This window comes from Martes martes (genome assembly GCF_963455335.1).
Source record: "Martes martes genome assembly, chromosome: 8".
Classification (NCBI taxonomy): domain Eukaryota; kingdom Metazoa; phylum Chordata; class Mammalia; order Carnivora; family Mustelidae; genus Martes; species Martes martes.
The window spans coordinates 88,363,654-88,507,832 of NC_137895.1; the positions used below are offsets into that span (position 1 = coordinate 88,363,654).

Sequence of the window (144,179 nt, forward strand, 5' to 3'; positions counted from 1 at the left end):
GGTCCTCTTCCTGGAAGCCAGATGACCATTCTGTCACCTCCAGGGGAAGGACAGGGACACAGCAGCTAGTTTGAGAGGGGTCCTGCCATCCTTAGCTGTAAGGACACACAGGACGTCCAAAGCCAGTCCTTACTTAAACTTCTTGCCTTCTCTGCCCATAGGTGGGTTTAATTTGGCGATGGGTATTTAGTTGTGTTTTCATGGGTGCTGGAGTCGGGATATCACACCTTTGGTCTCCCCAGCATCACCTCAGTCCCCACTGGAAGAACGGATGAGTGGCTGGCTCGAGAGGGCAAGCACTCTTGGCCACCCTGAAGTGTGAGATGGGAGAGCAGGCCCTGAATGGCACTCTGGGAAACTTTGCTGTCTGGACAGGAAGGCCAGGGAGCTCTTGAGCCCTTTCCTTCCAGAATCCCTTGTGCTTGCCTTCCCTGGATATTACCCTCCGGCTGACAATCAGAGCTCCCAGAGCCACGGAGTCCATCCTGCGAGATGGAAGGGAAATGTCATTTGCAGGGAGGCGGTGGTTGTGGCTGAGAGGACTCTGGGTTGGGGACAGACCTCAGGCACACTCCTTCTTGGTTGAGGGCCACCCACCCACTCTTCTCTCAAGAGGGAGCAGGTGCAGAGTTAAAGTCGCCAAAGGTGGGATTCCTTCTATGCTAAGGGACACCCCACCGATTTCCTTCCACTCTCTATAGAGCCTCTGACCCCCTCTTCCCTCCCCTCAGCCAAGGCCATAGTTATCAGGAGGCACAACTGTGTGGAACAGATTCTTGCTTATTTTTTAGCCAAGGAGTTTGAGAAATGTGTGGGGGAAAGGGAGGAGGTTCCTGAAAGGCCTGGGCTGGGGAATTGGGTTAGGGGAGCCAGAGGAGATGGAGAGAAAGAGGGAGAAAACCACAAATGAATGGGGGAGGGGAAGAAGCAACAGCTGGATGGAGAAGGTGAATACCACAGCTGGAGGGGACTGGGGGCATCAGAGGGAAGGGGAGGAGGGCCATCACCTGGGCATCCAGGAACAGGTGCTCGCACCCTCTAATCCTCAGGTGCAGCGGGCTGAGTGTGGGAGTGGGGGTGGTGGCGAGGCGGGCGGTGGGCACATCAGGCCCCGTCCGTCCTTTCCTTCCCTGAGAGGGCCCAAACTCTTCCTCCTCCTTCCCTCTCTTCCTCCTGGAGGATGAGTGGGAGGAGAGGAGGGTGTTCTCTTGCCCGCTGCCCTTTAAGTCTGTCCCCCAATCATCCCCCCACCCCCACCCCATACGGTCCTTTCCAGCTCTGGAGGCCCTTCGTCTCCAAGCTGGGCCGCGGCGTCCCTCCGCTCCATTCCCCTCCTTCCCATCCCCACAGGCGTCGGGTCCAGGTCCCCAGTTTCCTCCGCCCCGAAGCCTCAGCATCCCCGCGCCACCCTACCCCACCCCGCCACATCTGCACCCCGACCCTCCCTCCGCACCCGTATCCCCGGACCCGGACCCATCCCTGCCCCCCACCCCCCAACTCGGCCAGGCTCTCACCTCAGGGGCTCCGCGGCCGCAGCACAAAAGGCGGCGCTGCTGCAGCTCGGCTCCGGATGCTGCTCCCGCCTCCTCCTCCTTCTCCTCCTCCTTCTCTCCTCCCCCCGCTGCCCTCGACCGGACCCGGGGCGCTGTCACAGGCGAGGCTCGTGCGGTGTCCGGGTGCACGGGTGTCAGCCCCAGCTTCCTCCCCCCGACCCCCGACCCCGAGCCCCTTGCCCACTCGGCTTGAACTCCCGCTCCTTCCAAGGCCCCCGCCCCTGGCCCCCCCGGGACGGACACGCCCTGAGCGGGGGATGCTGCGCTGGAGCCGCCGGCCTCTTAAAGGAGCCTGCTGCTGCCATCCGGCGCGCTCCAGGCTCGTCCCTGGCCCTTCTGGGCCCCTCACCTCCCTGCAGGCGGTGTCCTGTGACAATCGCACCTCGGGCCTTACTCTGATTCCGTCGGAGCCCCCTATGACCAGTCTTATAAACTCCTTACTATCCCCAGAGACAGAAGCCCTTCAACGTGGGATACCCCCCACCCGCCCAGAGCTCTAGCTTTGCTCCCCCTGACAAGCCGATCTTGCCAGATTTCCTTCCCCTAATTGTCACCACTCCAGTTTTACCCAATTGGAATCCACTCAGCTCAATTCCCCACCCCCCTCCAGCGTTTCTCATTATCATTCCAAGAGTCCCCTGGACCTCCACTACCTGACCCATTCTCAGGACACTCATTAGAACCAGACATTTTCGTGATCTCTCTCCAAGGTCACAAGATTTCCCAACATCTTTTAACCCCGTGGTCATGAGACTTTGGGGAGGAGAGACTGGAGCTCTGGGACCCAAACATAAGTGGTCTGCTCTGCACCCAGATTAGTGGATTAGTTTTAAGAGGCCAGAAGCCTCTCTTGCTGTCTCTTCAGCTGAGAGACCAAGACCCACAAGCAGAGGGAATGAGACCACGACTTGCGTTCGTCCTTCTAGTCCTGTTGTCCCACTATAGCCTGATTCTCAGGCTCCAGAGGGGATCTCCTGGACAGCTACAGAAAGGTTCACTAGGGTCATTCTAAAAAGGCTTTAGAAAAGAACTGAAACCAGACAGGCTGCGGGCTAGAATTAAGGGGAAGGGAGGTGAAGGGCAACCTAGGGAAAGGAAGCAGGTGCTGTGAGACGAAGGCCCAAGGGCCAGGAGTTTAGGTCGAGGGTTGAAAGAGTACTGCCTGAGACGCACTTGGCTTGCCCCACCGCTCAAGGGGCAAAGAACCGTCTCCTCCCGCGTCCAGGTAAGATCCACCCCCCCCCCACCCCAGCCTGCAAAGAGCCAGGATCCGACAGCCGCCTCGCCCCCGGACCAATCACAACCTTCCCTCAGTAAAGAGGCGGAGCCAGAGCGGGATGACTCTTTCCTTGTCCCTACCTTCTAAGTAAAGTAACCAATCGCTATCTGCCTAGAGAAGTAAGCGCAATCGGAAATAACCAATTATACCGCGAAGCTTTTCGTGCATGCCTGACCCTGCCCCTCCAGCTGCGACAAAGATGGCGCGCGAGCTCCTGGGTTCTGTAGTTTCCTTGGGAGTCAAAGGGTCCAGGGCTCCAGTTAGCCCTTACCGCCCCGCCCCCAGCTGCTTCCACTCTGCTACTACGCATGCCCGCTCTGGGGAGCCGAGACGCGGAAAAAAGGAGGCGGGACGCTATTAAAAAAAAAAAAAGCGCGCGCGCACAAACACACACAGACACACACACAGACACAGACACACACACACACACACAAAACCGCCCTCAGCTCGGGAAGCGACAGTGGACGACTCCGCTCCTCCCAGAAGGCGGTACTGCAGGCCGGGGCAAACCACGCGGAGGGTTGTGGGGCGGATAGCTCCCCTCCGGATGGAGACTCATGGAGTCGGGTGGGCGGGGGACTCCATGTCCCGGCATGCCCCGCGCCGGGCCCGACCGGCCGCGACTCGGGGCTTGGCCCCGGCCCTAGCTCGTCGGCGGTGTATTGGGGCGCATTGAGGCTGCAGTCGCGGTGGCGCCCGCGGGAACGGAGGTGGGAATGAGTGAAGAGGAGCAGGGCTCCGGCACTACCACGGGCTGCGGGCTGCCCAGGTGAGCCGCTTCGTACCGATCCCTGCCGGGCGAAAAGCGTGGCGCGGTGCGGAGGAGGTAGCGGCGCGGCCCCAGCATGCACCTGGCCTGAGGGTTGTTCCCGGCAAGCACTGGGGTAGTGGGCCGTGGTTCCCGGCATGCATCCCGGCAGTGGCCACTGCCTCTTGCTCTAAATAGTTTGGGGTTGGCCCGGTTCCCAGACTGCACTTGGAGCACTGGGCTTTATGCTCTCGACATTCAGTGCATTTGGTGGGTACCGGGTTCCTGGCCTGCACTGTGTCAGGGGACATGCACTTCCTAACTGCACTGGGGTACGGGTTCCTCCTCCTTAACTGATACTGGAACAGTGCATTCCCCGCTTGCTCTGGGGGCAGTGCACCCTGCTTTCCCAGCCTGCATCCCTACTCCACATTGAATCCAGCTAATGTCTTTTCTACTCTCCGGGGTCCTCTGGACCCTATGTCCCCCATAGTGTGCCTGGGTCTGATATGACAGTGCTTGGCCAGGTGGGTGCAGAGTTGGACGTGTGATAAGAGTCTGTGCCCCCCGCCTCCCCCAGTATAGAGCAAATGCTGGCAGCCAACCCGGGCAAGACCCCGATCAGCCTTCTGCAGGAGTATGGGACCAGAATAGGGAAGACGCCCGTGTACGACCTCCTCAAAGCCGAGGGCCAAGCCCACCAGCCTAATTTCACCTTCCGGGTCACCGTTGGCGACACCAGCTGCACTGGTGAGGAAGGCTTGGGCATCCTGGCTGGGGTGTGCATTCCCAGGGCCCTGTTGGCTTTGTTTCTTGGAGTCTCTTCCCAGTCCTTTTCTCCAAAGCCAGTGAGGGAAGGAGAGATTTCAGGGGAAAAGCCACTGACTGGTTTGGGAAAATGGGTCTTTGAGGAGGTGGGTAGGGCTTGGGAGAGTTAGAGGAGCACGCAGGACTGGCACAGTGATCTGGCAGATTGTCATCATCCTAGAGGAGAAAGAGGAGATAAACCAAATTCTCAGTGAAGTATTTGGGGGGAGTCAGTGCCTGCTGCACTCGGCTCTGTTCCAGGTGCTTGACCAAATTCCCAGTTAATCTTAAACCACAGTCTGATCCTGTGATAGAGGTGGTAGTATCCTCAAGTTGAAAAGGAGGGAAGTGAGACTCAGAGGGATTTCAGTGAGTGATGTAAGGTCACATGTCTAGTGAGTGGCAGAGCCAGGCCTTGATTCTAGAGCCTACCCTCTTTCTGCTTTTCCAGCCATCTCTATTTATTGAGAGAAAAGAAGGTGCTTCCCAGAGGAAAGTAAAGCAGAGAAAGAATCTCCACCCAAGATGTCTGAGCTCAGGGGCTTCCGCCTGACACGGCTTGATTTGGGGAGCTCTGGGGAAGATAAAAGCCCTTCCTTCTAGCAACTAGTATAACATTTCCAGTCTTGGGCAGGGGCAGTTGGTGAGAGGGGCTTGGTTGACTCACTCCAGCTATGAGGAGAGAAGCTGTGGGATGCTGGTTTTTCTTCTGTCCTCCCAGTGACCTCCAGTATTGCCCACGCCCCTCTCTCAGGTCAGGGCCCCAGCAAGAAGGCAGCCAAGCACAAGGCAGCTGAGGTGGCCCTCAAACACCTCAAAGGGGGGAGCATGCTGGAGCCGGCCCTGGAGGACAGCAGGTGAGGGAGGAACAGCCAAGGCTTCCTAGAGGCCCTGCCAGGAACCCAGGCCTCTGCGCCACCTCCTCTGCCCAGTAGGTCTGGCCTGGTGACACTTAGCCACCTTGACCTGGCCCCTTCCTGAGAGTTTCCTCTGGACAGAGCAGGATGCTGCCAGGGCTTCTGCTGCTGTGAAGGACCCTTTGGGGGGAATGTCAAGGGGCTGTGGCTGTGGTTTGGGCCTGGCTAGGGAGGGAAAGGGGTGGAGGCTGAGGCTAGAGGGGTTGCACCCCAACATGCCTCCTCTCTCTAGCAGGTTGTCCTTCCCTCTTCCACACTTACATTGGAGTTTTCTTGCCTCCCCGTGTTTCTTGGGTAGGAAGAGACCCTCCTTCCCCTTTTCTTAGTCGTCTTGATCCAGTGTTTGGCAGCAAAGGCTCCGAGGAGGAAAAGCTGGTGGTTAAGCTTCCCTGAGTCTTTGGCTCCAGTGGGAAGGAATTTTCTTAGGGAATGGGCAGGTCAGGAGGACCTGGGTCCCCACCCTCTACTCCCCCCACCCCCAACATGGGTGTGAATCAAAGGCCCCCTTCCCCTCGGGAAGTTCTTTTTCTCCCCTAGACTCTTCACTGCCTGAGGACATTCCAGTTTTTCCTGCTGCAGCGGCTGCTCCTCCTGTTCCATCTGCTGTTCCAACCAGGTATCTTGTATTTCCTGCTGGCCTGAAGGGGGGAGGAAGGGGTCCTGGCTCCTGGTCCCCCAGTCCTTGGCCCCAGCTGGTCAGGCAGGAGGAAGTCTGAGAGTAAACAGAGGATGGAATAGTTGGGGACCAGAATTTGAAGAATTTGCACCAGTTGGTAAGCTCTTGGGACAGGAGGTAATTTATGACTTTTAAATAGCCACAGGAATGAGGTGTTTGACCATGTTCAAGGGTCTCACAGGCTCCATTTTCTTCTGAGTTGGTCACATGATGGTCCTGTGTGTGCCTCCCATCAGGTGCTTCCAGGGACTGGATATACAGCCCCTCGCCCACTGTCCTGCCAAGGTGATGATCCGGTGTTCCAGAAAAATCTAAATTGGCCTGGGCCCTGGAAGAGACCTCACTTGGGTGGGAAAGGGAGGAAGCAGGCTGGATGTTTGGAGAGACAGCTGCTTGCCTGGCAGACACTAGGGAGATGGTAGTGGGGACACCAGAGCAGAGCTTAGGACTCATGGAGAGCCACAAAAGGGACAGCCCCATCAGCTTTGGCCCTGGACCCTTGTTCCTTCAGGACCCCCCCCATGGAGGTGCAGCCCCCCGTCTCCCCTCAGCAGTCTGAGTGCAATCCTGTTGGCGCTCTGCAGGTGTGCCCCCATCCTCATTTCCCGTGCATGCCTGTCTTCCCTTGGACCTGGGGCTGTGAGGGACGGTTATGGGGCTGTGAGGGACGGTTATGCGGGGCCTCTTCCCCTGTTCTGAGGGCTTTTCCCACCCCGCTTCATTCCTCCTCCCTGGAATCTGAGGCTCCCAGGGTAGGAGGGAGAGGATGTAAGGAGTCTTTTCTCACTCTGCCTTGTGCACCCTTGTTTCTCCCTCCCAAGGAGCTGGTGGTGCAGAAAGGCTGGCGGTTGCCCGAGTACACGGTGACCCAGGAGTCTGGGCCGGCCCACCGCAAAGAGTTTACCATGACCTGCCGAGTGGAACGTTTCATTGAGATTGGTAACTGGGCAGAGGGGAGTTGAAGCTACTCCAGCCCTGGGCACAGGCAACTCCTAGCCTCTCTGTGCTACAGCCTCACTGTCCTGGCCGAGACCCCTGGCTTAGCTCCTTCTCCCAGCTGCTGCTTTGTCCTGGCCTCCCCCCCACCCTCTCTGGCTCTCACCTCTCTTAGGTGCATGGCAGGGCCCAAGCTCCTCTTTCCAGTTGACATCCCACAGGGGACCCCCAAGCTTGAGCTGGGTGGAAAGCCTGTTCGGAGTCATAACCCAGCAACCCTCTCCCCACATGCAGGCAGTGGCACCTCCAAAAAGCTGGCAAAGCGTAATGCGGCGGCCAAAATGCTGCTTCGAGTGCACACGGTGCCTCTGGATGCCCGGGATGGGAATGAGGCAGAGCCCGATGATGATCATTTCTCCATTGTAAGTGGCTTGTGTGGGCCAGGCCCTGTGGTCCATCCTCCATGCCAGGCAGGACACTGGGGACTTGGGCCTGTCACCCGGGGGTGAGCCTCTCTGGATCCCAGGCCAGCTCCTGCCCATTTTTCTCCCAGACCCAGAGCTCCTTGGCTGCCCCCCTCCCCACAACCTCAGCTGTAGGCCTACCCGGTGAGTGCCATGGGGAGCTGGCCCAGGGCTGGAGCCCTGGAGCCTGCACTTACTGGAATGAGGAAGGCTGCCTGGACCCCTGGCCCAGACTCCAGTAGTTAGAGGGGGCCAACTCAGGGAAGGCCGGCTGGATGAAGCATTCCTTTTGTGGGTTTTTCTCTTCATAGAATGTCCTGTTAAATGCCTGGGTCTCAGCTCATGGCCGCATCTTTCTCACTGTCACCATCTTGTCAGGGTGTGGGCTCCCGCCTGGATGGACTTCGGAACCGGGGTCCAGGCTGCACCTGGGATTCTTTGCGGAATTCAGTGGGAGAGAAGATCCTGTCCCTCCGCAGCTGCTCCTTGGGCGCTTTAGGTGCTCTGGGCCCTGCCTGCTGCAGTGTCCTTAGTGAGCTGTCTGAGGAGCAGGCCTTCCATGTCAGCTACCTGGATATTGGTATGGCTAGTTGGGAGGCCAGGGGATGGTGGGGACTGAGCTGGAGCAAGTACGGACGGGCCCACAGGGGGTTGGGGAGGGCACAACCACGAGGATGCAGATACCCCCCTTCCTGTGCTGCCTTCCCACCCAACACCACTTCCATCTTCTCTTTCGGTCTCCAGAGGAACTAAGCCTGAGTGGGCTCTGCCAGTGCCTGGTGGAGCTGTCCACGCAGCCAGCAACTGTGTGTCATGGCTCCGCGACGACCAGAGAGGCAGCTCGTGGGGAGGCTGCTCGCCGGGCCCTGCAGTACCTCAAGATCATGGCGGGTAGCAAGTAAAGCCCCAGCCAGACTTGGACACGCCTCCTGGCTCCCTGCTCTTCTTCCCCCAGCCCGCACGTCTGTTCAGCTCTGGTGCCCCCCTGCCCCGGAGGTGCCGTCTCTACCTCTGACACAGACTGCCTGCCTGCAGGCTGAGGAGGACACCGGGCCAGCAGCCAGGGACCACGGGGCCTTGGCTGGCCCAAGATCTGTCCTCATGGCACTGGTGATGATGAGTGGGAATGAAATCTGGGGGCTCTCCCTGAGAGCCTGGAATAAACGTGCTGCCTCTTGGATTCTTAAACCCCGCTCTTTCTGTTCCCCTGCCTAGGGCCGACAGCAGAGGAGGTTAGCACCAGGGTACCCTGTTGTGCCTCCCCACCTTGTTCTGGTGGCAGGAGGCCCCATCACCTGTGTTCCTGCAGAGCTTGGTTTGGCAGTGATGGAGGGACTGTGGCCCTGGCCCTGGGGCTCTCTCCCCACCCTTTCAAGTCTCAGACGGACAGACACATGGATTCAGAAGCCACAGCTTTATTAGGGGAGGAGGGGAGGCCTGACCCTTGTAGTTGGGAGCCTTGCATGCATACGTATCAAGGGATGACAGGTCACTTCTTCCCAAAGCGCTGAGGGGCAGCCAGGCTCCAGAAGGGAGAGCTGAGCCCCTCCCGGGTTCGGGGACTCAGCTGTTCGCTGCTCCAGGAGCCCCGGGTGTTTCTGCCAAACCTTGGGAGAGATCCATCTTCAACTGTAGGTCCTTTCAGCCCCTTCCTCCTCCGGCCCCCACCCTCCCATTTGGCTCAGGCCTGGGCCTTGTCTCTCTCAGACTCACCTCTGGGGCTGAAACAGAAAGGCTGGGCTCCGGCCAGGTCTCTGCATGGCCTGGAGCAGGGAGCGCAAGAGTGACCCAGGGGTCTGGACCTCCTGCAGTGGGTAGGCTCCGCTGTCTTCCTCCTGTGGTACAGGGGCATTGGGGAGGGAAGATGGGCAAAGGCCTTGGACATTTTAGGTCACATGGGGAAAGGAGTGACTCAGAGGCACGTTGTAGGAGGCTGAGGACCCACTGAAGACCCTGGCAGCCAGAGTATTTGAACTGAGAGCACAAGTCTCAAGCTGAGATAGAAAAATGGTGACAGTGGGGGAGCAGGGGGAGGTGCCTAGGTGACACAGTCCGTTAAGTGGCCCACTCTTGATTTTGGCTCAGGTCGTGATCTCAGGGTTGTGGGATCAAGCCCCCCGTCGGGCTCTGCATCGTGTGGAGCCTGCTGGAGATTCTCTCCCTGCCCTCTGCCCCTCTTCTCACTCGCCTTCTCGCCAAATAAAATCTTTTAAAAAATAAAAACAAAGAAAAATCGTGACATGGGGCTGGGGCAGTAACTTACCATGAAGATCTGGTCTTCACCTCCATCACCTGGTCCTCCAGCACAGTCTCCGTCTGTTACTAGCAGCACCATCAGCAGCACTGCGGCCCGCCTGGGCTCCATGCTGCCATCTGCCTTTCTGCAGCCATACCTGCTTCTTATACCTTCGGTGGCCCGGGCCCCCCACCCCGCAGCAGCCTGAGGGGCAATCTAGAGCAGGCGAGGGAAATGCACTGCTCCATCAGGAGCCCCCTGGGAGCCCCTCCCATGGCACCTCTGGGACTTCCTGCTCCCAGCCTCTGGCCCCCAGCCCCTAAGGCTGGAGTTATAGACATTATTAGATGCATAAATTCTGTCTCCAGAGCTCAAGAAGCATCATTAGTTGCAGATGCTTTGTCAGAGCCAGGCCCTAGGGGGCCTTCAAGAACCCCCAATTCCTCAACAGTTTTGAGAGTTCCAATCGATCACCTCCTGGCTTTCCTAACTTGAGACTAAAAGCATAGAGGAAGTCTTGTCAAGAAGGTCTAGGCACTATGTCTTGGAACAGAGGAAAGGAGGGAAGAGCCAGGGTTAGAGTGAGCCAGGATGACCCAGCCTGATCCCTTTTGTGACTATGGCTGCCACAGGGGTCATCCAGCCCCTTCATCCACTTGCCTATGTGCCCCTTGGGGGGATAAAAATGGAGTCACTCCTCTGAGATTTGCCTGTTGATAGGAAAGTGGGATACAGAAGGAGACTAAAAGGTTTCAGAGCCCACAGAAAGTGGGGATTGCTCCCCATCATGGAGACAAGCCCCATGCTCACGGGGGAGCCCCACTCAGGCTCTGCCTCACCTGGGCGTCTGCCGCCATCCTTCGCAGCTGAAGCACTCTGCTGCCACCCTGTGGCCACAGCTTGACACTGTCAGGGCCGGCCATTTCCTGTCTCTGCTCTTTGAGGGGTGAGGCTACATAGAAGGAGGTTCCTACCATCCTGACTCTAAGGGGTCCCCGAAAGGCAGGGGCAGGATACTAGGGTTGGTATCTGGTTTTGTTCACCTCCTTCTAGTCACCCCAGCCTCTGCCTGACTCCGACCTGTGAGGGCAGGCGACAAGAATCCTGCCTTTTTAGGAAAAAATCGTTTTTCCTCAGGAGTCCTTTAAAGTCATCTGGTTCACTTTTCCTTCTGACCTTAGAATCCCTTCCTGAGCATCACTGCCTGGCCTCCCGACCCCAGTCGGATCTGGCACAGAGCAAGTGTCCTCAAAAGCGTTAGCAGTGCTGCCCCTGCATACGCGAGTCCCAGTGAACTTGGCGTCTCCTGAGACAGTGATCAGGCAGGTTTACCCGAGAACCAAGCTGGCTTCCATGAAGTTACAGAACACTGCACATCTTTCATGTGTGCAAGCCTTCCATGTATCTGAAGACGGATGTCCCTCTTCCACTCTGCAGTCTTAAGGGGATCCCCCCTGCTCCCTTTAAAGCAAGGCATCTAGAAACCAATTCATAATTTTGGGGAGGTAGAATAGAGCAGGTTCATCTGGATGTTTTAGATACTAATTCGGCCTAAGCTAGGGTGAACCCTTCTGTATACTTTGTCCGCCAGCTGGTCCCAAGCACAGAACCTGGTGGTCCTCATCACTACATCCTGGAATTTCACTGCTTCTTAAAAGGGACGATCCAGTCCATGGGTTTTTCTGTGGGAAATGGATCCTATGCCACATCAAGGTCCTTCTCTGTTCTTCCCTGACAGCAGTTCAGAGGAGCAGGGCTGTGAGGGGGTGTGGGCCTCGGGACTGCACAGAGTGGCTCTGGGCTTGGAGTGGTTTTCACCCCAGCTGCTGCACTTTACTGTGCGCCTTGGCAAACGTCTTAACCAAAACCTTAGTTCATCTTAAATGAAGCAACTACTCCTGTTATCAATAGGTTGTTGTGAAAAGTAAAATGACTTACTGAATATAAAGTGTCTCGTTCCATCTAGCATAGAGCAGCTAATAAATGTTCACAACCCTGACTCTCCTAGTATCTCTGATCATCAATTACAAGTGGACCTGAGCTGAGGCTCAATTCAGCAAGGGTCCGGTCTAGCTAACTTCCTATGTCCAGGAGGGAGGGGACTGCTCTCTCCCTTGGCAGGCATAGGCACACCTCAGAGATACTGCTGGTTTAGTTCCAAACAATAAAGCAAGTAACGCATTGGGAGTCAAATGAATTTTTTTGTTTCCCAGTGCATATAAAAGTTATGTTCATACTACACTGTAGCCTATTAAGTGTGCAATAGCATTATACCTGAAAACCAAATTAAACAATGTGTATGCCTTAATTTAAAAATTTGCTTAGGGGTGCCTGTGTGGCTCAGTGTTGGTTAATTAAGCATCTGCCTTTGGCTCAGGTCATGATTCGGGGTCCTGGGATGGAGTCCCACCCACATCCGGCTCCCTGCTCAGTGGGGAGTCTGCTTCTTCCTCTCTATCCCTCCCCCCACACCGTGTGCTCTCTCTCACTTGCGCTCTAATAAAATCTTAAAATAAAATATTGCTTAAATATGATTGTTATTTAAAAAATTTTTTTCAAGTAAGCTCCACACCCAACGTGGAGCTTGAACTCAGGCTGAGTTCAAAAGTCAAGACCCTGAGATCGGGAGTCCCACACTCTACCGACTGAGCCAGCCAGGCGCCCTGTCAGTTTTTTTTTTTTAAAAGATTTTATTTATTTATTTGACAGACAGAACACAAGTAGACAGAGAGGCAAACAGAGAGAGAGAGGAGGAAGCAGGCTCCCCACCGAGCAGAGAGCCCGATGCAGGGCTCCATCCCAGGACCCTGGGATGATGACCTGAGCCGAAGGCAGAAGCTTAACCCACTGAGCCACCCAGGCGCCCTTCCTTCAGTCAGTCTTTTGCTGGTGGAGGGTCTGGCCTTGATGTTGCTCACTGCTAGACTGGTGGTTGCTGAAGGGTGGGGTGGCTGTGGCAATTTCTTTAAATTGACAATGAAGTTTGCTACATCAATTGGCTCTTCCTTTCACAAACGATTTCTCTGTAGTGTGTGATACTGTTTGACAGTTTTTACCCATAGAATTTTCAAAACTGAGCCAAACCTCTCATACTCAGCTGCTGCTTTATCAAGTAAGTTTCTGTAATATTCTAATTAAAAAAAATTTTTTTTTAAAGATTTTAAGTCATCTCTATACCCGGTGTGGAGCTGGAACTCACAACTATGAGATCAAGAGTCGTGTGCTCTCCTGACTGAGCCAGCCAGGCACCCCTGTAATATTCTAAGTCCTTTGTCATTCCTACAGTCTTCACATTCCATCTCAAGAAACCACTTTCTTTGCTCATCCACAAAAAGCAACTCAATTGTTCAACTTTTATCATGAGATGGCAGCAATTCAGTCCCACCTTCAGGCTCTACTTCTAAATCTAGTTCTCTTGCTATTTCCAAACTATAGTTACTTCCTCCACTAAAGTCTTGTATCTTCAATTTGTAAAAACAAAGAACAAAACCCCAAAACCAACCAACCATCCAACCAACCACATACACAAACATGCAGTCTTTAAAGTGTGATAAAGTGAAGTGCAAGAAAACAAGAAAGGCCTGTAGGGGCAATGACTTAATTCTTCTAGAACTTGGGAAACTGCCCTACCCTCGGTCTCCTTTCAAAACGTCTCAATCTTGGCTTCGGTATTTGGCTCTCAGCAACTTACTTTCTTACCCTTCTCCGTAACCCCATGTACTCCTGACCACAACACAGGGAAGATCACCACTACCTTTCCACTCTCCTCTGGAGACACAGTCTCCCTGCTTGTGTCGATTATTCCAAACACCAACTACAAACAGCTCCCGTATCACTCCTCTTCTACTGGGAAATCCTCAGAGGCACCTGCTACCTCCTGGTCAAGTTTTTCAGCCTGGCTCACTCTTCTCACTTGTGCTAATTATCTAGGGATACACAGATTGCCCCTTACCATAGTTCCTGACCATTACTTGTTCTCCTTGTGACTTTTACCCGTTTCCAAACAAGCTCCACCCTTCATTTCCAGAATGAGCTCTTCCCCACATCCACAGAACTGATAGAATCTATGGAAAGCTTCCCTTTCTATGTGTGCGCTCCCCCAGTCATATCAAAACTTCCTGAGAGTAGGGTTTGTTTTTGTTTATTGTTGGGAAGGAGGGGACAAAACACGGAAAGGGAAGAGGCCGCTTGCCTTCACACACCCTACCATCCCCTATCCACATAAAGCCCAGGAGTTTAGCCATGAGGCTCCCATGATACCAAGGACCCTGTCCCCGGGACAGTGCACAGATCTGACCCATAGTCTCAGTACCTTCTTTCGTGTTCTATAATTTATATGAACCACCTACCTTCTTTAGGCTGTGTCTTCCCTGCATAAAGAAGAGGGATAAGAATCCCTGCTCCTTCTGTCCTCAGATATAGGAGAGCGAGGAAGAGCAAAAATGTGAAAGCCCGATGAATTCCCAGCAAGAGTGGCCAACGGGACTCGAAGATGAGAGTACTAAAGCATTAGACAGAACAGTGGTTCTCTCGATAGTTTAATGTTATATTTGCAGCATAAATAAGGCACAATATATGTCAGGGCGAGGGGGAGCGGGAGAAGGCATGGCGGGGGGTGGGGGATAACTGCTGGGTGGGAAGGGGGATAGGAGAGGGGAGGGGGAGGGAGAACAGAGTGAAGCCTCTGCCTCAGCCCGTCCCAGGAGATTGTGAGAGCCCGCTCACAGGGATCATGCTGAGTTGGGTGGCAGGGAAAGGGGACAAGACAGTTTTGTAACAAAACAGCCTGTAGCACTACATCCTCCCACATGTCAAAGTCCACCACTAGGGACTGGGGGAGACCCAGACCCAGAGTCGAGCTCCTTGGTGAGATGGAGAGGTGCTGCTACATGTCAAAGATATACAGATGAAGAGAGCTATAACCATAGATACACACGGCTTGCTTTCAACAGATACTATGTCCGGAGGCGGCAGCCTCCACTGTTGGGGCTGGAGGCTCATCTCCCTGCCGGAAAGGGGTGTGTAGATGTGTGTGTGTGTGTGTGTGTGTGTGTGTACAGGACAGCTAGAGCTCCAGCTGGTCCTTCCTGTAACAAAGAATGTGGAGTGACCAGTCTGCAAGGGAATATGGGACAATTCTTGTCCAGACCAAGGCAGGACAAGTTTGAGGGGGAAGTAGAAGGAAGACAAACCTAGATTTTGAGATGAATGACGTGGTTGTTGTTCTAATGGGGGTGGAGAGAGGGACGGGAGGAAATGGAAAAATGTGTTAGTGCTAAGGCAGAGGATGGTACTTAAAATATCCTGACACCCTACAAGGATGTCCCAGCTTGCCTCTAAGGCAATGGTTCTCACACGTCAGTGTGCACTAGAGTCACGGGGAGTGCTTGTTAGCGCCCAGCCCAAGTTCCCAATTCAATAGGTCTGTGGTGGGGCCCAAATGTGGTGTCTAACAAGCTCCCAGATGCTGGTGCTGCTGATGCTCCTGGTCCTGGATCACATCCTGAGAACCACCTCCCAAGGGAAAGTCAATAAAACTAGTGCTCATAGCCATTTCTTACAGCTAAAATTGCACTCACCAGTAGCTAGTGGTGGTGAGATAGCTCCGTGCTACCAGCCCGCCATTAAAAAAATAAAATCAACCCTAGCAGCTACACCACAAACCTGCATCTACAGAGGACATAGCTGCCTTCACCTGCCCTACTCTCCCCAGCCTCTTCTCAATCTGGGATAGCATTTTGCCCCAAAGAGCGACGAATGACCTGCTAAGAGGGTGGGAATGGTGGCCAGCAGCTGATGCTCATTCCTGCTGGGTTACCACTCAGGGGGCTTGGGTCGGGATTTATGTCTCTGTGTACATGCATGTGTGCAAACACAAACAGAGAAATCAGTTCCATACTATGAGTGGGATGATTAGGGTTGTGGGAGGCTGAAGTAGGATGGGGGCTCCTCTAATCTGCCTTAGGATCCTCACCTGTCCTCTTCCTCCCTCTGCCCCTGTCAAACAAAAGTCTAAAGAAAGCAGAAAGAGCATATCGACAAAGGCATACGTGATATAACTAGAAGGACTGGATTCTAAATGGACTGGTTATGAAATTAAAGGAAAAAAAAGGAATACATTTCCTTCCTGTGTATACAATGTACAATATTAATGAAAAATAATGATTTGGGGATGGGAAGGAAGTCATGAGAGAAAGGGGGAGGTTTTGGGGAAAGGGCGGTCTCAGGGCTAGCACCTTTAAAGGAGCCTCTCAGTGTGGAGCAGGGGAGCCTCAGAAACCACAGGAGGAATATTTTGGTATCTGCTTGGTGGCTCAGGCTATAGACAGGGCATGGTTATGGCTAAGTATCCCGTCAACCAGGATGGGTGGTGCCAGAGGGCAGTGAAATCAGGATAGGAGCCAAGTATAACAGAACAGGCACAAGGAAGGCAGCAAGGTGAATGAGGTTCAGTGAGGACATCTCCTTGTTTACAACTACCAGGAGTATATGGTCTAGTGCTTAGGGCCAAGGAGAAGGGTGGAGGGTGAAAGAAGCCAGATTTGGGGTGTACAACCAAAAGGGAAAGAGTAAGTAAGTGAGGGCCTATTTTTCTAGCTCTCTCTAGCTGTGAGGAAAGCTTTCCCAGACTTTTCAACTCTGAGCAAGCTGAAAGGAAAAGGGCAAAAGTCTGCAGAGCAGAATACCTGGTCTAGTACATCTCTCTATGGCCTTAGTTATCTACCAGCTATGTCTCTGGGGTGAGGTGGGAGGTCTGAGTCTTTTGTTCACTCAGAAGAGTCCCAAGACATCCATACTTCCAGCTCTTTTCAGAAAGTTTCTTCCCGTAGGCCCCTAGAAAGGCCATGGTCATTAGGAAGGGCTAAGTGACATCCTCCATGATGTTTGGTTCTGGTCCAGATGAGTCAGGAAAGCAAAGGGCAGGGAGAGTGGTCACAAGGCTGGCAGCAATGACAAGATAAGTGACATTCCCCTTAACTATGACAGAGTCTCAGGATAAGCAACTGCTCTGTCTTCTTAGTGAGGCCCCGGACCAACTAAAGAGCTATCTTGGAGGTTCTGTCCTGCCCCTTCCCTTCCTATTGCTTTACTAAGGTTCTGGCAAAGTCCCTTATTTAGGTCCCCAGGAACTTCCTACCAATGAAAATGAAATAAGGACTCAAGAGAATGAGACATGGGGACTAAGAAACTAAATAAGACCCTCTAAATAAATTAGCTTTCCTACACAGGGACAGACAGCTAGGACTCAAACTTCCTCCAAGGCCAAGCAGTAAGGCAGGGCATGTGTGCAGTGACAAACGGATTCTTCACTTGAAAAACACTTGACTAAAGGGGGAAGAAAAATAGTCATGGGTCTTACGAAGGCTCCTTGGGAGCCATAAACTCAGTCAAGCTTTAGGGCAAGGCTCTTGGTAGGAAACCAAGAAAATAAAAAATGAAACACAACTAAAGCAGAAGAAAGTCCCAGGGCGCAGCCGTCTAAAGGAAAAGTCCTGAGTACAAGTTATGGCTGTGAACTGTTAAAGGCAAATGGAGTCCCCGGAGGTGGTAGCTGGCGTCCTGACCATCTGCCGTGCCATTTGCTAGACTGAGTCACCTCAGGGGCTGTTCCTGTTGGGTCCCGGGTGGTAGAGGATGAGAAAACCATGTTTTCTCTCCTTTCTCTTCACCAGGTGTGTCTTGTTCAGCACCGGCTCTGAAAAGCAGGAGGGAAAATGAAAAACAGACACAACAGAACATGTCCTCTGACTGCCTCACCAGTGTTATCACTCTGAGAAGACGGGAACCTGGTAGCTTAGAACGTTTCCACATTTCCCGGTGACAGCCAATTTTGGAAGACAGACTAAGAAAGGAAGCTGGCAGTTATTCTGTATGTAAATTTAAGATGGAGGTAGGAGAGAGGGAGAAAAGGACATTCTTGGCTTGGCCAGATGGCAGAAGGTGGCTCTGGGACAACTGGAAGAGATTCATACTGACAGGCTATTAAAGCTGACCTATCTATCCACAGGCTTCTGGCTTTCGATTACTTCCTATGGCCCTGGTAGAAATTGCATAGTTCAGAGCCAAAGGAAGATGAGAAGTCTTAACAGGGAAGAAAGAGGGACAAGAGGGATGAATTTCTCCCCTTGTAACCTAACTCCTTACAGTAAGAATGGCTGAGAGCAATAGTCACCGACTTCCCAGGCACACCAGACCTTCACCAAGCAGGGCTCTTCTGCTGAGATCAGTACTGCACCTCCTCTCTCCTGCCTCTTCCCATCCTACCTTACCCTCAAGAAAACCCACTCAGGACCCTTGGGGACACATTGAACCTAGGGGTCAGAAAGCAGAGGAGAGCTGAAGAAATATTACAGGAGCAGAGAGACCTAGCAGCTAGCCCAAGAGCCTGGTGAACGGGAGAAGGGAGATCCAGGGTGAGGAACACTTGTGAATAGAAGAGCCTAGCCTGGAAAAGACAACCTCGGGGTGGGACTGGGAGATGGGAGAAGAGCAAGGGAGTGCAAGAGTGCCCCATACAACAGCTCCAGAGGGCTGTGCCTGGAGAGAGACTGAGGCAGTGACCCAGGCAGGGGAACAAAGAGGGAGAGACAGGAGCAAATGGACGACCAAAAGGAGTTATATATGCTTTGGCCGGTAAACTCTTGTAAGACATTAAGAATCAATCCAGTAACCTGATAGAATGAGCTTCAAACTCTCCTGTTCCTGCCTTCCCTAATAGTCACTGCAAGAGGGTGGACTGCAGAAGTGGGGGGATCAGCCAGTCACACCCGGGGCACTTTCCCTTTTCACTAACGAGAAGAGCTAATAAGGCCATAAGATGATCTTGCCAAGGCTTAGCAGGAGGTGGAAAAGGCCCCAGCAGTAGACTAAGAAAACTCAAGACACAAAACGAGGTACCCAAATAGATCTGGAAATAGCTGAAAAACGACTAGAATTCTTGCAGTTTTGTTTCTTTCTGCTTTGTTTTTTGTTGTTGTTGTTGTTTTTTGTTTGTTTTGTTTCTGGGTTTTTTTGGTGGCAGGTAGGGAGAAGGACTAAAGTTTATGGAAGAGCTGGAAAATACTGCTAATTCATTCATCAAGGGTAATTTTACATTCGCCATAAGTGAATGTTTGAACCAGACTTTAGGAAGGGGGTAGAGGGATAAAATAAGCAGCTAATGGGAGACAAAACCCTGAGCCCACTGGGTGGCTGGGGCGGGTTAGGGGGTGACCTGCCATCAACACTGGCCTCCCTCTACGTAGCAGGAAGTGGCGTGCTGCTAAGGATCGGGAAGGTAATAGCCATGGCTTAGTGGGAAGAGAGGGAACCGAGAAACCCAAAACCCAGAAGTGCAAGGGTTAGTGTTGAGAGAGACAGGTACACATGCATGGGCAGGGGTGGTTGTTCGGACCATCTGGAAAGGCCTTTGGCTGTGGGTACATCAGAAACTGCCCCCTTAGGGGATAATCTATGTGGCTCTGGGGCTGGGAGGTTCCTAGTACAGGTGTCAATGTACGTGACCATGTGGCTGAAAAGCCCCACATCTGTCCGTTACTCACAACACACAATCTTCCCCCCATATTGCCATGTCCAAGGCAGATGGGAGGCGATAAGATGACATCTCTCTTGGCTCTTGGGCGGGCGAGCTCTGGCTGGGGACCTCTCCACCAGGGGAGGCATCATCTGCCCGCAGACTGGGACTGTGGGGTCATGATCACATGCGACTGTATCGGCATGCTCAGTTCTGTCCTTTGGCTGGCCATCTGAGTGAGGACCGAGGTGGCTACAGCTTCAGCCGCAGAGCGAACACTGAGGCCATTGCTAGGGGCTGTTGCTGAGCTGTGTTGAATCACAGGGGCTGGAGAACCCGTTGGCTCTGAGCTTTCCTTGGGGCTTTCTGCCAGGAAGGAAGACAAAGAGCAGAGAGCAAGTAGTTAGAAAAGAGAATGGAGAAACAAGCAGAATCACCTTGTGCCATAATTCTAAAGGAGTCCCAAGCAAAGGAAACCCATCATTCTGGGGGGCAAACTTCCCAGAATCTTAGCTTCTAAGCCACAAGGGGCTAGGAAGTGGGAAGTTCTGAGAAAGGACGCAAGAACTAGGTCCAAATTAATTTATCTATCTCACTAAAGTAACCCCCCAGCATGTTAATTATACCATCTGGCTCCTATGTCTTTGTGTAGTTCATTACCCCTACTGGAACACTCTTCCTTTTATTCATGCCTTTTATTCATGTCTTGAAAGGGGATTTAAAATAGATCTTTTTTTTTTCCCTTTTTTTTTTTTAGCTATCCTCTCTGATTAATTCCCACAAGAATTTAATCATTCCATTTTTTTTTTTAAGATTTTATTTACTTATTTGACAGAAAGAGAAATCACAAGTAGGCAGAGGCAGGCAGAGAGAGGGGGAAGCAAGCTCCCTGCCGAGCAGGGAGCCTGATGCGGGGCTCGATCCCAGGACCCTGGGATCATGACCTGAGCCAAAGGCAGAGGCTTAACACGCTGAGCCCCCCAGGCGCCCCTCCATTATTCTTTTATGTTTCTTTAGCATGTACTTGCCTCACAGGTAAGCCTGATAAATATCAAGCTACACTCAGGTGAGGTTATGAACAACCAACCAGTCCTTGATCAAGTCCAGTTATTAGGACAAACTACAAAGACACCTGCTGGATCCTCCTGTCAATCAGCTAGGTATTAATGACTGAAAACATTTATTACAGGCTATGCCACTTCACCAAAAGTGATGATAACATCTTACTGATGACCACAAATATCTGAGCCGCATGCAGAGGCAACTCCATGTGGCTCTGCAGTTAGGTTTTATGAAACATCACAGCCTCCACAGCTGCTTCAACAGAGATGTGTGGAATAAATAAGGGCCAACGACCAATGGTTGTATTTTTGATTCTCTCGTGGTGAATTGTCTGGGTCTCCTTTCAGGATTCAGATATATATAATCTCCTCTGTGAAGCCTTCTTCGTTGTGCTCATGGCATTCGCTATCTCGTGGCCGGTGCTTTCAGAGTGCACTCATTTATTCGTTGTCTGACTGAGCATCTTGCATGTGCCAGCACTGCGGTATGTGCTGACTGAAACAGGAGCCCTGTCCTCAGGAAGCTCCCACTCCAGGGGCTCACTGACTGGGCTAGCTGTGCTCACCTTATTCAAAGGCTGACACAAGCATCTCCTCAGAACTCTGAGCCTCTCAGAGGTACAGTGTGTCACTGGCCTGCGTCAAATACCTACCACAGTGTCTACACCACACAGCAGGAACCAGATATATCTTTGCTGTAACAAACAAGTAGTTTAATGGATTGCCTGCCACTCAAAAGTTCTTGAAGGGACTGGACGGAAAACTTACTGTATACAGACTTCATACTGATGAATACTCGTCCTTGCCTTCCTTACCCCATCAAAAGGATCTGAAATGCTGATCACTAAACTTCTGGAAACACCTTCTTTTCCTGGTTTCCAGAATACCACACTCATGAGTCAGCTTATCTTCCTCCTGCCTTCCGGGAGGCTCATTCTGCCTCATTTGTAGGTTTCTTCTCCTTTCTCTGACCTCTAAATGTTGGAGTACCCTAGAGCTTGATCCTGCGACTACCTCTCTCTTTTTGGCTGTGCTCTTTAATCTGGTTTTGTAGCTTTAAAAACGAACTACACGCTGCTGACTCCCAAAGCCGTACCTTCAGCCTTTCCTCTGAACCGCAGGACCACACAACCAGCCTCCGCTTGACACCTGCACCTGCAAGCCCAGCTTGTCCAACTCTGGGCTGCAGCTATACCTCCTCATCCACTTGCTTCTACACTTTCCTCTACTTCCACAAATGGCAACTCCACTCTTGCAGTTGCTCAGGCCAAAAACTTCAGTGCAGCTATTGATTCTTTTCTCGTCTATTCCACCCCATCTGGTCCGTCATCAGGCCCCGTCACTCTAACTTCAAAATACACCCTGAATTCAGCCCCTTCTCAGCACTTTCTCTACCACCCTTTTGGCCCAAAGCTCCACCACTGCTTGCTCGTGTGACTGCCATAAACTCTTACACAGACTGCCTGCTCCTGCCTGGGCAGCTCTGCACTCTCTAACAGAGTGGTTCTGTTCAAACCTAAGTCAGACAGTCATGTCACTTCTCTTCTAAAAACCCTCGAATGGTTCTCCCCCAATCCCCTACGTCGAGTAAAAGCCGAGGTCCTCACGAGGACCGATGAGGCCCTATATGAAAATGTTCCCGTTAGCTCCCCTACCTCATCTCCAACTACTCTCCATCCCCGGTTTTCTCCAATCCAGCCACACTAGCCCCCTTGATGTTCCCGGAATGTGCCACATGCACTCCCACTTTGGGCCTCTGCATTTGCTCTTCTGCCCTTTGGCAGTACGTTTTCACCCATATAAATGCACAGCCAGCTCTCTCCCTTCCTTAAAGTCTTTATTCAAAAGCTACCTCATCTAAAATTTCAACCCTGCTGCCGACATTTCATATTCCTCTTTCCTGTTTTTTCTTCCAAGCGTTTACTCTTATCTAATAGACCATATATTGTACCTATTTATCTTGCTTATTGTCTGTCTCACCTACTAAAATATAAGCCCCTCAAGGGCAGGGATTTTAATCAAATCTATTTGGTTTCCTATTATATCCTCAGCATATAAAACAGTGCCTGGCACAGAAGAGGCTCAATCAGTATCTGCTTAATGAATGAATGTATCCTGAAGTACATATTAAAATTAAAATTTAAATAGAGATGTTTAAAATGAGTGATGTGGTTACTCTTTTTCTATGGGAACGCATCTCTGAAATGATAAAGACAGCGAGTGGGAAAATAATTCAATATATCAAAATTTGATAGCCAAAATCTCTAGGAATTTATTAAATTTGTACAGGAAAATGATTTATTAGCGTTCACTGTCCACAAACAAATTATTCACAGTAATTTTAATTTCAGGACTGTGCCTGTCCCGAGCATGACTCTATGACCATCTCTTTCTAGCACTATTTTATGTGTGCACATAGGTTACAAATTAAAACTACCATTGGTCCATCACTGGAAAGATAAAATATACCCCCAGAGCACAAGGCTTAACAAATGCCAACGTATCATCTGTTGTTTATACTCTCTTGAGGCCAAGATAGTGTCCTTGGAATAAGAAAGACCTAGATGGGAATCTTGGCTCTGCTATTTCACCAACTGTGTAACTTCAGGTACATGACTATTCTGTGGTTTGCTTGTGTATAAATGGAGGCGATATCTATTTCATGAAAGAACTGGGGAGATGGTAGAGTGCCTAACACAACACAGGCACCCGATAAATATTGCCACTCTTTATCTCGAACTATGATAGATAATTAGGATAACTCTATATGGTTCTGGAAACAAAATTATTTTGTAGGACTGGCTGGTCCAGAAAGGCTGCTCACTCATCAGTGTGGATCCCTCCAGAACAATCAGAATGGGATTATAAAACCATAAATAGTTGAGACACTGGGTACATGCAGTTTATTGACTGACTAACCTTGCTTAGGTTGTGAGCCACTCACCTAAATAGCCTTGGGTCTTTTTCTGTAGTGCAGTAACCGGGCAGTCTTTGTGAGCTAACAGTAGCTGTTTCAACTGAGCCACCTCATTCCGTAGCAATGTGACTTCGTTCTGAAGAGGGAGGGAAGAAAAGAAATCAAGAAAATGCACCCTCTACAGTTGTACCCCCGTGGCAGTCCCCACGGTGAGGACAGACTGCTGTCTGGATTTTCTCCCCTGAGTCTGGGAGACTCTTCATCCCGTAAGGCTTCAGACAGCTCAGGATCACAGTCATGAGTTCAGTGACAGGAGCTGCTTACAATGAAAAGTGGGGATTTATAATGGACACATTATTCCTACTTAGGATAAACATAATCATACCAGAATTAATAATGCATACGCCCTCTAAGAAAGCCTACTTCCAGGAATCTGTTTAACAAAACTACCTACTCAAGTGCATACAATGTTAACTATAGCATTGCTGTTCTGGCAAAAAATTAGAAACATTGTAAATATCCGTACCTTATAATATAACCACACTACAGAACATACTACCATAGAGCTATTAAATAAATGAAGATCCTCTAGACACATGGCCAGGTCTCCGGAGATATTATCAACCCAGTTACATGTTAGAACAAACACACAGTCCCTCCCTGACTATCCCACAAAAAGTATAAGTGAAAAAGTAAAAATACATATTATGTAAAAATAAAAAAAAGTAAAAATACATATTACGTCTGGTAGGTACACACCAAACTCATCCACAGGGAAAAAATCAGACTGGGAAAGGCATACTGAAGAGGAACTTTGGTTTTGTTCTATACACTTGTGTGTGCATGTAGGTATACATATGTTATATACATAAATATATTCATACACCTTTGCAATGAAATCTTAGTAAGTAATAAAAGAAGAGAAATAATATTCAAGAAAATATCTGGATTATAATTCTTCTATTTGTGCTTGTGTGGTTTTCCTTCTTTCATTAAGCTGCATTATCTGGGGCAAATACATTTTCCTTTGGGTGCTTCACGACCCCAGTTGGATTTGACTGATACCCAAAAGAGTAGCCATTGCCTCCATCCAAATGGGTCTGTGGGTGCTTCAGACTCTAACAAAGGTTTAGGAGTAGATGGTGAGTCTTTTCCAACCCCTGGGGAAGAGATTTCAATTTTGACTGGTAAGAGTTTCTTTCGGCATTCTTCCTGGCACAGCTTCTGGAACTGTCCTAATTTAAAGAATTATCGTCTTCTTTTATACTGTTTCACTTTTTTCTGATTCCATCTCACTTCCCAGATTCCTCAATCCCAATAATCACCCAGGACCCACTCACACTCAGCTGAATGTTCTGAGAAGTGAGCTCCTCCGCCTTCTTCTCGAGGGAGGACACCCAGAGCTTCCGCTTTTGACGGCAGCGGGAGGCTGCAGCCCGGTTGCGCTCCAGGAACCGCTGCCGCCTTTCATCAGGATCTTCGTCCACTGTGCGTCGCCGCCGCCCTCCCGTGCTGGGAGTGGGCTGGGCTGGTGAGACCTGGGGCCCAGGAAGAGGAGTTACTTGAAGGGAACATCAACCCTTTCCAAATTCAACCTGATGTCAGGTAGAGATCTGGCAGAGGGAAGTACCAGTCTCTGTAACCACAGCAAGTCTCATCACCATGTCCCTGAGTTTCTCTTCTCTCTGCCTCCCCATTTCCTTCCAGACTTCTCAGCCCCATACTTAGACCACAGCTCAGGTGGAAACTGACTATTTCTGAGACAGATAAGATGAGGCGAGCATCACTTTTTGTTTCATAACAACAGGGAATCTTGTAGGTGGGGAAACTATAATGGGGGGTGGGTGCCTGGAGAATTTCTAGGGAGGCTGGAATAAAGATACTTGAGAATCATTGATTTGGACAAGCAATATATACAAACAACAAGTTTCAGAAGAGGAGAAAAGACTTTACTATGGGTGAGATACTGGCTATCATGGAGAGATATGATTAGTACGTTCTTATTTATAGTCCGTTATTAATCATCCTCAGCAACCACCCTCCCCCCTTGTTTGTTCTGTTTGTTCTTAAACAAAAACCCATTTTGAATCTCTTTACATACTGGAGATCTAGGATTGCCTTTTGTCTTGAAACTTTAGGCTGATGTCCTCTGTCACTAAAGTACTTCTGGATCGTCTTCCCTTTCTATTAGCTGGTATGTGTTCAGAAAAGATAGACCAACTTTCTAATAACCGACAAAATTAAAATGTAGAAAGGTCAGCCATCAGTATAAAAGAAACTATATAATGTAAAACAATGCCAAAAATAAATTCTTCCTGGATCTGCTATTAGAGCATATCTATATTAGTAGTTCCCAAGGGCCAGAGCTCACATCAGTTGCATGAGACTAAGCATGAGTTTATAAAAAACAGAATCTTATACTCCACTTCAGGCCCTACTAATTCATGTTCTCCATTAATACAGATAATCAAGAAATATTTTTATTTATGTACACTAATATTATCTCTCCCAAAAGAAAAATGGTGAAGAAATTTAAAACTCAATTTAATGAGCTAGAGACCTTGGGTCACTGCTTCTCACTGTAATATGGGAAGTTTATACTAATTCTCTTGAGATTTTCAATTTTCTCTTTGTCCTGAGCTCAACGGAGCACATGAAAGACTGGTGCTTTAGGAGGATGGAGAAAGGAAACGGTAGGTTCCTATTCTCTCATGCAGGGAAGAGAGGTAAAAGAACACCAAGAGAAGAAAGGGAAGAATGAGGAAGAAAGGAATCAGCAGTAACTAAAAAGAAAGCCTTTTTTTCCCCCCATCATTTTCTTACGAGGGACAGCAGCACAACTCAGGCAAGGTGGCTATGGCTTCACCATCTCCAGGGACTGAAGGGATTATAGGAGGGAGGGCAAGCTTAGCTTCCAATAAGAAAACTCAAATGAAGGCTTTTGCTGTTGGCCAAGCTTTAAGGCGGCATATGGCCATTAAATGTTAGGACATGTGGTGGTAACTGACGAAGCAGGTGGTGACATCAGAAAAGGGGCTGGACAAAGATGTCATTCTAGAAATCCATCTCAGGTTGTTGTCACCTGTCCAGCTCAGATACTACAAAAACTAGGGCCTATTCAGTTGTCAAAGAAACTTATTAAAACTGAGGCTTCCCTGGGAAAAGAACAGGGCATATAAATGGCACCACTCCTTTCATTGCTCTGTGATAGAAAGGGACTAAACTGATAAGGAAAATGTGTTTTATTATGTTTGTCTACTGAGCCATCTTAGTACCGTGACATCACGTTTTACTCATATATTGTTATTACCCAATTTTGGCCACAAAACCTAATCAGGTAAGTTTTTTGGTTTTTGTTTTTGTCTTTGTTTTGCTTTGTTTATTTTTTGTAAGACTTAACTCATGGGAAAGCGACTAGGGGAGCCTCCTTTGGTGCAAAAAGTGGTTTGAGTCAGGTTCTGTCACACTTTAGAGGGTTCTGCAGATACGTCATTCACATATAGAAAAAAACAAAGACCAAAAACTGAGACCTCCTCTGTGCCAGCTCTGCCTTCTCCGGCCTGTCTGATGTAAATACAACAAAAGAGTAGGTAAACGCTGGTGCGTCTTGCTACTGTCGAACTGTTAACAAGAACCGAAGTGCAAGAAGATGCCCCGAAGACTGAAACCCGCTCTTCTATAATTTTTCTGCTCCTCGCAAAACAGAGTGCCATAAAGTAATGGTGACACAGCGGGCTCCCCCGTCCAAGGGCCCAACTGACCTGTGGCTGGGCAGGGGACGGGGCATCCGGGTGCTGGATGAGGATCTGGCTCTGCTCAGGGCGGGCTGTTACCATGGTGCTGGCAGTACCTACCACCATTCCACACCCACCGTTGATTGAGGAGACCTGATGGGTCAGGGTGGCTTTTAGTCTCTGTAGGGAACAACAATAAAAAACAGCTTGCCAAGGGTGAGATTCTATCAAGGGTGAGAAAAGTGGGCTTAGATTTTAATACTGACCTTACAGATCACTAAAATTTCCACGCCAATTTGCCCTTAACAGAGGAATTAAAAGAAAATGACAGGGAGAATGTGCACCTGGATCCCTACCATGCCTACTCTGTTCCTTGGCTACCAACCTGGGCACAGTTGGAGGGTGGGGGCTGTTGAAGTAATAGAGTCCAGATGAAAGCTCTCTTCTGGAAACCAGCCAGGTGCTGGTTACGCAGCTATTCACCTCTTGGCCAGCTCTCCTGCCCACTCGTCCACCCTCCATCTGTCACCCTGGAACTGAAACAGCAAGCATTCCACTCCAAACAATCTGTGCTGCTTCTTTTCACTGCCATGGTCTATGTACCAGGCTCCAAAGGTGGAAGAGAGGAGACAGAGTCATGAATCAGGGTCTTTTCTTCTCCAGAGCCCACCACAGGGTATCTTCAGCTTTGCAAGCCCCAGGTTTCTCTGCCTGGCTCACTCGAAAAACCTAGCTGATAACACTTCTTTTAAAAGGGCCAACACTGCCCCAAGCTGGGGTATACTCACCATCTTGGCTTCTGATGGCATAGGGTGGCCAGAGGGAGAAATGGAACCACTGCTGTTAACTGGTGGGCCAGGGATACCAGGAATGTTGGGCACCATAGACACAGGTCTGGCCAGCTGGATCAAGAGGAGGAGGAAAAACCAGAAGGGAACATAAAACTAGTCAGGGGGCAACAGCTTTCCAAAATGAAGTGTTTTGGAGACTGGCATGTCAGGGCCTGTTCTGTGCAGCCTGTCCATAGGGCATAGAGGGACAGCCTGGAAAACACCTTTCCCCATGGAGTACCGCACGGTAGGGAATCTAATCCTTCAGTGCTGTGGCAATTTCTATGGGAACGGCTGGGGCTGTATCTTGAGGAAAGTGGTGGGTAATGTGGTAGGTGCTAAGTGCCAAGTGAAATCAACCAATCAGCAGGCTGGCAAGATCAATTCCTAGACCAGGAGCCAATTGTCCAGATGAGTCTTTGTCTAGTGTTCCACAGTGCTGGATTGGCAGAGGTTAGCGAAGAGTTTAGGCAGGCTGCCATGCTCAACTAATACAGACCAGAGCCCATGTCTCCCTGGGGCTCATGTGTGTTTATGAGCATTCAGGTGGAAGGGAGGGATTAGTGTGTCGGTAGGGCTGGCTGCCCCAACTACAGAGCTCACCGATATAACAGAAGGCATCTGTACTGGAGGCCCTGGCAGCACAGGCATGGTCTGTCCATTAGCAAGATGCATGACGAGAGGGAGGGAGCCAGTGGGAGACCTGAGGAAACATGAAGTGAAATGCTCATCACACAGACCCTTTTGTCTATAGATCCTCCTCCTATAATTACAGCAGATTGCCCAGGCTTCTCTAGTTAGGGAAGCTACAGGGCAACACTATAAAATCTTGACACCCTCATGAAGGTGGAAAACCCAGTGAATGCTACTTACCTTTCAGACAGACAGAAACGGTACGATCTTTACACCTTGCAAATTAAGCAAACACCACTGAACTCAAACTGGTGGGAAGCTAATCCTATTAAGATGTCAGAACAACGAAACATCCCTACCACTGGCATGTATAAATTCTGTCTTGCCCTAGCCAGGACTTGGATGAAAGTTGTCATTTTGCAAAGCTGAATTACATCATGTGATAGCCAAACGTGAGTAAGTTTCTCTTGCCATTTGCATGCACTGCTCTATCTTATCCCCAAAAGATGTTACTTTGTTATTTTTCCTAGTGGGTCCAGAGAACAATAAGCTTTAAGAGGCTAAATCCTGACAAAAACCTCTTAACCCATGGGTACCTGGGGACAGGAGCTCAAGTCATCTCATTAGGAAATCTGTATGGACCACGCCAGGACTGAAGACAGACAGACAAAATTAGGGGTAGCAAAGACCAAGAACCCCAGACTAACGGGAACACCAGACTCAAAAAAGATGACTTAATGGGTTTCAGCCTGTCATTCAGTAACGCCCCCCAAACCCTGTACAGATTGAGGCCAAGAACTAAATTTACTTTCCTGTGTGGCTTCCACCACTATGATGAAATTCCTAAAGTTTTAAAGATTCTTCTTTCAGATCAAAGAAGTATTAAACCTCTAAATTAAGGCAGTATTATCCCCAAATAAACACCTGCTTGCTTACTAATAAGGTGAAGGAGATTTCTGGTTATGGGGGGATATTTTATTTTGAGAGACAATCTCACTGACTCGTTTTGAGTATTCAAAAACAGTCCGTTTTTTTTTTTTTTTTTTTTTTTACCAAGTACCAAGGGTTCAGGCTTCACTGTTTCTCCCTGCTTTACTTACCCCAGTTGCCTGTTGGATGGTGGAGCCTGTGTGATGACGGAAGTTGGGGAGGGAAGGGTTGGGTGAAGTGGATCATAGCCCAAGTGGAGAGGCAAGGAGCCAGGACGCACGATGGTAGGTGTTGGGGTAGAGATCACGACAGGCTTTGGGGCCACCTCCTGAGGAGAAGAGACCAACAGAACACAGAATGCTATAAGGGGCTGCTTATAGGAAAATATGTAGCTGGTTAAATGTAGTACAAATTTACTGGAAAGAGCACCACAGTGACTCATGTAAATCATGCCATCACTCTACCACGATCATGGATCCATACTTCACTCGCCCATTCAACAGGAATGCTGAGTTAAGGCTCTTTGGCTATATCCTTTTCAGGGATGAATGCTACATAAGTGAGATTAAGAGCTGAAAAATCACTTGAAATCTTTATAGAAGAACTGTAGTGCTATGTAAGTTCCAAGGACCGCAATAATTTTTCGCTCTTGTTCCAAATCAGATGCCTGAGTGTCCTCCAATCTCTAATGAGAAAATACAGGGTGTAAGACTGTGATAAGGCAACCCAATATCTCCTACAGACATATGCCCCCTACCTTTTTAAGTAGCCTCCATGCCCAGTGTGGGGCTTGAACTCACGACCCTGGGATCAAGAACTGCACGCTCTACTGAACCAGCCAGGTCCCCCAGACAGAACCCTTTTAAAAAAGGCTATGGAGGAAAAGACTATGGAAGTTTGAATTTAATGGTCATGTTGTAATAAAACAAACCGCTTCCCACTGTTAATTTGTTTGGGACCTTAGTTGCTAGTGGCCACATTGGCCCTCACACAGCTCTAGACAACCTTTAGGACCTGGTTGCTAATGGAAAGGGGAGGGAGGAGGGACAGCTGCAATGTTTAGGGAGGAGGTAGGTTAGGGAAGTTATCAAACCAAATTTGGAGGGAGGTAAAATGAGGTACAGATGTTCTAGCCACAGTGGACATTAAAATTAACAACCCCTGGTAGAGAGTAGGGACTGGAAAAAGGCATGAGTGGGCTTCTGAGGTTCTGATAATACCTGGGTGCCGGTTACACAGGCTGTAAACTTCATGAAAATTCAGTAAGCTATATACTCACAATTCACACGCTTTTTTTGTGTGTATGCTGTATTTCAGTAAATTTATAAAAAACATTACCTCATATAAAGTTTCCTTTAAAAAAATAATACGCAGAATTCTAGTGGATTTTCTCTTTGAGTCACTAGAAGGCTTTCTTCTAAGAAGATTTTTTTCCAAAATCATTTAATGTCCAGTTTTTTAAAAAAGATTATTTATTTATTTGACAGAGAGAGATCGATCACAAGTAGGCAGAGAGGCAGGCAGAGAGAGAGGGGGAAGCAGGCTTCCCGCTGAGCAGAGAGCCTGATGTGGGCTCCATCCCAGGACCCTGGCATCATGACCCGAGCTGAAGGCAGAGGCTTAACCCACTGAGCCACCCAGGCGCCACTAATGTCCAGTTTACAAATTGCATAATTTTTCTTTCCCACTTAGTAACTGAAGTACAGGGGTGCCTGTGTGGTACAGTTGGTTGGGTGGCTGACTCCTGATTTCATTTCAGGTCAGATAATGATCTCAGGGTCGTGAGATTGAGCCCTATGTCGGGCTCCGCACTGGGCATGGAACCTGCCTGGGATTCTCTCTTTACTTCTGTCCTTCCCCACTCCTCTCTCTCCCTCTCTTAAAACAAAAGAAAAGAAAACAAACCAAACAAGAAGCAACCCCCCTCCAAAAAACCCCGTAATAATTGAAGTACAATATACATAAAGTATATTAATCTAAAGGATATAACTAAATGACTTTATGTATGTCAAATCAAGACAGAGCCCATTTCCAGCACCTCAGAAGGTGTCCCTTTCCAATCCACACCTTCCTTCCTGAAAGTTAAACATTTACTTTGAGTTCTATCATCAAATAGTTTTGCCTCTTCTTGAACCTGATGTAAATGGAGTTATGTGCGTAGTTTTGTGTCTGAATTTTGTTGTTGTTCAATATAACATTTGTAGGATTTACCTACACTGCTGTGTATATCATTAGTTCATTCTTTTTTAATGCCATGTGGTATTCCATTATATTTCACTTATTTATTTTTAAAAGGGGGGGTTGGGGGAGGCAAAGGGCAAAGGGAGATGGAGAGAGACAATCTTCTTTTTTTTTTTTTTTAAGATTTTTATTTATTTACTTGACAGAGATCACAAGTAGGCAGAGAGGCAGGCAGAGGGAGGGGGGAAAGCAGGCTCCCCGCTGAGCAGAGAGCCCGATGTGGAGCTCGATCCCAGGACCCTGAGATCATGACCTGAGCCGAAGGCAGAGGCTTAACCACTGAGCCACCCAGGCGCCCCAGGAGAGAGACAATCTTAAGCAGGCTCCAAGACCGGCATGGAGCCTGACATGGGGCTTGACTTCATGACCCTGAGATCATGATGAGCCGAAACCAAGAGTCAGATGCTTAACTGACTGAGCCACTCAGGCACCCCTACTATTCCATTTTAGAAATATATCACAGCTTGTTTATTTATTCATTCTCTTATTGATGGACATTTGGAATACTTCAGTTTTTTTTACTATAATGAATATAACTGTTATGAGCATTCTTTTTTTTTTTTTTAAACAGATTTTTACTTATTTATTTGACAGAGAGATCACAAGTAGGCAGAGAGGCAGACAGAGAGAGAGAGAGAGGAGGAAGCAGGCTCCCTGCGGAGCAGAGAGCCCGATTCGGGACTCAATCCCAGGACCCTAAGATCATGACCTGAGCCGAAGGCAGAGGCTTAACCCACTGAGCCACCCAGGTGCCCTGTTATGAGCATTCTTATATACTTTTTATATACTAATTTCACTTCCATATAGACTCAGAAGTGGAACTACTGGGTCAGAGAATAGGTGTAATTTGTACAAATCTTCTAAATAATGAGCATTATTTAAATATAATCAATCCTGTGTCACATACTATTTATACAAGTAATGAATCAAAACTTATTTACTATCAGGGCGCCTGGGTGGCTCAGTGGGTTAAAGCCTCTGCCTTCGGCTCAGGTCATGATCTCAGGGTCCTGGGATCGAGCCCCGCATCGGGCTCTCTGCTCGGCAGGGAGCCTGCTTCCTCCTCTCTCTCTGCCTCTCTGCCTACTTGTGATCTCTCTCTGTCAAATAAATAAATAAAATCTTAAAAAAAAAAAACCACTTAATCTACCTATCAATTAACACTTGGGATAATTCTTTTTTTTTTTTTTAAGATTTTTTTTTATTTTAGAGAGAGAGCACACCCATGTAAATGAGCAGGGGGAGGAACAAAGGGGGAAGGAGAGAGAATCTGACGCAGACTCCCCACTGAGTGCAGAGCCGGACACGGGAGTTGATCCCACAACCCTGAGATCATGACCTGAACCAAAACCAAGAGTTGGACACTCAACTGACAGAGCCACCCACGCATCCCTGGGATAATCCTTGGTAGAGAATTTACCTTTTCTTTGAGTGGCGGGGAGCAGGGACTAGAGGCAGGGCTATCAGGTGGGGATGAGTCTACCTCCACTGGCTCTTCTTCTTTGATTTTGATGTCTGGTGTGGAAGGCAAAGACATGTCAAGGGGCCCAGCAGCAGCCTGTTAAAGAGACAAATAAGCAAAGTTCAACCCCATGATTCCCTATAGGCTCAATCAAAGATCTTTCCATTTCAAAGATGAGGAAATATATTCTCTTTTCCTTTTTTTTTTTTTTTTAAATTATTAAGTAGGCTCCACACCCAATGTAGGGATTGAACTCACAATCCTGAGATCAAAAGTCGCATGTTCTACTGACTGAGGCAGTCTAATGCCCCGAGGAAATATACTTCTAAGTTCAGCCTTTGGTCAAGGAACTGAACTGCAAGTCAAATATGGAACCTAGGTTTTATGTACAACTCTGGCCAGATCATTTCAATTTCTCAGAACTTCTCTTTTTCTTTTCTTTTTTTTTTTTAAGATTTTATTTATTTATTTGACAGAGATACAACAGGAGAGGGAATACAAGCAGGGGTAGTGGTAGTCAGAGGGAGAAGCAGGCTTCCCACTTGTGCAGGGAGCCCGTTGCCGGGCTTGATCCCAGCACCCTGGGATCATCACCTGAGCCAAAGGGAGATGCTTAATGACTGAGCCACCCAGGCGCCCCAGAACTTCGGTTTCTCTAACTGTAAAATAGAAATAATGCATGCTTCACCATGGGTGAATACTTAAAACGATTCTGAAAGGAAAAAAATACTTATAAATGTTTATAAAGACCCTGAAAGGAGAAAAAAAAAGATGTCATTTAAATCATAATTGTATCATTTTTCAGGAAAATATAATGATTCCTGAATCCAGTGCTTGCCTATTTCCAAACAGCTCTGCTGGCCACTAGAGAACTGTGAGCACTTTTTCTGCCAACCAGAAAGACTAGATTACACAAGTATCAAAAGCAGAGACAGACTAGCTAATGAAGTACTGCAAACAAGACAGGAAAGATCTTTTCTGGGGAACTTCCTATGCTTGATGGTGACTTCACCCCAACATCTGGTGCTAGAAGCTAGAAGTTAGGAAGCTAGGGTCTGGGGTAATGAGGAAAGGAAAGCCTGGTCATTTGATTAGTTAAAGACATTAGACCTTGGTCCCAGAAGCAGGACTGGAGGAAACCAGAAAGGAAAGAGTACTTTTCTGGCAGTGGTGAATCACTTCACAGAAACTGTGGAGCCGTAAATGGCTTTGCAGGGAACCATAAACCATCTGAGAGGATGGCCCTGACACTGCACGACAGAAGGGCAGGCACTGCAGTCCGGTTTCATGAAAAAGGAGATCCTTTGTTCTATTCTTCCCATATTTTAGGCTTCTTGGTCAAAGAGGAGCCTGTTTCTAACGCTTCCCTTGCTACCTCAATCCCTAGAAATCTTGGTAGTTGAGCACACTGAAGATAATCTGGTGTCTACCATGTTAGAGAAGGTGGTAATGGTTCTTTCTCTCCAATCTGATGGGGGTGAACAATAGCAAAGATGCTTTCATTTCTGCCCTCATTTTTTCTGCATTGTGAAGATGTCAGGCCCAATTCAGCTAACTCTGGGATCCCTGAAGTCAGAGGATGGTGGGAAAGAGAGGCCTCTAAGTAAATAGAACCATGGGTTTAAACTCCCTTAGAGGCATCTCCCAGAAAAGCTGTGGTTCAGTGAAATTTCAGACTCAGTCAACATTCCTAGACACAATCTTCTACTGAGTCTGTTCTTCTCATCAAGGGGAGGTAAAGACCACCCCTGTATAGGCAGGAAGAAATATCAAGATGCCCAATGAGTAAAAGCCTGACCAACTATGAATGGCCTCCCAGAGTGTCAACTGAGTTAAAATGGCAGTAGAAAAGACGTCCTACTTTTAAAGGGAGGTTAATTTTCTTGAATTCGCCTCTAACGAGTTCGATTTTAAATCACTCACATCCTGGTGGAAACAACTGGACTGATCTGTCTTGGGAGAAGGAGAAATGATGGTGGCTGGAGGATGAGGCAGGGAAGCTGTAAAATAAAATTATACCACATAGGTTGAAGCCACTGAGAGATGAGAGACTGGAGTCTCTGAAGAAAAGTAATGACGAGAAGACTGTGGCTAGTCCAGCCATTTGAAAGTGGAACTACAAATATATGTCAGTGGATTTCCCTGCTTTCTTTCAGTCTGAGGGAGACAGCAGGAAAAGCAGCTCAGAGGAAGCTACGGAACTTAGAGAAACTGCCCATGATAAGGATATCTTATCTTGCATTCTTACAATTACGATTTATGCTGGATGAAAAAAAAATAATGCACAACTCTCTTGATTTACCTCTTAGAAGGAAAGAACTCAGAATAAAAGATTCCAACATTCTAATCCTCTCTACAATATCTATACTAAGTGGCCTACATACAATTGCACACACTTTGTGATAGTTTCTACCTGCTGGTCCTATTTCTACCCCTGGGCCAGACAGAGTAAGTTTAACCCCTCTTTTACATGAAAGCTCTACACATATTTGAAGAACACTATTTTTTTTTTCACCTTAAAACTTCTCTTTTTCAAGCAAAACTTCCTCAGTTTCTTTATATGTTCCCAAAGTGACAATTTCTAGTCCTTTCACAATCCTAGTCGATCTCCTTTGGAAGGCATTACGAACCCCTTCTTGAAGCTTAATGTCTGGAATATTACGAGAAAGCTACCTGAAGGTAAGAGCTACATATATTGAAACAAAGAAGTGTCAAAATGCAATAAATATTTGTTGATTGGCTGGCTGAATGCCAACAGTCCAGGTAAGAAGACTGATTAGCTCAGAAAAGAGTAAGAGATTTGACCCCAAAAAATATTATCTCACAGAATCTGAGTAATTTATAATCTTTTAACGTCCTTAACATTTTCAGAAGAGAAATTTTAAAAAAGAGAGAGAGAGATTACTGAATTAATGCTCCACTGAAAGGGCAAGAAGCCTAATTTTTGCTAAAGACAGACTCCTACTGATCCATCACCTGGACCCCCCTGAAGACATGAAGGCTGACTTGGATTACTGGGTATCATCTGGTTCTAAAGAATGAAGCCCATAATTGTGTGCTTTAACCGACTAAGCAAATTATCCCAGGGCACAATGAAAATAGCCTCCATCTGAACACTGCCAGTTTGTCAGCAAAAGTCCCGCCTCTTGCCTTTTTTTCCTCCTCATCTGCAGCTTTCTTGAATTCATGTTCAAAGGAGCTAGCTAATTCATTGAAGAGCCCCACCTCCTCACAATTCTTCAGGAATCTAGTCGGAGTAGGAGTTTGATCTGCAGACATGAAAAAGAAAAAAAGGAAACTTTATTTTAGTTTTGACCTGAAATTAAAACTTGACAGTATACAGAGAACACATTTTTATTCTTCTATTTGGAAAGAGTCTCTGTGTTAGGGCAAATGTGCTTTTACGGAGCTGGAGCGGGTGAAGGCCAGGGCTAGGCCACCAGAGGGTGTCTGTGCTGTGCTGCCTCGAGGCCAGCAGAGGGAAGACAGAACAATGTTTTGTTGTGTGACTCTCCCTGTAACCCCCTTTCTCCCAGAGGCTGGTTTCACCTCCCTCACCCACCAAACAAAACAAAACAAGACCACCCACCCAGGTGGAATTTGTGAAACCTCCAGATCTGAAAATCAAGAACAGTTAAGTGACATTTTCTCTTTTAAACTTACTCCCTGCTAGGTCTGAAGTGAGCAGGTATAAGCAGATGGACGTAAAAATCTGATGAGGAGAAGAAACTGAGGATCAGATGGTTGAGTTTGCTTGCTAAAGCTACCAAATAAGAAATGGTGCCTTGTCTTTCAGTGGTCACTGAGGTAAGGGTCTGTTACCTTCTGAAGGCATTCCAGGCAAATCTTGGGGCTGAGGAACAAGACAGCAAGATCATGAGCTAGAAAAGGAAACTGCAAACAATAGAGCTCATTTCACAGAAACCTGGGCTCAGAGCAAATTCCGGAAACCCGGATATTTGGATTTAGCTTTGCCAGCCGAAATAGCCTCTCAGGGGCGGCACAAATCTTTCCTCAACAGTGCGTTTGCCCCTGGGAAGAGGAAGGTGATCGGCAACCCGTGTAAACTTTACAAGCAAATTGAATTTTAGATTTGAGCTCCTCTTTCCCCTTTCTGGTTTTCTAGTTTTTCTCTCTTAGGTCAGTTGAATCCTGTTCCCTGATCTAAACTTCTATTATGATGGTTTTCTTTGACATGCTAGTCCCCCCTCAGGGATTCATTTCATACCCCAAACTGCTAAACTGAATGACAGAAATAGAACAATGTTTAAATGACGTTTTAAGGAGTGAGACCTGGGAATAAAATTATTCCTTTTAGCATGATCGATTGGAAATAGTCCACTGGGATTTTCCATGGAAACAGCAAAAAAAAATTTTTTTTTAAATTTAAACAAAACCTCTTCTGAATCAGAATGTTTGGAAAAGTTACCACTACCTCCCAAAATAGTTTTAAAAGGTCCTCTGGCAGCTTTGGCTGGCCAGTGATGAAGCCACTTTCCCTCCATCCCCGGGTGAATGGAGGTAATATCATCCTTTACGCTCAAAAGACTTCAGTAAGGACACACACAAAAAATCACAAGTCAAGTGAAACAGGGACAGGGCAGCTAAGGGCATGGCGATGGCAGAAGAGGGCCTTTTGCTTCTCTGACCTAAGACTCATACAAGCTGCTCCCATTCCTGAACAAACAACCAAACAGCCAGAAAATATGTAAGAAAAACCTTTAATGTGCTCTGATGATTCTAAAGGAATCAACAAGTGTTTACTGAATACTTTCTGCATGTTTTGATGCTATATGCATATACACTTGTGAGTAAATTTGGGGGAAAAGATGGTTACGAGTACAGGAGTTTTGCCAAATGTAAGACATGGCTCTTGCCCTAGGGAACAGAGAAATGTTTTCTAGTCGAGGAAATAAACCAATATACATAGACTGCATCATAGTATACACAAAACTAGGCGCCATGTGCAGTAGGGAATATATTTGTTGTAGTAATTAAATAAAGACAAATTACTGACAGAAGAGTTAGGAGGTTTCAAGAAGTGGGACTTGAGCTGCGCCTTCAAGAATGGTTTTCACCAGGAGAAAGAAGAGAAGATTTGGAGGGTAAGAGGAGTAAGGCAGGTAAAGGCACAGGGAGAGACAGGGTATGGGATCACATATAGATGAGGAGGAAAAGGTACGTCTAGGGTAAAGATTATCAAGTCGGGGTGCCTGGCTGGCTGTCAGTAGAGCTTGTGACTCTTGATCTAAGGTCATGAGCCCAAGCCCCAAGTTCGGTGTGGAGTCAACTTAAAATGCAAAAAAAGAAAAAAAAAAGAAAAGAAAAATCAAGTCAGGTATATAAGTTGTATACAAAGTGGGGTAGGTATCATCAGGCTAGATTACAGAAAGCCCGAGAGTCCAAATATAAATAGCCTTGAGAGTAAAAGAAAATAGGAAGATTAGGACAAATTTTTTAAAAATTCAATTAATTAACATACAGTGTATTATTAGTTTCAGAGGTAGAGTTCAGTGATCCATCAGTTGTATATATCACCCAGTGCTCATTACATCATTTGCCTCCTTAATGCCCATCACCCAGTTATCCAACCCCTATCCACCTCCCCTCCAGCAACCCTCAGTTTGTTTCCTTCAATTAAGAGTCTCTTACAGCTTGAGATTCTTCTTCTTCTTCTTTTTTTTTTTCCCACCTAAGAGCATTTTATTTAGAGGGAGAAGGTTTTTAGGGGTTTTATTGTTTTTTTTTTTTTAAAGTGATAATTGTATCCTCAAGATGGGTTTTGAACTCATGACCCTGAGATCAAGAGTCTCATGTTCCCCCAACTGAGCCAGAGAGCCAGGTGCCCAGACATATTTTGAGCAAGCAGAAGAATTTAAGGAAGACTGGCTTTTCTTTCTTTCTTTTTTAAAAGATTTTATTTATTTATTTGGGAGAGAGAGTGAGACAGAGAGCATGAGCAGGGGGTTAGGGGTGGAGAGGGAGAAACAGGCTGCCTGCTGAGCAGAGAGCCTGACGTGGGACTCGATCCTAGGATCCTGGGAGCATGACTGGAGCCAAAGGCAGACGCTTAACCAACTGAGCCAGCCAGGTGCCCCAAGACTGGGTTTTCAAGAGAATGCAAGACGAGAACAAGAGACTGGTCAAGGAGACCAGCTTTGGAGAAACCCAAGTATAATGAGGGTAGTGGGAGGAACAGAACAGAGAGAATGTGAAGAAAGAATAAAACTCAAGATTTTTTTATTTTTTAACAACTCAAAATTTTGAGACTACTGATATCACTGAATAGCAAGGAGAAGGAGAAGGTCTAGGAGACAAGGAGAGAAGTTCAGAAATGTGGTGTAGCGGGGCATGAAGATCTGAAGGACAGAAAGACAGCCAAGTAAGTGTTCAATAAGGGATTGAAATACACGTCGGACACAAAGTCTCAATTTAGAGAAATGAGAATTATCCTCCTCAACAGGAAAACTGGAGTCATGTGCAATGGGAAGAGCACTCCAGAACAGAATGCAAATAACAGGAAAATACTTTCTCTCCTTGGGACTATCCTGTATTGATTTCTCTCATCACTTTTAGAGACTTAGCATAGAACTTGCCACCTTTGAAATAATCTTTCCAAACTGATAATCTTGTCTCAAAAGTACCTCTTTCATAAACCTTCTCTGATTAATTCCACTTAATATTCATTCTCTTAGTATTTATACTGTTTGAATTATCACTTGTACTTGACCGCAAACTCTAAAATTTTTTTCATGTATATGTGCCTTGACTTAAAAAATTTAAGTACGTGTTACCTACATATACATATATTTTAAAGATTTTATTTATTTATTTGAGAGAGAGAGAGAGAGGCAGTGAGCGAGACCATGAGAGGGGAGAAGGTCAGAGGGAGAAGCAGACTCCCCATGGAGCTGGGAGCCCGATGTGGGACTCGATCCCGGGACTCCAGAATCATGACCTGAGCTGAAGGCAGTTGCTTAACCAACTGAGCCACCCAGGCGTCCACCTACATATATTTTTATGCCATATCCACTCTTCCCTGATTTCCTCCAGGTTTTCTTAAGGATCATCAATGACAGTGTCCCCAACTCATGTCCTTTTCCAGGAATTATAATCTACAAATTCCTAGCAAAGTGGCTGGTGCACACAGTAGCTATTCAATAAGTATTTGCTGGATTAATAAGGATTAGGAGATGTGTAAGGGCAGGTTCCTTTCTTCACATATAAAAGCATGGAGAAGGAGGTTCTCTCTTTCCTTCACTATATCTTGGGTTGCATTTGGTTAGTAATATTTAGAAAAATCGTGTCTTATCAGAGTTATGAACTGATGTAATAACTATCAACTAAATCCCCTACTGGCTAATATTGCAGTAAGCCTGCTTAACTCAGGCTAAATTAGAACCCCTCACAGTATCGAAAGAAAAGGCCCACTTTGTTTTGTATGTCTGTCTAGCTGAAAATGGCACAGTAGAACTGCTGCACGATTTGAGAGCAGTTTCTGAGAATGCTCCCTTGAGCATGGCATACGTAAGCAAGACACTATCTAAAACAACCAGCAAGAGGTTCCAGGTCACCCAGATTGGCTTAGAAAAGTCCCATTGACTAAATGTCTTGTTTGAGCTTTGGAAATGTGCCCTCAGGGCTGTCTGGGTTCACAAGCCAAGCTGAATTTACGAACTGACGATCTGCCTGCTTGGGGGAAATTGACACCCAGTGGAAGAGAAGCAGCCAGGCTAGGTCTGCTTTCTTGCTTTCTTTTGTTCACCCCTTCACTGTGGGCAGGGAAAAATGTCAAAGGCATCTTTTGTCTGTAAATCTTCCAAAGTCTTAATAAAAAGAAGGCAAGGAGGGAATAGGCTGAAAAAAGCCAAGACAAAACCTCAACACACCTACCCTCAAAAACCGCAGAACCCAATCTTGTATTTAAAACAGAATGGAGGGCACAATAGAAACTTGGGAGCATTTAGTGTTCCTTTTTCCTGATTAAATGCAGATCACATAAAGGCTCTTAATGGGAAAAGGGGAGTAGAGCTCCCAGTACATCTGGTCCCTGGTATTAATCTTAACTGTCTGGTGATATCAAGGCACGTGGCTTCGGGGGCAGCAAGTACCTGCAATGATGACTGAGTCAGTTCGGGCTGGGCCAAATTTCAATGTCATCTCATGCTTGTGTTTATGAACTGCCAGGTGGTCCTCGTTTGTAAATCTCTGAAACGAAACAGAAACAGAGATGTGAAAAAAAAAAAAAAAAAAGGCGATTCAGTACCCTTTTAAAATGTCCTACCAAACATCCTGCAATAAGGATGGTCCCTGGACAGAGGGGCTGGAAGGGGAATGCGAAGGAGAAAAAATTGGAAGTAACAGAAAAGGAGAGGAGAGGGATTAAAGGAGAAAATGGGGAAGGGGAAAGAGAGGCACTAGAAAGCTGTGCGGAGAGGAAAAGAGGAGGGCCGCAGCACCAACTGCTCTGCGTTATCAGGTCCAAATGAGAGAAGTGGACAGATTGCTGGTGAAGTGGGGTCCAGGCAGGAGGCTCCAAATGAAAAAAACATTTAGGCAAGGCTCGTGGCGAACAAGGGGGAAATAATTTTTAATAATAATAATAAAGAGGGAAGAAGGGAAAAGCTAGACACTCATTGGTCATCACAAAAATAGGAAATTCAGAATGAAGCTCTCCACAGTGGGGCTGAACTGGACTATTTATGAGGGGGCTAACAGGGAGATAAATTATGCAGGATTAGGAGAACCATTTAACTTCCTGGCCCCCACAATGCTGCAGCAGGCGCCTGCCCAGCTATTTGGCTCAGGGTTTTAATGAGCCAGGATGGAGCCATAGAGGACAGAGGCCCAATGGCCAGCAGTAATGGCACACACCAGCCCCATCGGCCAAATGCTGTCTCCCCTCATCGGGCAGCCCGCCTGAGCTCCAGCAGCCATAAAGGGGCCAGTGCAATGCTGCTGGCTATAGAATGACAGAATAAAAATGCAAGCAAAAAAATTTTTTTTAGGGTAGGGAGGACCCTGTAGGCAGGATGAGGGAAGGGAAAAGGAGATAGTATAGAGGCTTTATTTATTTAGGGGTTTGGGTGAAAGGACAATGAAAAGGTGAGGCTAGGTCGGCCTTAGTTACGACATGTAAGACAGGGTTACTGGACAGTAATTCATGCTCCCACCCGTTCTTTAAAGCTGGGGAGGTGAAGAGAACAGATGAACAGCAGTAATTCAAAAGAATGATACCCTCAGAATTCCCTTTGAGACTGGCTGGCCTGGTTCCTTCGTTAAAACATGCCTGCAACACAGGAACAGCTTGGATGCTGCAGCTTCCCACAGCTCCCTCACCAGCGAGCCTCTGAAACATACTTCTGTTTGTCTTTTTGTTTCTAAAAATTTTTCTAAAAATAATGACTGGTTAGTCCCCTCCTTTTACTTTCCTCATGAGATACATACTCATTTCCCACCAAACACTATACCTTTAGCTCTTTTTTCCACAGTGCTTCTTGACTGCAAACCAAATACACAGGAGCTAGCCCCACCCATCCCGGCTCCTATCCAGTCAAGAAAGTGACACTGAACTTCAGTTTAAGTTCCTGTATCTTACCTGGAAGTAGATACTTTCCCCAAATTTGCTCAGAGCCCTATTAGCACTAAAGCTAGCTTAAGGTGTAAAATCCTCCCAGGCTAGGACTCCAGGTCTGTAGGGAAAAGTGAATTTTCAATTAAGAGGATGAAGAACCAAAAAGTAAAACTGTCAAAAGACTGCCTCGGAGTGGTTTCTGATAGATCCAGGATAAAACTGATAAAGTATGGGGGAATTTATCCAAGAACTTTAGTTTTCTCTATTGTTGGTTAACCGTAGGCATCAACTGTTTCCTTCACAGATTTCTGCCTAAGGAAAAATGGCTGGGGCTGAGGGTGAAAAAAGGAAGAGAATAGTCTTTTAACCAGGGGTATGATATTTGTGGGTTAAATAAGTCACTCTTGAGGTTCTGGGCTTGCCAGGTATTTGGTAAAAGGAAATGAGCAGAATCTAGTCTACAACAAAGAAAAACCAACATTTTAGCGCAAGAGCAGTGGATCAGGCAGAGGTATAGAATTTCAAAACACTGGTAATGTTCTAACAACCTTTTCCAAAAAGATGTTTATAAGTACTTCAAGGAAGTGTCATATAGGTAGCTTGAAAAATTTTAGACAATGTTCTGGAATCTAGAAGAATGACCTTTAAGTAAAAGTCCTTTTCTACTATCAAAAATAAAGTCTGTGTAAAACTGAGCTGAGAGAAAAGACTTGAAACCTCCATCAGGTTTTACTCTGGTTAGGATCACTTAATATTTTAGTTCACATAGGGGCGCCTGGGGGGCACAGTCAGTTAAGTGGCAGACTCTTGGTTTTGGCTCAGGCCAAGCTCTCTTTTCTGGGTCATGAGATAGAGCCTCATGCCGGACTCCATGATGAGTAGTGGAGTCTGCTTGAGTTTCTCCCTCCCTCTCTGCTCGTGCTCTCTCTAATAAATAAACCTTAAAAACGATTTTTTTAAAAAGGCAACTCCCCTTCTGTTACAATTTTGCTACACAGTCCCCATTGTCTTATCTGGCCTCTAGCTGTGGTTCCTCTCCCCTGCACACCCCAGCCCACACTCCCTTCCATGCTGCCCTGTTCTCTCCTTGAGTTATTTAATTTTTCCCAATCAAAAGCTGGGATCTGAAAAGAACTGAAGGTGGCCAAAGGGATTTCCCACCCATTGGCATCTCAGAGGGCTTGATAACCGTGATCATGGATAGGAAAAAAATTACATCTTAATTCTCACCAAACTCTGAAATTTAACATTCCTAACTTGAATAGACATCATACATATCTTCTTATCACATATATCAAAATGTCCTTTATACTCATTGCTACTTTGAAACTATGGGAATCACAAGACCTACCACTATGGGAATCACAAGACCTACCACTAGAACTTATTATCTAATGCATTAATTAAATACCATACATATGACATTATCAATTTTTTTAAAGATTTTATTTATCTATTTGACAGACAGAGATCACAAGTAGGCAGAGAGGCAGGCAGAGAGAAAGGGAAGCAGGCTCCCTGCTGAGCAGAGCCCGATGTGGGGCTCGATCCCAAGACCCTGAGATCATGACCTAAGCCGAAGGCAGAGGCTTTAACCCACTGAGCCACCCAGGTGCCCCGACATTATCACATTTTTAAAAAAGGTTTTATTTATTTATTGGACAGAGAGAGCGTGCATGCACAAGTACGTGCACACACGAGCGAGGGGAGGGGCAAAGGGAGAGGGACAAGCAGACTCCACACCGAGTAGGGAGCCCAACGTGGGACTCGACCTCAGGATCCCAAAATCATGACCTGAGCCGAAGTCAGGCACTTAAGAGACTGAGCCACCCAGGCCCCCTACATTATCAAATATTAAAAATATTTTTGGTAACTGTATTTCAAAATAATTGGTTTCCTTTGTAATTCTATGTATTTTACTTTATTAACTTAAAAATAATATTCTGAAAAATAAATCAAAGTAAAAACAATATTCTGAAAAGGGGTTCACAGGCTTCATCAAACTACCAAGAGGGGGTGGTTGTGATACCATAAAAGTTAAGAATCCCTGACTAAATTAGGTAGTGAGCTTCTGAGGAAGAGGCAAATAGCAGAATTTTAAGAAGCAGAGCACTGGCCTGGTCTTGGCTTCAGTCATCTCTCCCTATAATTTCTTTCTCTCTCTTTTTTTTTTTTTAAGATTTTATTTATTTTGAAAGAAAGAGAGAGAGAAAGTGAGCAAGCAGAGGGAGGGGCAGATGGAGAGAGAATCTCAAGCCGATTCCGAGCAGAGCTCAACTCGGGGCTCGATCCCATGACTGTGAGATCATGACCTGAGTCAAAATCAGAAGTAAGAAGCTCAGATCCTCGGAACCACCCATGTGCCCCTCTCCTTATAATTTCTAATACAATTTTTATATGGCTAGAGTAGGAAGGGAAGAATAAAAGTATACTAAAGCTTTTTATTAAAGTGAATGTTGATTTGGCTATTATTTTTATTGTTCCTTATATTCTTTCTCATTTATTAAAATTTAACCCTTAAGGGGGAGCCTGACTGGCTCAGCTGGTGGAGCGTGTGACTGTTGATCTCTGGGTTATAGGTTCAGGTTCCATGTTGGGTGTAGAAATTACATGAAGAAAAAAATAATAAAATCCTTAAAATTGTTTTAAAAATTTTTAAAAATTAACCCTTAAGAATTCTCTAGATCAGTCTTGAAATGTGTGCTTAGTAAACTATTCCTCTGAAAGCAATTTCTCAATTAAAATATCTAAAATCATTAAGTGATAAAAATTTTGACCTTATTAGATAATTATTCTATTGAATTAAAATGGGTGGAGGGGTTCTCAAAAGGATTTCCTCTTTGAATTACTGCCCATTTAAAAATCTAATTCTCCCATTTGTTAATACCCTTAATGGGTCTTCCCTTGTTCTTTCGTCTTACCTATGACTAAGGTTTTGGCAAAGAGCCAGTAAGGAACACTCATTCTGCCTGTAGGGTAAATAATGATAATTTTCAAGGAATATGTAGATACTAGCCATCTCCGAGATAACAGAGGGCTGATTACGATTCAAAATGGAAACTGAAGAATATGTCATACTGAATCAAGAAGGCAGTTTATATGCCTTGGGAGAAGATCTGTATAGTAACTATGGTTTAGCATCTAATTTGCTCAAGTAAATGCATCAGGGCAGCTTCTTAGCATAAATGGGTGAGAAGTATTATGTGGTAATTATGTGCACCCTACAGACCAAGATGTTTTCGATCTGCTCTACCCAATATGATAGCTACTAGCCACACATGGCTACTGAGCACTTTAAATGGGGCTAGTCTAGGGGCACCTGGGTGGCTCAGTGGGTTGGGCCTCTGCCTTTGGCTCAGGTCATGATCTCAGGGTCCCGGGATTGCGCCCCGCGTTGGGCTCTCTGCTCAGCGGGGAGCCTGCTTCCCTCTCTTTGCCTTCCTCTCTGTCTACCTGTGATCTCTGTCTGTCAAATAAATAAATAAATAAAATCTTTAATAAATAAATAAATAAATAAATGGGGCTAGTCTGAATTGAGATGCACTAAAAGTGAAAACGCACACTGGATTTCAAAGATACAGCACAAAAAATGATAAAAAAATGTGAAATATCTCATCAGTTTCATGCTGATTACATGTTGAAGTAATATTTTGGATATACTGGGTTAAATAAAATATATTATTACTAATTTTTATTTATTTGAGAGAGAACGAGCAGGGAGCAGCAGGCAGAGGGAGGGGGGAAGCAGGCTCCCCACTGAGCAGGGAGCCCCAGGGGCTCGATCCCAGGACCCTGGGATTATTACCTGAGCCAAAGGCAGATGCTTAATTGACTGAGTCACCCAGGCACCCCAATAAAATGTATTATTAAAATTAATTTTACTTGTTTACTTTTACTTTATAATGTGGCTACTAGAAAATTTTAAGTTACATATGTGGTTTGCGTTGTATTTCTTTTGGACAGCTCTGATCTAGATAATATTCTCAAAGACCTGATAGGAATTTTAATCATGTGCCAATCTTGAATCTTGCCCCCAAACCCATTTTCTCTAAATACAGTTTATACTATATGGCAGTGGTTCACACCCAGGAACAATTCTGACCCCCAGGGGACATTTTAGCAATGTTTGGAGACATTACTCTTTATCACAACCTGGGGCACTTTACTGGCCTCTACAGGGTAGAGGCATGGGTTGCTGATAAATATGCTGAAATGTACAGGACAGTGCCCTAAAACAAAGAATTATCTGACCCAAAATGTTAACTGTGTCTTTGCTGAGAAATTCTGCTACACGGTTATAGGGAAAGAGAAAAAGAAACAAGAGAGAAAAAAAAAAAAAAGGCTGTTTTTTAGTTTCCCTTGCCAAACTGCCAACACATGTTTTTGGATCTAAAACTTGGAAGGAAAAAAACAGGCAGAAAACTCCCAACCTCATTTTATAAAATGGCTGATGTACTACAGGTCTGCAAATACTTAGGATACGGAAATTGGGAAGACGGAGACGGAAGGCACTATAACAAATTAGGTGGGATTCTCATGCACTGCCTTGTTACAAAGAGATAATACACAAGAAGCAAATCAAAACAAGTGGGCTAATTTTGATTTTTATTCCCCAGTGGAGATTTTCTTGGTTTAATAAGTGTTAGGAAACATTTCATAAATGTTTTTCTTTTCTTTTTAAGATTTTATTTATTTATTTGAGAGAGAATGAGTGAGAGAGAGCATGAGAGAGGAGAAGGTCAGAGGGTGAAGCAGACTCCCCAAGGAGCTGGGAGCCCGATGCCGGACTCGATCCTGGAAGTCCGGGATCATGACCTGAGCCAAAAGCAGTCGCTCAACCAACTGAGCCACCCAGGCGCCCCTCGTAAATGTTTCTTAATGTCAGGGGCATGAGGATCAATTTGAAAACTGGTATCAGTGGCAGAATGGGCAGGGAAAGTATAGTTTCTCATTAACAATTTTCCACAAGAGATCTTTGGTAAAAATCCTTTCTGTTTCTAAGCAGTTTCATTCTCACCTATCCTTCTGTGATAGAAGCCAGAATCCCATCTACTAGGAAACTGACTAAATGAATAGAGCTAAATCAAGGGCCAGGAATGGCCTAAAAAACAAAGATGGTGGGAACTGTAAATCAGGAATACATCTCAGTAAATGAAGTCTTAAAAGTTTACATTTTCTTAAAGATTTTATTTATTATTTGACACAGAGAGAGAGAGAGAGAGAGAGAGAGGAGAGATCACAAGTAGGCAGAGAGGCAGGCAGAGAAAGAGGAGGAAGCAGTCTCCCTGCTGAGCAGAGAGCCCAATGCGGGGCTCGATCCCAGAACCCTGAGATCGTGACCTGAGCTGAGGGCAGAGGCTTATTAACCCACTGAGCCACCCAGGTGCCCCTTAAGTTTTTTAAAATTGATGTACAACATGCACCAAAAAAAATATATTAAGTGTACAGCTCAATGAATTTTTTTTAAAGATTTATTTATTTAAGAGAGAGCAAGCAAGTGCATGTGTGGGGGTAGGGGGAGAGGGAGAAAAAGAATCCTTACTCCCCGATAAGCAATGGAGCCTGACACAGGGCTTGATCCCAGGGCTCAGAGATTATGACCTGAGCTGAAACCAAGAGCCAGCCACTCAACTGACTGAGCCCCATCAATGAATTTTTATATAAGTAAATGCTGATGCAATGACAACCTAGATCAAGACATGATACATATTTCAGGTACCCCAAAAGTCTTCCTCATATCCCTCTTTTCTTAAGCTTTTAAATGAAATAATTCCATAAAACAGTATAGTACCTGGCATACAGCATGTACTCAGCTAGTTCTCTACATTTTTAATCTCAAGGTAGACAAGACAGGTATTAGAGTAAAACTTGGTTTTTCTTTGCAGAATAACTCTGAACAAGTCAACGCTTATATAGAGTTCTTTTCTTAATCCCATTAAACTAGTCTTCCAGAAACTTTTTGAAATAACAGCACTAAATAGAACTGAAGAGAAGGCTCAGGGCAAAGGAGAGCTCAAGCCAAACTAGAGCTAAATTTCTGCCTATTGACTCTGAGCCAGGCACAAGCATATGGGCACTAGATATATAACAGTTTCAAGCTAAATCCTTGGTAAAGTATTGTAACCAATGAAATGTCTGTGCAATATGCACTCAAACCCTAGCCAAATTCGTTCCTGAAATGTTGTTTTTGGCCACCACAGCTCCAGTTTCCATGTGGATTTGCCTCACATTTAAAAACGCTCTAATGCCTTGACCTATGATTAATACATGTCCCTTTCCTTGTTTTAGAAGAGCAGACTGGGGGAAGGAGACAAATGAGAACTCTTTGGTTATTAGGAAATGAGCCCTGAATGCCTAAACGATCAGGGAACAATACAAGGAACTGAGTTTACATTTGTGATAGTCTGAATGTTCCCTTATGCTGAAACCTAACTATCCCCTTCTCCAAAGTCTCTGGGTCTGACAGCACTTCATGGACAGAATAGCTTTCTTTTATTATAGTATCTACACATAGGCCTATTTTGATGAAAAGAAAACTGCATGAAAAAGCCACAGCAAGCCTAAAAACTATGGGGAGCAAGCTCTAAGGTACGGTGATAGCAGGGCTAAACAGGACAGAAAAGAATAACCCACCTTTTTCTGAACATTATTTAATCTCTTCAGTTGATCACATATTCTCAAAGGAGAAACCAGGAGATCTGCAATAGTCCTAATAATGCTTCCCACCCTCATTTGTAGCACTTCTATTCCCAATCCAAGAGACTTTGGGAAAGTAGGGAATGGGAGAAGAAGGCAAAGGACTAAATAAACATATCTCAAAGCCAACATAACTTTCATTTGTACCTTAGTCAATCCTAGGTTCCTGTTCCCTCCTTCAAGATGCTGCTATTTACTAAATGAGTCACACATCCGGCTTTGAATGCTTCATGGCTCTTGAATGAATCATTGCAAAGTACAGAATTTTTCAACAAATAACTACAGCCACAGCAGTGGCAGCTCATAGGCTGTATGTGTGAGCAAGGTAATTTATAGAGGAAAAGTAAGAACAGGAAACTTCTTCCCAGAATACTCCAAGAGAAAATGTTGTCAGAGCAGTAAAAGAGGACGAACGGGGGTGGAGGAGGGGCAGCACCATCAAATTATACCTAACGTAAATTCCTCTGTCTATGGAATAAGGAATTTTCTGTTTGGAGGAGGCTGTTTGAGTGTCTTAAAGTTTCTATCAGCTGACTAAATTAGTCCACTGTAAAAAAGAAGTAATTTTAAGAGGAAAGACATTTGATAGTTGGTCTAGCAATGAACCCATCTAGTAGAATAAAAATTCTTCAAGAGCAAGGATCCTCTTCATTTGTTTATTCGTGGAAGCATCCCAAGCACCTAGAACAGTAACTGCACACAGTAGGTATTTAAGATTTGCTGAATAAATGCCAATTAACATATATCACGTAAGTGATACAAAGCATCCCCAACTTACAAAACTCTTGTCTGGGGGTGCCTGGGTGGCTCAGTGGGTTAAAGCCTCTGCCTTCGGCTCAGGTCATGATCCCAGGGTCCTGGGATCGAGCCCCACATCGGGCTCTCTGCTCAGCGAGAAGCATGCTCCCTCCTCTCTCTGCCTGCCTCTCTGCCTACTTGTGATCTCTCTCTGTCAAATAAATAAAATCTTTAAAAAAAAAAAAAAAACAACTCTTGTCTGTGTGTATAATGGTGACAGAATTTTCATTATATCCAAAACTAGAGTGGGATTTTATTTATTTATTTTTAAAGTTTTTATTTATTTATTTGACAGAGCAAGACACAGTGAAAGAGGGAACACAAGCAGGGGGAGTCGGAGAGGGAGAAGCAAGCTGCCTGCTGAGCAGGGAGCCCGATTCGGGGCTCGATCCCAGGAAGCAGGGATCATGACCTGAGCCGAAGGTAGACCCTTAACGACTGAGCCACCCAGGCACCCCAAGAGTGGAATTTTAAATACCCAACCTTTCTTTCTTTCTTTTTTAAGATTTTATTTATTTGACTGACAGAGATCACAAGTAGGCAGAGAGGCAGGCGGGAGGTGGGGTGGGGGGTAGGGAGAACAGGCTCCCTGCTGGGCAGAGAGCCCGACTGGGGGGGGGGATACGGGGGATCATGACCTGAGCTGAAGGCAGAGGCTTTAACCCACTGAGCCACCCAGGTGCCCCAGTACCCAACCTTTCCAATGGAACTAGAGGCTGGGTCCACGCAAGTTGAGAATACTCCAATGCAAGGTGCTTAGAATAAGAAACAAAATTTCAAAAATTAAGACAACAAGAAATAGTCAAAATGGCAACAAAGGGGATTTAAATCACTGAAAAGAATTTCTTGATTCTGAAGAGAAGGGGGCTGAAATCATTCCGAAAGGAGATTTTAAAGGAATATAAAATGCATTAGTTTTCTGGTCCTCTTGTATTTTTAGAACTTAGTTTTTCCTGTTCTTTCACTGATGTTTTCTATCCAGGTCACTCTCTCTACTGATCTGCAAAGTCTCCTTGTTCTCAGTTTGGTGCCCCCACACAATTTGCCTATTTTCTGCCATGTCTTCCTCTCTCCCCCTGTTCATTCAAATCCTACCATTTTTCCAAGGCCCAGCTGAAATTCAATTGCTTTTTGAACACTTCTCTCATGCCTCTGTAGTAATCTCTCTCTCCTAAACCTGTATGGTACTTCAACAGTTTATACCATGTAATTTAGAATTTTGGTCTATGTAGTCTCATAGTTTGATCCTTTAAAGTACACTGTAAACCTCTAAAGAGTTAAAAACGTTTCCTACATTTATTCTTTACCCTCCCACTTGCCCCACCTTGGGGCTTGGCCTAGAGGTGAGCACACAGTAGGTGCTCAGTAAATTCCTGTTGGAGTGGTTAAGTTTTATATAGTGATAATGAAAATAACTGTTCAAAAACTTTATCACCTTTGGGTCTTAAGACTTTAATAGGGCACACTTTCAGAATGATCTGATGCCTTTCCATCACCATTTCCAAAGTATACTTTATTACTCGAATAAATCAGAATTCATGTATCCTCTCCACTATTTTGTTAGATACCAGATTCCCTTTATTATGGAAAGGCATTTATGGTAATTTCAGCATGCTGGAGTTATACCACTATAGTATGAAAGGACATTGATACCATGTCTTATGGGTCAATTCACTTTCTTCAGGTAACAGAGTCCATTGCTGAACTTTATTTTACTACCAACTAAAATGCTCTGTGCAAAAGATGTCAATTCAGAAACAGCAACTTTTTCTTTCTTCACTCCTCAAATCACCAGTGGTGATTTTAAACACATCTTTTTAAGCACTGTCTTTTAGGATCCCAATAACTTGAATTTTATAGAGCACAATATCAGCATCCCACAGGAATCAAAGAGTGTGAAGAACTGGATTCTTCCTTTTGTAACGTGTACATTGGAGAAATTGACAAGAGGAAAAGGTATATTACAATTAGACAACAAATCAGTTGGTGGAGAGAATACTTTTTCAAAAAAATTTTTAAAGATTTTATTTATTTATTTGATGGACAGAGAGACAGTGAGAGAGGGAACACAAGCAGGGAGAGTGGGAGAAGCAGCAGGCTTCCCACCGAGCAGGGAGCCCGATGTGGGGCTCAATCCCACACATTATGCCATACCTGATCACTAACTTTAATTTTGGTTCCTTGATCCTTCCTTTTGTTTATGACAATGTGAAAAATCATGACCCCACAGGTGGTGTCTTGTGCCAAGTAAGTTGCTGGTACCCAATAAATCACAACAAAATGGAAACTGAGCTCCAAAGGTCATATAGGCCCACTCCAAGAGGGACTGAGCACCATAGGAAAAAGAGCGTGGCAAATATAATTTCTTATCAGTTTAAGTTGGGAAAGGTTGGGTGATTTGTTTTTAAATTCTGCTTGCTCCTCAATGCAACTGAGAAATGTAATCTTATTTCAGGTATCAATATCCTTAGCCAAAGTCCCAAACATCTCAACTTCTTTTTCTATGGTATTCCCTAGTATCACAGTAAACCAGCAAGCATAAATCTTCTTTTTCTTCTCTCTCTTTTTAATTTTTTATTGTCATAAAATACACATAAGTTACCACTGTAACCATTTGTAAGCATACAGCTCAGTGGTATTAAACACACTCACACTGTCGTGCAACCATCACTACCATCTATCCCTGTAACTCTTTTCATCTTGTAAAACTAAACTCTAAACCTACTAAACAATAACTTCCCATTGCCCCTCTCCCCAGCCCCTGTTAACCACCATGATCCATTCTGTCTTTATGATGCTGACTACACTAAGTACCTCATATAAGTGGAGGATTTGTCTTTTTGTGACTTACTTCACTTAGCAGGTCTTCAAAGTTCATTCGTGTTGTAGTATACTGCAGAATTTCCGTCCTTTCGAAGGCTAAATAATATCCCATTGTATGTATATACCACATTCTGTTTATCTATTCATCAGTCAATGACGGACAACTGGGTTGTTTCCACATTTTAGCTATTGTGAATAATGCTGCTATAAATATGGGTATATAAATATCTCTTCAAGAAATATCTCTCCAGGGGTGCCTGGGTGGCTCAGTGGCTTAAAGCCTCTGCCTTCGGCTCAGGTCATGATCTCAGGGTCCTGGGATCAAGCCCCGCAACAGGCTCTCTGCTCAGCGGGGAGCCTGCTTCCTCCTCTCTCTCTGCCTGTCTCTCTGCCTACTTGTGATCTCTGTCTGTCAAATAAATAAAATCTTAAAAAAAAAACAAACCTCTCCAATTGAATCTCTTCAATTCTTTTGGGTATATACCTAGAAGTAGAATTGCTGGATCATATGGTAATTCTATTTTTAATTTGTTAAGTAATCACTATACTGTTTTCCACATTGGCTATACCATTTTAAACTCCCATCGATAGTGCACAAGGTTTCCGATTTCTCCACATCCTTGTCAACACTTGTCCTTTTCTGTTTGTTTTAAAGGAGCCATCTTAATGGGGGTAAAGTGGTATTTCACTATAGTTTTGGTTTGCATTTCCCTAATGATTAGTAATGTTTAGCATCTTTTCATGTGCTCATTAGCCATTTGTATATCTTTTTAATAGAAATGTCTATTCAAGTCCTCTACTTGTTTTTCAATCAAGTTGTTTTGCTCTTGAGTTTCAGAGCTCTCTATATATTTTGGGTATTAACCCCTTATCAGGTATATGATTTATAAATGTTTTCTCCTATAGTGTGGGTTGTCTTTTTATACTGTGGATGGTGTCTTTTATTTTTTTTAAGATATGCCATTTAAAAAAAAAGATATGTCATTTATTTTTTATTTGTATGTAATTTGCGTGTTTTATTTTTTAAGTTCTTATTCAAATTCCAGTTAGGTAACATAGAGCATAATATTAGTTTCACATGTACAACATAACAATTAAATACTTCCCTACAAACCCCGTGCTCATAAGTGCCCTCCTTAATCCCCATGAACTATTTAACCCATCCACCTACGCACCTCTGACAGTGTCTTTTATTTTTTATTTTAGTTTTTTTAAAAGATTTTTTATTTATTTATTTGAGAGAGAGAGAGAGAATGAAAGAGAGAGCACGAGAAGGGGGAGGGTCAGAGGGAGAAGCAGATTCTCCACTGAGCAGGGAGCCCAACGTGGGACTCGATCCTGGGACTCCAAGATCATGACCTGAGCCGAAGGCAGTCGCTTAGCCAACTGAGCCACCCAGGTGTCCCTGACAGTGTCTTTTAAAAAATATTATTATTATTATTATTTTTTAAGTAGGCTCCATGCCCAACACGGGGTTCAAACTCATGAGCCCCTCTCTTAATCATGAGAGATCAAGACTCAACTCTTGATCATGATAACAGATCAAGAGTCACATGATCTACCAACTGAGCCAACCAGGCACCCTTGACAGTGTCTTTAAATGCACAAAAATTCTTAAATTTTAATGAAATTCAATGTGTCTACTTTTTTCTTTTCCAAGAAATCACTGCCAAACCCAGTATCATGAAACTTTTGTCCTATGTTTTCTTCTAAGAGTTTACTGTTTTAGGTCTTACATTTAGGTCCCTGATCCATTTTGAGTTAATTTTTATATATGGTGTTGGGGGGGGGGGGAGGTCCAAGTTTATTCTTCTGCATGTGGAGATCCAGTTTTCCCAGCACCATTTCTTGAAAAGACTGTTCTTTCTCCACTGAATGGTCGTGACACCTTTCTCAAAAATCATTTGGCTGTATATGTGAGGAATTATTTTTGGTATCTCTATTCAATTCCAATGGCCTATATGTCTGTTTTTATGCCAATACCACAGTGTTTAGATTACTGTAGCTTTTTTTTCTTTTTAAGATTTTATTTATTTATTTGACAGAGAGAGAGAAGAGATCACAAGTAGGCAGAGAGGCAGGGAGCCCAATGTGGGGCTCGATCCCAAGACCCTGAGATCATGACCTGAGCCAAAGGCAGAGGCTTAACCCACTGAGCCACCCAAGCACCCCTTAAGATTTTATTTTTAAGTAATCTCTATACTCAACATGGGGATCAAACTTAAAACCTTGAGATCAAGTTGCGTGCTCCACTGACTGAGCCAACCAGGTGCCCCCAAAACTGGGCATTTGAAGCTATTTAATAAAGCAGGAACTCTGGAAATCAGATTCTACCCCTTCCCCAAGCCTTGCTGATTTTTATTATTGTTTCAGTGTTTCTGACTGATGTAGGGTATCTCTGCGCTGAGGATCAGACTGAGGCATAAACTTACTATCTTCTTAGGTCTTTTCTGAGCCTTTCCCTGGGCTCACACACTCATTTTCTAATTTTCTTATATATGCAGTTGTTTCTGAGGGCCTAAGTCTTTAACGTCTGGCTCCCAAAAAGGGGAAAAGTGAAGAATAAAGTGGGCAGGGGTGGTGCAGGCTTTTTAAACCCCTTGGAAGTCACTTCAGCCAGATGGAGAGGTGCTTGCAGCAATGAGGGGAGGTGCAATAAAAATGGCTACCTATCTCTCTGTCTACACCTCTGACATCAGGAGCACCAATGAATAATCAGAGCAGCAATCTGATATTTGGAAGACAGGGTTCTTTCTGACCATTCTAGCTCCCATATGCTATGTATAAGCTGCTCCAAGAACACATGCACAGCTGCCTGGCTCCTGCCTGGGGGTGGGAGAGAATAGCTACTACTGTGCTGAGCACAGAAATTGATTAAAATTAGCCACAGTTTACCTTCTAATCCTTTCCCCCTATAAGTTATAAGCCTTTAACAGACTCCAGAATTCCCAAATACTTGTATCAGACAGATTCTGCCAGTGTAACTGTTGTCTAGGAGGGGAGACCAATTCCTGGTGCTTTCTACTCTGCCACCTTCCCAGAATCCCTCTCCTTTCAATAATATTTCCTATGACTTTTTCCAGTAAGGCCATAATTAAATTCTGGATCCAAGGACTTTAAAACTGGAAATCTATATGGCTTATTAGACTCTGAGATCCTGAAAAGACTATTGTCAATTAATGCCTTACATACTGGACTGTCTGGTGAAGAGGGGTGGCAGTGGAGCAGAGACAGGGAAGAAGTAATAGGTTTGAGGAAGACACTATTGGTTTCTTAACCCAATCCCCCCATTCCCAACCTTTCTCCCTGGTTTGCTTCCCACTATAAATGCAGAAAAGCCAGATACTCACTTCCTCAGCCTCCCATGCAGGTAGGATTAAAGCTGTCACACAGTTTGGGCCACAGAAATCCACTGGGGGCTGGGATAAAAGACTGAACTTCTGGGAACACTTTTGTTTCCTTATAAAGAGGAAACTAAACGAGGAAAGTTCCTGGTGCTAATTCTTTTCTTTCTTTGCTCATCCTTGACTGTGAGGCAACAAACTTGAGACTAAAAGGTAAATGCTAAAAATGGTGGAGCTGAAAGGCAGAAAGAACCCAGGTCCTCAATAACCTTGTTTAGCTGCTCAAACAGTCTTAATTCTCAACTTCTTACATTACAAGTGTTCACAAAGTTTTAAGCTACAGGAAGTAGCTGCAGCTGAAACCATTTCTAACAAATATATGACGAATTTCAGGATATATAGATTCTTCCTCATTTTCTATTAAGGAACTTGAAAATGGAACATGGAAGACAGTATCTCATTCCACATCTTCATGAATATTTATCAGCTGTACCTTAATGCAGAACTCCATTTTCACTTTCACATAGTATACCAATAAATTACTTCATCTCATCATCACCTATTGCCACAGGGTTCTTACAAACAATGGCTATACATTTGTTCTGGCTTTAGGGAAGGACAAAATGGTAAGAAAGAGGCACCTTGTCATGCTGCTCTTGAACCCGAGGCAGTTAAAGATCCTCTTCAGTAACATATGGAGGTTTAGGTTGACCCACATCTTCTTTTATTCCTGTTTCTCCCTCAAATACATAATGGCTGGCTGTGCATTAAACTCCAGGGAACTCTTGGGAACTGTGCTTAAGCATGAACAACAACAGACCCATTACCTTTCTTTAGATAGTGGTGACTTACTTGGATGGATTAAATGTTCAACTTTTTTTTTTTTTTTCAATGCGGGGGTTGAATTCACAACCCGGAGATCAAGAACTGAGCTGAGATCCAGAGTCGGATGCTTAACCACTAAATCAACCTTAACCAACAAAGCCATCCAGGTGCCCCTTATGCTCAACAAACTTTAAAGGACCAGTGCCTAGGAGCAGAGAAATCCCAGCAGCAATTCAGCAGGGCTTGGAACTGTGTCAGTTAACATGGCTAATTGCTTTCTTCATAGCTCCTGCCTAATGGTAGATCTTATAGTATTCTACTTCTCAAATGTATCTGCTTAGCTGGGGTACTATTAAACTTCCCAAAGGAATAACTTTAGTTCTTAACAAAGCAAGGAAAGCTTTCTGGGTCAAAATGATTATCACACAGTCCTATAAGTTCTTTTGCACATCACACATTTGTGTTTTTCAATCTCATCTCTCTTCCCAAATTCTTATCAGGATATTGTAAGGTACAGAGCCCTTGAATAAGACATCACTTCTATTTTGAATAAGACATCACATCTATTTTGAATAAGACATCACATCTATTCTGCCACACAGTTAGTGTTGTTGTGCCTGGATCTTACACATGGGTGGGAAAGACAAACATACGGTGTGAACAGTGTGGCTCTTAAACCATCAAAGTTGGGATAATTTACTACATTGCGGTTTTCTCTTGGGCTGACGAAAATTTCACTATGCAAAAAGAATACTCTAAACACTTCTTGGTAATAATACAGGAGATTCTGAATGCTTACAATGAGCTGAGCAGAGCAATGTACTGTGAATCACACTACAGAGACTACAATAGCTAAAAATTCTGCCTCTTTAAGGACTTAAATACAACTTGGTAGTGTAACAGTTTAGTCAAAAGAAAAACTAAACCTGAAAGAGAGAAAGTGGGACAGAGAAAAAGAGAGAGAAAGAGAGGAAAGGAGGAAAGGACAAGGGTAGAAGAGAAAGGGAAGGAGAAAGAGATGTAGATACATCAGTCTTCAAAACTTCAAAACTTTGAGTGTTTCAATGGCTGGGGCAAGCTTACAAGATTACACTCACTCATTCAAAAATAATTCCAAAATGCAGCAATGTGTTTTTGTTTCAAACAAACTATCAAAGTTTAACTGTCCAGAGCTTTAATGACTACAGAAAAGGTTACAGGCTAGTAAAGAAATAGACAAAGATTCAAATGGTTTGGCAAGTCTCTTGAATAAGCCAGGAACTTGTGAAATGCACTGATTCTGCCTTGCCTCCTTAATTTGATGCAGAAAGAAAGCCTTAACCCTGACTTACTGATACATTCAGCTGATTATCTTTGTGTATAACTTGGAAAGCTTTGAAATAAAACCAAGCAAATAGGAAACGCCTTATATGTTGGATTTATTTTTTTTTTAATTTTTTTACCCATACAAGGTATTTTTTTGGAATGCTGGCCAATGAATAGAGGTCTACATTAAAAGAATGCAGGGGGCACCTGGGTGGCTCAGTGGGTTAAGCCTGTGCCTTCGGCTCAGGTCATGGTCTCAGGGTCCTGGGATCGAGCCCCGCATTGGGCTCTCTGTTCGGGGGGAGCCTGCTTCCCCATCTCCTCTGCCTGCTTGTGATCTCTCTGTCAAATAAATAAACAAAATCGTAAAAAAAAAAAAAAAAAGAATGCAGGCAGGGAGGGGGGCAAAATGGAACCTATGCTGCCTAACAGTCACACTTATCCACACACTTCGAGACTATCATAGTTATCCACTACAGCAGCAACATCAGGTGCTGGGGAAACTGCCCTTGCTAACCTTCCCAGCCTCACCACAATCTGTGCTCCATCAATATCAAGCTACCCGCAGTTTCTCTGAACACACCATGCTGTTTCATTCTTTTGTGTCTGCTGTTCTCTTATGTTTGGGATATTCTTCTCTCTAACGTTCATCTCTATCTTCTCCGTCTGGCAAAAAAATTTTTTTGGCAAATTTTTGTTGATCTTTTTCTAAACCGGTTAAAACATCACCTCTTCCAGGAAACCTTCCCTGATGTCTACCAGAGCTCTCTGAACTTGCAAATACTTACGTTATTACATTTTTCATACTATAATGTAATTACATTTTTATGTGTCTGACTCCCTTATGAGACAGTGAATACTTTAATACATCTTTCTGTCACTAGTATCTAGCATGGTGTGTAGCACACTGCAGATATCCAAGTTTTTTTTTTTATTAAATTGAACCCACAAAAGCTAACAGGAGTCTGACTGAACTGAGGAAATTATTCATGGGCTAATTTTGGAAACCTGTCCCCAGTGTTATCCAAGGTTAGAGATACCTGGCAAAATACACAAAGGGAAATGTCTTGACTTTTTTATTCTTACAACAGATCCTTTGTGTGCACCAGATCTCTCACTAGACATTTGTGAAAATCCATATTCAATTTTTTATTCTGGTCTAAAATGATAACAAATTGTTTCAATTATATAGAACCTCCCATCCTACTATATCAGAATGTAGACAAACCAGGAGGTGCTAATGGGATCCTATTAACCTTCATATCACATTACAACAGCCCCATCTGTTAAGGGAAAAGAGGAGAGAAAGGATAAATAAAAAGGCCATTAAGCATACTGATGGATGTCATGGATAAACGAAGACTCTGGTACTCCTCGTCCTCGCTTCTTGGTAACAACTCACTATAGCAAATAACAGATTTCAACCATAGTGTGGTAGGCTGATAATGGTTCCCATTTTAGTTTGCTGGAACTGCCCTAAAAAAACAAATTTATTGTCTCCCAATTCTACAGGTCAGAAGTCTGAAATCAAGGTGTCAGCACAGCTGGTTCCTTCTGAAGATATGAGGGAAAATCTGTTCTATGCTCACCTCCTAGCTTCTGAAGGTTTGCTAGCAATCTCTGGTGTTCCTTGGTTTGTGGTAGCATAACTCCAATCTTTACATGGTGTCCTCCCTGGCTTCACATCTGTGTCCAATTTCCTCCATTTATAATGACACCAGTTATACTGGATCACGGGTCCAACCTACTCTAATATGATCTCATATTAACTAATTGTATCTACAACAATCCTATTTCCAAATAAGGTCACATTCTAAGATATTTGGGGCTAGCACTTCAACATGTGAATTTTAGGGGACACAATTCAACCCCTAACATCTCCCAAAGATATGTCCACATCCTAATTCCTAGATCCCACGTTACCTATATGATGATTAAACTGAGGATTTTGATATGAAGAGGTTATCCTGGATGATGCACCTAGGCCGTCAATGCCATCACAGACTTCCTTGTAAGAGAAAGGCAAAGGGAGATACACACAAAGAGGAGAAGGTGATGTTAAGACAAAAGCAGAGACTGGAGTGATGTGGCCATAACCCCCCAAATGCCAGCAGCCACCAGAAGCTGGAAGAGGCAAGGAAAGGATTCTCATGAGTGCCTCCAGAGAGATTATGACTCTGCTCACACCTTGATTTCAGACTTCTGGCCAGGAACATTAACAGGAATAAAAAGGAGCATTACATAATATTAAAGGGGTCAGAGGCACCTGGGTGGCTCAGCTGGTCAAGTGTCTGACTCTTGATTTCGGCTCAGGTCATGATCTCAGGGTCCGGGGATTGAGCCTCACATCAGGCTCTGCATTCAGCACGGAGTCTGCTCGTCCCTTTCCCTCTGTTCCTCCCCCTGCTTGAGCACTCTCAAATAAATAAATAAATAAAATCTTTTTAAAAAATTAAATCTGTTTAAAAAAAGAGAAAAAGAAAAGAAACCACAAACCAATGTCACTCATGAACATGAATTCAAAAATCCTCAACATGAGCAGGTCATGATCTCAGGATCCTGGAATTAAGTCCATACTGGCTCTACACTCAGTGGGGAATCTGCTTAAGGATTCTCTCTCCTCTCCTTAAGCGCCCTACCCCAACTCATGCATGCACATGCATGCTCTAAGATAAAGAAATCTTCTTTTTTTTTTTTTAAGATTTTATTTATTTATTTGACACAGAGAGACACAGTGAGAGAGGGAACACAAGCAGGGGAGTAGTCAAGAGAGAGGGAGAAGCAGGCTTCTTGCCGAGCAGGGAACCTGATGTGGGGCTCCATCCCAGGACCCTGGGATCATGACCTGAGCCGAAGGCAGATGCTTAACGACTAAGCCACCCAGGCGCCCTGATAAATAAATAAATCTTTTTAAAAAAATCCTAAACAACAAAAAATCCTAAACAAGATAAGTAAATAAAACCTGACAATGTATAAAAAGAATTACACATCACAACCAAGAGATTTATCCCAAGTATGCAAGGATGGTTCAACATTCAAAAATTAATTAATGTAATCTATCACATCAGCAGGCTAAAGAAGAAAAATCACATGATCATATGAGTGGATGCAGAAAAAACATTTGGTAAAATCCTACACAATGATAAAAACCCTCAGCAAACTAAGAAGAGAGAAGAACTTGCTCAACTTGATAAAAGAACATCTCTAAAAAAAATGTACAGCTAACATCATACTTAACATTGAGAAACTTGAAGCTTTCTCACTAAGAGCAGGTACAGGGAAGGATGTTTCTTCTCACTACTTTTCAACATTGTACTGGATGTCCTAGCTAATGCAGTAAGACAAGAAAAGAAAGTAAAAGGTATGCAAATTGGGAAGGAAGAAATAAGACTATCTTTGTTGGCAGGTGGCATAATCATCTATGTAGAAAATCCAAAAGAATTAACAAAAATTCCTATAATTAATAAGTGATTACAGTAAAGTTGCAGGGTACAAGGTTAATATACAAAAGTCAACTGCTTTTTTAAAAGATTTATTTTAAATTCTTTCTTTTAAATAAGATTTTTATTTATTTGATGGAGAGAGAGAGAGAGAGAGCACAAGCAGGGAGAGTGGCAGGCAGGGGGACTAGCAGGCAGAGGGAGAAGCAGGCTCCCTACTGAGCAGGGAGCCCAATCCCAGGGCTGGATCCTAGAGCCCTGGGATCATGACCTGACCTGAAGGCAGACGCTCAGTCAACTGAACCACCCAAGATTTATTTATTTTAAAAGAGAGAGAAAAAAGAAAGCAAGCATGAGTGGGGGGAGGAGGAGAGGGAGAAAGAAAGGGAAAGAATCCCAAGCAAACTCCCCACTGAACATGGAGCCCAACATGGGGCTCAATCCCATGACCCTGAGATTGTCACCTGAGCCAAAATCAAGAGTGAGACACCCAAATGATTGAGTCACCCAGATGCCTCTCAAAAAAAAATTTTTTTTTGAGAGAGCGAGCAGGGGGATGGGGAGAGGGAAAGGAAGCAGCAGACTCCCTGCTGAGTGGGGAGCCAGACGTGCGGCTCAATCCCAGAATCCCGAGATCATGCTCCAAGCCTAAGGCAGTGGCTTAACTGACTGAGCCACCCAGGTGCCCTCAACTTTTTTTTTTTTTTAAGATTTTATTTATTTATTTGACAGACAAAGATCACAAGTAGGCAGAGAGGCAGGCAGAGAGAGAGGGGGAAGCAGGCTCCCCGCCGAGCAGAGAACCCGATGCGAGGCTCGATCCCAGGATCCTGGGATCATGATCTGAGCTGAAGGCAGAGGCTTTAACCCACTGAGCCACCCAGGCGCCCAACTTTTTTTTTTTTTTAATATACCATCAATGAACAAGTAAAATTTGAAATTAAAAACATAATGCCATCTATATTAGCATCCCCAAAACTGAAATAGTTAGGTATAAATCTAACAAAATATGTATAAGATCCCTCTGAGGAAAATTACAAAACTCTAATGAATGAAATCACAGAAAATCTAAATAAATGGCAAGATATTCCATGTTCATGGATAGGAATACTCAATATTATCAAGATGTCAGTTCTTCCCAACTTGATCTATGGATTCAATGCACTCCCAATGAAAATCCCAGTGAATTATGCTGTGAATGTCAACAAACAAACTGATTCTAAAGCTTAAATGGAGGGGCACCTGGGTGGCTCAGTCATTAAGCATCTGCCTTCGGCTCAGGTCATGATCCCAGGGTTCTGGGTTCGAGCCCCACACTGGGCTCCCTGCTTGGCAGGAAGCCTGCTTCTCCCTCTTTCACTCCCTGTGCTTGTGTTCCCTCTCTCACTGTGTCTCTCTCTGTCAAACAAATAAAATCTTAAAAAAAAAAAAAAGTGTTCAAGAAACATTAACTCTTAAAACAAAACAAAACAAAACAATGGGACAAAGGGGCACCTGTGTGGCTCAGTTGGCTGAGCATCCAACTCATGATTTTGGCTCAAGTCATGATCTCATGCGTCATGGAATCAAGCCCCTTGTTGGGCTCCCCACTCAGCAGGGAGTCTGCTTGAGATCCTCTCCCTCTGCCCCTCCCTCCACCTGAGCTTGCTCCCTTGCTCTCTCTCTTTCAAATAAAGAAATGAATTTTTAAAAATGGGCCAAAGACCTTAACAGACAGCCCACCAAAAAAGATATATAGATGGATACAGATATACATATGAAAAGATGCTCCATATCACATGTCATTAGGAAAACACAAATTAAAACAACAGTGACATCCTGCTACATATTCAAATGGCCAACATCCAGATCACTGACAACATCGAATGCTGACAGGGGTGTGAATGAATAGGAACTCTCATTCATTGCCAGTAGGAATGCAAAATGGTACAGCCACTCTGGAAGACAGTTTGGCAGTTTCTTACAAAACTAAATATGGTCTTACCATATGATCTAGAAATCATGCTCTTTGGTATTTATCCAAAGCAACTGAAAACTTATGTCCACATAAAAACCTGAACATGAATTTTTATAGCAGCTTTACTCATAATTGCCAAAACCTGGAAGCAACCAGAATATCCTACAGTGGGTGAATGGATAAATAAACTGTGGTATGTCCAGATGATGGAATATTATTCAGCACTAAAAATAAATGAGGTATCAAGCCAAGAAAAAACATGGAGGAACCTTAAACGCATATTACTAACACATATTAAGTGAAAGATGCCAATCTGAAACAGCCACATACTGTATGATTCCAACCAAATGGCTCTCTGAAAAAGGCAAAATGGTAAAGATAGTACAAAGATCAGTGGTTGCCAGGGGACAGAAGAATAGCACAGAGGATTCATAGGGCAGTGAAAATATTCTATGATAATATAATGATGGATACATGTCACTATACATTTTTCCAAACCCATCAAAGGTACAACACCAAGAGTGAACCCTAAACTATAAACTCTGGTGATAATGGTGCTTCAGTGCAGGCTCATCAGTTACAGGAACCGCAGCACTCTAGTGGGGGATGCTGATAATGGCCGGGGCTATGGACCTGTGGGGGCAGGGCAACCTCTGTACCTTCCTCTCCATTTTGCTGTCAAACTATAATGGCTCTCAAAAAATAAAGCCTTAGAAAAAGTTGAAAATGACTAAGTAAAAATAAATAGCTTGATGCATGCTTATTCTCACAGAGTGCTCAGAAAAGAGCCTGAAAAATTAAGCCTGGAGTACTCATTGCTTATTATTCTAAGACAGAAAAGCACAGCATAGCAGAAAGTCCAGCTTCCAAGCAAGAATTGTTGTCTCTTTGACAGAGCTCCAATGCAATTACACCCGAGCTGCTGATTTTTCTATCACTACTTCCCCTTTGTTTCAGAGACAGCATCCACGACCTTCTGTTCACGCCGTGGAGGAAGAAATTGCTTCCCGGAAAGCTGAGCCTACTGCATTTTACCAGATAAAGAAAAAACAAAAAGTCATTCGACTCTGACAAGCCGATTACTATCTATGGAGGAGCAAAATGCCTCCCTTGGGACTAAGGAAAGAGCCAACAAGGTACAATATGTTCAAACCTTTAACCACTGCTCTGCCAAGAGCTGCTACATATGTGCACACTACTCTCTCTCCTCTGAGCAGTCACATGCGCCTAACTGAAAGTACAAGCCTCCATAAGGAGGCTGCCTGGCTGTAGTTTCAAATGCATATAAAGTGAAAGAATGCTGAAACAAGTCTCCCCTTTCCACTTTTGCATTGCCTTAGCTAGGTAAAAACTAAAAGGAAAGAAAAAGAAAGGCTGAAGAGGAAATAGCTAAATTGTTGAATCTATTATGGTGCCTTATAAAACAAATTCAGACACTCAGACCCCTGAAAATGTTAGAGTAACTACTTTTACTGTCCCCTCCCAAAAGGCCTAAGTGAACTAGAGTCTCTTCTTCAGTCCTAAGAAATACCCAAAACTGAAGTAAAATGACAAATGTCTGACGTTATGAACATAATACAGTATAAAAAGTTAATGTACACAGATTGTCACTGTATAAAAAAATGATGCTCACTAAAGTGACAAGTGTAATACTATCTGCTCACTCTAGTACTCCGACGATTGACTGATTGATTTTAGAGAAAGAGAGAGCATGAGCGGGGAGAGGGGCAGAGGGAGGAGAGAGAGAATCCCAAGCAGTGCTACACTGAGCCCCATGTGGGGCTTGATGTCAGAACGCTGAGATCATGACCTGAGCTGAAATCAAGAGTCAGATACTAAACCAACTGAGTCACCCAGGTGCCCCTCACTCTGGTTTTCTCGAGCAAAGTCCACCTACACCCCACACCTGAGATCTTTACAACTCCAATGAAAACTCTTCACTTGACTAAAATAACTCATGCCAATAAAAGGATTTATTGTTTGGTTTTTGGTTGTTATTTTTCCCCCCCCGGTCAGTGATTCTGAGAACAGGGTCACAAAAAGGAGGTAACTGAGACTTAGCATTAAAATGCAGGCCTTTGGGGCGCTTGGGTGCCTCAGTCAGTTAAGTGCTTGCCTTTGGCTCAGGTCTGATCCCAGAGTCCTGGGATCAAGCCCCATGGTGGGCTCCTTGCTCAGCAGGGTGCCTGCTTCTCCCTCTCTCTCTGCCTGCTGCTACCCCCTGCTTGTGCTTTCTCTCTGTCAAATAAATAAATGAAATCTTTTAAAAAAATTTTTTAATTAAAAAAATGCAGGCCTTAAAAAAAAATCATCCACCCTATTAAGCTGCTACTATCTATCTGATAACCTCTTACCAATCAAGCTTGTAGCCTCTGTTTCATAGGTTGCTGCTTTGAATCACCTTTTCTCTGCAACTAGTTCTATAAGAACTCTTGGCAGGACACATACACCCCGAGACAGACAGACAGACAGATACACACATACATGCATGCATACACAGACAACTAAATGGGTGTCAGAGGCACCCAGCAAAATAAACAAATAAGATCTCTGACCCTTAGAGTGATCGTTTTGGTAGTCTGTGACCTTGCCCAATAAGGCATTCTCAGCTCTGAAGCCAAGAATTTGACTTGGTCAGAGGTAGTAAAGACAAGACTTCAGTCAGATATATCCTGATGTTGAATGCTAAATTCTGAATCAGAATCAGAATCAAGAAGGGAAATATATATTTTAAGCAGCCTTTCTATAAAACATAAAGACAGTCAGACAAAATATACATAGAATACTTGTACTATAAACATCAACCAAGAGATTCTCCAATCTCTTCCAATCCTTTGTGTACTTCCACATATTTTTATCACAAATTATTTCATGTAAATATTTCCATATATCTATTTAGCCACAGATTGTCACTTTTAATGATAAATGAGGTCCACAGCATTAACACACAAGGGAAAAAGAATACCAGACATTTGGAAGGGCTATGAAATCAAAGAAGAGAATGCAAGATCTGAGTAGAGAAGAATTTTATTATTCAACAGGTAAGACCCTCCATGCAGTTGTACGCCCAAAACTTCAGAGGATAAACAAACTAGCAATCACCAGGCAGAATACACATCTCAGGACACCATTAACCAACTTCTAGCCATACCCTAATCCCACCTTAGTCATATTTCCTCTTGCTACCAATCAGTACTGCAGCCACTATAACCAAAGCCCCACTGCTATGTGACTCTACACAAAGAAAGATGCCATTTGTATCTGGGAGCTTACAGGCATAAAACTGAGAACAGGAAGAAGGGAACATCGATCAAGAAGTAACCCAGTCTAGAATTCACAAAGATGACACCACAATGCTTCTTTGGGCCTATGAGTGGAGGATGCTAAAGCCAAGATTTTCAGGTCCCAATTTCCTAGTTCTGTCTACCTTTCTGACTGGTCAAGAATTTATTTTCTTTCCATCTTAAAATCACGGCCAAGCTACAAACATGATTGTTTACCTCAGAAAGAGTTAGCCACATCTCAGCAGCACTCCCAGGCAGATAAAAAACCATTACCATTACAGATTAAGGCTAACGCAGTTGCAGAGAGGTCCCTTCAGATGAGTAAGAATTCTTATCTTTTTGTACAAGTCAAGCTCAGTTATAATAATAAACTGTAGTAACTGACTGCACTGGGACTTTTGACCAAAAAATGACTTATTCTCTCTCCCCACCCCAACCCCATGCTAGATGAGCATATTTACATGTATAGGGAGAATAATAAGAAACCAATTTAGCCTAGTAGTTAAAAGGGCTAGTCTGGGTTTGTGTAATAGCTCCATCACAAAATATCGTGTGGCCTTGTAAAGTTACTCAATCTCTTTGAACCTTCGCTTTCTCATCTGTACAACAGGGATAATATTATATCCTCCCTCAGGGGATTTCTAGGATTAAATAAAGTAGTATCTATAAAGCACTTTTATACAGTACATAAGAGCTCAGTTAGCTGCTTCATTACTGCTGTTGTTATTATTACATTAATAGAGTTAAACAATTTTCTTTGTATTTTGTTCTCTCCCATTCCCCCCATCTAATCCCTTGGGTGGAATATAATTTTCCACATTATATAAACATAGCTTTTCCTCTATAAGTTGTAGGTATAGGTCTGTATACCCAAGCTGCTGGTCTGCACTAATCGATAGTAATCCTGAACATCATGTTATAGAGCCTGCTGTAGGCTAATGTTCATTTTACCATGGAGTCAATTCAGCTCAACAAGTAGGGAAACTAAATTACCATTGAGGCCAAGACTGGAGCCAAGTCTAGAAGGTGGGAAGTCACTATCTCTATGAAAAGAGATCTTGCCCAATACCAGAGAGTTATTATTCTAAGTAGATAGGAAGCTTGAATTCTAGAACTAGAGAAATCAGTTCAGTCTCCTTCCCTCAAATTTTATCAATATAAATTTTCCAGGGCAGGGCAAAGAGGAAATATCTTTTTCTATCTCAAAAAGAATTAAGTTGCTTCTAGTGTTTATTAGGACCCTTCTTAAGACTTAGAATTCTCAACTAGCTTCTAATAGAAGGAAATTGAAATAGCCCAATACAAAACCAAGAAGTAAATCTGTTTATCTTTGACATCCTCATAAGTTGCCACGTCTCCTTTGCTCAGGAACCATTCTACCCAAGCCAGTCCTCATCTACTATTCCGAAACCCAAATACAAACTTCTATTCCTTCATGTAGCCAATACTACATCTGTGGTTAAACTGATTTATACTAAAGCGTGAATGACAGGTCCCATACTTTTCTAGTAACTTATTAGTTTACATGAATCTTTCACTAATGTAGAAGTACAGAGGATTACTTTAAGACAGGGAATCTTTCTTACTTACCTTTAAGTTGCACTTTTTTTCAGTCACATATAAGGCTGCCGTTGAGAGGAATGGAAAGGACATTTTATTGTACTCAACATCATCAAAGGAAAAGGGATCATGGGCTCTACTACTTCTTTCTTTGCTCAGCCCTAATACCTTCACTCCCCATATACAGCCCATTCAATATTCATCCTACCCTTGCTCCCAACACCCAGAATCAGTAAAACTCTCACTAGGCAAGTCAAATCTTTTAACATCAGAGAGACTCCTGGAGGACCAGAAAAGCTGCCACCTTAATCTCCCTGGATAGATTCTTGAGACTTTTATAGGGACCTTTGAGCTGTGACCTTAAATGTTAAATTTTCTCTTCCCCTTTCTCCAGCTATACCTAATCACATGGTTATCTGCTCACAACTTTAAAGAATTAGAGGACAGCAAGATTCTAACTATATGACATTCTGGAAAAGACAAAACTATGGAGCCGGTAAAAAGATGAGTGGTGGGGTGCCTAGGTGGTTCAGTAGGTTAAACATCTGCCTCTTGATTTTGGCTCAGGTCATGATCTCATGATCTCAGGGCTGTGAGATGGAGCCTCGCATAGGGCTCTGCACTCAGCAGGGAGTCTGCTTGGGATTCTCTCTCTTCCTTTGCCCCTCTCCCCACTCACACAAGCTCATTCGTGCGTGCGCTCTCTCTCTCAAATAAATAAATATATCTTTAAAAAAATTAAATATATATTAGAAAAAAAAATCAGTGGTTACCAAGGGTTGGGGATAATTGCGGGGAGGGATGAATAAGTGGAATGCAGGGGATTTTTTAGAGCAGTAAAACTACTCTATATGATAAATAACGGTGGGTGCATGTTATTACACATTTGTGAAGACCCATAGAATGTACAACACAAAGATTACACCCTAAGGTAGCTTGCTGACTTCAGTTAGTATAAATGTATCAATATTGGCTCATCAGTTATAACAAATGTACCACACTAACATAAAATAGCAGGAGGGAGGGAAGGGATGGGACGCCTGGGCAGCTCAGTCTATTAAAGGTCTGCCTTTAGCTCAGGTCATGATCCCAGCATCCTGGGATCAAGCCCCATATCAGCTCCCTGCTCAGTGGGGAAGCTTGCTTTTCCCGCTCCCTCTGCTGCTCTCCCCACCCCGACTTGTGCACTCGCAAATAAATAAATAAATACAAGCCTTAAAAAAGAAAAAACATACAGTAGCAGGGGAAAATAAGGAGTATATATGGGAACTCTCAGTACTTTCTACTCAATTTTTTTTAAAGATTTTATTTATTTTCTTAACAGAGAGGAGCAAGAGAGAGAGAGAAAGAGAGCGAGCGAGCACAAGTGGGGGAGAGGGGCAGAGGGAGAGGGAGAAGAAGACTCTCCATTGAGCAGGGAGCCTTACATGGGGCTCGATCCCAGGACCCCAGGACCATGACCTGAGATGAAGGCAAATGCTTAACTGACACCTAGCCATTCCTCCACTCAATTTTTCTCTAAGTGTAAAACTGATAAAATGAATAGTCTACTTTTTTTTTTAAAGATTTTATTTATTTATTTGACAGAGATCACAAGTAGGCAGAGAGAGAGAGAGGAAGGGAAGCAGGCTCCCCGCCGAGCAGAGAGCCCGATGCGGGGCTCGATCCCAGGACCCTGGGATCATGACCTGAGCTGAAGGCAGAGGCTTTAACCCACTGAGCCACCCAGGCGCCCCTATTTTTTTTTTTTAATCAGAGGAAACACTGGTTAATAATCCCTACCAGGTACAATGACTAATAAGAGCCAAGATACGTTATACAAGAAGGCAAAAAGTAAAAAAAGAGACTACAGCACTTAATCACAAACTAGACAGGAGGATAACTAAAGACAAGGCAAGAGTCTTGAGGAAGTGAGGGAAGGAGAGAGAGACAACTCTCACATTTTTATAGTGACTGGTGTGCAAAAAAACTAAAGCAAATGTTATCTTCCTTGGAGAAAGAGAAGAGAAACCAAGCTTATAAGGGGTACTGAGATACTTGGCAGAAAAATTACCACCATTAAGCCTCTGGCATACTTACAAGTGTCACCCTGACGCCTCTCCCTGTGGCTAAGAAATCAGAGCTTGTCACTGTAACCAAGTCTGCAACCTGTGCTGGTGCCAATCTTTATGGTAAATTGAGGCATTTTTCAGGAAAATCAAGGGATAATTGCCCAGTATCAAAAGCAGACCTGACCCTTGGGAGGAGAAAGGAGGCATTCCTTTTGCCACTGGATGATTCTCTCTGGAATAACATAAATGGCTCTTCAAGAGACCATGTCTTTGATAAGCGGAGCTGCAACTCTGACAGCCAATCTGCCGACTGACTGCCGAACAGAGCGCTCAGCTTTCCACAATGACTCAAAGGACTCGGCAAGGCTGCAGATTTATTCTGCTGACTTTCCCTGCAGAGTTACCCAAGTTTTTCAAAGGCAAAAAGGAAGAACTCTTTCCCTCAACCCAGGGAATTGCAAATTCCACCTGGGATCTAAAGACAGAACTATGTTTGCTCAAAATCTGACACCGGCATCATCGACGTGAACAAGGAGATTTAAATGCTGGAATGAGGGCTGGCAATGTTGGTCTTTAGAGCAGAAGTTGGTTCGGCTCCTCAATCTGCTGGCAGAATCAGCAGCCACAGTCTGGTGTGCCAGACTGGGAATGGGCTAATTTCAAAATTCATTCTCATTCTCTTCGTTCTTTCACACGGCAATTGCAAATAGTCCAGATTCTTACCAAAGCACAATCTTAGGTGGTGTATTTCAGTGCACAAAGAAACTTCTAAGTAAAAACACAAAGGCACTACTACAAATAGATAAACCCCAAACCTTCCATCTTTTCTCCACAATGTTTTCCTTCTTGAAATCTTATCCTTAACCTGATCATTTTTGAGGGATTTAAAAAGCAAAATCTATCTAAAATAAACTATTAATAACAGCATTTCTCCCTCACAATATGTATGTCATTTCTTCAAGGTTGAGTTTTTTTTTTTTTTTTTTAATTTACTTGACAGACAGAGATCACAAGTAGGCAGAGAGGCAGGCAGAGAGAGAGGAGGAAGCAGACTCCCTGCTGAGCAGAGAGCCCGATGCGGGGCTCGATCCCAGAACCCTGAGATCATGACCTGAGCCGAAGGCAGAGGCTTTAACCCACTGAGCCACCCAGGTGCCCTCAAGGTGAGATTTTTAAAGAGAAAAGCTTTCTACATATTCTAAGTCAAAAGTAACAGCCATGTGCTATGATTTATAGGACAGTCCCTCTATGGTTAAATAGATTCAACCCTCAACAGACAAAAGAAAACTAGGCTTGAGAGTTCAGATACGCAATTTCTGTTTGAAACCTTTTTTATCTTAAGATATACAAAGATTTTAAAACACTAATATTTAGACATAATCAGTTCTATTTTGATTTTTTTTAAATATTCACTGCTGTACTGAGCAAGTATTCTACAACAGGAACTGGAGCACAGACAGTAGTAATAGTAAAATACAGCACAGAAAATTATAAGCAGAAAATCAGAGTAAGATTTTTTTTTCCAAAAAAAAACAAAACATATAACCTACAAAAACAAATGAAAAGAGGACAAAAATGTAGATGTTCTGCTTTATAAATAACACTGGCAAACAACAGCTATCTTAAATTTTTAGACATAACCAAAAGTCTAAAGATCTGGCTAAGTGAAATTTAGCTAAATGCTTACTAACGTTTGCAACTGTAACCCTTTCAAAGGGGTTTCTCATTTGGTTATAAAGACTCAATTAAGATCAAAACCTGGCTCTTCCCTAACTCCAAATGAAGGGGCTTCTTTTGTACTGTAAATCCAATTTAAAAAGAACATTGTATTTTAATATAAGTCACTGGCATCTGGTTAAAAAGCTTAAGTTTGTCCTGTTACATCCTTTGAGCAGAACATTGAAGTTCTCTTTCCTCTCCTATGAAAGAGCTTCCAGAGAGAGCATTTCTTGCACCTTGTTCATAATGCACAATTTATCGGCATTTTGTTTCCTTTCTAAATGGCCGGGAGGGAAGAAGAGCTCCACAGCCACTGTGTGTGGTTAGTAATGGCGCTTTTACTTGTCATTGTACAAAGCCTGTTAAATATTTACAACACAGACAGCAATATCTAGTCCTAAACACCCAGTTGTGAGTTTGAATTTTTTTAGAAATAAATCTATGACAAGTTTTCCCCAGCAAAATGCCAGAAGACTTTACTAACAGCTTCAAGAGACCCAGCGGGTCCAGAGGAGCAGTTATAGGCCATCTGGTGATTACTTATTATTATTTATACAGCACTGTAGATGTACACACAGATGTGTTATGAATCCACATACAGAGTAGGCCCTAACAAGGGCTTCAGACAAAATGCGACTGCTGAGCAAGTCAATCTGCATTAAAGAAACACGCTAACCAGAAAGAGGGAACACACTGGCTGTTCTTCAATCTGCCGCATTAGCTGGAAGAGTATTTGATAAAAGAATGATGAATTCTATATAATGATGACAATACCTTGTAAGTTAACAACCTAGCTGTACTGGTTTTGCAGGGGTGGCAAAAGAGGGACTAATGAAGGACAGGATCTCAGATCCAGAAAGCACATTATTAACTTGGCAGTTTATAAAAGAAGGGACTAGGAAACAGCCTCTCTCCTGACTTAGGAAGAACTGAGATACGAAGATACAGGATTTTATTTTATTTTTCCTACCAGGAATGCTCTGAGAACTGTTTCTGGGCTCCCATTCCAAATATTAAGTCATACCCAAGGAAAACAAGAGTGAATAACTGAAAAATTTCATCTAATTTCTTGGGTATCGCTCTAATTAGGTTCATACAGCCTCCCCCCATGGCAGATCAGAGCAGGGATGCTTTTAATCCACTATGTTCTTAGTAACATAAAAATAATGGTAACATAAAAAGCTAAAATCATCAACCACATGTTTCTAAAGGCGAGTGTCAAGAGTGCCAGATCAGACATTAAAAACAGGTTTAATTCCTTGCTCTTAATATATTTACATTTTTAAAAATCCTAGTCCCAATTTTGTCCACACGATGCATAACGGTGGTCTACTTCCATCACAATGGTTCATAAAACTGTAGCATACTCAGAGTGGACTGAAAGTTATTGCAAAATCAACATATTATTACAAAAAACAAGGTTAGCATTTGGCCTAATTGTGTATAATGCAGTGTATTTTCAGCTGCCTGACAGCATGCAGGCACTCTTACCAGATGGGAACTGGATGAATTATTGAATGAAATATGAATTATTAAATAAAAATTTGAATTTTTTTAAACTCTAGGCAGGGGGTGAGGAAGAAAGGCTTATTTGTTTGTCTGAAATTGCCCTCACCTGTCAAAGCATGTAAAGATGGTATCTACCACCATAAATGGTATTTACCTATCAAAGCCATTTCTTCCTTATTATTCTCCAATTCAAGATGCTCCCCTGACATAAAGAATTAGTAATCAGCACCAACCCATTCTTCCTTCTTTTCTTTGTGCTAATGCCAGGTAATAGGGAAACTTGCCAAAGGGATAGAATTAAAAATCCAGAGTCCCATAATACCAGTATGGCCCACTTAAAGGGAGGGCCAGGATAACAGAAAAAAATCTATAGAGATTTGTGTTACATAGGCAATAAAACATATACCTTTGTAGCATGCCAGCATTTAACCAATCATAGAAGCTATTTGTTGCCTCATATATTACAAAGCAATAGAGATTTAAGGGATAATGTTCATGGAGGCAGAGGATACGGAGCAATAAACAGCATTGGAGGTTGGTTAAATGCCAAGTGAAGCCAGGACTACAGCACCATAAACATTATTCCTATTATATGACAAGATAAGGAGGTACAAGAAGCTGCCCTCAATCCCACCACAACTAGGACTCTACTGCTATTCTTGGCCTTAGAAAGGGAAAGCAGGCCCTGGAGGTCTATGAGCTAGTTATGTGTTTCATGTCTCAGTTAGATACGAATAGAACCTCAACATGTACCTAAATGTCCTCTGGGAGAAGAAAAGATCTGGCAGTAGATAACCTTAGGGGGGAAAAAGAGTAACAGCCCCTCAGGTCACAATGGACAGAGAAACAATCAAAGGATTTTTCCTTAAAAGGACAGAGTGGATATGGAGGTGATTATGACAGAAATTTTCCTCAATGGCTAATAATGGGATGATCTTGTCCATTAGAAGTATCTCCTCAGAGGAAATGTGTTCCTGCTCTTAAAGAAACAGACATTCTAAGTATTAAGCTTATATGATCAGCTTCTGCTGCAGGGCTTAGTTACAATAACCAGAAGGACTACTTAAATTTGCATAATTTGTACTGCAAAACAGTGTCATGTTCCCAAAAGGGAGGTACAGGAATATGGAGTTTGTGGGCTCCTAGTAATAAAAACTGGGCAAAAAGCATCCAAAAGGTAAGTTATCTAACTGCATTTACAAATTCAAGATTACTCTCAGAAGCATAGTACAGTTGACCCTTGAATGCCACGGGTTTGAATTGCACAGGTCCACTTAAATGTGGAATTTTTAAAAAATAAATATAATACAGTACCGTAAATTTTCTCTTCCTTACTATTTTCTCAACATTTCCTTTTCTCTGGCTTATTCCAAAGTGAGAATACAATATATAGTGCATATAACATACAAAATACGGGTTCATCAACTGTTTATATTATTGGTAAGGCTTCAAGTCAACATTAGGCAATTCAATTAGGCAAGTCAATATTAGTAGTTAGGTTTTTAGGGAGTCAAAAGTTATATGCGGATTTTTAACTCCCCTGGGGTGCTCCTAACCCCTCCATTGTTCAAGGGTCAACTGTAGTTTTTCCTGCTTCTACAAACAACAGAACAATTTCACAATCCACCTTTAAATAAGAGAGTCCCCCAAAGCATCAAAAACTTACAAGACTACTTAAATTCAGCACCAAACTATACTTCTACTAACTATACTACGTCACAACAGTATTAATTAGATGCTATCTTATAAACACTTCAAAAACCCAAACCACTCAAATTCAACCCAACCCTTTGGCACAGGGTATCTGGGGTACTGTTGCCTTAACAATACTAACCCGTTCTCTGGAGGCAGCTCTATTAACTATTCCTGCTACCACATTCCATAGAGAGGTATTAGCAAGAATATTGCTCTCCCTAAGTTCCTCTTCAGGAGAGTGATGAGGCCTCAAGAGAAACAGGGTCTCGACAGGAGAATAGAGATGAGAGGGCTCAAAACACCCTATCATCTGTCTTTTCAGATAAGAATGCAGAGAATACAACCTTCAGCAGCCATCTTTCTTTTAAAAAAGTGCATGCAGCATATTTAGAATTCAGCTGTGTCACATCAGACTTACTGTTGGGAAGTGGATCATGAACAGAATCCAAAAATAACAGCCATTAAAGACCTAGCAACCAAAACATGTTTATGTATCCATTGAAAGCCTGGTGGTTTTGATTATATGGTGGAGAGCATAATCCACTAGTCTATTTTAGGTGAATTTTCCTTTCACCTTCCCTTAATATTAAGGCGTAGATAACTTCTGAGTTTAGGGGTACATAAGGTAAAGTCTGGGCAGAGAGCATACACTGAAATAATGCAAGATTCCTACAGTTTTTGTTTGTTGGTTGGTTTTTTAAGGATCAGCCTCTTGAATTATGATTTGCTTTCATTCCTTCTTCCTCTAAGTGGTAGAAACCACTGATTTTTGAGGTTTCAATGGCAGTAAGTTCTAAACCATGTCTTGTAAAAATTATCATGGTCCTTATTACCACTACTGGGATTTACATAGCTTTTTAAAAATTATTCTACCATTTCTGGAATAAAAATTTTGAATCAATGACAGCAGATTATAAATAGCTTAAAGGCCTCAAGTGGCTCCAGGATGAAACTATTTTCAAGAGATGTAAGAAAGCTGGATGACAGGCCGAGGGTAGTTCGCTTTCCCAAATTTATCTTCTCTGCCAGATTTCCAGTATTTCATATAATAGAAAGCAACCACAGTTGTTTACCACAGTAAATCTTGAAGAGATCCTACTTTAGAGTTAATTGTCATTAGATATTGGGGGAAACTTGGAAGGAGACTAAAGTAACTAGAGAACTACAATTTTACCTGATCATAAAATTCTGACATGCAAAGGAGGTAAAGGGATGAACCATGCTACCTTCTATTCTTTTCTATAAAAGAAGTAACTGGAATCCAAAAGAAGGTAGCAATCTCCCTAAGTTCCATATCCACTGGGGGGTGGGGAGTGGGGAAGGCTTCAGGACCAACACTAGAGGTTATAAAGAATCCGAACAACCAAAATACCAGCAAACAATTCAGAAATGGGAGGGAGAAGTAGGGGAAGGAAAAGGCTTATGACAAACAGTATCCAACAATACAAAAGGAACCAAAGTAAAAAGTCCCTACTATTTTTACCACCTCTAGCCCAAGCAAAACAAAAAGAAATTTCAGTGAAAACTCCTCTTTTCTGATGAGACAGCCTAAAGAAACCCATTTATACCTTTCTTCTCAGGGAGCTAACGAGATGCTTTTTCTGGTGTTTTCCTTTTATTTTATAATCCATTTTAATTTCTCTAAGCCCTTGTCTAGGTGGTTTTAAGCATAAAACATAAGCGGGGCACTGAGAAGCTTAAAAAAATAAACAAAGAAAAATAAATGTAAGTATGAGAAAAATAAATCTTTTCACCAAAATTGCAGATTTTTAAAGAGAGATAAGTGAAAAGGGTCCCCAGTATCAATTATGGGAATCACACACAAAAATTTGGAGGGATCAGGTTCAGATACGTATTCTAATATAGCTGTCTGAAAAGTGAAACAGATCTACCCTAACTTCCCAAGTGGCTTCTATTGTAAAAGAATAAAATACAAATCAGATGGGGGAGAACAGTCAACAATAAAGCTGAAAACTGACAAAAAAGGAAATACATCCTATGACACTGAATACTTCAGAATGCAATGGCTTTTTTAGCCTTTTCTGAAATTTTCAGCATTACTGGAATTTAGAATCCTTCTGCTTATTCCTTGTCACTACTCTCATCCCATTCACCTCTCAAATTCCAATTCTTAGGAATCTCTGGAACTTAACTCTTCTTTCTGCTGAAGTATTTACAGTGTTTAATAGAACTAGTCTGCAATCTCACATACCACCAGTAAGTGTCACTGGGCAGTCACATGGCATATTCCTAACTGAACAGAAATTCAACCTTTCAGTTCTATAAAATCAATCCATGAAGGCTGATAAAACTTCCTTTGTATGCTTTTCTTCATCCTTTGTGAAACATGGCAGTAGGGGAGGGTCTAGGAAGAAGAGTTAAGAAGGTACAAAATGCGGGGTGGGGGTGGGTAAAGAAGCAGGTTCAACAAAATTACTTTATTAAAAAAGCATATGATGAAAGTATCTGGCACATAATGTACAGATATGCAGACAATAACATGGCAACTGATGCACAGAACAAGGCATCCTGCGGTATCAGGGAGGGAAGATGGCTGAGAAATCTTGTAGTTTATATATTGCTGTGAGATCCCAGATTCTATGTTGGATTTGTATTTCCTACATAGACAGAGATCTGCCTTAGCTACCACCAGTGATTTTCTGGATCAACAGTCCAAAGAAACTTTTCTCTCTTATTTAAAAAATCCAACATACTCCAGCAAACTGAGGCTCACGATGAACGGATACGTTCTCAGCTGCCTATTCTAAATATGTTAAGCACACTTTTATATCCCCGAAGGTTGAGGAAAAGATATTTCTAAACTTGTTTTATATTTAGATGGATAGCTTTAGAAAGCAGGAGAAAGCAACATGTATTCCTCAACACTGTGGGTTGGGAAACAAACACCAGTAGAATAACAATATGAAAGAGAGCAAGGCAGATTTCATTAGGGTAGAGTGCCTACACTTCCTCATAACATGGATTTACACACTGCAAATCCTCTGATCTGATTACCTCCAGTGATCACGTAAAATACCGGCTTTAAACTCTTTGCCTTAGTGATAAAACAGCCACTTTGATTCACAACGAGACATTCACAATAAAGTATATTGTAAACGTACCTGTCCACAGCCCGGGGCATTGCACACAAACGGTCTGTCGTCTCCCATATTTCATACAGCAGAGCGGAGCTGAGGAAGGGGAGGCAGGGGGAAAAGTTATGTTAAATACGCTGGAGTTAAAAAAAAAAAAAGTGTTTCAAAAATATCAAGCCTAGAAACAGGTGTTCCAAGAATGCTGTCTATCAAAGCTATAAACACAGGCTACTTTGGGGAGACCCATTAGACAGGTGGCATATGATCTATTGCGCCTCAACTGAAACTTTTAATTAGAAAAATTGAGACCTAAATAGTCAAGGAATTTCAAACCTTTGGTAGATTTCCCCTCTTTCTGCTATAGTATATAACACACTCCTCTAGTCTGCTGAATTACAATCAGTGCAGTTCCCTATGTCAATAAATCCACTGAACATTCGATGCGGAAGCCATATTTCTGAACTAGAGAAGACCAAAATTTGTCATTTAATTAATTAAGGGATTATAGGAGGGGTGCTCCATTTTACAGGGCTATAATCTGGCTCCCTGGTGTATAAACTACGAGACTGTTGGCAAGGGCCGTTTATCCCAGATTATTGCCAAAGAAAACAAAGCACCCATCCTATTGGGCTACACGGGAAATGATTTTCATTAATAAAAAAATAAAAATAAAAACCTTCTCTCCCCACTGGGAGCCTCCTTCTCCCCCCACCAATCGTCTGTGGCAAATGGAGAAATATCGGTGCCCTTCCCCCTCTAATTCTATTTATGGCTAGGTTTTTAAAAGCAGCAATAAAACAAATGTCGACTCTTTGGGGGTTTACTGGGTGAATATGTTCCGGCTGTTTGTGCCGCTCTCGGCCAGAGTTCTTGGGCAGCTCTGTTGCAGCCAACAGATGTGTGCTGCTGCAGGGGATAAAAGAAATGGCACTAAAAGGCATCACCATCCATCCTCTCTATTTCTCTGAAGAATTTAACAGGGCTTATACTGTTGTTGTTTTTTAATTATTGAAGCTAAACTCTTGAAATGTTGATCGAAATTCTTTGTCAAAGAACAATAATTTCGGGGCGCCTGGGTGGCTCAGTGGGTTAAAGCCTCTGCCTTCGGCTCAGGTCATGATCCCAGGGTCCTGGGATCGAGCCCCGCATCAGGCTCTCTGCTCTGCAGCTCTGCTCTGCAGAGAGCCTGCTTCCTCCTCTCTCTCTGCCTGACTCCCTGCCTACTTGTGATCTCTCTCTCTCTGTCAAATAAATAAATAAAATCTTAAAAAAAAAAAAAAAAGAACAATAATTTCAATATGAATGTGTTGGGGAAATTTCTCATTTCCCACTTAGGAATAAAAATAGAGGTGGAGATGGATAAGGATGAGAAATGCAAATCATAGTAAAAATATTCCTAAAAGATAAACAGGGTTTTGAAAGGGGGAAGGCACAAAAATAGTCTTCACAGAATAAACTCCCAAAGTATATTTTCGAACATCTTTCTATAAGAAAGGAAGGTGTAGAAAAGAGCATTAACAAGTGAAGATGAAAGAGGAAGAACTATAATTTGAATATGCCTAGAAACAACTTCAGAACTGTAACCAAATTCAAATTTTTATTTTGGAGATAAACCAAAATATCAGGTTACTCTCACTCAGGTCTGCATTAAAATAAAATGTTAAAGTGCTAGACTGAATTTGGTAATCAGAAAACCCTGCTTAAAACTCAGAGGGCAGCGAGGTAACATCTCTCCTACTCTCTTAAGACTCACTCTGGGGTTGGAAACCAGTATTTCTGGTAGTCTGATCAGTAATTTCACAACTAATCAGTGTTTAAAATTGTGGGGTGCCCCATAAAACAGAAAGGGCTTCTTAGTCATCTTTCAGTGTGCTAGGAACAGGGTCTAACTATGAAGGAAACTGATGCTGCAGCATTGCTGTAATGGAAGAGAGCCTGTATGTACATAGGTGCACACAGATTTATATCACATTTAGCCAGGATAAATTGCTTCAATAAATTCTTTTCCTAGGAGAAGCCAGCTGAAGCTGATGATTGGGTACTGGGAAAATGAGAGCTTTATTCTTCACACAGCCCCAGGACAAGGGGGTTTTCTGGTTTGTTTGTTTTAAATACATAATGATTTTTTAGCACTTTCTGGAACTATGACATAGTGCAAAAAACAAATATCAAGTAAATAAAGTAAATAAATGCAAAGACCATGGCCATTACGACTGAAAATTCAGAACATTTCTGGAAAGCAATTCATCTCTGGAAAAATTCCTAACTGCTGTGCTGGAGATAATTTCACGTCCTAGTCCCAAACCCTGCTTTCCTAATATAATCATGAAATGAAAATTTTATTTCAACAAGATCCTGTAGTGTATTTTTAACCAGGAAGTAAACTACAAGGTCTAGGGTGGATATAACATAAGAAGCAGGTGAGATTCCTTCCTTTTACCTTGTTTCTGTTATTTGGCTAAATTTTCTGTTTTCTACCTAGAAAACAGAAAAGGGGTGCTTGCTGGCTGAGAGTAGGGCAGCACTGGCATAGGAAGTGACCGAATAAACTCCAGAATGGTTTCCCTCCAACCACAAAATTCAAAATTTAACTTGGTTTTGTATAATCATATCACAATATATGGCTTCCAAATTCACTTAACTGCATCCTTACTAGGAAATAGAAGTGAAAAATCACAATTTTCTAAAAGAACAAAAGGCAAAACCAAGCTGAGGGAAAAGTATTAAATGCAACAAAAGCAACCATTTTCAGGGCTCAAATCTGACAATCACTAACTAGGATTTCCTGCTTCCTTCCCACTTTACTGGCTTTTTGTTTTGTCATTTTCACCGAAAGGAGGATCACAATGGAAGGAAGAAGGCCGTCTTTCTTAAATACCCAGAATTATTCTGAAATTATTCCTCAGTATCTTGCTGCTTTTCATTTCCATCATTATTGCTTTTTCACTTTAAAGTGATTTGTCTTTTTTAAGAATTAAATATATTACAACAATAATAATCATCTGTTCTCCTACTTTAAAAAAAAATCCAGCTTACATCTTTTCAAATTCCCTGTTAGCTGTATCAATTGCTACATACAAGGAATGCCATTGCTTATTTCTATCTGATAGATAAAACAAATCTCTAGTTATGAGAGAGGTCAAACTGATGCCTTCTCAAGAACAAAAAGCAGCACATTTCTGTCATATAAACAGGCTGAGACAAAGGTGAAATCCTGAATAAAGATGCTGCCATTCACAAGAATTTAACTCACGTCCCATTTGAAACTGTACTACTTGACAAGTAGATCACGTGTCTGGGCATGACACTCAAATGTGTGTCTGCTCCCCGATCTATTCCTCAGGCTGAAACTCAACATTTTGTACAACTAACCAATAAATGACAGGCAAAGGATACACACATTAAGAGACATTTCCAGGAGGAAGTGAGATGCTTCCAGAGGAGATCTTAGAACAGGAAAACAAAGATGAAGAAAAATGCGTTCCAGAGGCCAAGTCTGCAGAGGAAAAGGCTCAGTCACCAGAATGCATAAATGATAAAAATTACTATTTACTCAAAAGAGAGAAAGTTACCTGAATGCTGGGAGAGAAGTGAAGAAAATCCAAGGTTTAGAGACTGGTTTTTAATAACTGGGATAATTTCATAAAATCTATGTTAAATAGTTTTGTCAAAGCCAGAAGTATATCCTAAAATGGTCAATGTGCAAATAAGAAAACTGATTTTCTATGTATGTAATGACATATATATATGCATATCTATCTTTTTTCCTTCTTTTTTAATAGAAAGAGAATGGAGTCCATCACTGAGGATGACAAAGTCAGTTCTCTGGACCCAGGTATAATGCAATTATTTCTTTAGTAACTAACTGCTGTTCATAAAATGGCCCAACTTTAGTAAGGTATAAAAGCCACATACAAACACACCCAAGAGCCTCTTCTTAGGTTCCTAATAACAAAAAGCAGATACTGCTAAGTACAAAAATTGAGAAGGGCATATGCACCATTAATATCAAAGATTCATGAAAATCTAGAAGGGGTTTAGACTAGCTATCATTCATTCACTCAAAAAACATTACTAGGAAACTAAGTGCAAAGCAAAGTGGACATAAAAATAAAAAGACAATAATCCTTTGCCAAAAAAAGAATCTTTCACTCATCTGTGTCAAGAAAAACTAGAGCTGGAGAGTAGTTAAAGCAGTAAAAAAGAGTTTTTTAGTCAGAACTATTGCAATAGGAGAAAAGAGACCTCTGTATAGAACTGGGCTCAATTCTGAATACATCATGCGCAAGTGGAAATTTATAGCCAAGGACCATGGTGGGCGTTAATGGATGGAAAAGTACTAAGAGGAAACATCAGGAGAAGGGGGGATTCTGACTAAACCAACCTAACAAGTCTTGCTAAAGACAGGACAGGATGATGATACATAACCTAAGGGATGGTGAAAGATGAAGAACGTGATCAGATATGAGGGTGATCAGATATTGATGGTGAGGGATTCTTGCTAAAACTGGATCTTACAAGAAAGTACACTGATGGGCCTGAAAGAAGGTTCAGAAACCTGCCTAAAGTTTGGTCAGACAATGAATTTTTGTCATTTGGCATGAGAGATGCCAGGTAAGTGGTAAGAATGATTTAATTCACAAGTTCAATTAGTCAGAGATTGATCAGCATACATATTAGATCTGTTGCTATTTCTTATTCTTTGTGGTCATTTATCAAATTCCTTTGCTAGACAACTCCAGAGTACAGGCAAGAGCACAAAAAAGAGGTATGTAAAGTCTTGGTAAAAGATGTGGCAAGGATAAAGTCTAAAACTAATAACCACAATTTACTTTCTAGATCAAAAAGTAAATATGGTCAGTTTTAAAATTCATCAATTCACTGGGGTGCCTGGCTGGCTCAATAGGTTAAGCATCTGATTCTTGGTCTCAGCTCAGGTCTCGATCTCAATCTCAGGGTGGTGAGCTCAAGCCCCGAGTTGAGTTCCACACTGGGCATGGGCCCTACTTTAAAAAAAGACAAAAAACAAGAAGCAAAAAACCTAAAATTCATCAATTCAGTGCCTACCCACACACTAGGCCCCAGAATTCAACAGTGAATGAGACAGACAAGGTTTCTACTCTTACAGTGCTTATACTCTAAAAGGAAGAGACAAACACGAAGCAAGTAAACAAGATAATTTCAGATTAATAGCAGATAACTGTTATGAAAGAAATGAAATGGTGATATGTTAGTGGCCATGAGCAGGCTATTTTAGTTTCATGAATAAAAAGAAAATGGCTGTATTATCTGTGACCAAAATGGGAATGGGACAGAATACAGAGATCTAGGTTAAAACTTCTGGAAGCCTTTCCTTTCATAATACAGTTAATTTTTGGCAAATACTTATTGATTTAATATGAAGCCAATATTTAAGTATACTCTGGTGAAATTCTACATTTATCTTCCTGTTTTTTTTTTCATAAAGCTGCCAGCTGGGTCCACAAAACAACTGCTATATAGGTATTTATGTATTTAAAGCTAAACATATTTGACATGTTTTAAATACATATTCTTCTTAAGATATATTTTAAGTATATACAACTACTTGGTGCCTAAGGCACTTGATGTGACTACACTCAACCAACTCCATGCTTTCCTTATCATCCAAATAGCATAGAGGTGACTCCACAGCTTTCGGTTAGAGTGTTAAAAATGGGGAAAAGGGGGACGCCTGGGTGGCTCAGTTGGTTAAGCAGCTGCCTTCGGCTCAGGTCATGATCCCAGCGTCCTGGGATCGAGTCCCGCATCGGGCTCCCTGCTCAGCAGGGAGCCTGCTTCTCCCTCTGCCTCTGCCTGCCACTCTGCCTGCCTGTGCTCGTTCGCTCTCTCTCCCTCTCTCTCTCTCTGACAAATAAATAAATAAAATCTTTAAAAAAAAAATGGGGAAAAGGAAGATTATTTGTCAAGTTAACTTTTCATTGGCCCTTGAAAACAAAACCTATGCCAGACCTGTTAAGATATATTTTCATGTATAAAAGAATGCAGCAGAGGGGGGCCTAGCTGGCTTCCTAGTGGCTTCCATGCCACTGTGGTTGTGAGTTTAAGGAGCTGCAAGTTCTCGGGGGTTTTGAGTTCAAGCCCCACATTGGGTGTGGAGCCTACTTAAAAAAATAAATGAATAAAATAAAATCTTAAATTTAAAAAAAAGAAAGAAACATAAAAAAAAAGAATGCCACAGAAATTCTTACACCTTCGGTTGCCTGGGTGACTCAGTCATTAAGTGTCTGCCCTGGGCTCTGGTCATGATCCCAGGGTCCTGGGATAGAGCCCGGCATCGAGTTCCCTGCTCAGAGGGAAGCCTGCTTCTCCCTCTCCCACTCCACCCCTGCTTGTACTCCCTCTCTCACTATCCCTTTCTCTGTCAAATAAATAAATAAAATCTTTAAAAAAAGAAATTCTTATACCTTCATATAAGACTTTTGGGAGTACATATTTGAACAATCTTTCTGGAAAGCAATCTGGCAATATTTATATTGTCTTAAAATGTTTTGTATCCCTTGAACAAATCATTCTTTTTTCAGGACTTTGTTCTGGGGTTAAAGCCCAAAACATGGACAACTTATATATTAAGAGGTTTATCATAGTCATATTTATAACAATAAGAAAAAAAGAACAGGAATTAAATGTTTAAGAAAAATGGATCAATGTAAGATACTGCTTGACAAGAGACTATATTTAAGTTAAGAATAACATTTCTGGGGGCACCTGGGTGGCTCAGTGGGTTAAAGCCTCTGCCTTCAGCTCAGGTCATGATCTCAGGGTCCTGAGATCGAGCCCCAAATCGGGCTCTCTGCTCAGCAGGGAGCCTGCTTCCCTTCCTCTCTCTCTGCCTGCCTCTCTGCCTACTTGTGATCTCCATCTGTCCAATAAATAAAATATTTAAAAAAAAAAAAAAAGAATAACATTTCTGGGGGCACCTGGGTGGCTCAGTGGGTTAAAGCCTCAGCCTTTGGCTCAGGTCATGATCCCAGGGTCCTGGGATCAAGCCCCACACGGGCTCTCTGCTTAGCGGGGAGTCGGAAGTCTGCTTCCCTCCCCCTCCACTAGTGATCTCTGTCCAATAAATAAATAAACTCTTAAAAAAAAAAGAAGAACATTTTCTGAAAGCTATTTAATGACATAAGAAAATGCTATATATTCTATATGGAAAAAAGCAGGATATAAAATTGCATATGCACCATAATTCCAAATCTATAAAAAAGCAAACAAAATAGGGGCACCTGGCTGGCTCAGTCAGTAGAACATGGAACTCTACAACTCTTGATCTCAGGGTCATGAGTTCAAGCCCCACACTGGGCATGGAGCCTACTGGGGGGAGGAAAAAAAAAAAAAAAGCAAACAAAAGAATAAGCATATAAAAAGATAAGGGAATCAGCATCCAATGTTAATAATGGTTATCTCTGGATAATGGTATTCCAGGTAATTTTGTTTTCTTCTTCATACTTTCAGCATTTTCTGAAGTCTACACTGATCACAGATTGCTTTTAAAAAAATAAAAATAATATAGGGTAATCTAATAAAAAAAAATCTACAAGTTAAAAAAAGGTCCACATCTGGTACACTCTTATAAAGCACTAGACGGTGTATTTAAAAATCATGCAAGGCTGTTCATTCTCTACTACAAAGCAACAGAACCAACTGACAAATTCAATTCATTTTTTGGACTACCAAAAAATCTTCCTAAAATTATAAACCAGCAGCTTCATATGGAAATAGACACGGTGGAAACTTACATCAATACACAGGGTAATCAAGCAGTTCAAGATAGTTCCTCCTTTGTTACCTTCAAGAACCCATTTTCAGAATCTCATGAATGCTCCCTAATGAGTATTACTTATATCAAACACTTAGAAATTGCTCCAGCCATTCATCACAGAGAGAATAAAAAGAGCTGAAACCAAGTTTAGCAGGTACTAAATGTCTTTCAGTTCAGTTATAAACAATCTAAAAAATGTAGACAGGCACCCAAACAGAGCTCTATGGGCTCCATTCCCTTATGATATTAAAAAGAAAGAAATTATATACAAACAGTTCTCTTCCAAGAACATAACTTTGGATACCAAGTTTCAGACTCTAAGATAATTAAGCTGCTACTAAGCAAAGAGTACAAACACCAAAGATCTCTACCACAGCAGTCTCAACATTTTATTCTCCATAGGATACTCAGTGTTGCTGTGATTTGCATTACATCTAGAAAATTGATTTAAGGAAAAGATGCCAGTAAACATATGAACCGTGAGACTATAATGCATATTATGTGAACCTCAGAAAACAAAGAAGACTCAAGTTTTACTAGGTAGTAGATTATTTAGGAATTGAAATTTCTGTTCATAAATTTTGGGTTTGTTTTCCACTGTATTACTTAGCGTAAAAACAGTTTAGCATATATTATTTCACTAGTAGGTAAACCAACTGCCCCAAAGGGATTATACAGAAAGCACATATATCACTATAATCTTAAACTAACTTGCCTTACTGTTTTATATCAGAGTTTTTGTAAAGCACTTTGCTTACAGACTAGAAAACTGAGGTACAGAGTTAGAAAAAAAAATAGACAAAAGATGAGTCAAGAGGTTAAGGCTCACTTGACTCCTAGTTACCTATTCTCACACACTTCAAAGAAGATGTAAAAACGAACAGCACATCTTTTTAGAACTCCTAAAAGTTAAGGATACCTGGGTGGCTCAGCCCGTTAAGACTCTGCCTTCAGCTCAGGTCATGATCGCAGGCTCCTGGGATGAGTCCCGCTATGGGATCCTTGCTCAGCGGGGAGCCTTCCTCTCCCTCTGCCTGCTGCTCTCCCTGCATGTGTTTTCTCTCTCTGACAAATAAATAAAATCTTTAAAAATGAAACAAAACCTCCTAAAAGTTGTACGATAAAGGGGCACCTGGGTGGCTCAGTGGGTTAAAGCCTCTGCCTTCGGCTCAGGTCATGATCTCAGGGTCCTGGGATCCAGCCCCACATCAGGCTCTCTGCTCATCGGGGAGCCTGCTTCCTCCTCTCTCTCTGCCTGCCTTCTGCCTACTTGTGATCTCTGTCTGCCAAATAAATAAAATCTTAAAAAAAAAAAAAGTTGTACGATAACCTGCCTATTGTGTAACCACTTCCAACTGAATTGTGTTACTTCCAAAAATTTACACATAATAGATGTTTCTTATATGTTTATTATACAAATGAATGTCCAGAAATATGAATCGGGAGGGACTACAAATTCTTGGAGCAATTTTTTTGTCTAGAAAAATTAAATAATGTTCATAGTTTTAACATTAAGAGTATGTGTAATTTTTTTTTTTTTTTTTGTGGTGGACAGCAAAGTAAAGTTTACTGAGCGATAGAAAAAGCTCTCCAAGAGGGAGGGGACCCAAGAGGGTTGCCCAACATTGCCCAGCATTAAGTATATTTTATTATAATTTTTTTTGAAAGATTGACTTGTTTTTTTGGTTTTTTTTTAAGTTTTTATTTATTTATTTGACAGACAGAGATCACAAGTAGGCAGAGATGCAGGCAGAGAGAGAGAGAGAGGAGGAAGCAGGCCCCCTGCTGAGCAGAGAGCCCGATGAGGGACTCGATCCCAGGATCCTGAGATCATGACCTGAGCCGAAGGCAGAGGCTTTAACCCACTGAGCCACCCAGGCGCCCCTATTATAATAATTTTTAAATTCATAATCCAGTTACAGTATATGTCAAGGATTGGCAAACTTCAGTCCGTGGGCCAAATCCAGCCTGCCACCTCTTTTTGTATGGACCACAAGCTAAGAATGGTTTTTACATTTTTAAATGGTTGGAAAAAAACAAAAAAAGAGTATTTCATGACAGATAAAAATTACATGACGTTCGGGGCGCCTAGGTGGCTCAGTGGGTTAAGCCTCTGCCTTCAGCTCAGGTCATGATCTCAGGGTCCTGGGATCGAGCCCCACATCAGGCTCTCTGCTCATCGGGGAGCCTGCTTCCCCCTCTTTCTCTGCCTGCCTCTCTGCCTACTTGTGATCTCTCTCTCTGTGTCAAATAAATAAATAAAATCTTTTTAAAAAAATTACATGACGTTCAAATTTTAGAGTCCATAAAAAAGTTTTATGGGAATACAGCCATGCTTATCCTTTGCATGTTGTCTATGGCTTCTTAGGTGCTGAGTTGAATCGTTACAAACAGACCTCATGCCTGCAAAGCCTTACTTACTATCTGGCCTTAGTTTGCAAACTCCTGGTATTTATAAATAACTATTATTAATTAAAATACATGGGTAATTAGGAGATCCCAATTATGACAAATGTCAGAGTGTATGTGTTAATCATCAGTAAGAACATTTATAATGTGACTATTCAATTTAATTGAATTAATAATAATTTCTTTTTAAATGACTACAAATTTTTGAAATTAGGTTTTCTTTTTTTTTTTAAAGTAGACTCCACACCCAGCATGGAGCCCAACACAGGGCTCAAACTCATGACGGGGAGATCAAGACTTGAGCCATGACCAAGAGTCAGTCATTCAACCGACCGAGCCACCCAGGCGCACCCCCCCCTTTTTTTTTTAACTCAACTCTACATCCATTGTGGGGCTCAAGCTACAATGCAAGAGTAATATGCTCTTCTGACTGAGCCAGTCAGATGCCCAAGAAATTAGGTCTTCTAAAAATAAGGTTAATTAAGCTAGCTCCGTAGTTCTCAACCTTAACATATTCACTTGGGCACCCTGAAAAATACAGATTCCTATGCCTCCTGGATTTTCTTGGCTTTGGGGCCCAAGAATTTACACTTTAAAAAAACACCCTGGGTAATTCCGATGCAAATGGTCAGTAACTCAGCCTTTGAGGGACACTAAAATGGTTGGAGAGCTTATAGTTCTTCCATATAGTAAAGGGCTGTATTTTTCCAATTTGGTACTACAAGACAGCAGTTCTCAGAGTGGACTCCAGGGATCCCCATAGATTCCTAAGACCCATTCAGACGGTTTATGGGTGTTCAAGTCATACATGGATGAAAGATCTATTTAAAGAGCAAGATAGGCTAATTCATTTTAATGTAACAGTATTAAATGTAACAGAATTTAATGTAACAGTATTAAAAATTCAGAGATGTGGTTTCAGATTCTACACAACAGTCAACCATTAAGAAACTACCCCATTTTGGATTCTTAGTATCAAAGAAGAAAGACTATCTACAATTATCTGAAAAGAATCCTTCCGTTTCCTGGGCTCCTGGGTGGCTTAGTCAGTTGAGCATCAGACTCTTGGTTTCTGCTTATATCATGATCTCATGGGCCGTGGGATCAAGTCCCACATCCAGCACCTCGCTCACCAGTGAGTCTGCTTTAAGACTCTCTCAGTCTGCCCCTTCCCTCCTCAAATAAGTAAGTCTTTAAAAATAAATCTTTCCTTTTCCTATTAATATCTGTGTGTGCACCCAGGTTATCTTCACATACGTCAACCAAACAACATACTGTAACAGACTGAATACAGAAGCAAATATGAGAATCCAACTGTTTTCTATTAAGTCAAATATTAGAAGGTTTGAAGCCCTGCCCCCCAATTTTTCTGACACTATAGTAATTATTTATGTTGTTATTTGGAAGTGAGTATTTTTTCAATTTCTCCACTTTAATTTCTAAAACGCCCAATATCAACAAATATAACCAAGACAAACCAAAGTCCTTTGGAGTCCCCAACAGTTATGAAGAGTATAAAGGGGTAGGTATTGAGACCAAAAGCAGTTTGAGACCCACTGCTTTAAGAAATACACAAACAGGGACGCCTGGGTGGCTCAGTTGGTTAAGCATGTGCCTTCAGCTCAGGTCGTAATTCCAGGGTCTGAGGATCGAATCCCACACTGGGGTCCTTGCTCAGCAGGGAGGCTGCTTCTCCCTCTGCCTGCTGCTCCCCCTGCTTGTGCATGCTTGCTCTCTCTCTCTGACAAATAAATAAATAAAATCTTAAAATATATATATATATATAAAAACAGTAGAGTACCCTGGATTGATCAAAGAGAAGGTTCAAATTAATTTCTGGATTTTGAGCTCTGACATGCAAGGGACAGGTTTCAAAAAAAGGAGCCAGCTTAAATAGATCAAATACTTTTGTACTGAATGACTAAAAACAGATGGGAGTGAGAATTAGGCTGAATCATAAGTTAGACAACACATGGCCAAACCTTAGAACCTATCTGGGAACAGCTTCATATAGGCAACTATTTGACTAGAACTTTTTTTAAGTCTCTCTAGGCTTTTGGAGGATTCAAGGAACTATTTTAAGCTATCCTCAGAAAGGTTAATAAAAACAAAGAAGCGAAAGCTTGCTAAAGTGACAGCAGGAAGCAGAGTTAGAAATAACTAGAGAACACTATATGTATCTATGTTTGGCCTCAATACGTATTTTAGGAGTTGAAAAATTCCTGGAAACTGGAAGGCTGTCAAAAATCTAACCCTATGTTTTGGGTTTTTTCCTACTCATTTTCAGATAAAGTATCATCCTTAAAACAATACACCAGTAGTGATCAACCCCTAAACACTAATCCTTAAGGATAAATTTAAAATCTTCATGCACTTCTTTTTTTTTATGGACTTAATTTAAACACATTACTAACAACAATAAACCTGATAGACTTTAATATTAAAACCTAGTATGAGTTAAGTCCTAGATAGGAAATTGCTACAATACCCCATAATGACAATCATGGAGATGCTTAAAAATTCTCAAGGAAAAAAAATCTGTTTTCTAAAGACTGTCCATATACTGGCAACACAGCGATCTGTTTGGGGTATTCTAATGCTCACTGACTGACTTTCAATAATCCCAAACACAGATGTGTAAAATATCAGCAAACTACTGTTTGCCTATAACTTAAAAAAAATAAAGAAAATGGTACTACAGGAGACACATTACTACCAGAAATACCAGAAAAACCATGTTAAATAAAACCAACATGGTGTTACTCAAGTTTGATAAAGCTTAAATAAACATTACTGGCAAGAAACCTGGTGCCAACACAAATCATTTACAGCAGTCATACGTTCTAGTCAATAAATCATCCTGTTTTTATAATATAGTCTGGCATATTCCTTTTCAGAAAGAATGATTATGCTCTATTTTTTAATCTGAAAAAAAGTAATTTTTCTACTGCATGGTAAATTATACGCCCCAAATACAATCTGACCAATTTAGCATATAAATCTTTGTCCACTATGTCAGCAAGAAGCACTATACCAGATAAGATATTAATAGGTAATTCCACTCAAAACAAGTTGGATTTTGTGAGACGGTGCGGCAATGGCAGAACAACACTGTTCCATGGAGGCCCAAGCCACAAGCTCACAAAGTGACTTTTTAAGCTAAATCTTAGCTCCGGTTACGCTTTCACAAGTTGATATTTATTAAGGAAAAATGCATTCTTGGGACGCCTGGGTGGCTCAGTTGGTTAAGCCGCTGCCTTCGGCTCAGGTCATGATCCCAGCGTCCTGGGATCAAGTCCCACATCGGGCCCCTTGCTCGGCAGGGAGCCTGCTTCGCCCTCTGCCTTCTGCCTGCCACTCTGTCTGCCTGTGCTCTCTCTCTCTCTAATAAATAAATAAAATCTTTAAAAAGTAAAAAAAAAAGAATTATTTATAGAAAAATGCATTCTAGAACAGAAAAGATAAACCTTTTTTTTTTTTTTTTAAAGATTTTATTTATTTATTTGACAGACAGATCACAAGTAGGCAGAGAGGCAGGCAGAGAGAGAAGGGAGGAAGCAGGCTCCCCGCTGAGCAGAGAGCCCGATGCGGGGCTCGATCCCAGGACGCCGGGATCATGACCTGAGCCGAAGGCAGCGGCTTTAACCCACTGAGCCACCCAGGCGCCCCAAGATAAACCTTTTTTTAAAGTAAACTCTACACCCAACATGGGGCTCGAACTCACAACCTGAGACCAAGAGTCGCAGGTTCCACCAACTGACCCAGTCAGGCATCCTGAAAAGAGAAACTTTTTATATACTCGGGTTTCAAATGTATGAGAACATTTAGGATTAAAATTGCAAGAAGATGAGAAAAAGCTAACAAAGTGAAGTTGTTATTGTAATGAGTTTTGTTCTCCGATTAAGTGTTCCTACATCCTTCATAAGATTACTATAGTTTAAAAAAGAAAAAAAAAGATTACTGTAGTAACTCACATTTGCCTTAGTTGGGAATCTTTCCTACATGTCTGCCTACAAAGTTCTAAAAACTAGGTAACAAATTCGTCTTTTCATAAAATTTTTCCTCTCTAAGGTAGACAAGCAGCATCCCTTTACTTTCAAAACCAAACTGAATTTTCTTCATTGTACACAAGCAGTGGGTATATTATTCAGACACACCCCCCCCCACACACATACACTTTCTAAACAAAAGGATAAACAAGAGAAGGAAAGAAAACAAAATACTATGGCTTAAGGGGGTAGGGAGACAAACTATTTCAACACAAAGTGTCCACCAGGGAAATTCTGTAGAGAAAATATCATGATGAAATATTTTAAGACATGAAATAACCCCAATGCAAAATTTTGTTGTTGTTGTTGATTCTTGTTTTGTTTCTTGCTCAAAGGAGTTATTTCTTGACATTTATGTTCCTTACTTTCTGTTTAGCCATTCCCACTGGGTCAGTAGAACCACTTCAATTTCATTCTCTTTAATGTCTACTTTTCTTCAATAGTAAGTTCTTTGATCTGAGTTTCTATTTATGAATGTTTGGACTGGAAAGGACCTTGAGGGGTCATCAAACCCACCTTCTGCTTTTCAGGAGAATTCATAACTAAACAATCTCAAATGGATAAGAAGCTATCAAAAGATGTACCCTGTCCCTAACAGCATGCTATTTCATTCCACAGATACATTTCCATTCACAATTTTCAATTTTTTAAAAGTGAAAGTAAAAAATTAAAACCCCAAAAGAGGAAGGTGCTTTAAAAATGCATTTATCAGCTAAAATTGCTCAAACATAAGTTTAACTATCAGGTCTAAAATTAACACACAGGAACGCTGTTGGCTGCCAACACAGTCTTTATTCCCTAGAGATGTCTTCTGATGTTCTGGCTTATTTCTAGCACAATTTTACCTATAGCACAGAGCATGACAAACTTAGCCTACCACATCAATAAACTATAGTAATAAAAGGCAATTGTGTGTGAGGGGGTGTGCTTTTTCTTACAGGTAGTGTAGGTTTTTATTCCAAACAAAATGAAAAGTTAGGTCTAAACTGGAGATGTCAATATTATGGGGAGGCTATGATATAACCACTACATGGATAATAGTTTAATTTTTTATTATTTTATTTTATTTTATTTTTTTAAGATTTTATTTATTTATTTGACAGAGATCTCAAGTAGGCAGAGAGGCAGGCAGAGAGAGAGGAGGAAGCAGGCTCCCTGCTGAGCAGAGAGCCCGACTCGGGGTTCGATCCCAGGACCCTGAGATCATGACCTGAGCCGAAGGCAGAGGCCTTAACCCACTGAGCCACCCAGGTGCCCCAATAGTTTTAATTTTTTAATATTAACTTAAAATGCCATGTTTTCCTAAAAGATTCCAAAACAGAATTTCATTTGATGACACAAAATATGCAATCATGCAGAAACACTGTTAATCATTCTAGAATTATTTTAAAAAATAAAAATAAAGGAAGCAGGACCAGTAATGTTGGGGGGGCAATTTTACTTTAAAACATAGGGGAATTATTAAATAGATGTCTTATAAACAACTGGCAAGTAATGCAATGATTTATAAACACTAGCATGACCTACCTAGGTAGCAACTAATGTCTAACTTCTTTTTTTTTTTTTTAAAGATTATTTATTTTTTTATTTGACAGAGAGAGAAATCACAAGTAGGCAGAGAGGCAGGCAGATAGGAAGGGAGAAGCAGTCTCCCTGCTGAGCAGAGAACCCGATGTGGGGCTCGATCCCAGGACCCTGGGATCATGACCTGAGCCGAAGGCAGAGGCTTAACCCACTGAGCCACCCAGGTGCCCCTCTAACTTCATTTTTTACCAGGTCACTAGCCTAGGAGCTTAGGGATAGGTCAGAGACAATATATTTAGATTTCAACAGGATACTTCTTAATATTAGACAGGAAATATAAGTTAGATGATAAAACAGAAGGTGAATTCATAATTGAATTTTATGCAAAAGGTTGATTGATGGATTAATATCAACCTAATGATAGCATGTTGATGTTATATGGCACTGCTCCACCCTTATATATTTCTACCAGTGACCTAAAACAAAAACATAGATGTTTATGTCTCATTTATCAAATTTATCTATCAAAGATACAAACATGAGGATATGAGGAATAGCTAAGAGGCCAAATAACATTATTAAGCTAAAACAATAAACCCAAATTAACAAGATGACAATTACAAGGATAAATGTAAGGTCATCAATTACATTTAAAAAATCAATTACACAAATTAATGCAATCTTAGGCTTTAAGAATAGAAGTACAGAGCACAGCAGAAAAGAGGCCATACTCTCCCCCCTACTTTGTATTGATCAGATTATACCTGAGGTGTTATATTTCAGATCTAGATAAGAAACCCTAAATACAGGCAACCCAGCTGATGAGGCCTGAACTTTATCATTTAAGGAATGGCTAAAATAACTTGGTATATTTATCCCACTACATAACTGTCATCAAATACTTGAAGGGCTACCATGCTGACAAGGAATTAGGTTTATTTATTATAGCTGCAAATGGCAGAACTAAAGAGCTTCAGCACAATGTAAAGAATGTTCTAAAAGTAGACCTCCAATAATGGAATAGGGACCTCTTTCTTATTGCATTAGGAAGTGAAAAGACCCACCTGCCAGGAATTCCAAATATGACGTATTTTCATGTTTCATGAATACACTTGGTCCCAAAAGAAGCCTCCTTCAGGAAGGCAACATTCAAAAACTGATGCTTAAAAATTGTTTTCTTTGACATGTTTCTAAATAGATGGAAGATCTTCTTTTTTTTTTTTTTAAGTTTTGTTGTTTTTGTTTTTGGTTTTTGTTTTTTAGTATTCTCTACACCCAACGCGGAACTTGAACTCACGACCCAAGATCAAGAGTCACATACATGCTCTACGGACTAAGCCAGCCAGGCACCCGGTGGAAAATTCTTTCATGAACTCTCAAATCATAGTGCCATTTTTAGAGAAACCAACAGCAAAAAAAAAAAAATTAATGCTTTTCTTTTTAAATGAATGCTGCATTTGTTTTTCTGAAAGAAACAACATCTGCACCTTAACTTTAGTACCTTTATCAAGGGATAAGGGACAATTATATGCCAGCCTGCCAACTAGCCTCCAGAAGAGAGCTGTCTTTGTTATACATTTACATGGCAATGCTATTTGCTCCACCTAAAACTTCCTTGCAAGGAGAAGGCTCCTCCTTCTCAGACGTGGATGAGGCTGCTGTTAACACTGACTACCTCCTACTGCAGCCTAGAAAACTCCGTCTTGACATGTACAAAACAGTAACTTGTGAGAATTTCAGAGCAGCTGTGTTCAGACAGAGCCAGGGACTTTACTTGAGGCAAAGTAGCAGCTTAAGAGTTGGATGTAAAAAACAATTTTCATTTGGAGCTGGAGGTGGAGAGAGGAAAGAAAAAGGAGGTACAGTAGCAGTGTCCATTAACATTTAAAAGCCACAGTAAATAAAAATGGTTAAAAATTAAAAATTACAACCCTGGAACTATCACAGGATGTAATCTTTGATCCACAAGTTTAAAAACGAGCAGTGTTGACACTCCCTAGCTTTCTGCTAGGTGTTAACACTAATGAAATTTAAAAAAAAAAAAAAAATCTTGCATTTGATAGTGCCCCAGTTAAAGCCACCACAAACTCGAGAATGGAAGAATAAAACAAGGGACTTTGCTCTTTCATTGGGTATTTTTTGTTCTGCTGCCAGGCAAACTGTGAAAAGGTCTGAATGTCCAACAGCACTGCTCTGAATGTGAAATACTGGAACTCAATTCAGTAATTAATGCTAAAGGGTAGCAATTAATCGGTCTCAATGTGTTGTAGGGGCAACTTTCTGGCTAGGAAAAAAAGCTTCAAATGGTTGCTGAAAATCAAAGGTTAATACAAAGCAACATACTCTGGTTTCTCTTCATGAAACAGCTTTACCGGCATTTCAGACATTAGTTTGCTTCTCAAAAGTAGAAGAAGAGAAGGATATAAAAGACAAATCTATGCAGCAGCAAAGAAGTTCTTAATTAATTGGCTATATTAGTTTAATTCATTGTTAAATAATACACACCTATCAAACAAAGGGCAAAGGCTTGTCCCTTTGCTGTACAGAATTAAGAACAAACTGGTAAGACTACTTAGTATAGCTGCCAAACTTTTCTTTAGCTTCTTTTCTTACAGACATGTTACATTTCGCAATAGCCTCCACTTACCTTACATCCTCCATGTTTAAGTGCAAATTGTGTTTGATTTCCCCAACCCTTGCCCTAAGATATTATGACATATCTTTAACTTCTGAGTTTAGACACAAAGGAAGAAACTGAAAAATTTTCACTTTCCTGAAATACATGTCCATCTTATTTACACCGTTTAAAAATATACAATATAAGCTAACTAAAACTAACCACAACCAACCATTTAACAGCTCCAAGAATATGAGTGGATAAGACACACATTTAACAAAACAAACTTTAGTATATTTTTCTGTGCTTACAATAACTGTAAAGACCAATGTTATTACAAGAATTCTTATACTACTGCAAGGTTTTTAAATATAAGAATCAAGTGAGCTTGCCCAGAAAACTCTGCACATCCCCACAAACCTACACTTACTATGACACAACCTTCGGAGATACTAAAACACTATTAAGTAGAAAGCAAACTTTTAAAGTTAGCAAAGTAGCAACGCAGCAATCTGGGTAGGAGGTGCCCTGGGTAGTAAACACCCCAGTCAGAGAACATAACAAGCAATTCAGAGCAACATGACTCCCAATGGGGTTCCAACTTGTACCGCTGAAGTCCCAAGCCCCCATCCCTGAGTTTAGGAAGAGAGGAGTGTAGGAAGAGGAAGAGAAGGGAGAAAGGAAATCAGAGCAGAAGTGATGAAAGTGTTCTGTATTTCTCCTCCTCCACCCCTACCTCACTATTCTTGCAAGCTGGTCACCAGTCTAGGTGCCATATACAGCAAATGCCCCAAATCAATATCCTAGGCTGCTTCTGATACCTAGGCTAAAGACCTGTATATATCACCTTTCCAAACACCTCCTTTACTCCTCTAAATTCCCTTACACTCTTCCCAAAGTGATGCCTTGGCTCATAAGCCCACCTCTATAAAGTCTTCCTAAACTCATTCACTGAATTTTCTCAAAATTCATACTTTCTCTCCGAAATCATGGCCTTATTCTTTTTTCATAATTTTCAAAATTCAATCGAAATGCCATAACTCCCACTTCCAGTGAGTTACCTCTACCTATCTTTCCATCCAAACCCAATGCCATATTTTCACCTACTGTTCCCTACCTCCTGCCTATTACCCTTGGCTCTTCAATGTCAAGCCCCTAACCCCACTTTGGTAAGCCTGAGTCTTCAACCAATTTAGTACCCCTCCCCTTCCTCCCATTCCACCCCATCCCATTACCCTCCCATTAGACTCTACTAGGCTTCCATTCCCTCAGGATTCAACTCCCCTCTCCTTGCCACGCCCTGTGCCCCCCGGGGCTACTTACCCCAAGTTCTCCCCACACTTCAGGCCTCTGGCCCCGCCTTCCCCCCCCAGAGGAAGGAGGCGGTAGGAGGGAGAGAAGAGGGGCGGCACTCCGCAAGGTAAAGACGATCTCTCATTAGTGTTCATCGCCGCCAATCGTAGCTTCCTTCTCTTTTATTGGTCGGCGTTAGTCCATGCCCCACCCACTTCCTCAGACAGGGCCCGGCCACCGCCTCAGCGCCCCCGTCCAACACAGACTGGGAGGGGAGACCCCGGCCTGGGACACTGAGAGTGGCCAGAGTTGAAAGAGAGGCTCCGCCAGATCATGGACTACTTAATGTTAAAAGAACTCACCCTCTGGTAGCTCCGTCGCCTCCCGCCCGCCCGCGTTCGTTCCCACAATCTGCCTCCAGCTCCTTCTTTCCCCCCTCAGCGGAGCAGATACTTTCTTCTCGTCCGGCCAGGGGCGCTCACCTCTCGCGAGATGTTGGGGGGGTGGGGAGGAAGGGCGAGATCCGTAGGCCCTAAGTTGGAAAGGGGCCGAAAGGCGGTGCTCCGGAAAACAGAAGGGGCCGGGCTTCTGGTGGGCCGGGCTGGCCTGGAGAGAGGCTGAGCGAATTGGGTACAGACAGGTTACACGTGTTTAGCTGTGTAATATAGGGGTTAAAAAAGAAGAAAGGGAATCCGTTCAGGTGCCTGTAGTAGTGGAGATCCAAAAAGTGAAGTAAAGGCACCTGACTTGCTCAGTCGGAACAGACTGTGATTCTTGATCTTGGGACTATTAGTTCAAGCCCCACGTTGGGTCTAGAGATTACTTAAATATATAAACAAATAAACCCAAAGCTCCTAAGAGTTAGGAAGCGCAAAGGGGGAAGTAAATATTCTAGGGAATGAGATTGTTTCAAAGGAGCACATTTTCTTCCCCTCCCCGGCCCCCTAAAGGAGCACACTTTCAAAACAAGAGAATACCTCAATGAAGCCGTTTAAAAAAAAGAAGCACACCCCCCCCCCCAATACGCAAGGGGATTCAGGTTTCCAAACAGTCGAGTAATTGCATTTTCTTCTTTGCATTTAGAATAATTTTACTGTGGCCGTAAGTCTGCTCTGTGTGTGTGTGTGTGTGTAACTGCTTAAGGGGTGGGGTGGGGATAGTAAGGGTTCCAAATGCAGGAACTGGATACGTAAATAAATGTGCAGGTTGTTTCTACTATCCTCCAGAGTCATCACTTCCTTAATTGGAAAGTAGTTTGAAATACCTTTAGCCCTAGAACTGGAGTGAATGTATTGGAAAAAGCAAGCCATCTACGCAGCAATCCCAAACCTGTTATTTAATTGGCCTGTGACTTTGTGAGATGCTTTTCTGAGTCTCTTTACCATGGGGCTAGTAAATTTTACTCAAAGAGTTGTAATGATCAAATGAGATAAAATATAAAAACTGGGAATCACAGAACACTATACTTACTACTCAGCAAGTATTTCAATAAATACTTAAAAGAGGGTCGGGAGGCGCCTGGGTGGCTCAGTGGGTTTTAAGCCTCTGCCTTCCAATCGGATAATGATCTCAGGGTCCTGGGGTCGCCCGTGGGGCGCTCTGCTCAGCAGGGAGCCTGCTTCCCCCTTTCTCTGCCTGCCTCTCTGCTAATAAATAAATAAATACGCAACAAGACATACTATGTGCAAGGCACTGTTCCAGGCATGGGGAGAAGAGCAGACAGACCAGATCCCTGCTCAGATAGAACTATCATTATAGTGGGGAGAGGGAGACAGTTAATAAGCAAAAAAACACAGGTAAGTCAGTAGTGAAGAGTCCTTCAGGGTAATGAGACAGAAAGTTGGGATGTCGGAAGCAGCTTTACTCCTGGTGAGGCCTCTCTGAAGAAGGAATGTGTTTGAACCAGCAGTTGAACTATGAGGAGGAAACAGTCTTGGGAAGATTTTGGATGAAACAAAAAAGTGCGAAACTACTAAAACTTGTTCTCATGTGGTAACCAAGATGGTACATTTTATGTTATGTGGGGTTTTGCCACAACTAAAACAAACAAACAAAAAAACCTTAAAAAATTACCATAGTTATAAGTAGAATTAATGGACTCAAAGTATTATCTATGGAATCTCTTTTCTCTCAGGTAACTTCCTTCTGCAGCTTTATATTACTTGGCTTTCTGAACTTTCTGCCTAAGATGTCATCCATTCTCACAGCACCCTCTAAAAGGTAGAAATAATCCAGATGATTTCTTCTTAGATAACAAAGGTACAGAAACATAGAATCACTTATGTTCTTGTGAAGTCAATTGAGGAAGGTTGAAAGAAGTCTTGGCTTCCAATCTACTCTCCCCCCAAAACAATTCCTAGTTAAAAGAATGCAATGAGGGGCACCTGGGTGGCTCAGTGGGTTAAGCCTCTGCCTTCGGCTCAGGTCATGATCTTGGGGTCCTGGGATCGAGCCCCGTATCAGGCTCTCTGCTCAGCAGGGAGCCTGCTTCCCCTTCTCTCTCTCTACCTGCCTCTCTGCCTACTTGTGATCTTTGTCTGTCAAATAAATAAACAAAATCTTAAAAAAAAAAAAAAAGAATGCAATGATAGAACAGACCCTCAAAATAAATGGGATATTTGTATATAATGGGGGTGGTGTTAAAAATCAGGGAGTCGCGGCTCCTGGCTGCATCAGTCAGAAGAGAATGCAACTCTTGATCTCAGGGTTATGAGTTCCAGCTCCATGTTGGGTGTAGAAATTATTTGAAATAAATAAACTTAAAAGAAAAAAAATCGGGGGCACCTGGCTGGCTCAATCAGTGCAGTGTGCAACTCTTGATCTCAGGGTTGTGAGTTGGAGCCCCACACTGGGTTGTAGAGATTACCTAAAACCAAAATCTTTTAAAAAATGTCAGGGACTGGGATGGCCGGGTGGCTCAGTAGGTTAAGCTTCTGCCTTCAGCTCAGGTCATGATCCCAGGTTCTTGGGATTGAGTCCCACATCAGGCTCCTTGCTCAACGGGGAGCTTGCTTCTCCCTCTGTCTGCTGCTCCCCCAGCTTGTGCGCGCTCTCTCTCTCTCTCTGACAAATAAGTAAATAAAATCTGAAAGAAAAAAAAAGAGAGTAAAGGATTCTACAAATTGTGCTAGGACTATCAGCTACTACTCAGTGCATATAAGAGAATAAATATAATAGCTAACGTTTATAGATCTTACTGTGCTCCAGGAACCATTTTAAATGTTTTACATGTTTTAATCCATTTCCCCCAAACTTATATCTCCAACCCATATTTCTCCCTTGAACTGAAGACTCCAATTACCTACTTCGAAAATCCACTTTGGAAAAAAAATGAAAAAAAAAAAAAAAAAGAAAGAAATCCACTTGGGTATTTAATGGGTATTTTGAACTTATCATGTCCAAAATAAATTCTGCCTTTCTCTCCCAATGTGTTCCTTCCCTAGCCTTCTCTTAGTGAAATTCCTCTATTGTTCCAGTTGTATTTTTTTATTGAGACATAATTCATATACCACAAAATTCACCTTTTTAAAGTATACAATGCAGTGATTTTTAGTATATTCACCAAGTTATGCAACTATCACCAATACCTAATTCTGGAACATTTTCATCACCTCAAAAAGAAAGTACATACTCACTAGTAGTCACTCCCCGTTTGCCCCTCACCAACTCCTGGCAACCATTAGTCTACTTTCTGTCTCTGTGGATTTGTCTGTTACAGATATTTAATATATATGGAATAATATAATATCTGACCTTTGTAGTATCGGAAAAAATGGCTGGCTTCTTTCATTCAACAATGTTCTCAAGATTCATTTGTATTAGCATGCATCAGTACTCTATTCCTTATATGGCAGGGTAATATTCCATTGAATGGATATACCAATTTTTGTTTTTCCATTCATCAGTTGACAGACATTTGGGCTGTACCCACTTTTTGGCTATTATAAATAATTTTGCTCTGAACATCATATACAAGTTTTTATGTGGACATTGTTTTCAATTCTCATGATATATACCAAGGAATGGAATTGCTGAGTCATATGGTAAGTTTTTATTTAATTTTTTGAAAAGCTGCCAAACTTTCCAAAAGCAGCTACACAGTTTACATTCACACCAACAATGTATGAAGGTTCTAATTTCTCCACATCCTCACATTAACACTTTTATTGTCCATCTTTCTGATTCTTGCCATCCTAGTGGATGTGAAAGTATATCTCACTATAGTTTTTATTTACATTTCCCTGATGACTAATAATGTTGAATGTCCATATGCCTATTGGCCATTTATATATCTTTGGAGAAACATCTGTTTGGATCCTTTGCCTCTTTTGTAATTGGGTTATTTGTCTTTCTATTATTATTTATTTTATTCTATTCTATTCTATTTTGGAGAGAAAGAACGTGCACATGCCACATTAGCGGTGAGAGGCTGGGGGTGGACAAGACTGAAGGAAAGAGAGAATCTTAAGTAGGCTCCACACTAGCGAGGAGTCCAAAGGAGGGCTCAATTTCACAACCCCAAGATCATGATGTGAGCTGAAATCAAGAGTCGAACGTGTGTCTTTCTATTATTAAGATGTAAAAGTACTTTATATATTCTAGATACTAGACTTATCACATACATGATTTGCAATTATTTTCTCCCATTCTGTGAGTTGTCTTTTTACTTTCTGATGGTATTTTTTGATGCACAAAAGTTTTTTTAAAAACAATTTTCGTGTCTTTATTTTTTTAAGAATCTCTCCACCCAAAGCAGGACTTGAATTCATGACCCCAAGATCAAGAGTCCTATGTTCTACTGACTGAGCCGGCCAGCTGTCTTGAACCACAAAAGTTTTTTTTGTTGGTTTTTTTTTTTTTTTTTTTTTTTTTTTTAGAGAAAGAGGATGAGTTGGAGGTAGAGGGGTAGAGGGAGAGATCTTATTTATTTATTTGACAGAGATCACAACTAGGCAGAGAGGTAGGCAGAGAGAGAGTGGGGAAGCAGGCTCCCTGCTGAGCAGAGAGCCCGATGCACCGCTCGATCCCAGGACCCTGGGATCATGACCTGAGCCAAAGGCAGAGGCTTAACCCACTGAGCCACCCAGGCGCCCCAAAGCACAAAAGTTTTTAATTTTAGTAAGGTCCAATTTATGTCTGTATTTATTTATTTATTTATTTGTGCTTATTTGTACTGTTGGTGTACTGTCTAAGCCAAGACCATAAAGATTTACACTTATATTTACTTCTAAAATTTTTATAGTTTTAGATCTGTGTTTAGATCTTTGATCCATTTTAAGATAGCTTTTTATATATAGTATAAGGTCCAATTTCTTTTTTTTTTTTTTAAGATTCTATTTATTTATTTGACAGACAGAGATCACAAGTAGGTAGAGAGGCAGGCAGAGAGAGAAGGAGGAAGCAGGCTCCCCGCCGAGCAGAGAACCCGATGCGGGGCTCGATCCCAGGACCCCGGGACCATGACCTGAGCCGAAGGCAGAGGTTCAACCCACTGAGCCACCCAGGTGCCCCATAAGGTCCAATTTCATTCTTTGCAAATAGATACTCAGTTGTCCCAACACAATTTTTGAAAAGATTATTCTGTCCCCATTGAATTACTTTGGCATTCTTATCAAAAATCAGTTGGCCTTAAATATTCGGACTTTTCCTGGAGTCTCAATTCTGTTCTATTGTTCCATCTGTCTATTCTTTTGCCAGTATCAAAATGGCTTGATAACTGCAGTTTTTGTTGTTGTTGTTGTTGTTTTTTGATAACTGCAATTTTGTAGTAAGTTTTGAAATTGGGAAATGTGAGACCTCTAACTTGGTTCTTCTTTTTCAGTTGGTTTGGATATTCTGGGTCCTTTGCATTTCCATATGAATTTTAGGATCAGTTTGTCAGTTTCTGCAAAAGAGCCAGCTAAAATTTTGATGCAGATTGTATTGAATCTATGTATCAGTTTGGGGAGTATTGCCATCTTAATAATGTTAAATCTTCCAATCCATGAACATAGGATATCTTTCCATTTACTTTGGTCTTCTGTTTTATAGTTTTCAAAGTACAAATTTTTCACTTCTTTTGTTAAACTTATAAGTATTTTTCCTTTTGATACTATTGTAAATGAAATTATTTCCTTAATTTCATTTTTGGATTATTTATTGCTACTATATGGAAATACGGTTAATTTTTTAAAGTAATCTCTATACCCATCATGGGGCTCAGACTCACAACCCTGAGATCAAGAGTCACAGGCTCTACCAACTGAGCCAACTAGGCACCCCACAGTTAATTTTTATATACTGATCTTGTATCTTGCAATATTGCTGCACTGCTTATGAACTTTAATAGTTTTCCTGTGAACTCCTGAGGATTTTCTTTCAATGAGGTCATATCACTTGCAACTAGAGAGTTTTTTACCTTTTCATTTTCAATCTAGATCCTTTTTATTTTCTTGTTGTTACTTAATTGCTCTAGCTAGAACCTCCAATAAGATTTGAATGGAAGTAGTGAGTGTGAGCATCCTTCTCTGGTTCCTGATCTCAGGGGGAGAGATTTTAGTCTTTCACTATTAACTTTGTTGTTAACTGGGGGCACCTGGGTGGCTCAATATGTTGGGCATCTGCCTTGGGCTCAGGTCATGATCTCAGGATCCTTCAGTCAAGCCCTGAGTCAGGTTCCCTGCTCAGCAGGAAGCCGTTTCTCCGTTTCCCTCTGCCCCTCCCTCATACCCTATTCCTGCTCGCTCTCTCTCTACCTCAAGTGAATAAATAAAATCTCTTAAAAAAATAGTGTGCTATTAATTGTAGGTTGTTTTTTCAAAGACTTTTTTTTTTAAGATTTTATTTATTTATTTGACAGACAGAGATCACAAGTAGGCAGAGAAGCAGGCAGAGAGAGAGGAGGGAAGCAGGCTCCCTGCTGAGCAGAGAGCCAGATGCGGGGCTCGATCCCAGGACCCTGGGATCATGACCTGAGCCGAAAGCAGAGGCTTTTACCCACTGAGCCACCCAGGCACCCCTGTAGGTTGTTTTTTTTTAATTGTAGGTTTGTTGTAGATGCCCTTTATCGCATTAAAGATATTTGTTTCTATTCCTAGATTGTTGAGTGTTTTTATCATGAAAGGGTGTTAGATACATTTATGAAATACACTCATTGAGATGCTATTGTAATTGTTCTCCTTTATTCTATTAGCATAGTATATTACATTGGTTGATTTTCATATATTTTAAACCAACCTTGCATTTGGGGGATAAATCCCACTTGATCATGGTGTATAATCCTTTTTGGATGTTGCTGTATTTTGTTTACAAGTATTTTGTAGAAGACCTTTTTATCTATATTTATGTGATACTAGTCTGTAGTTTTGTTTTCTTGTGGCGTCTTTATCTGGTTTTGGTATCAGGATAATATTGGGCTTCATAAAATGAATTGAGTAATGTTGCTCCCTCTTCTATTTTTTAGAAGAGCTTATGAAGAATTGGTGGTAATTCTTTAAATGTTTGGTAGAATTCACCAATGAACCCATAGGATCCTCTGATTTTCTTTGTGGGAAGTTTTTGCTACTTTGTTTTTGTTTTTGTTTTTATTACTGGAGCAATATCTTTACTTGTTATAGGGCCATTCAGTATATATGTCTATTTATATCCCCCCTCCTCCTCCTCCCCCTCTTCCTCCTCCTCCTCCTCCTTCTTCTTCTTCTTCTTCTTCTTCTTCTTCTTCTTCTTCTTCTTCAAGATTTATTTATCTGAGAGAGATCATGGGGACGAGCAGAGGGAGAGGAAGAGAGAACCCCAGCTGACTCTGTTCTGAGCATGGAGTCTGACCCGGTGCTTTATCTCACGACCCTGAGATCATGACCTGAGCAGAAACCAAAAGTCAGACACTTAACCAACTGTGCCACACAGCACCCCTGTATTTCTTCTTGAGTCAGTTTCTGTAATTTGTATCTTTTTAGGAATTTTTCCATTTCATATAGGTTATTGGTATATGCTTCATAATATTCCTTTATAACCCTTTTTATTTCTGTGAGGCTGAAGGTAATGTCCCCTCTCCTATTTGTTTTTAGTAACTTGAATCCTCTCTCTCTCTCTCTCTCTCTTTTTTTTTTTTTTTAGAGAAAGAGTGTGGGTTGGAGAGGGACAGGGGAGAATCTGGAGTAGACTTCCACTGAGTGTGGAGCCCAACATGGGGCTGGATTTCACAACCCTGAGATCATGACCTGAGCGGAAAACAAGAGTCAGAGGCTTACCAACTGAGCCACCCAGGTGCCCCAGAATCCTTTTTTCCTTTTGCCAGTTTTGTTAATTCTGTTAATCTTTTAAAAAAAATCAACTTTTGTTCTCACCGATCTTCTCTATTATTCTACATCCTCTATTTCATTCTCTAATCTCTATTATTTCCTTCCATCTACTTGGTTGCCCCTCTGTCACTTTAGCTTAGGTTATTGATTTGAGATTTTTTTTCTATTTAAAACACTCATTTGTAGCTATAAATTTCCACTAAACATTGCTTTCAATACATTCCATAAGTTTTGATAGGTTATGTTTCCATTTTCATTCATTTCAAAGTATTTTCTTTTATTTATTTTTATTAATTAATTTTATTTGTTTGTTTTTTTAAAAGATTTTATGTATTTATTTGACAGACAAAGATCACAAGTAGGCAGAGAGGCAGGCAGAGAGAAAGGGGGAAGCAGGCTCCCTGCTGAGCAGAGAGCCCGATGTGGGGCTTGATCCCAGGACCCTGAGATCATGACCTGAGCTGAAGGCAGAGGCTTATCCCACTGAGCACCCAGGCACCCCTCTTTTGCTTTTTTAAAATATTTTATTTTATTTATTTATTTTTAAAGATTTTATTTGTTTGTTTGACAGAGACAGAGACAGAGAAAGAAAGAGAGAGAACACAAGCAGGGGGAGCAGGAGAGGGAGAAACAGGCTCCTCAGCAAGCAGGGAGCCCAATCTGGGGCCCAATCCCAAGACCCTGGGACCATGACCTGAGCTGAAGTCAGACGTCTAACTGACTGAGCCACCCTGGCACCTCTTTAAAGATTTTATTTTTTTAAAATTTTTTTAAGGTTTTATTTTTATTTATTTGACAGACAGAGATCACGAGTAGGCAGAGAGGCAGGCAGAGAGAGAGGGGGAAACAGGCTCCCTGCTGAGCAGAGAGCCCAATGTGGGGCTCGATCCCAGGACCCTGGGATTATGACCTGAGCCATAGGCAGAGGCTTTAACCCACTGAGCCACCCAGGTGCCCTGAAGATTTTATTTTATTTATTTATTTATTTATTTATTTATTTATAAAGATTTTATTTATTTAACAGAGAGAGACACAGCGAGAGAGGGAATACAAGCAGGGGGAGTGGGAGAGGGAGAAGCAGTCTTCCCGCCAAGCGAGCAGAGAGCCCGATATGGGGCTCGATCCCAGGACGCTGGGATCATGACCTGAGCCAAAGGCAGAGGCTTAACCCACTGAGCCACCCAGGTGCCCCCAAAGCTTTTATTTTTAAGTAATCTCTACACCGAACCTGGGCCTTGAACTTACAACCGTGAGATCAAGACTCACAGGCCAACAAAACCAGTCAGGTGTGGGGTGCCTGGGTGGCTCAGTGGGTTAAGGCCTCTGCTTTTGGCTCAGGTCATGATCTCAGGGTCCTGGGATCGAGCCCCACATCGGGCTCTCTGCTCAGCAGGGAGCCTGTTTCCCCCTCTCTCTCTGTCTGCCACTCTGCCTACTCATGATCTCTGTCTGTCAAATAAATAAATAAAATCTTAAAAAAAAAAAAAACCAGTCAGGTGCCCCTCAAAGTATTTTCTAATTTCCTTTGCAATTTTTTCTTGACCTATTGGTCATACAGGAGTGTGTTGTTTAATTTCTTTTTTTTTTAAAAAGATTTTATTTATTTATTTGACAGACAGAGATCACAAGTTGGCATAGAGGCAGAGAGAGAGAGAGGAAAGGAAGCAGGCTCTCCTGGGCAGAGAGCCCGACGCGGGGCTCGATCCCAGGACCCTGGGATCATGACCTGAGCCGAAGGCAGAGGCTTTAACCCACTGAGCCACCCAGGTGCCGCTGTTGTTTAATTTCTATAAATTTGTGAGTTTCCCAAATTTCCTTCCATTATTCATTTCTAATTTCATTTTATTGTGATCAGACAACTTTTCTTTTCTTTTTTTTTTTAAGTAGGCTCCAGGGGCACCTGGCTCCTTAGCAGAGCATGTAACTTTTGATCTCAGGGGCATGAGTTCAAGCCCCACATCTGGGGTAGAGTTTATTTAATTAAAACATTTTTTTCAATTAAAATTAAAATTAAAATAAAGTAGTCTCCACACACAACCTACAAAACATGGGGCTTGAACTCACAACCCTGATATCATGAGTTGCATGCTCTACTGACTGAGCCAGCCAGGCACCAGCCAGGAGCCCCCAGAGAACTATTTTATTGTGATACTTTGCATTATTACAATACTTTGCAAATCATTATTGTTTAAAGACATTATTTATTTATTTATTTATTTGAAAGAAAGAGAAAGAGAGGGATAGAGAGTGTGCACAAGCAGGAGGAAGGACAGAAGGAGAGGGAGGAAGAGAGAGAATCTCTATCAGACTTCCCACTGAGAGTGGAGACCAACTCGGGGCTTGATTCTACAACCCTCAGATCATGACCTGAGCTGAAATCAAGAGTCAGACACTTAACCAATTGAGCCACCCAGGTGCCCCAATACTTTGAAAATTATTAAGACTTGGGGTGCCTGGGTGGCTCAGTTGGTTGAGCAGCTGCCTTCGGCTCAGGTCATGATTCCAGGGTCCTGGGATCAAGCCCTGCATCGGGCTCCCTGCTTGGTGAAGAGCCTGCTTCTCTCTCTCTCTGCCTGCCGCTCTGCTTACTTGTGCTCTCTATCTCTATGTCAAAGAAATAAATAAAATTTTAAATAAAAAATTATTAAGACTTATTTTATGGCCTAACATATGGTCTACTGTGGAAAAGGTTTCATGTGTACTTTAGAAGAATGTATATTCTGCTATTATTGGATGGACTGTTCTAGAGAGATCTGTTGCGTATAGTTGGCTTATAGTGCTTTTCAAATCTTCTCTACCCTTGCTGATCTTCTGTTATTCTATCAATTATTGAAAGTAAGGGGGCGCCTGGGTGGCTCAGTGGGTTAAAGCCTCTGCCTTCAGCTCAGGTCATGATCCCAGGGTCCTGATCAAGCCCCACATCGGGCTCCCTGCTCAGTGGTGCGCCTGCTTCCTCCTTTCTCTCTGCCTGTCTCTCTGCCTACTTGTGATTTCTGTCTGTCAAACAGATAAATAAAACCTTAAAAAAAAAAAAAAGAAAGTAGGGTATTTTCAGGGCACCTGGGTGGTTCAGTTGGTTAATCGTCTGACTTTGGCTTGGGTCATGACCTCCGGGTCCTGAGAATGAGCCCTGCATTGGTCTCCCTGCTCAGAGAGGATTCTGCATGTCCCTCTCTCTCTCTGCCCCTCCCTTTGCTCATGCTTGTTCTCTTGCTCTCTCTCAAATGGGTAAGTAAAGTCTTCACACACAAAAAGAAAGAAAGAAAGAAAGTAGGGTATTTCATTTCAACAACATGGTTCAAACTTCAGTTACCATGGTATATGAACTGTGAGTACTTACATGAAGTACAAACTTCCCCTCTGGCTCATCAGTACACAAACCACTTCATAATTATGATTAGTTAGTGCCAATCCTGTCACTTCTTTCAAAGTCTGATAGTGATTGGTCACTGTGCATCTGCTATTCAGTTTACACACAGACAACAGAGTGTGTAGTTGTGTTGCTTCCTTGTCTTCCAGTGATAGCCATCTTCAAAAATAGATAATCGGGGCGCCTGGGTGGCTCAGTGGGTTAAAGCCTCTGCCTTCCACTCGGGTCATGATCCCAGGGTCCTGTGATCAAGCCCCGCATCGGGCTCTCTGCTCCGCAGGGAGCCTGCTTCCCTTCCTCTGTCTCTGCTTGCCTCTCTGCCTACTTGTGATCTCTGCCTGTCAAATAAATAAATAAAATCTTAAAAAAAAAGATAATCAATGGATAACTGGCCAAAAAAGTGACAGAGAAGAAAGAAATAAAAAACAATAATGCAGGAAGTGAAATTCAAATTGAATATAAGTGGAGTTTAGAAAAGACAGCTGATCAAGGGAATATTGACACTGGTGCCATTCTGCAGAATAAGGATAAGCAACTAAAGGAACTCAGTGAAGGTGAACTTACTGATAAATGAAGGAAGTGAGAAAAAGAATGAAGAAGAATGTTCTACAGCAAGTGATACTGGCAAAAAACCTTCACTTTAAAGGAACTCTCAGATATTTCATGACCTAGAAAGAGCAAAGGATAAAATGTTGCAAGATGATACAAATTAAGAATGGAGACTAACAATTTGCCAAGGCTTAGAAAAGATACTCATTTTGTATAGTAAGTTATGTGACAAGAAGGCAAGCACTTTTTTAAATTTTAAATGAAGATTTTATTTATTTATTTGAGAGAGAGAGAGAGCATGAGTAGTAGGGAAAGGCACAGGGAGAGGGAGACACAGGCTCCCCACTTAGCAGGAAGCCTGACCTAGGGCTCGATCCCAGGACCTCAAGATCATGACCTGAGCCGAAGGCAGACACTTAACCAACTCAGTCACCCAGGTATCCATCAAGCACTGTTCTAACTATTCCTTTTTCTTCTTTTCTTTTAGAGCGAGAGAGTGGAGGGAAGGGCAGGGGAAGAGGGAAAGAGAGAGAATCTCAAGCAGGCACCACATCCAGCAGAGAGCCCAATGCCTGGCTGGATCTCATGACCCTGAGATCATGACCTGAGCCAAAACCAAGAGTAGGACACTCAACTGACTAAGCCACCTAGGTGCCCTTGCTTTTTTGCATTTTTAAATTTTTTCTCTTAATGGTTGCCCTGGGAACTACAATTAGCATGTTAATTTATGACAATCTTGTTTGCATTAATGCTAACTTAATTTCTTTTTTTTTTAAAGATTTTATTTATTTATTTGACACACAGACCACAAGTAGGCTGAGAGGCAGGCAGAGAGAGAGAAGAGGAAGCAGGCTCCCTGCTGAGCAGAGAGCCCGATGCGGGGCTCGATCCCAGGACTCCGGGATCATGACCCGAGCCGAAGGCAGAGGCTTTAACCCACTGAGCCACCCAGGAGCCCTGATGCTAAATTTCAATAACATATTATAACATAATATAACATAACATAATATAATATAACATAACATAATATAACATAACATAACATAACATAACAACATAGTTATTTCAATAACTAAATTTCAATAACATACAGAAGCTTTGCTCCTATATAGCTTTATTTCCTTCCTCCTTTGTACTGTTGTCATACAAATTACATCTTTTTACATTGTATGCTCATCAACATAGATTAATAATTATTGTTTTATACAATTGTCTTATAAATACCATAGGAGAAAAAGACAGTTACATATAAAAGTTCCACTTCTATTGACTTTTATATTTATCTATGCAGTTACCTTTACTGATGTTCATTATTTCTTCATGTAGATTAGATTTACTGTCTATTGTGCTTTCATTTCCTCTTGAACAACTCCCTTTAGTATTTTTTGTAGGGCAGGTTTGCTAGTGATGAATTCTTGCCATTTTGGTTTATCTTGGGCTGTCTTAATTTCTCCTTTATTTAAAAAAAATTTTTAAGTTTATTTATTAAGTAATCTCTACATCCAATGTGGGGCTCAAACTCATGACTGTGAGATCAAGAGTTCCATGCTCTGCCAACTGAACCAGCCAGGTGCCCCTCCTTTATTTTTGAAGGATAGATCTGCTGAATATAGAATTTTTGGTTGATAGGCTTTTTCTTCCAGTACTTTGAATATGTCACCCTACTATTTCTGGCCTCCATGGTTTCTGATGTGAAATCATACTGATGATCCCCTATATGTGGTGAATCACTTTTTTCCTGCTGCTTTCAAGAGTCACTCTTTGTTTTTATCTTTTGACAGTGTGGTTATGATGTGTGCAGGTGTGAATCTGCTTCAATTTTTCCTACATGGATTTTGTTGAACTTGGATGTGTAGACTGATTTTTTCATCAAATTTGAGAAGCTCTTGGCTATTATTTTATCAAATATTCTTTCTGTATTTAAAAAAAAATTATTTATTTATTTGACAGGGAGAGAGACAGTGAGAGAGGGAACACAAGCAGGGGGAGTGGGAGAGGGAGAAGCCAACTTCCCGCTGAGCAGGGAGCCCCATGTGGGCCTCAGTCCCAGGACACTGGGATCATGACCTGAGCCAAAGGCAGATGCTTAATGACTGAGCCACCCAGGTACCCCTCTTTCTGTGTTTGTTTGTTTTTTTTAATCCTCTACTCTCTTTCCATGTACATTTGATGGAGTATTACAAGTCTCTGAGGCTCTGTTCATTTTTCTTCATTCTTTTTTCTTGGTCTTCAGACTGGATAATATCAGTTGATCCTTTAAACTGAGTATTTCTCTCTTTGGTCTGCTCAAATCTACTGTTGAGCCCTTCTAGTGAATTTTTCATTTTTAGTTATTGTACTTTTCAACACTAGAATTTGGTTATTTTAAAAATAACTTCTGGGGGCGCCTGGGTGGCTCAGTGGGTTAAACTTCTGCCTTTGGCTCAGGTCATGATCTCAGGGTCCTGGGATTGAGCCCCGCATCAGGCTCCCTGCTCAGGGAGCCTGCTTCCCCCCGCCCTCTGCCTGCCTCTCTGCCTACTTGTGATCTCTCTCTGTGAAATAAATAAATAAAATCTTTTTAAAAAAATAAAAATAATTTCTGTATTTTTATTGGTATTCTCTGGTCAATCATTCTCTTTCATTTAGTTCTTCATACATGGTTTCTTTTAGTTCTTTGAATACATATATATTACATACTGATATTAATTAATTAATATTTATATATTATACATTAATTTTTATGTATTTATTTTTTAATTTTTTAAGTATTTCTACACCCACAGTGGGACTTGAACTCATAACCCTGAGATCAAGAATTTCATGCTCTACTGAGTGAGTGAGCCAGGCACCCCTGAATATATTTGAAATGGTTGATCAAAAGTCTTTCTCTAATAAGTCCATGGCCTTTTTTTCTCTCTCTCTTTTTTAAAAGATTTTATTTATTTATTTGACAGACAGAGATCACAAGTAAGCAGAGAGGTAGGCTGAGAGAGAGGAGGAAGCAGGCTCCCTGCCAAACAGAGAGCCTGATGCTGGGCTTGATCCCAGGACCCTGAGATCATGACCTGAGCCGAAGGCAGAGGCTTTAACCCACTGAGCCACCCAGGAGCCCCCCTCTCTCTCTTTTATTAAAAGATTTTGTTTATTTATTTATTTGAGAGAAAGAGTGAGAGAGCATGAGCGGGGTTGGGGGAAGGGCAGAGGGAAAAGGAGAAGCAGACTCTCTGCTGAGAAGGGAGCCTAAACTGGGGCTTGATCCCAGAAGGCAGATACTTAACTGATTGAGCCACCTAGGCACCCCAGTTCATGGCCTTTCCTAGGGACAATTTCTACTGACTACTTTTTTTCTTGTGTATAATCCACATTTTCTTGTTTCCTTGGATATCACATAATTTTTTATTGGAACTGGACATTTAGAAGAATTTTTTTCAATTAAGTTTTATTTTCTTATTTTTTAAACATTTTATTTATTTATTTGACAGAGAGAGACAGTAAGAGAGGGAACACAAGCGAGGGGAGTGAGAGAGGGAGACTCCCCACTGAGCAAGGAGATCGACGTGGGGCTCCATCCCAGCACCCTGGGATCAGGGCGTGAGCCAAAGGCAGCTGCTTAACAACTAAGCCAACCAGGTGCCCTGACATTTAAAAGAATTTAATGTGGCAACAATGAAAATCAGATTCTGCCCCCTCTCCAAGGTCTGTTTTCATGATGTTTGTTGTTAGTTGTGGTTGTTTGTTTAGGGGCTTTTCTGAAATAAATCCATAGATTCTGTTTTCTTTGTTTTGTGGGTCCACTGAAGTATCTGCTTAGTCAGCCTAGTCGTCAGCTAATTATCAGACAGAAATTTCCTTAAATGCCTGCAACTGATAAGTCTTTGCCAAGGGACTCTGGAAGCACATCGGGGCATGCCTTCAACACTCATTCAGGCACTTTACAACTTTGCCTTAGGATTCACTTCCTGCTCGTGCAAAGCCTCAGCCTTAGTCAATGATGAGAGTTCAAGGGCTTCTCGTGTTTTTTTTTTTTTTTTTTTCTTAAGATTTTATTTTTAAGCAATCTCTACACCTAATGTGGGGCTCAAACCCACCACCTGGAGATCAAGAGTTACATGCTCTACTGACTGAGCCAGCAAGGCACCCCATTCTCAGGTCTTTTCTGACCATGTCCATTATGGACATCACAATCCCCAGATTTTATACTAAAATTTTTTGGTTAGCCTATTTTTTACCCTAACTGTTATCCACCACCACAGACAGCTGCAATGTTGAAAAATTGCATCTCATTGTTTTGAACAAATGCCCCACAGGAAAAAAGCTGCAACTTGCAGAGGCAACCTCTGGGTCAGGTCAAAAAAAGATAGCCTTGAGTAGGATCCTCTAGGGAAACATCAGATAGGTCAAATAATGATAATTCTCTGAGAGCAGGGATTTGAAGGAATTCCAACCACATTTCATCTGGGTTACCAGGCTACTGGTTTTCACCATGATTGCAGGTTTTTTTGTTTTCAAGGTTATCATGTTACCAGGGATTAGGAATACGGGAATAGAGCAAATTAAAATGACACATAATTCATTGTTTTTACTGAGATTCAGAGATTTTTCTTTTCCTTCTTTCCTTCCTTCCTTTAAGATTTGTCCATATATTTTTAGAGAGGGAGAGACAGAGAGAATGAGCAGGGGATGGGGAAAGGGGGAGAATATTTCAAGCAGACTCCTCACTGATCAAGAGCCCCAATGTGGGGCTTGATCCCACAGCCCATGAGATCATGACCTGAGCTGAAATCAAGAGTTGGATTCTTGGGGCACCTGGGTGGCTTAGTGGGTTAAAGTCTCTGCTTTCAGCTCAGGTCATGATCTCAGGGTTCTGGGATCGAGTCCCACATCAGGCTCTCTGCTCAGTGGGAAGCCTGCTTCCCTCTCTCTCTCTGCCTGCCTCTCTGCCTACTTGTGATCTCTGTTTGTCAAATAAATAAATAAAATCTTAAAAAAAAAAAAAAAGAGTTGGATTCTTAACCAACTGAGCCACCCAGGTACCCCTCATACATTTTTCTTACATAAACATTTACTCCTTTCATTGTTGCAAATCTTTGGTTAACTAAAATAATAATAATAATAATAATAATAATAATAATAATAATACTTTTTTTTTAAAGCTGATCCTGACAATTTTGTCAGTTCTCATCACTTTTATGGAAGAATAGATTCAGGAAGGGGGAATTCTTACTTTTCCATTTTTGTTGATGTCACTCTTTCGAGTTGTTTTGCAGCCAAATCATTTAGAGTTATCCTTCATGTCTGTCTTTCTGAAACATCCTCTATCAGCAAATGCTGTAGAGACAGCAGATCCTCTACTTTCAAAATATATCCAGGCTCACACCACTTATCACCACCTTCATTGCTACCACACTGATCTAGGCTACCTTTCTCCCCTCACTCATTATTTTCCAACACTACCACCTCCTCACCTTTCCTCAGACTGCCAAACATGGTTCTGTTTTAAAACCTTTGCATTTTTAAAAGAAGGTTTTATTTATTTATTTGACAAAGAGAGACACAGCGAGAGAGGGAACACAAGCAGGGGGATTGGGAGAGGGAGAAGCAGGCTTCCCAGCGAGCAGAGCGCCTAACGCAGGGCTCGATCCCAGACCCTGGGATCATGATCTGAGCCGAAGGCAAATGCTTAATGACTGAGCCACCCAGGTGCCCCAAACCTTTTCATTTTTCTACTGGATTTACACATAGCTCCTTCCCTTACTTCCCTCAAATCATTGTTCAAATGATACTTCCTCAGAGATGCTCCCCTGACCCCTGCCTGTATACCTCATCCCCCATCAGTCTATCCTCATCTCACTTCATTTTTTTTCCCTAAAAATTACCATTACTTGACATATTATATTAACTTATATTTATGATCAGTTTCCTCTCATTACTCAGGGACTTTGTCTACTGTGTTCATTGTTGTATTTTCAGTGTCTAGAACTATATTTGGATCACCTTGGCACTCAATAAATTCTGGTTGAATATATTGCCAAATATTTTCCATTTACTTCTTCAGATCTACTCTTTCCCTTCTTCCCAGTGGCCAATATGAAGATCATCAGTAAACTTTTTTGGCCTCTGGCTTCAGCCAACATGTGGAACCCCAGTAGGAATTTGGAGGAAGAAAACTGAATTCAGAGTACTTATTCCCCAGGCTACTCCCTGACAAATTGCCTTGGGTTTACCCTGTCTCTGGATCAAAAATCATTATCTTTCCCAAGGTGACCCTCTGTACATGGAGTCTGTCTTTTCAATAACCATTGCCTGCCTTCCTCCTCCCTTTTGGTCTCAGTGTTATGACAGTTTCTTTGCTGTTACTACCTTGAGGATATTGTACTATTCCTTGTGGTTTCCCTGTGCCCATCCATACTTTTGTAAATAACCCATCTCATACCATTCTAATTTAAGAGTGACATCTGTTTCCTTTGGGTCCCTGCCTGATACAGATGAATAACCCTAAAAACAACTCTATGAACCAGACATATTACCATTCCCGTTTTACAGATGAGAACTCCAAGACTCAGAAAGATTAAGAAACTTGCCCAAGGGGCATCTGGGTGGCTCAGTTAGTTAAGCAACTGCCTTCGGCTCAGGTCATGATTCTGGAGTCCCAGTATCGAGTCCCAGATCGGGCTCCCTGCTCGATGGGGAGTCTGCTTCTCCATCTGACGTCTCCCCTCTCATGGTTTCTCTCTCTCATTCTCTCTTTCTCTCTCTCTCAAATAAATAAATAAAATCTTTAAAAGGAAAAGAAAAGAAAAGAAAAGAAAAATCTACATATGCTTACAAAAGAAAACTTGCCCAAGATTACATAGCTAGATAGTAACAAAGCTAGAATTTACTTTAGGTATAATTGTGGGAGAATATTTTTATGACAACAGGATAGGGAAGTATTCCTGAGCAAAACTAAAAAAGCATACCCATGAAGGAAAAGATTGAAAAGACTGAAATTCTCTATATCAAAAGATATCATAAGCTGAAGAGACAAGTCACAGATTAGAAGATACCTGCAATCCACCTAAAGGATTAACATATGAAACATGTGAAGAACTCCCAGAAATCAAGAAGAAAACATGAACAACATAATAGAAAATGGGCCAGGAAAGGATATTATGGGGACTTTATGGAGGAAGAAACTCAAAGGAATAATAAGCATAGGAAAAGATGCTCAATCTCTTTAGCAATTAGGGAAGTGGAAATTAAAATAATGAGATTCGATTTCACACCACTTGGCAAATGAAAATTACTCAGTGCAGTGAGTGTTGGCAAGGCTATCGCTAGTGGAAATGCTTGGAACAACTACTGTAGAGAGAACAAGTTGACAATATCTCATAAAGCAGAAGATACATATACTCCATTACCCAGTAATTTCACTTGAAGAAGTCTTTCCTAGAGAAATATTTACACTTAAGCACAAGGAGACATGTGCAGGATGTTCATTGTAACACTGTTGGAAACTGTTCCTTGGTGCAAAAATGGACTACCAAAAAAAAAAAAAAAGACTACCATACAACAGCTAAAATGAATGAATTACATTTACATTTATCAACATGGCTAAGTCTCAAAAACATGATATTGAGTGAAAAAAGCAAGTTGGAAAAGAATACATACAATATGGTGCCATTTGTAACTATAAAATATGCTAACCAATATTATGTATAATTTATAGTATATATAATTTATGGATATTTATGTATGTTAAGAAAGTATGAAGACACACAAAATGATAACATAGCAACTTTTGGTAATGTGGTTATGTCTGTGTAAGAAGGAGGGGAAAGACTGGTAGGTAAAGCTGTGTCTGTATCTGAAATATTTTATTATTAATATCTTTGTATCAGTTTACATTCTTACTGAAGTTCTTTTTACGGCTCTATTGAGGTATAATTGACATAAGATAAACTGCATTTATTTAAAGTGTACAAAATTTTTAAATTATTTTTTTCTAAGGATCTTATGTATTTATTTGAGAGAGAGCATGAGCCGCGGTGGGGGTGGCAGGAAAGGCGAAGGTTCAGAGGGAGAAGGAGAAGTAAACTCCCAACTGAGCAGGGAGCTGACGCAGGGTTCAATCCCAGGTCATGACCTGAGCCAAAGGTAGACATTTAATCAACTGAGCCACCCAGGCGCCCCCAAAAGGAGGTTTGTTTTTTTTTTAAGCACGGGGATAGGACCCATGGGCAGAATGAGCTGCACTGGAGTCATGAGGAATGGCTGATTATATACTTTTTTTTTTTAAGATTTTATTTATTTGACAGAGAGACACAGAGAGGGAATGCAAAGCAGGGGGAATGGTAGAGGGAGAAGCAGGCTCCCTGCTGAGCAGGGAGCCTGATGCAGGGCTCTATCCCAGGACCCAGGGATCATGACCTGAGCCTAAGGCAGAGGCTTAACGACCGAGCCATCCAGTCGTTTATATTATACTGATTATATACTTTCAAGTTGGGAGGGGTTTAGGGTCAGGGTACCCTCCAGGGTATTCTGGAAACAAGGTTTAAAGGACCTTGAGGGGTTTTGCTATTGTTAGGAAAATGTCATTTATTACTGTTTAGTAAAAACTCAGGCAAGAGACCTTTCAGATATGTATCAGTGGGTCACATGCTTAGAGGATGATTGCTAACATATATCTTGAGGGATAGAGATAAAGAAAGTTTTCAAAGGAATTTTTATGTTAAAATAGACTTAGAGGATCCTGGGGTTTGGCTAATATTACCTTTTGCCCTTAGCAAAGCATTAACATTGAGGTTGCTGAGGGGCGCCTGGGTGGCTCAGTGGGTTAAAGCCTCTGCCTTCGGCTCAGGTCATGATCTTGGGGTCCTGGGATCGAGCCCCACATCGGGCTCTCTGCTCTGCAGGGAGCCTGCTTCCCCCTCTCTCTCTGCCTGCCTCTCTGCCTACTTGTGATCTCTGTCAAATTAAAAAAAAAAACAAAAAAAACAAAAACAACAAGCCAACATTGAGGTAGCTGAGTTCCTAGAGAAATGTCACCCTGCCTGTCTCAAGGATTTGTCAATGGACTATAAGTAATAAGAAAATTTATTTATTTTTTTTGCCTTTGCTTCCCATAACACTGGGACTGATGACCCTAAAACCAAGAGTCGCGCACTTCACTGAGTCAGCCAAGTGCCCCTGCAGTTCATTCCTTTTCGTTGCTGAGTGGCATTCCACTGTTTGGACATACCACAGTTTGTGTATAAGTCTTTCTATGAACATATGCTTTCAATTTCTTTGGAAAATACCTAGGAGTACAATTGCTCAATCATATGTTAAATGTCTGTGTGTGTATGTATGTATGTATGTATGTATTTTTTATTAAGTAATTTCTTTTTTTTTTTAAAGGATTTTATTTATTTGGCAGAGAGAGGTCATAAGTAGGCAGAGAGGCAGGCAGAGAGAGAGGGGGAAGCAGGCTCCCTGTCTAGCAGAGAGCCTGATGCGGGACTCGATCCCAGGACCCCAGGATCATGACCTGAGCCAAAGGCAGAGGCTTTAACTCACTGAGCCACCCAGGTGCCCCAAGATTTTTATTTATTTATTTGACAGAGAGATAGAGAGAGAGAGAGAGAGCACAAGCAGGGGAGCGGCAGGCAGAGGGAGAAGTGGGCTCCTGGCTGGGTAAGAAGCCAGACGCAGAACTCGATCCCAGGACCCTGAGATCATGACCTGAGCAAAGGCAGACACTTAACCGACTGAGCCACCCAGGTGACCCCCATCAATTTGTTTTTAATAGTTAAGAGTCTGTTTCTTGGTTTTCTTTTCTCTTTTATCCCCCTATGATGTGTTTGTTTCTTAAATTCCACATACGAGTGAAATCATATGGTAATTTGTCTTTCTATGATTGACTTACTTCACTAAGCATTATACTCTTTTCTTTTTTTAAAGATTTTATTTATTTGTTTGACAGAGAGACACAGCGAGAGAGGGAATACAAGCAGGGAGAATGGGAGAGGGAGAAGCAGGCTTCCTGCTGAGCAGGGAGCCTGATGTGGGGCTCATCTCAGGACCCTGGGATCATGACCTGAGCCGAAGGCAGACACCCAATGACTGAGCCACCCAGGTGCTCCAGCATTATACTCCTTAGCTCCATCCACGTTGTTGTAAATGGCAAGATTTCACTCTTTTTTTGTGGCTGAGTAGAATAAAGCTCTTATAATAAATCTCTTCACATATATTCAGCTACTAACAGAATTTTAAGGATGAGTTTTCTGGGGGTGCCTGCTTGCTCAGTCAGTAGAGCATGCAGCTTTTGATCTCAGGGTTTGAGTTTGAGCCCCATGTTGGGTGTAGAGATTACTCAAAAATAATTTTTTTTTTTTAAAGAAAGGATGAGTTTTCTGAATTGGTTCTGGGGTTTCTGAAACGGACTCTCCACTGTGATTAAATTTAAAGATGCTAATGACTATTTCCAGTAATAAAATGAACACAGATACTCTATAATGTGAAATGGTAGGAGGGCATGGATGGTTCTGTCAGTTGAGTGTCTGCCTTTGGCTCAGGTCTCTGGGTCCTGGGATGGAATCCTGCATAAAGCCCTGTGTTGGGCTCCCATCAGAGCGGGGAGTCTGCCTCTCCCCCTCTCTCTGCCCCTACACTTCTCTTGCATGCTCTCTCTCTCTCTCTCAAATAAATAAGATCTTTAAAAGCAACACAGAGCTGGTTGACTGTGTATATGATACTTTCAGACTTATTTTTTTAAATTAACAAATATGATGAGGTTGGCTGGTTGCTCCTAATGTCACTGGACATAGTGGTGAAAGAGAGGATGAGCTGAGGGATTAAAATTTCCAGCTTACTCACCACATAAATGACCTGAAGACTTCTATGTGCGTCCTGAAGGAGAACCTTATCTCCTAAAGCTGCGGGGCTGAGGTTGCTGCAAATCAAACCTGAAATCTCATTCTGTAACTAGCTGAATTATAACACATATTGAATTCCCAGTCTTGTAAGGTGACTACTATTAAAGTGAGGGCATTGGTTGAGGGGAGAATGAGATTCTTTAAGATGGGATGGGTATGTGTGGGAGGACCCTGATGAGCCCGGGGAACACCAAGCCCCTAAATTCTGATGTGTCTTCTCTGCTAGTGAAAGAGACCTCCTAACCCCCAGCAGAAACGGCCTCTCACCCCCAGTGGTATTATTCTCCCTAACCCCATCGAAGGGGTTAACGCTGCATTGCCTGAGGAAAATGTAACGGCCTTCTCTGAGGCAACTGCCACGTAAGACAAGGCTGATTCTCCTCAAGACTCAACCCCACCACCCCTCTTTGTTTCTGTACCTGTAACTAAACTTAAGCCCTAGTAGGCCCCTGAAGATGAGGTATGAAGTGCTATCCATGAGGAGGTACACTATACTCCAAAGAGACTACTGGAATTTTCTTTTTTCTTTTTTTTTTAATATTTATTTATTTATTTGACAGAGATCACAAGTAGGCAAAGAGGCAGGCAGAGAGAGAGGAGGAAGCAGGCTCCCTGCAGAGCAGAGAGCCCGATGTGGGGATCGATCCCAGGACCCCGGGACCACGACCCGAGCTGAAGGCAGAGGCTTTAACCCACTGAGCCACCCAGGCACCCCACTACTGGAATTTTCTAATTGGTACAGAGAGAAAGCTGGGGGAAATGTGTGGGAATGGACCCTAAGGGTGTGGGATAATGGCGTAAAGAACATAAAGGCCAAGTTTATTGATATGGGCAGAAATACTGCATTTAATATGGCAGTTCAGGAGTTAAAAGGGCTGTAACAATTTGGTTGGTTGGCTAAAACATGGACCAAAAAAAAAAAAGATGGCCTACAGTGAGCAAACTGGAATAGGCAGATACGTCTTTGTTTAATACAGAGGAAGGGATTCAAAGGCTTAGGGAGATTGGAGTATTACAGTGGATTTGTCATTTAAGATTTACTTACACTGGGCAGGTCCAGAACACATACCTTTCACCAATACTGTGAGAAATAAATTCATGAGGGCAGCCCAAGAATCCTTTGAGAACTCTGGGATCATTCTTCTCTGTAGACCAGACCTTACAGTGAGCACTGCAGTCACTGAATTGGGAAACCTAAATGCAATGAGAGTAATTGCATTCTGAGGTGGCAAGGGCCAAATGGCAAGACTCAGCCACCAAAAACAAGGTAGGCATGGTTACCATATAGATAGCAGAGACAATCAGAATAATCTGATGTTTATAGAACTATAGCATTGGTTAGTTGGTCCTAGTGTTTCTGGAAGTGAAATAGATAAGAAGCCTACTAAACTTCTTACTTGATTTGTGTAAGGAGAAAATTTCTGTGTCAGGTGGATAAAAGTTTAACTTGAACCACAGAGTCACAGTCCCTCAATCAATTCTCATACTTTAGACAGTTTACAGACTCTGAATCTCACCCCCCCCCCCGCCTTTTTTAAAAAAAGTAGGTTCCACACCCAGTGTGGGGCTTGAACTCATGACCCTGAGATCAAGACCTGAGCTGAGATCAAGAGTCAGATGCTTAGGGGACTGAGCCACCCAGGTGCCCCATCAGAACCACTTTAATGAATGGGAGGCTGGGTCCCCTTGATGAAGGACCCTGGTACACTATTGAAATTTATACTGTTAATCTTTCTTCCAGCCCTCTGCAAAGGGACCTATAGCCTTTCACCAGGGTAACTACATTAGGAGAAAAGAAATAATCACAATTTCTAGGGACTACTGTGCACAGATTCTGAACTGACACTCATTCTAGGAGACCCAAAATGTCACTGTGGCCCACCATTCAGCGTAGGGACTTTGGGAGGTCACATAACGAATGGAGTTTTAGCTCAGGTCTTCACAGTGGGTCCACTGGGTCCCTTAACCCATCCTGTGGTTATTTTCCCAGTTCCAGAATGCAAAATCCACTTGACTATTTGGTCTGTGCAAAAGATAGGTGGATCTTGGAGGATGACAGTGGATTATTGTAAGCTTTATCGGGGGTGACTCCAATTGCAGCTTCTGTAGATGTGGCTTTATTGCCTGAGGGAATTAATACATGCCCTGGTTACAGCAATAGTATGCTGCTATTGATTTGGCAAATGTCCTTTTCTCCATTCTGGTTAAGAAGGCCCAACCAGAAGCTCTTTGCTTTAAACTGGCAAGGTCAGCAATACACCTTCAGAGGTATATCAAGCCTCTAGCCCTATGCCACCATTTAATTTACAGTGGTCTGGATTGTTATTCCTTTCCACAAGTTATTGCACTGATCTGTTACATCAAGAACATGGTGTGATTAGACCTAGTAAGCAAGAAGTAGCAAGGACTCCAGACTGATTTGTAAGCCAACTGCATGCTGGAGGATGGGAAATAAATCCCACAATTCAAGGGTCTTCTAGCTCAGTGAAAGCCCAGTAGTGTGGGGTATGGGGAGATATCCCTTCCAAGGTGAAGGATAAGTTGTTGCATCTGGCCCTTCCTACAGCCAAGAAAGTCACAATGCCCAGTGGGCCACTTTGAACTTCTAAGGCAACATATTTCTCATTTGGGTGTGTGACCACAGCTTATTTACCAAGGGACCCAAAAAGCTGCTCTGCTCATTTTGCATGGGGCCCAGAATAGGAGACAGCTCTGCAACAAGGCTCTTGCAAGTTGCTGGGTCACTTGGGCCACATGATCTACCAGATCCAATGGCAACACAGGCCCTTTGGATTCTGGAGCAAAGCCCTGCCATCTTCTGCAGAGAACTACTCTCCTTTTGAGAAACTGTTCTTGGTCTGCTAGTTGGCCTTAAGAGAGACAGAATTCCTAACCATGAGCCACCAAGTTACCACACAATCTTGGCTACCCACCATGAACTGGGCGTTATTTCACCCGCTAAGCCATCAAGTTGGGTGTGCACAGCAGCACTCTGTCACCAAATGGAGGTGGTATTTATGTGCTCAGGCCTGAGCAGGCCCTGAAGGTGTAAGTAAGTTATAGGAAGTGGCCCGAGTGCCCATGGTCCCCACTCTTGCCACACAGCCATCCTCTCCCAACCTGCACCAATGGCCTCACACAGAGCTCCCTGTGATTGGGAGGTATAGAGGAGACTTAGGCCTGATTTATAGGTAGTTCTGCGTGATACGCAGGGACCTTCTGAAGTAGACAGTGGCAGCGCTATGGCCTTTTCCAGGGACATTCCTGATGGGAAATCCTCCCAAGAGAACTGACCGTTTTGCACCTGGTTGTGTACTTTGCTTGGAAGGAGAAATAGTCAGATGTGTGATTATATACCCATCCATGGGCTGTGGTTAATGGTTTGCCTGATGGTCAGGGAACTGGAAGGAACAGGAGTGGAAAGTTGCTGACAAGGAAACTCAGGGAAGAAGTATGTATATAGATTTCTCTGAATGGGCAAAAAATGTGAAGCTATTTGTATACCTTGTAAATGCTCACAAAGGGTGACCTCAGCAGACCAGGATTTTAATCAAGTGGATAGGATGATCTGTTCTGCGGAGACCAGTCAGCCTCTTTGCCCAGTCACTGCTGTCATCCCCCAACGAGCTCATGAACAAACTGGACATGGTGGCAGAGATGGAAGTTACGGATGAGCTCAGCAACATGGACTTCCATTCACCGAAGCCAAGCTGGGTATGGCCATGGCTGAGTACCCGATGAGGCACCATTCCCCGGGGTGATCTGCTTGCCACCTGGTGGCAGGTTGGTTACACTGGACCACTTCCATCATGGAAAGGGCAGCATTTTGTTCTTACCAGAATACTTACTCTGGATATAGACTTTCCTTACCTGTGATGCTTTGGCCACAATTAGCATCCATGGACTTAACAGAATGCTTTATCCACTGTCATGGTATTCCACACAGCATTGATTTTGATCAAGGAACTCACTTCATACCAAAGAAGTGCAACAATGGCTCTATGCTCATGGAATTCACTGAGTTTACCATGTTTCCCACCATCCTGAAGCAGCTGGTTTGGTAGAACAGCGGAATGGCCTCTTGAACACTCAATTAGTGTCTGCTAGCTGGCAATATCAATTATCTTTGCTAATATATATATTCACAACTGATTTTCTATCTGTTTGCATATCTATATCAGTCTATCTATATCAGTATAGATATTCTGATATTCTATCTTGTAAACTTATTAGTTCTAGGGCGTTTCTTGTAGATTCCATAGGATTTTCTTTTTTTTACAGATTTTATTTATTTGTTGGAGACAGAACACAAGTAGGGGGAGTAGCAGGTAGTAGCAGGCTCCCTGCTGAGTGGGGAGCCCGATGCAGGACTCGATTCGAGGACCCTAGGATCATGATCGAAGCCAAAGGCAGACGCTTAACCAACTGAGCCACCCAGGCATCCCAATTCCATAGGATTTTCTGTAAACATTCACGTTATTTGTGAAAAAAAGACTTCTTTTTCTAAAATGTATGTTTTTTATTTCTTTAGTATATGATACCAAGTAGGAATTCTCCAATAACCATAATACAGCCATCAGAATCAGGAAACTAGTACTTGATACATTACTACCATATAATCCACAGACCTTGTTCATGTTTCACCAGTCCCCAAAATATCCTCTAAAGCAAAAGGATCCAGCCCAGAGTCACATGTTGCATTTAGTTGTCATGCTGCTTTACTCTCCTTATTTTTTTTAAAGATTTTATTTATTTATTTGACAGGGAGAGAGAGATCACAAGTAGGCAGAGAGGCAGACAGAGGGGGGTGGGAAGCAGGCTCCCCGCCCAGCAGAGAGCCCAATACGGGGCTCGATCCCAGGACCCTGAGATCATGACACGAGCGGAAGGCAGAGGCTTAACCCACTGAGTCACCCAGGTGCCCCTTTACTCTCCCTCAATATGGAAGTTTCTTGGTCTTTCCTTGACTTTTGTGACCTTGACACTTTTAAAGATGATAGGCCAGCTATTTCGTAGACTGTCCCTCAGTTTGATATGTCTGATATTTCCTTGTGATTAGATTCAGATTATGCATTTTTGTCAGGAATTATAACAGAAGTGATGTTCTAATTGCATCCCATCAGCCTATACATTATTTTGATTTGTCCCATTAATGGTAACATTATCTTCAATCTCTTAATTATGGTGATGTCTGCCAAGTTTCTCCACTGTAAAATGATTTTTTACCCTTTTCTAATTAATGAGTATTTTGTGGGAAAGTACTTTGAGACTATGGAAATATCCTATTCCTCATCCAATATTTACCCACTGGGTAGAGTATTCATTGATGCTTATGGATTACTATGATAGGTACTAAGTGGCATTTTCTAATTCCATCATTCCTTCTATGTTTATTAGTCATTTTATGGAGGAAAGCTTTTTCTTCTTCCCATTTATTTATTAATTACTATCAGAATGACTTATAGATTCCTATTTTATTCTGTGGATTCTGATCCTTTACTGTTATTATTTAGTTTGATATTCAGATTGTCCCAGAGTTGGCTAGTGGGAACCCCTTCAAATTGGCTCTTGGATCTTTTTGACAGATCCCTATCATTATTAGGTCATTCCGTACTTTCTTGGCACTGATATTTCAGGTTTATCTTGTAGTTGCCCCCCACCCCCAGCCTGAGAATCAGTCCTCTCTCAAAGGAGAAATGGTCCTTTTTAATGGAGAATGGTATTTAGAAACCAATATCAGATGTGGTCAACATCTGGAGAGAACATTCAGGAGAGAATTGGGAGGAAAATATGTGTATGTATGTATACATTTCACCCTGATACCTCCAATTCTAACCTAATATTACAGGATTCATTCTGATTTTATCCTTTTCCATAGTGGAGACCCTTGTCTGGCAGAAAAAATATGTCTCCCTTTATCCTCAATATATTTATTTACTTGACCAATCTCCCTTATATATAACCAATCTGTTCCCATTGCTGCCCACCCCTTCCCTGCACCACAAATGCCTGCTTGACCTCCAGCACCCCATGCCAGACTCCCACAACAGTCCCCCCACCACATAGAATCGGAACCCTATTTACCCTGCTTTGGCTCCAGCACTCCACAATGGGCCACTGTTGTTGCTCAACTAACTGGACTCCTACATTCTCCAGCTCATGGATTTTAATTAATAAATAACTTTATTTATTTATTAAAAATTTGACTTATTCACTTGAGATAGAGCAAGAGTGAGACAGAGAGGGAGCGCACAAGCAGGGGGACCAGCAGGCAGAGGGAGAAGCAGGCTCTCCACTGAGCAAGGAGCCTGATGCGGGGCTTGATCCCAGGACTCTAGGACCATGACCCGAGCCAAAGGCAGACACTTAACAGACTGAGCCACCCAAGTGTCCCAAGCTAATGGATTTTAGACTGAATTATTCAGGAAGGAAGAAGGAGGAAGAAGAAGCAATACAAGCAGGCTCATAATTATTTTTTAATTAAGAAAAAAAAAATCCTCCGATCATTTTGATTTCTCGTTATCATTCACTGTATTGTTGGCCACTCTTCTACTTGTGGTAGAAAGGAAATCAGGTTTCATTATTACACTAGACTAATCTGTGTCCATAATATTCCTTTTTATTTATTTTGTTACTATTATTTTTAAAGGTTTTATTTTCTTAAGTAATCTCTATGCCCACTCTGGGGCTCAAACTTACAACTCCAAGATGAATAGTCGCATGCTCTCTCTACTAAGATAGCCAGAGGTCCCCTTCTTCTTTAAAAGTAATCTTTACACCCAACATGGGGCTCAAACTCAAAACTCCATGATCAAGAGTCACATGCTCTACTGACTGAGCCAGCACAGTACCCCTATGTCCATAATATTTTTAATGGCCTGCATAGCTATAGCAGAAAGGACCATTTTTGAGGTTATTAGCTATATAAATTTATGAGGAAAAAATAGAATAGCTAGATCCAAAAGAGCTACCAGAGACTCAGTATTACTCTTTCATCTTTGGCTAATTTCTGAAGTACAAGCTTCTAGCTAGAGAAATGCCTGAGATACTTACAGGAAACCATGGGTTACAGCTATGGTTACACTGAGTCAGGATTAAGATTTAAGAGTTAGTTTGGGGCGCCTGGGTGGCTCAGGTCATGATCCCAGGGTCCTGGGATTGAGCCCTGCATCGGGCTCTCTGCTCGGCGGGGAGCCTGCTTCCCCCTCTTTCTCTGCCTGCCTCTTTTCCTACTTGCGATCCCTTTGTGTCAAAAAAAAAAAAAAAAAAGAGTTAGCTTGATGGGGAATGCCAATCCGAACCTACAATGAACGATAAATATTTCACACCCATTGAGGGAGGCAGTAGTGCAAAGAAGTATGGACTCTGCAGCCAGACCTCCTGGGTTCCAGTCCTCCCTGTCATACTAGTAGCGGGATCCTGCAAAAATTGCTCAGTCTCTTTGGGCCTCAACATCTTCATCTCTAAAATGGAGACGACTTGGGGCGCCTGGGTGGCTCAGTTGGTTGAACGACTGCCTTCGGCTCAGGTCATGATGCCGGACTTTCAGGATCGAGTCCCGCATCGGGCTCCCAGCTCCTTGGGGAGTCTGCTTTTCTCTCTGACCTTCTCCTCTCTCATGCTCTCTCTCACTCATTCTCTCTCAAATAAATAAATAAAATCTTAAAAAAATTTTTTTTAAATGGAGACCACTTTATAGGGTTGTTTAAGGAGACTAGGTAATACCCTTAGAACAGTGCCTGGTATTAGAAGCAGATTTGCCTTAAGGCTAAAGACACTTAAGTTTTAGGGGCTCTCACTGACACAGGCTACCTCCAAAGCTCTGAATTTAAGTTTGCCTTTATTCAGGCACCTGGTGGGCTGAGTCAGTTGAGCATCTGACTCTTGATTTCAGGGTTGTGAATTTGCACCTGGCTGGTTCAGTCTGTAGCGTGTGAGACTCTCGATCTCAGGGTTGAGTTTAAGTCTCATGTTGGATGTAGGGCTTAATTAGGGGGAAAAAAAAGGAAAAATTAATTACTTACATCTAATGTTAGGAGTGGTCCTCTAATGGGGCACACAGCTGGCTCAGTTGGTATAACATGTGACTCTTGATCTTGGGGTTGTAAGTTTGAGCCCCTCCTTGGGTGTTAGAGAGAGGCCTTAACCCACTGAGCCACTCAGGTGCCCCTAGAGATTACTTAAAAAAATAAAATCTTGGGGAGCCTAGGTGGCTCATTCAGTTAAGCGCTGGACTCCTGATTTTGGCTTGGGTCATGATCTCATGGGTTTTGAGATAGAGCCCGGAGACAGGCTCTGCATTCAGTGGGGAGTTTGCTTGGGATTCTCTTCTTCTGCCCCTCTCCTCAATTGCGAGTGCACTCTTTCCATCTCTTTCTCTAAAATAAATAAGCCTTGGAGCACCTGGGTGGCTCAGCAGGTTAAGCCTCTGCCTTTGGCTTAGGTTGTGATCTCAGGGTCCCAGGATTGAGCCCCGCATCTGGCTCTCTGCTCAGCAGGGAGCCTGCTTCCCCCTCTCTCTCTGCCTGCCTCTCTGCCTACTTGTGATCTCTGTCTGTCAAATAAATAAATAAAATCTTAAAAAAAAAGTTAAAAAAATAAAATAAATAAGCCTTTTAAAAAATAATATCTTAAAAAAAAAGAGTGGTCCTCTAAGGTGTATTTATTTTTTATTTTGTATGTATGTGTTTTTTGTTTGTTGTGCTTTTATTTGTTATTTTATTTATTTATTTTTTTAAAGATTTTACTTATTTATTTGACAGACAGAGATCACAAGTAGGCAGAGGCAGGCAGAGAGTGAGAGGGAGAAGCAGGCTCCTGGCTGAGCAGAGAGCCTGATACGGGACTCAATCCCAGGACCCTGAGATCATGACCTGAGCCGAAGGCAGAGGTCTAACCCACTGAGCCACCCAGGCGCCCCTGTTTGTTGTGCTTTTAAATTGCTCCATCTTGTAGAAAGATAAGCTATAAGATAAGCCACAATGTAGCTCATCCATTTGAAAACTATTTTTTTTTAAGATTTTATTTATTTATTTGACAGACAGAGATCACAAGTAGGCAGAGAGAGAGGAGAAAGCAGGCTCTCCACGGAGTGGAGAGCCTGATGCAGGGCTCGATCCCAGGACCCTGGGATCATGACCTGAGCCGAAGGCAGAGGCTTTAACCCACTGAGCCACCCAGGCACCCCATTTGAAAACTATTTACTGAGTGGCTACTATGTCATAGGTGCAATCTTGTGGCTAAGACAGATATGTACATAAATAATTACAATATGACACAGTAAGTGCTGTAACAAATGTGTATACAGCCACACAGAGCACTGAACAAACTCTAGAGGGAGTTGACAAATCTAGAATTTGACTGGCCTGTTTTATGGATACTAAGAGATTTGGAGGGCAGAAGATTATTCAGTTGTTGTTTTTTTAAGATATTTATTTATTTATTAGACAGAGAGAGAGAGTCAGAGGTCACAAGTAGGCAGAGAGGCAGGCAGAGAGAGGAGGAAGCAGGCTCCTTGCTGAGCAGAGAGCCCGATGCAGGGCTCAATCCCAGGACCCTGAGATCATGACCTGAGCCGAAGGCAGAGGCCTAACCCACTGAGCTACCCAGGTGCTCTAAGATTTATTTTTAAGTAATCTCTATACATAATCTGGGGTTCAAACCCATAACTGCAAGCTTAAGGGTTGCCTGCTCTAGCAACTGAGCCAGCTTATTCAGATTATTCAGTTTAAAGAAACAACATATTCAAAGGCTTTAATTCCTTCATTGAATAAATTATCAAGGACCTACATCAAGCCAGGTAGTATTCTGGATGCTGGGGACACAGTGATAAACAAGTCAGGCAGAGCTGGGCTTTCATGGAGTGTACACGCTACCACCGGGGGCATTAAATAGGGTAATGCAATAGAGTGTCACATGAATGTGTGAATGTGTGTCCATTTTATTTTATTTTGTTTTTTATTTTTTTAATAAGGCTCCATGCCCAACATGGGGCTTGACCTCATGACCCTGGGATCAAGAGCCCGTCCATTTTATTTATTGCTTAGAAAAATTCTTTTTTAAAATTTTATTTATTTACTTGAGAGAAAGAGAGAGAACATGAGAGAGAAAGCATGAGCAGCAAGAGCGAGAAGCAGACTCCCCATTGAGCAGGGAGCCCTATGTGGGGCTCAATCCCAGAACCCTGAGATCACTACCTGAGCTGAAGGCAGCTACTTAACCAACTGAGTCCACCCAGGTGCCCCAAGATTTTATTTTATTTTTTAAAGTAATCTCTACACCAAATGTGTGTGGTGGGGGGGTTAAGCCCACAAGCTGGAGATCAAGAGTCGCATTCTCTCCTGACTGAGCCAAACAGGTGCCCTGAGTGTGTGTCTATTTTAAACTAAATGGAGAGAAGGCCTTTCTGAGGAGGAAACATCTCAAGTGAGGCTTGAATGACAAGGAATCAGAGAAGATTAGAGGCAGAGGAGGGCACTTAACTGCAACAACTCCTGGCAGCAAAGGACCTAGCATACCCAAAATAGTTCTGAAAAAGAAAACAAAGCTGGAGGACTCACACAGTCCCATTTCAGAACTTACTGTAGAGTAACAGTAATCAAGATAGTGTGATTTTGGTGTAAGGATAGATATTTATATCCATGGAAGAGAATAAAGAATCTAGAAATAAACCTAACTGCATAAGGTCAATTGAATTTCAACAAGGATGCCAAGTTAATTAAATAGAGGAAAGATTGTCTTCCAAAAAAATGGTGCTGAAACAATTAGACATCCATATGCAAAAAAAGAAACATAATTTGCACCTTGTACGTAAAAAAGTCAACTTCAAATGGATAAATCTAAATATAAAACCTAAAACTACAAAACTTAAATAAGAAAACACAAGTGAAAATCTTTGTAATCTTGGGTTAAGCAGAGATTTCTTAGCTGGGACACAAAAAACACAAACCATTAAAAAAAAAGGATAAATATGGACTTCATCAAAATTAAAAACTTCTATTTTTCAAAAGCTCTTATTTAAAAAATAAAAACCAGCCACAGACTGTGAGAAAATATATGGAAAACACATATCTGATAAAAGGCCTGTATCCCACAATATAAAAAGAACTCTTACAATTTGATTAGAAAACAAAACACCTAACTTAAAAAATGGGCAAAGGACTTGAACAAACACTTTATCAAATGAAAAGTACAGATGACAAATAAATACATTAGGAGATGCTGAACATCATTACCAGAATTGCAAATTGAAGATTTTATTCATTTATTTGAGAGACAGCATGAGCAGGGGAGTGGGGAGCAGGGGAGAGGGAGAAGCAGGCTCCCCGCTGAGCAGGGAGCCCAATGGGGGAATTTTTTTTTTTAAGATTATTTATTTATTTGACACAGAGAGAGAGAGAGAGATCATAAGTAGGCAGAGAGGCAGGCAGAGAGAGGGGAAAGCAGGCTCCCTACCCAGCAGAAAGCCTGATGTGTGGCTCGATCCCAGGACCCTGAGACCATGACCTGAGCTGAAGGCAGAGGCTCACCCCACTGAGCCACCCAGGTGCCCCCCAATGGGGGACTTGATCCCAGGACCCCAGGATCATGACTTGAGCTGAAGGCAGATGCTTAACCAAGCCACCCAGGCGCCCAGAAATTACAAATTAAAACCACAATGCTGTATCACCACACACCCACTAGAATGGCTAAAATTACAAATACAGACAATACAAAATGCTAGGGAGGATGAAGAGCATACACTGCTGATGGGAAGGCAAAAAGATATATCCACTTTAGGAAACAATCTGTCAGTTCTTTTCTATCTTTCCCGTTCTTTCCTTCCTTCCTTCTTTCTCTCTCTCTTTCTTTCTTTCTGAAGTATACTTGACCTACGATGTTATATTAGTTTCAGGCACACAACCTGGCAGTTTCTTAGACAGTTGCACATATATTTACCACATAACCCAGAAATCCCACTTCTGGTATTTCCCCTAGAGATATCTGCCCACACAAACACCTGTACAATGAATGCTTGTGGCAGCTTTATTCTAAAAGCTCCAAACTGGGAAATACCTAAATGTCTTATCAGCCAGTGAACTGATAACACAAATTATAGCACACCTATACAATGAAATACTCTTCAGCAATAAAATTAATACACGTGACAACACAGAAGAATCTCAAAAGCGTTACAGGAAGTGAAAGAAGCCAGACAGAAAACCCTACATACTGTATCATACCATTTCATAACAATTTGGAAAAGACAAATCTTAGAGATGGGAATCAAATGAGTGGTTGCTAGGGGCTATGGTAATGGTTGTGGGGCGGGGACTGACTACAAAGAGGCACAGGAGAACTTTGTGGAGTGACAGAAATATCCTATATCCCAACTGTGATGGTTACATTACTTTACACATCGGCCAAAACTTGACACATTGTACATTTAAAAATGGTGAATTTGGGGCCACTTGAGTGGCTGAGTCCATTAAGCACCCAACTCTTGGTTTCGGTTCAGGTCATGATCTCAGGGTTGTGAGGTTGAGCCCCATGAGGGCTCTGCCTTCAGCTCAGGGGCTGCTCTCTCCCTCTCCTTCTGCCCCTCCCCCTGTTCACATGCACATTCTCTCTAAATAAATCTTTTTTTAAAAGGTGAATTTTACTGTATGTAAATTATTCTGTTATGAACCTGAATTATAGGCCATAAAAGGCACTGCAGCTTTCTCTTTGTTCTCTTTTGAATCACTCACTCCAGAGGAAGCCAGGTATTATGAGGACACTCACCACCCTTAGGGAGAGGACCACAAGATAAGGAACTGAAACTTCTTGCCAACATGTGAATGAGACATCTTGAAATCTGATCCTTGAGTCCCAATCCTTGAATTAACTGGGGCTGTTGCCCTGGCCAGCATCTTGCCTGCAACCTCATGAGAAGTCCTAAGGCAAAATCAACTAGCTAAGCCAGTTCTGAATCTCTGACCCAAAGGAACTGTGAGGTAATAAATATTTGTTGTTTTAAGTCACTAAGTCTGGGGTAATTTGTTAAACAGTTATAGATAGCTAATATACTGAGAGATGGGGGAGTAATCTGAGGAGATGTTGGGAGAGGTAGGGGTAGGTAGGGACCAGATCTTATAGACTTAGAGGTATGTGAGAACTTCAGATTTGATTCCGACTTCAATGGTAAGCTCTTGGCCATTTTATTCAGAATAACAATCACAATTTCACTTTAATCAATTACTATGGAGTGGTCAAGAATGGAGGCAGAAAGGGGCGAATGGGTGGCTCAGTTGGTTAAGCCTTCAGCTCAGGTCATGATCCCAGCATCCTGGGATCAAGCCCCACACGGGCTCCCTGCTTAGTGGGGAGTCTGCTTCACCCTCTCCCTCTGCTGTTTGCTCTCTCTCTAATAAATAAATAAAATCCTGAAAGAAAAAAAAGAATGGAGGCAGAGAGACCAGCTAGGAGGCTATTGCAGTAGTGTATGTGAGAGATGATGGAGGCCCAAACTAGGTGGTGCCAGTGGAGATGGATGTATAGAGAGAAGGACGTAGAGGAATCAGGATGAGCCTAGGGCCTTTTGGTTTGAATAGTTGAAATGAGAATAACTATAAAAGGAATATATTGTGAGAAGTGATGGATGAAAGCAAGTCTTAAAGGAGTGTATAAGCATAATGTGTTTGCTGAAAACTGTAAATAGGTCAGTATGGCTGGAGTTTATGGTGATTGTATGGGAGGAGAGAGTGACGAGAAAGTAGCCTGAAAAGACAAGCATGGAAGAAAGAACCTTTTTATCACCATAAAATATCTGGACTTTATATAGTTAGCCACTGGAAGCCATTCAAAGATTTTAAGTAGCAGAGTGACTGATCAAATTCACGTTTTAATTTTTATTTTTTTTAAATTATTTTAGTTTTATTTATTTATTTGACACAGAGAGAGAGATCACAAGTAGGCAGAGAGGCAGGCAGAGAGAGAGGAGGAAGCAGGCTCCCTGCTGAGCAGAGAGCCTGATGCAGGGCTTGAACCCAGGACCCTGAGACCATGGCCTGGGCTGAAGGCAGAGGCTTAATCCACTGAGCCATCCAGGCTCTCCCAAATTCACGTTTTAGAAAGATAACTAGCAGCAGAATTTGGATTGAAGATGGGAGACATTTTGAATTAACCTCCTGATTTTAAGGAGGCAGCAGAAGATCATAGGAAGAACATATGGGGCACCCGGGTGGCTCAATTAGTTGAGTGTCGGGACTCTTGGCTTCTGTTTGCGTCATGATCTCAGGGTCATGAGATTGAGCCCTGCATTCAACTCTGCACTCAGAAGAGAGTCTGCTTGAGATTCTCTCTCCCTCTGCCCCTCTTCCTGCTCCCTGGAGTTGCTTGCATATGCTCTCTTTCAAATGAATGAATAATCTTAAAAAAAAAAAAAGATTATATTTATTTATTTGGGAGAGAGAGAGAGAAGGAATGGGGGAGGGGCAATGGGAGAAGGAGAAGCAGACTCCCCGCTGAGTGTGGAGCTGGATACGGGGCTTGATCCTAGGACTCTGAGATTATGACCTGAGTTGAAGGCAGACGCTTAACTGACTGAGCCACCTAGGTACCCCTGAATGAATAAATCTGAAAGGAAGAAAGAAAGAAAGAACGAGGAAAAGGAAGAAAAAAAGGAAAAACGCAAATGGCTTTGGAGTCAGATGGACCCAAATTCAAATCCTGCATAGCAAATTACCATCTATTACAAGTTGAGTTGTGTCTCTCCCCCGCCAACCACCTCCAACTCATATGTTGAAGTCCTAACCCCCCACTACCTCAGATATGATCTTGTTTGGAAATAGAGATATTGCAGATGTAATTAATTAAGATAAGGTCATACTGGAGTAAAACAGGCACCTAATCCAACAATCAGTATGCTTACAAAAAGGGAAAACTTGGTCACAGACATGTATACAAGGATGATGCCATTTGAACATGAAGGCACAGATATACAGGTCCAGGAATGCCAAAGATTACCAACAAACCACTGGAAACTAAGGGAGAGGCATGTAACAGATTCTGCTTCACAGCCTTCAGAACAGTGAGATACTAAATTTCTGTTAAGCCACTCAGTTTGTCGTACTTCATTCTGCTAGCCCTAGCAAACTAACAGACCGTGGACAAATTATTCTATTTTGCTAATCCCTAGTCTCCTCATCCGTAAAATGGGAGTAACTGTATCTACCTAATAGGGCAGTCACAAGAATTAAATTAAATGGCACTTGTAAAACACCTGGCATGAGCATGCAATACATAAATATTATTTTACATTTGTGAGACACTAATGCTACCCAAAGAAAATGGGACATTTCTGGAGATTTTTTGAAAGATTGCCTACAACATCAGGGTCATGTGCAATATAACCCAGAAAGTAACAGGGTGAATAAGATGATCTCAGAATCCCTTTTTCCTGTTGGATTCTTTAGAATGGAGCCCTGGGATTGTCTTGCTCTCTATTGGGATAGAACACTATTACAAGGACCACAAGTATCCTCAAAGGCAGGAAGATTGAGGCTAACTAACATCCTGTGGTGGGGTCAAGTTGGAAAGGGAAAGAGGTGAACAAAGCTAGAGAAGAATGGGCCAGATACCTTAGGCCTCCAGGCTTCCCAGCTCACTTCCTTGGGTAAAAAAATGTAGGCTGCGGATTGTCCTCTCCCCAGCTCCATAAGGGAAACCCAACGGAGGCCTCATCAGTCTCTGGAACGCCTAGTCCTTTCAAGCAGGGAGTCCCTTGCCAAAGCAAACAATCCCAGCTCTACGATTGTGCTCTGGCTGGGGTAGGGGAGAACAAAGATCCCTTTCTTTGCTTCCCCAACTCTATGGCTCCAGCCAAAGGCACTGTTTACACAATCTTCCCTGGTGAAGAATTTGTTCCTTTTCTCTCTCTAGGTTGCAGCTGGAAAAGATTGACTCCCTCTTTGCCTGTTTCTTTTCCCCAGATCCCTGGTCAGGAAAAGTGCCCAATACCTGAACCTCCCACCCTCAGACAGGATGTCAGCACACAGAGCAGTAACTCTAGGCCCTTTTGTGATGTGACCAGAGAACCTCAAAATTTTAATGGCAGAAAGCCTATCTGGCTGGGAAAGACAGGCTGCTGGCTAGAGAGACCAGGAGACAAGCTTGTCTCCATTCCAATTCTGTTTATTCCTCCCTCTCTATTCCCATGGGGTTACTAGGCTTTCCCAATCCATCTGCACAACTGAATTGAATAACCAAAATCCAGGGCAGATTTGATTCCTTCTTTAAAAGGAGATAACATGGGCAGGATGAAAATAGTTTTTCTAATGGGTAATCTAATGGGTTTTTTAGTTTACTAATTCTAGCGGTACATGTTTTCCTTAAACCCTAAAACAAAGCAAGGAGGAGGAAAGGAAGCCCCAGAGTGGTGGAGTCTAATTTTAGTACTGGCAGAGAATCCTAGTGTTAAGTTACTCCTGGTAAATTAGTAACCAAGAAAGAGCAGAGATAGAGACAATTTACAAGATCTTGTGTTCTAAAAAGAAGTTTCAAAATTTAATTCCACTTCTTTCTATGACATCTCCAGGATGCACATCTCAAGGAAATGTGCTCATTTCACACAAGGGAAGAAACTTGAAGCATAAGAAGTTTACCTAAAGTTACCTAAAGTTTACCTAAAGTCACCTAAAGTGACTTGAACCCAGGATTCTGGGACTTTCAGTCTGATCAACTCTATAGGGCCAAGCTGCTTTCTGAAAATTTTATGGTCTTTTGCACTGCACAAATTTTCCAGAGCTAAATCCCCACTGACTATTCTCCTGTTGCTAAGGGAGTTATAAGCTAGCTGTTTGTTATCCTCTGCATTTATGTTTTGGAAACTTGAAAGTCCCCACTCCAACTGCTGGGTGATGTGAATGGAAAGGCCTTACAGGTACAAAGGGGATGCAAGTCTGTCTGGTCTTGGATTCTACACCTACACATACATAACCCTTCCTGCCCCACAAGATCTGCAGAGTTGGTTCTGTAAAAGCAGCTACATAATTCCTGGAAGGCTCTAATCCACGTGGTTAAAAATACCCATCTTGAAGGCAGAGCTGAGCCAACTAAACTGAGCCTGCCCAGAAACCCAGGAAATAGGCAGTGGGGTAAAATGAACCCAGGGGGAGGCAAAAATGTTACCTATCTGCAAGTTAACAACAGGGACGGTAACTGTAAGAAAAACAGATCAATCACCTTCACTGAGAAGTCTAAAGAACTATCTACATTTGTTTTACCCTCTCCACCAAAGACACTGTGGTTCCTATACCTTGTGATGTGATAGAATGCAAGCAACTTTAGTCGTGAGTTTCTATTTGGTTTAATCACTTCCTACCTAGATAACCTTAAGGACACTCTTGAATCTGAGGCTTGGTTTTTTTCATCTGTTAAAATAAGAAAATGTATCTACTTCATACAAAATAAATAGCTATAGTAAAATATTATGCCATATAATTTTTGTTTAAAGGTCTTTCCTTCTTTAGCCTTCCTGAGCTACATTAGATTCAATGAAGTTAAGAGGCAGAGGGCCAGATAAGTCAACTTCTGGAGTTCCCTTTCAGCATTAAGAGTCAGATGAAATGTTACTTCTTTTGCAGATTGAAACGTTGTATAAGCTTTCTACACTACATAATAAATTATTACAAACTTAGTGGTTTAAAACAACACCCACTTATCACCTTACTATTCTATATCATAGATCCAGGAAACTTGTGTTCTCTGCTTAGGATCTCAAAAAGCCAAAGGCAAGGCAGGTGTTGACTGGGCTAGAATCTTTTTTTTTCCCCCTTATGTAGGCTCCACATTCAGCATGGAGCCCAATGTAGGGCTTGAACTCATGACCCTGAGACAGAGACCTGAGCTGGTATCAAGCGCTGGATCCTTAACTGACTGAACCACCCAGGCGCCCTGCGGGCTAGAATCTTATTTAGAGGTTCTGAGGAAGAATTCACTTCCAAGCTCATTCAGGCCATTGGGAGAATTCAGTTCCTTGCAGTTGCAGGACTTAGGCACCCATTTCCTTGCTGGTTGCTATTTAGGGGGTCAATTTTGGCTCTCAGAGGCCACTTTCCAGTCCTTGCATCTGGTCCCCTACTTCTCCAAAGCCAGCAATGGAACACTGAAGCCTTCTTTCAAATCTCTCATTTATCTTTCTGCTACCACCCTGAGAAAGCTCTTTGCTTTTAAGGGTTCATGGGATTAGATTGGGCCCCCACAAATAATCTCCCTATCTTGTCAACTGTGCCATGTAATATAACAAAATCGCACCCATCATATCCCATCAAATCCATAGGTTCTGGGGATTAGAGTAGGACACATTTAGGGGAGTCATTTAAAAAATTCTGCCTACCACCACACTTATTCAAAAGATGAAAGGATCTCTTATGGGGTAAGGGGAGGAAGGAACTGGGAACAAACTGTCTCTAAGTAACCAGTTACACTTATTACAGTAACAGAAGCCAAGCATTTGAGATGAGAGGCCTGACCTCATCCTGGTATTCTATCCATCATGTCCTCTGCCATTTCTACGGTAGCTAGCTTGATCACAACGTACTTACTAACACTCACACTGCCTTGAGATAAATGTTTCAAAACTAAAAACATTTTAAGGAATGCCTGGGGACTAAAAAATCTTGTGTTTTAAGTTTTCTTCATCAAACAGTGAGAACACCAAGCTGTCCAAGAGTGTGTCCTAAGAATACATGTTGAAAAATGCATAATTTTAGACACGACTCAATAAAGACAAAGTTTCATTGCTCACAACTTAGAGGATGAGGACAATATCCTCTACTTACCAGTGTGATGCTATCCTCTTCCCTTTTCTCTTTCAGAATTCAACTTGAATATTCCTTCATCTCATTTCTCTTGAAAGGATGTAAAGACACAGAGCAGCCTCTGAGTACACAGACACCAACTTAAGCTAAATTACCAGTGTTGCTCCTAAACATATTTCTCATCTGGATGACCTGAGAAAGCCTCAAACTAATAGATCCATCCTGAAAGGGAGCCTGGAACAGGGTTACTCATTACTGCTGTTTAACATTTAGATTATTTCCAAAGGACATCATTTTCCTCTAATTAGAATGGCACTCCTCCCCTGGTTCTGAAAAACACAACTGACTTGAAAAAACAGGAGTAAGAGGGAAGCAAGCCTCGCCGCCTTCAGCATCCTTGGGTTCTCTCTCAGATGTTTTATGGCTAGAATTTATAAATTTTGGATGGTCAGTTCCCTTTTCCATACCAACCATAAAAAAGGGAGAAGCTATCTACAAAATGGCTGTAATATGCTGTGAGCTCCATGAATGAGAAAGCAAATTATAATCAATATATTGAACTTTGATGGCACCATCCTTTCCAAATACTCAAAGGGCCTCTGTGTGTATGCACATTAATTCCTGGGATGAACATTATTATTCCTATTTAGTAGATGGGGACAAACAGAGGGCCTAGAAAGTTACTGGTCAGTGATCTGCGCAATATCACAGTGGCCAGTGCTGGAAGAGAGATTAGAACATCTCCTGATACACCTGAAACTAATGTAACATTGCGGTCAACTCAACTTAAAAAAAAAAAAAATCTGACTTCGAACATGGTCTCTTTTTAAAACTACAAGGACAGTAGAAAGCTTTCATTACATGTTATTGAAGTTGGAAAGCTCTTCAGAAAATTTGCTCTTGGACCCTCTACTAAAACATAGCACTCCTCTTCCCAAGTTGTTAGCAACCTGGGTTGCCAATAACTATCTCCTGGGGCTTGAAACAAAGAGGTTGCCTGGACTCCTCCCGAAGTTGCTTCCAAGCTCCTTGCAGCACTGTCTCATCATTTACCTCAGAGAGAACAAAAACACGTGGGCCACTAAGCTGTGCTCTCTCCAAGCACCTAAGTTGATAAGGGGTTAGCTAGAATCAATCCCAAAGAAAGGGCCAAGAAGAGAAAAAAACAGATACCTGATGACTCGGAAAGGGGATGGGCAGCAGAGGCCCTACCAGAGACACAAATCTAACAGACCATAGTCGAGGAAAAGAGTGTGTTCCCTCTCTCAAAATATGTACATACCTTCCACCCACTCTGAGATGGAGGAGCTATTCTAGTGAAAGCTCCACTTGGACGGGGTGCCTGGGTGGCTCAGTGGGTTAAAGCCGCTGCCTTTGGCTCAGGTCATGATCCCAGCATCCTGGGATCGAGCTCCGCATTGGGCTCTCTGCTCAGCAGGGAGCCTGCTTCCTCCCTTCTCTCTCTGCCTGCCTCTCTGCCTACTTGTGATCTGTCTGTCAAATAAATAAATAAAATCTTTTAAAAAAAAAAAAAGAAAGCTCCACTTGGAGCCCCATGGCCCAGAATACATTTAGTTGGGGGTAGTATAGCAATCTGGAAGCAAGTTGTGGATAGGCTCCCTCTCAACCCTTGATCACAATAGCAAAAAGACAGGGGTGAACGATTTTGGGTGACCTGCTTCCTGAGAATCAGTTTACTCTGGAGTTAAGTCTGCACAGGGCTTTAATTTTATAGTCAATTAAATCAAAAGAAAAACTTTTGTGTTGCAGTCATTCACATTATCAGGTAAGGACTTTAACCCAGTTACTTCAAGCATGCATAGGATAAGGCTTATTTTAAGTGTATCTAGCCATTAGAAAATATAATTCTTCACTTTTATATTAACCCCACTGTCCAAAGTCCCTCTTCAGGAATTTTTAAGGGAAAAGGTTTATCTTTGCTTATTCTGCCCTTTCTTCTTTTTTGGGATAAGTCACTGGCAACATGGCTTGGGGAGAGTCCCACAAGACCAGCAGTATGGTATTCTTTTTTTTTTTTTCTTTCTAGCACCTTTTTTTTTTTTTAAAGATTTTATTTTTTTATTGGACAGACAGAGATCACAAGTAGGCAGAGAGGCAGGCAGTGAGAAGGAAGCAGGCTCCCCGCTAAGCAGAGAGCCCAATTTGGGGCTCGATCCCAGCATCCTAGGATCATGACCTGAGCTGAAGGCAGAGGCCCCAACCCACTGAGCCCCAGCAGTGTGGTATTCTTACACCCTGGCTACAAGACATGATCCTTACTCTAGCTCCAGCTCGGGTAGTCAGTGTTTCTGAGGAAATCCTTTGACTTTTCAAACTCTTGGTTTCCTCATTTGTGAAGGTGGGTGGTTTAGATAATTAAATAAAAAGACTAACAAAGATATTGCTGAGATGCATCATTTAGATACTTCTAAGGATACAAAAATGAACATGACATAGTCCCTTCAAGAAACTGAGTCTAACTTGGAAATTAAAAAACATATACATGCATACAAATCCACAATTTATCATAGACCATAAGCATTATAAAGGATACAACATACTCTATAGTCCTTTATTTTGGTTAATGCTCATTTGGCTGATGGTAGATGGAAAACAGATGAAAGCTTTGTAATGAAGAGGTAGCATTTAAACTTTTTTTAAGAAAATATTTATTTGAGAGAGAGAGCGAGAGTGAGAGCATGAGCAGGGGTAAGGGCAGAGGGAGAAGCAGACTCCCTGCTGAGCAGGGAACCTGACGTGGGGCTCAATCCCAGGACCCTGAGATCATGCCCTGAGCTGAAGGCAGCTGTTTAACTGACTCAGCCACCCAGGCACCCCTAAACTCAGTCTTTAAAGATAACAGGGAGTTTGCAAAAGAGGAAAGTGTGCAAAGATTCAGAAAAAGAAAGCAGAGAGGGCCAAAGGACAAGGCCTGAAGATAAGGACAGGAAAGAGGAAAGTATTTGAAAAATGACAATACCACTTTGGGTAGAGTGTATGGGAACAATAAAAGATAGAATCCGAGAAAGCTGAGGTCAGACTGTGTTTGAATTGGTAAATGACAAAACTTCTCTCATACTTAAGGATTAATCTGGCAGTGGTAGATAGAAGTAAATGCTAGAGGGAAGAAACTGGAGGCGAGGCCTGTTAAAAGGTTATTGCAATAGGCAAAGCGGGCGGCAAGGAAGGCCTGAGCCAGGAGTAGCAGGGAAAATAGCCATTCGTTAAAATTTTAAGCCAGTCCTGTTCGTTTCTACTGACTCAATCCTCCAAGGTAACAGGCCATCCCAGGTGAAAATTATTAAAAAGGACTGCTAATTTGAATAAAGCTTTCCTGACACAAAGCATGAAGAACAAGTGACCCCAGACTCATGCTGAGTTTAGAACTGTCACCACCCACCGGGCCTTATACTTTCACCAAGGCACTCAGCCAACCGTGGAGAACAAATATACACAGGAGACACAAGAAAGCTCTTATTAATACAGTATTTATTTGTCTTCCCTCTGACAAACCCTGAGCCAACCACTTTCCCCAGGCTGCCTGGGGAGGTATAGGAAAAGGAATATACAGGGCAGACGAGACACGGGAGAAAGACCTATGGGAGATGGAGACGGCTCCTTCACATGGCGAAGAGGATGAGAAAGGCCACCATCAGGCAAAAGAGCCCCATGGCCTCCGAGAGGGCAAAGCCCAGAATGGCGTAGGAGAAGAGCTGTTGCTTCAGAGAGGGATTCCTGGGAGAAGGGGAGGAGAAAAGACTGAATTTCTAGTCCACACAAAGAAAAAGACAAACACCAAAGGTGGGCTCAGGGAAAACTCATCTCCACAAGCTCATCTTAGGCAATGCGCCTCTCAGGGTGACGCCATCGTGCCCCAATTCTTGCCTGATATATCAAGGGCTCTACAGAGACTGAATGACGGCAGTGGACAATCCAAAATTCTCTAACAAGACCCATTACCTCCTCCTCCAGTGGATCACCTGTAGCATAACTTAAGACCTCCGGGCCTGGACATTTAACAA

The 144,179-nt window shown here is 42.5% G+C and overlaps 4 protein-coding genes across 16 annotated transcripts in view; 1 reads left to right on the forward strand and 3 right to left on the reverse strand.

The window, feature by feature from the left end:
• Positions 1-3,427: 3,427 nt before the first annotated feature.
• On the forward strand, positions 3,428-9,591 carry TARBP2 (TARBP2 subunit of RISC loading complex; the record flags this gene model as incomplete). 10 transcript variants are annotated; one of them, XM_080810834.1, is made up of 9 exons in its annotated part: positions 3,428-3,601; positions 4,161-4,330; positions 5,142-5,244; positions 5,842-5,920; positions 6,492-6,564; positions 6,802-6,919; positions 7,211-7,338; positions 7,759-7,960; positions 8,125-9,591. In XM_080810834.1, the coding sequence occupies exons 5-9, from the start codon at positions 6,502-6,504 to the stop codon at positions 8,280-8,282; spliced, it is 669 nt and encodes a 222-aa protein (XP_080666960.1). In that variant the 5' UTR covers positions 3,428-3,601; positions 4,161-4,330; positions 5,142-5,244; positions 5,842-5,920; positions 6,492-6,501. The 10 variants fall into 10 exon arrangements, with proteins under 10 accessions (XP_080666960.1, XP_080666957.1, XP_080666953.1 ...); XM_080810831.1 differs by having other exon boundaries at positions 3,435-3,601; positions 5,825-5,920; positions 7,692-7,960; XM_080810827.1 differs by having other exon boundaries at positions 3,435-3,601; positions 5,825-5,920.
• On the reverse strand, positions 8,856-9,745 carry NPFF (neuropeptide FF-amide peptide precursor; the record flags this gene model as incomplete). The annotated part of the gene is made up of 3 exons (XM_080810839.1): positions 8,856-8,987; positions 9,094-9,215; positions 9,644-9,745. The coding sequence occupies 3 exons, from the start codon at positions 9,743-9,745 to the stop codon at positions 8,870-8,872; spliced, it is 342 nt and encodes a 113-aa protein (XP_080666965.1). The 3' UTR covers positions 8,856-8,869.
• Positions 9,746-18,618: 8,873 nt separating this feature from the next.
• Positions 18,619-98,777, reverse strand: ATF7 (activating transcription factor 7; the record flags this gene model as incomplete). 4 transcript variants are annotated; one of them, XM_080810825.1, is made up of 13 exons in its annotated part: positions 18,619-19,496; positions 23,136-23,244; positions 24,449-24,646; positions 26,870-27,022; positions 27,631-27,744; positions 28,276-28,375; positions 29,406-29,563; positions 32,897-33,034; positions 36,089-36,207; positions 41,050-41,146; positions 78,641-78,709; positions 82,014-82,109; positions 98,666-98,769. In XM_080810825.1, 11 exons carry the CDS (start codon positions 78,686-78,688, stop codon positions 19,279-19,281), a joined length of 1,452 nt encoding a protein of 483 aa, XP_080666951.1. In that variant the 3' UTR covers positions 18,619-19,278. The 4 variants fall into 4 exon arrangements, with proteins under 4 accessions (XP_080666951.1, XP_080666949.1, XP_080666950.1 ...); XM_080810823.1 differs by lacking the exon at positions 82,014-82,109 and having other exon boundaries at positions 98,666-98,777; XM_080810824.1 differs by lacking the exon at positions 82,014-82,109 and having other exon boundaries at positions 98,334-98,769.
• A 44,852-nt stretch (positions 98,778-143,629) lies between these two features.
• The window catches only part of ATP5MC2 (ATP synthase membrane subunit c locus 2), a 7,402-nt gene continuing 6,852 nt past the window's right edge, over positions 143,630-144,179 (reverse strand). The window contains exon 5 of the mRNA XM_080811944.1: positions 143,630-143,892. Within this exon, the coding sequence (XP_080668070.1) occupies positions 143,778-143,892 (115 nt within the window). The 3' untranslated portion in view covers positions 143,630-143,777. The remainder of the gene's footprint in view (positions 143,893-144,179) is intronic.